The sequence below is a fragment of the Glycine max genome, chromosome 20 (assembly GCF_000004515.6).
Source record: "Glycine max cultivar Williams 82 chromosome 20, Glycine_max_v4.0, whole genome shotgun sequence".
NCBI classification, from domain to species: Eukaryota; Viridiplantae; Streptophyta; class Magnoliopsida; order Fabales; family Fabaceae; genus Glycine; species Glycine max.
The window spans coordinates 33,652,801-33,767,675 of NC_038256.2; the positions used below are offsets into that span (position 1 = coordinate 33,652,801).

The 114,875-nt window shown below is 32.9% G+C and overlaps 9 protein-coding genes, 2 long non-coding RNA genes and 2 pseudogenes across 36 annotated transcripts in view; 9 read left to right on the top strand and 4 right to left on the bottom strand.

Moving 5' to 3' along the window:
• LOC100782962 (uncharacterized) overlaps nt 1–3,376 on the top strand; it is a 3,792-nt gene extending 416 nt beyond the window's left edge. Inside the window, exons 2-4 of the long non-coding RNA XR_005890243.1 lie at nt 1–30; nt 357–2,394; nt 2,843–3,376. The exon at nt 1–30 is cut by the window's left edge and continues 76 nt beyond it. This is a non-coding gene — a long non-coding RNA (uncharacterized lncRNA). The remainder of the gene's footprint in view (nt 31–356; nt 2,395–2,842) is intronic.
• A 4,582-nt stretch (nt 3,377–7,958) lies between these two features.
• Nucleotides 7,959–11,039, bottom strand: LOC100500630 (pyrrolidone-carboxylate peptidase). Of its 3 annotated transcripts, none has more exons than XM_003555735.5 (5): nt 10,743–11,039; nt 9,791–10,118; nt 9,084–9,188; nt 8,933–8,980; nt 7,959–8,461 (listed from the first exon to the last, which is right to left on the bottom strand). In XM_003555735.5, exons 2-5 carry the CDS (start codon nt 10,058–10,060, stop codon nt 8,219–8,221), a joined length of 666 nt encoding a protein of 221 aa, XP_003555783.1. In that variant the 5' UTR covers nt 10,061–10,118; nt 10,743–11,039; the 3' UTR covers nt 7,959–8,218. The 3 variants fall into 3 exon arrangements, with proteins under 3 accessions (XP_003555783.1, XP_003555785.1, XP_006605790.1); XM_003555737.5 differs by having other exon boundaries at nt 10,492–10,745; XM_006605727.4 differs by lacking the exon at nt 10,743–11,039 and adding an exon at nt 10,326–10,475.
• A 26,291-nt stretch (nt 11,040–37,330) lies between these two features.
• On the top strand, nt 37,331–37,669 carry LOC100801530 (protein NIM1-INTERACTING 3). The gene has a single exon (XM_003555739.2). It carries the CDS (start codon nt 37,331–37,333, stop codon nt 37,667–37,669), a length of 339 nt encoding a protein of 112 aa, XP_003555787.1.
• A 4,581-nt stretch (nt 37,670–42,250) lies between these two features.
• LOC100802059 (WAT1-related protein At1g09380) lies at nt 42,251–45,740 on the top strand. The gene is made up of 7 exons (XM_003555740.5): nt 42,251–42,566; nt 43,800–43,862; nt 44,045–44,161; nt 44,329–44,584; nt 44,687–44,845; nt 44,949–45,100; nt 45,277–45,740. Exons 1-7 carry the CDS (start codon nt 42,391–42,393, stop codon nt 45,479–45,481), a joined length of 1,128 nt encoding a protein of 375 aa, XP_003555788.1. The 5' UTR covers nt 42,251–42,390; the 3' UTR covers nt 45,482–45,740.
• Nucleotides 45,741–54,824: 9,084 nt separating this feature from the next.
• LOC100802587 (ADP-ribosylation factor) lies at nt 54,825–58,237 on the top strand. Of its 3 annotated transcripts, none has more exons than XM_003555741.4 (7): nt 54,825–54,937; nt 55,625–55,784; nt 55,973–56,043; nt 57,272–57,391; nt 57,608–57,726; nt 57,831–57,912; nt 57,994–58,237. In XM_003555741.4, the coding sequence occupies exons 2-7, from the start codon at nt 55,637–55,639 to the stop codon at nt 57,997–57,999; spliced, it is 546 nt and encodes a 181-aa protein (XP_003555789.1). In that variant the 5' UTR covers nt 54,825–54,937; nt 55,625–55,636; the 3' UTR covers nt 58,000–58,237. The 3 variants fall into 3 exon arrangements, with proteins under 3 accessions (XP_003555789.1, XP_003555790.1, XP_040869114.1); XM_003555742.4 differs by having other exon boundaries at nt 54,843–54,993; XM_041013180.1 differs by having other exon boundaries at nt 54,843–54,937; nt 55,625–56,043.
• A 1,986-nt stretch (nt 58,238–60,223) lies between these two features.
• On the bottom strand, nt 60,224–63,049 carry LOC100803468 (ABC transporter I family member 20-like; annotated as a pseudogene).
• A 3,558-nt stretch (nt 63,050–66,607) lies between these two features.
• LOC100804007 (galactinol synthase 2) lies at nt 66,608–68,514 on the bottom strand. Its single transcript, XM_003555744.5, has 4 exons — nt 67,958–68,514; nt 67,477–67,797; nt 67,103–67,237; nt 66,608–67,009 (listed from the first exon to the last, which is right to left on the bottom strand). The coding sequence occupies exons 1-4, from the start codon at nt 68,276–68,278 to the stop codon at nt 66,812–66,814; spliced, it is 975 nt and encodes a 324-aa protein (XP_003555792.1). The 5' UTR covers nt 68,279–68,514; the 3' UTR covers nt 66,608–66,811.
• Nucleotides 68,515–86,948: 18,434 nt separating this feature from the next.
• LOC100499702 (uncharacterized) lies at nt 86,949–90,059 on the top strand. Of its 2 annotated transcripts, NM_001251667.2 has the most exons (6): nt 86,955–87,120; nt 87,345–87,401; nt 87,495–87,698; nt 87,874–87,933; nt 88,576–88,702; nt 89,597–90,059. In NM_001251667.2, exons 1-6 carry the CDS (start codon nt 87,106–87,108, stop codon nt 89,683–89,685), a joined length of 552 nt encoding a protein of 183 aa, NP_001238596.2. In that variant the 5' UTR covers nt 86,955–87,105; the 3' UTR covers nt 89,686–90,059. The 2 variants fall into 2 exon arrangements, with proteins under 2 accessions (XP_006605303.1, NP_001238596.2); XM_006605240.4 differs by having other exon boundaries at nt 86,949–87,120; nt 87,345–87,698; nt 89,597–89,901.
• Nucleotides 90,060–92,018: 1,959 nt separating this feature from the next.
• Nucleotides 92,019–97,660, top strand: LOC102669560 (pentatricopeptide repeat-containing protein At1g32415, mitochondrial). Of its 18 annotated transcripts, none has more exons than XM_026127576.2 (7): nt 92,019–92,497; nt 92,583–94,951; nt 95,073–95,324; nt 95,964–96,101; nt 96,687–96,890; nt 96,989–97,089; nt 97,550–97,660. In XM_026127576.2, the coding sequence occupies exon 2, from the start codon at nt 92,590–92,592 to the stop codon at nt 94,888–94,890; it is 2,301 nt and encodes a 766-aa protein (XP_025983361.1). In that variant the 5' UTR covers nt 92,019–92,497; nt 92,583–92,589; the 3' UTR covers nt 94,891–94,951; nt 95,073–95,324; nt 95,964–96,101; nt 96,687–96,890; nt 96,989–97,089; nt 97,550–97,660. The 18 variants fall into 18 exon arrangements, with proteins under 18 accessions (XP_025983361.1, XP_025983365.1, XP_025983364.1 ...); XM_026127580.2 differs by having other exon boundaries at nt 96,687–96,879; nt 97,540–97,660; XM_026127579.2 differs by having other exon boundaries at nt 96,687–96,879.
• Nucleotides 97,661–98,194: 534 nt separating this feature from the next.
• LOC121174273 (uncharacterized) lies at nt 98,195–99,595 on the top strand. The gene is made up of 3 exons (XM_041013186.1): nt 98,195–98,249; nt 98,824–98,967; nt 99,365–99,595. Exons 1-3 carry the CDS (start codon nt 98,231–98,233, stop codon nt 99,556–99,558), a joined length of 357 nt encoding a protein of 118 aa, XP_040869120.1. The 5' UTR covers nt 98,195–98,230; the 3' UTR covers nt 99,559–99,595.
• A 1,380-nt stretch (nt 99,596–100,975) lies between these two features.
• LOC102667830 (uncharacterized) lies at nt 100,976–102,810 on the bottom strand. Its single transcript, XR_420304.4, has 2 exons — nt 102,572–102,810; nt 100,976–102,443 (listed from the first exon to the last, which is right to left on the bottom strand). It is a non-coding gene; the product is annotated as an uncharacterized lncRNA (long non-coding RNA).
• Nucleotides 102,811–103,791: 981 nt separating this feature from the next.
• On the top strand, nt 103,792–108,112 carry LOC100804530 (phosphoacetylglucosamine mutase). Of its 4 annotated transcripts, none has more exons than XM_026127581.2 (8): nt 103,792–104,395; nt 104,481–104,600; nt 105,026–105,168; nt 105,290–105,541; nt 106,153–106,502; nt 106,576–106,757; nt 107,123–107,219; nt 107,832–108,112. In XM_026127581.2, the coding sequence occupies exons 1-8, from the start codon at nt 104,072–104,074 to the stop codon at nt 107,984–107,986; spliced, it is 1,623 nt and encodes a 540-aa protein (XP_025983366.1). In that variant the 5' UTR covers nt 103,792–104,071; the 3' UTR covers nt 107,987–108,112. The 4 variants fall into 4 exon arrangements, with proteins under 4 accessions (XP_025983366.1, XP_040869119.1, XP_006605791.1 ...); XM_041013185.1 differs by having other exon boundaries at nt 106,582–106,757; XM_006605728.4 differs by having other exon boundaries at nt 103,794–104,395; nt 106,090–106,502.
• A 794-nt stretch (nt 108,113–108,906) lies between these two features.
• On the top strand, nt 108,907–114,254 carry LOC106797686 (pentatricopeptide repeat-containing protein At1g32415, mitochondrial-like; annotated as a pseudogene).
• The last annotated feature ends 621 nt before the right edge of the window (nt 114,255–114,875 follow it).

Consider the following 114,875-nt stretch of genomic DNA (forward strand, 5'->3'; position numbering starts at 1 on the left):
TAACCACACCGTCACCGTCACCGCCACCAGGTAATTTAATTATGATTAAATTAGTTTTTTTTTGTCCTCCAATCTATTTTTTAATTCAATTTAGTATTTTAGTTTTTTTTCATTTAATCTTTTAATTTTTTAAAATCCATTCTAAATCGTAAATCACACTTTTAATTTTAAACCTTTGTGAAATGCACATTTTCAAATTAAATAAAAAAAGTTAAATGATTAAATTAAATTAAATTTAGAAATCTAAATAATAAATTTGAGAAAAAAAACTTAATTTAACCTTTAATTAATTATTATTTTTTCACTTTATGTTTGTGCTAGTTTAGTTAGTGAGCAACACAATAATAAATGTGCAGGGAATGTGGTAGGAGTTTCATTGGACAATCTTCCCCCCTTGCTTCAGCCTCCACCTGAAGGTGTATATCCCCACCTTCCCTTCTCGACTGGGGATAAATTTGTAATTCTACGCACCTCTCATTACTGCATCTCTGTGTCTGTGTTTAATCATTTTATTAGCCTTTTATTTCTTCCAATGTTCCTCCCTGTGTTCCCATGACGCACCTCCACCATCTTATTTCGAATTTTCATATATCTATCAAACGCTTAAATTGTAATCAAATCCAAAACCTATGTTACCGTTCCAATCAATTCTACTATAACTTAGGGTTAATCAAGTTGTTAGTTACTCAATTTTTTTAAATTATAATTTTTAGTTCTTGAAATTTTTTTTATATAAATTTTAGTTTTTCGTTAATTTTCATCAATAATTTTAGTCTTTTATATTTTTTTCTATTTTTAATCTCTTATTTATTTTTATCGCTCAAAATTAGTTATTATTTTATCAATTTTTAATTCCTTATTTATTTTATATTTGGGGCTTTTTTTAACCATAAAAATAAAAAAACTAAAAATGAACAATTTTTTTTTAAAGAAACTAAAAATGATGGAAAAAATTATTGAAGGATTAAAAGTTATCAAAAATATTTTGAGAGAAAAAAAATTATAATAAAAAAAGTTAAGGTAATATAAACTTAATTAACCCTATAATTTAATATGATAATAGACTACAGTGCTGAATTTGCTTTAACACATTACTTCTTAGTTAAAGAGGTTTGCTTCTTCTTTTATTTGTAAGCATTTTTCACCTGAAGCCTGGACATTATCCTCCAATTTTCACTTCACCACGCAGTCAGCCTTTAGCTTTTATTGCCAGTGATATCAATAATTTTAAAAGGGCTTAATTTTTTATTATCTTTGCTATTATTTATTTTATATTTTCTTTAAAGAAAAAAAAAAGTAAGTCTAGAATAGTCCAATTCAATTTGCTTTAGATCAGATTAGATTTAAATTTAAATTTTAAACCAAGCTGATCGAATGTAGAAATGATTGAACAAGATAATATATTTTTTTTACGAAAATTGATCCAATTTAATCTGCCACATCCTTAGAAACAAAACCTGTTATATATTTTGACAGATTATTAATCATTCATCAAGTTAACGAGAAAAAGTAAGAACCAAGATTAAGCAATGGATCAAGAAAGCTTCCTGTAACAAAGAATTTACAAAACGTGAAGATAAAAAAAAGAGCCTAGGAGCAAGACTACACAAGTTAGACACACCTTCATCTTAAAGATTTTGGTACTTCAGAACCCTCGATCAAAGGAGAAAGAAAGATTGTGAAAATAGTAACAAATATAGTGAGTTGCATGGTTCAACTGATAGCATAAAGAAAGTTGTGATTCTAGGAGATATTTCACAGATCTTGATTCGTTGGTTGTTTATGAGAAAGAATTATGTTTAGATTTTTTTAGTAATATTTCAGCCTTTCCAGAAACCTCTATCGAAGGGAGAAAGAAAGACCAGGTCCATATCTTTGGTGGACCAGTGATTTTGGTGGTTCATTTTAGACCATGTTGTGTTAGCTGTTAGATATGACAGTCTGATATTGAACGGTCAGTAATTGTTGACTGGAACTGGTTGTTGTGGGTGAAAGTAATTGTATTTTTTGTTTTTTTTATATTAGTTGGTTGTATTTGACCTTTTTACCCTTTATATATTTTTGTCATTTTGCTGATAGTCTTTACGGCTCATTCGACGACAGGCTTTCTCTTTTACCGGCGTGTTAGTTATATATTTAGTTTTGTTTTTATCATGCATTTTCGACCATAAATGATGAAGATGATCGGGTTTTTACCTTGCGTTTTGATTTCTTGGTTTTTGTTTTAAAGCATTTGTTTTCTATTGGACAAGGAATTGTTTCACCATGGATTTCACGATTTGAGTGGTTTAAGCAGATGTTTGGAGTAGTTTTGGGGATGAGAGGCATTGTAAAGGAGCTAACGAGAATAAGCATGGATTGGTTGTGATTTAGTTGAATGGAAGCTACATTAAGGTAAGATTTGTTAGATTGTTATTGATGGGCATCGACAAGTGAGAATTTCATTTAACTTGTTTTGTCATTGAACAAAGTTTGTCAGAATTGTGTTGTGAAACCGAACGGCCGGAATTGTTTTTATTTTTTTCCTCATTTGTTGTGTGTTTGGGTCATGTATATGATGTAGTTGTTGAATGAACTAAGCTTTTGCAATTGGATATGCAGAGGAGGTGGATTTTTAGTTTCATGGACGATATTGGGGGAAATTGTTGATCCAAGTCCAATATGAATATGATAATTATTGTGCACGCTTAGTTTTTGCACTTAATTTTCACAACAATTATCTTAATTATTCTCATTTATTGTTTAGTTTGATCCTAATAAATTAGAATTTAGTGTTCTTTTAGATTCTTAGTTTAATGAAGTTAATTTTAACGAATTCATTAGTTTTAGTTGTGTTTTGTAGAGTTTTGGTACATCAACAACAAAGGAAGAATTTGAGTTGATGAAGCAGCCCCCTTGCACATGCTTAATACGTTAGAGTTAGTTTGGAAGGTCACATGGTAAGTATCTAGAGGTTGCTGGGAGAAATTTGAAGTTTGGTGTGTGCTGAGCTAATTGTTCTCACTACCATTGATTTGGGTTAAGTGCACACCTCAAGCTTAGCGCACAGTCACTTAATCAAGTGTTGTTTTTGTATGCGCGTTTAGCGCAGAAGTTGGGCTTAGCGCGTAAGCCATTTTGAAAAAACGACAATACAATCCTTATGGACCTATTTAAACCTTTTTTTTCATGGGGATGGAGGTAACATCGATCAAGAGTTGTGTGTGGCAATTGAGGAGCTCCCATCTTTCATTTCTCTTCATCTTCTCCCTTCCATTTTGTAATTTTGAGGTCTCTCATGACAATGAGAGTTTAGTTCATCCATTGTTGGGAACATTGGTGTGTTAAGTCACTTTCATGTAATTAATCTTTATATTTATTCAGTGTTATTTCTTAAGTTATTGCTTCTTTCTATTTTGATTACTTGTATTATGGTTTGATTACCTTAACTTTAATTCTTTGTTTTTATTGTCATCGGAAAATGCTTGAAAACTGAGTTTTGAATAGAGCATCTAATGAATGTCTCATCTAGGGATGGAGGGATGTTCGTTAGTATCATTAGTGATCAACCATATGAACATGTTTCATAGTTAAAATGCATTGGGAAATACTTTTTGACTAAAATATGAAAGTAGTATCTAATAGGTGTTATGTCTAGGGAAGAAATACCACTTGTTAGCCTTGATAATCCTTGTTCTTGAATCCAAGTGGCTTTGCTTGACTTGCTAAGGGATTAGGAGGTGAGTTAAGCTACTTAAGCTCTTTCACATGAAGGATCATGATTAGAGCACCATAATAAGTTAAAGTAGTACTAAAGTGAACATTGTATAAAGAAAACCTTTATAACTACTAAGATTGTTAGTTTAATGTAGCCAAATTTCTAACATTTGATTCATTTTTGCATTTAGATCCTCTTGTCCACCAACAGTTTGTGCTTTTGCTCACCCTTAATTTGTTTTGTTTTTAGTTTTAGAACCAACTCTACTTTATGCTTTTTTACATTTAAAACAAAATCTCATTTGCCTAAAACTTGAATTTGCACAAATAGCTTAATACAAGCAAGTCTTCGTGGATACGATACTTGGTCTTATCATTTTATTATTGCTTATGTGATTTGGTTCACTTGCCAAACAATTAACAAGTTTTTGATGTCGTTGTCGGAGACTTGTTTCTCGTATTAGGCAATTTGTGCTATTTTCATATTCCAGGCATTGATTCTTTATTCTTTCATTCTTTTTTTTTTTAAATTTCTTTTACTTTGTTATCTTGTGTCAACCTTTGTACTCTAGTCCCTTGTGTTTCTTTGGAGTTCATGTTTGCAAAGTAAAACCTTTGAAGAACTCTTGATTTACACATGGGCGATTCTTGGAGTATTATGCTCACACAACAAAGACTTATTAGTAATCAACTAGAGAAGTTGTTTGAACAACTTGATTTCATGCAGTTGAGGGTCAATGCCCCACAAAATTCTAATGTTCTTTATAGAAAATAGTATTCAACTAGCCATTGCAATCTCTACTTTGTGGAAAATTCATTATGTGAGCAAGATTCACACCCTCACAAACAACTTGAAGAGGATAGGCTCTCAAATCTTGAAAATGTATTGATGCAATTCATTGAAGTTTCCCAAGCAAGCTTTGAAGCCAACAAAAATACAATTAGAAATCTTGAGATTCAAGTTGGGAGGCTAGCAAACCAAATTGTTGAAAGGTCTTTTATGACCATAAGGGAAGAAAAGTCAATAGAAATTAAAGCACACAAGGAGAGTCTTATCAAAGAGCATGATTCAAGAGAAAATGGTGAAGAAAAGGAAGCAAAATTTGAAGAGAGAACACCAAAACAAGGTGAGAAGTGCTTGCAATTCAATCTCCTTCTTCATCAATTGATTGTCAAGGAAGAAGGCATGAAGAAGTGGATAAATTTTTAAAAGGTTTTATTGCCTTGCTCACCAACACTTCCTCTGCAATGGTTTGGAGGTCACTTCATGGATGCATGAATTTCATGGAGTTTCTACCTAAGAAGAGAAAGAAGGATGATGTGTTCTTTATGACTTATATGCCACCTTAAGCAACAACTTATCGTCACCTGAAAGAAATGTTTACCGGGAGGCAACCCAAAATTTCTATCTCTTCTCTTTCATTTTTATTGAATTTGGAGTATGTGTGTGTAGGAGTGTTGCTTATGTTTTTTTTTTTTTTTTTTTGTTTCCTAGTGATGCATGCTCAAGGTGAAATCTCTTGCTAAGCACGCATATACTAATTTAAGTCCTAGGGATTAGCATGCTAAGCCTGACATTTTGGGTTAAGCTTGCAAGTTTGTCTTTTGTATTTTTTTTATCTTTATTTCTAAGTTGATTTTTTTTTTTTTTAAATATTAATAATTTAAAATATGTTTAATTAATGATGATACCCTGATAGTGAACGATATCTTATATTCAACTAAGTTTATAGCCCATTTTCACGGTCAGACATTAGGTTTTACGTTAGTAATCTAGAGAAGTTATCGAACATACGCGGGTAAAAACAAAATTTAGAAAACGTTTGTTTTTGGACTGGAACGTTCAACATCTCTAGAAGAATGTTGCATATAAGAGAAGAATCTTGTATACAATAAGGTAGCACGTAGCCTACTTTGACACCACTACAAAATGCGTCACTGAGAAAGTAAGATTATGATAAGAAGCAATTATGTGAATAAAGCTTCATAATCATGTAACTTTAAGCTTTTTCTTTAGTAACAAATCATGTAATAACTTATAATCTGTTTGGCTACAAACATGGAATAATTATATGCTTTTATGATAAGATGCCGGGTAAAATGGGTTTACAAAAAAGTTATCATTTACTATAATAGGATAAAGCTAGTAGTGAGAATTTTGGGGTTTCCTTTTCATCATCAAAAATTAAAAAAAAGTGTCTTAGAATACAATGGATGTGTAATCATGCGAATACAAAAAGAACATCAAAGCACATACACCATAGTGCCCTTTACTCTATTCCTTTCGATCCAAATGATAGTGACCTAACATCAAAATACCGGTGATGAGTGGAGTTCTCTGAATGTCCAAACAAAGTGTTAGTTCGGTTTGCATGCCTTGCTAGATATAGAAGTGCTTTGTGTTGTCATTGAATCCTCTCATGCAGGTTGGCAGGTTCTCCATGAGCTCCAATTTGAAAGTACAAGGACCCAAAACTAAGAACAACCTTCAATTAGTCAATTTCATTTCCGATTTGATAGTTGTCAAAATGTCCATATAAAAAAGTTTATAATAATTTCACTTGCTCAGAGTCCCAAAACTGATGGAATTCACGCTAAAAGCACAAAATGTTAATTTAAGTTGACTATACAAGATAACTTTTTTGCTTATATGTGACTTCAAATGATGGAGTAACATAGATAGTAGCTTTTATACATCTGGAGCCGGTTGTTATGTGAACAATGAAATATAACTTGTGATCCAAGAACTGCATGTGTGTTTGCATCAACCAGAGCACAACAGACAACAGTTTCAGGTTCCCATGTTTTACACTCAAACATTGATGTGTTTTGCATGCTGGGATATTGTGCCATGCATAAACCTCATTTTGTCTTGAGTGGAATTGCTTCCTGCACAAGGCCAAATTTTGGTCAACCCATTTTGCTGAAATGCATATGGAACTATGCACACACTTACAATTCCCCTGGTTTTATGCCCTTCTAGATGGAAATCCACTAACTCTGCCTCAATGATGTTGTTTGGTGTTGGTAAAAAATGGTTGAGCAATGGGTATTTTGACCAAAAAAGATGGCACTTTCAGCCAGGAACAGGAGCTAGCTATGGCATTATCAGGCAAGATTTTTTTCTTTTTAATAAAAAAGTAAAATATTCTTGTCAATATCCTCAACTTTCAACAGTGCGCATTATCTTTGAAATGCTTGTTTCAGGAAGGTAAAGGCATTCGTTTTTTGGAAGTATTTTGCAATAGTAGTATTAGAACCCTTTTTAATCTCAACTTTTAAATAAATGACAGAAATCTTTAATAGCCTATGTTGTGCAAATATTTGAGTTAAAGAATAGTCCATCCCAACAAATTTTTTTTCATTGCGTGCCTTGGTCGGATCCTTAACATACATGGTTTAGAGACCAAATTGTGCATCAGGAAGAAATAAAATAAATTACTAAACACACCGTTCTTATAGAGATGCTTTCACATCTTCTTAGGCCGGGGAGAAGAAATGTTTCCATTTGTTAGGATATTCTGAGGAATAGAGATCCAGTGGAGATAATGGATGGGGCTTGTAGCTCAGAGGATTAGAGCACGTGACTACAAACCATGGTGTCGGGAGTTCGAATCCCTCTTGACCCACAATCGGCCAAAAGAGGGAAGGATTTTTCCCTCTGAGGGTAGGAAAATCATGATCGGACTAGCGGACCCAATGCTTGTGAGAATTTTGTAGAAATGGAATGACCTTACCTTGGTGTTTTCTGTTTATTAAAAAAATATTCATAAATCGTTGATATTATTAAATAAATTCCATATGTCCTAATCTTTTAACCCCCATTTTTTTGTTTTATGCTTCCTCAGCCAAGTTTGGGCAGAATAGCAAAGCAAGTAAAGTATAATTCTTTTTAATTACTGAAAAACTAAATTAGATTAGTCACTAATGAAAGACTAAATCACTTAACATGTATAATCTAATGACCAACTTGTACTTTAAGTCAACATGCTATGTTATATATAATTCTAATTTAATTATTTCACTTAAGCTCAACACACTGTCACAGCAAACCTACCCAAGAACATCCCCAAACAGAGGAAATAGTTAGTGATCTGAATGATAGAACTCTACTAATAGGAACTGTTAATGGCTTCATCAGTCCATTGAGCATCTAGCCGAAAAACCACTTTGTGAATTTTTAGTTTTCAATTTTACTCGGACACGCGTTTCGTATACAATTCATTCATAACCAAGTTACAACCAAAAAAAAGAACAGTATCTTAAGGACAAGGAAAATGAACATTTATTCACAAGGTAAGACTGAAGATGTCAACATGTCTTGACAATTTGTTGAAGCCTTTAATCAGAAACATTTACTGATGAAAGCAAACGCTTCTGCTACACATGCCATTTGCAATAAACCTTTTTCCATTTCAAAACAGCATCTTGTAATCATAATTTAAAGCATCTCATTCAAAGTACACTCACTCATCCACTTTCATAAGCATGGCAACACCAGAACATTTGCATGAGTCGGATGTTACTGGCATGTTGAAGCAAGTACCTCTAGCAAGGAAGCAGCAAATTGCATTTGGGTCTCTTCATTGATTGTAGAGAAGAGTGGCACGTGCAAAAAAAGGGATTTGGTCCCATTCTGCTCCGCAAAGCGAAGGGAATGATAGTAGACATAGTTGCACACAAACCTTCCTGCATCATCAGATGTCATTACATCATAGCCCTTATTTGCCAAGGACTTGGTGATCTCTTCCACAGGAAGAGTAGTCTGCATAAAAGTTGGGACATAAGACACAAAATCATGATAGATGAAAACAGCAGAGAATCATTATGCCAAAATTTTGATACAGCAATTATGCAGTTATTTGCATCATGTTTTCTATATGCAAACCAATAACTTTGTACTGTGTGCCTATACATGCCTCCATCAAGAGGCACCGACTAATAAAACCAAATATTTCTCTATAACTCCTTATTTTTAACTTTTGACAAATGAATAACATAAAGACTCTAGATGCTATGGCCCCAAAACAATTGAAAAGCCTGCTAAATGATATTGAACATGGTGTAAGCTGAAGCTGCAGGTTCATCAAAACAAGTAAACAAATAACAGCACCTTAAATACTTGCAAGGTATAAAACAAAGCTTAACAGTACTATATTAGGACTAACAGCTTAACACCAGCCAAATAGTAAGCATTAGGAATCGAAATGTATGAAAAACCGATGATCCAATTTACCTTCCGTATTCGTGTAATTGCAACATCTGAAGGAACAATAGGGACTTTCTGCAACATACAAATTTTGGAAATATTCAATATAGGAGGAGAGTTATTCAAGATCAGATATGATGAAAGCAAGTTTATAGTGCATCTATTGATCCAATCTAACCTGGGGCTTCCATCCCATTTCATCAGGGCAGCGGAAGGTAGCCTCATTGACAGCTTGACGCTCTATAGCAAACCTTGTTGCACCACTGTTAACCCCAAAATGCAGCTAAACAAACATAATTAGAAACAGCAAAAATGTAAGATTTATGGGTGTAGAAATTAAACAAAACATAATCAAATGAATACAGATTTAAGAATTAAGATAGCTGAATCCAACCAAGGGAAAGTTCTTGCATACTGGTCACTCTCATCATTCTTTCTGAGGGCAAATATGCCTCAGAGATGATGTTAAGACCATCCCCCTTTCACTGTTATCCTTTTTAGTACAGCCTTAGTATTACTGTTAAGGTACTAAGAAGTGCAATGGAAGTTTCATTTTAGTTCTATATTAAACTATTCAGGAAATTGAAGTTTAGAGTCCAGTGATTTCTAATCACCATTAACCCTTGATTGTATGGATCTGACTCCTCTAAAGTATGTTGCTCACTTGAAAGGATAAAGTAAGTAATCTCAATCATTGATGAAAAAATTAATGGTCGACATGAAGTGCACATACATGATAAATCATCGATGTTCCCATACTTCTTCATTTCATTCTCTATTTGGCTCGCCTCAAACAAAATGAGAAAAAAGGATAGGACTATTGATTCAAAGTCACTAGGAAAGGGTCGGTCAATAGCATAGCTCTTTATTTCCCCGGAAACTCACCCATATAATTTTATTGGAGCTTGAAGATTCCGATTCCTTGGAAGTAATGGCAGACTGCAATGTCTTGTAGAGGGGAATGAGTGCTCCTTGACCAGCAGTCTCAAGAATGCTGCAGCTCCCAATAACTAAACCTTTTGACAAACCCTTCTTCTTCAAATATTCCGTCAAATTATTGACAATTGTCTCCGTTGGATTCTCAGAAACTCCATGGAATTTCTTGAAACCTGTTACATGAACTGTCACAGCTGCTGGAGGACCTTCAGACCCCATCTGCCGATGATGCTCTGTTAATATTCAGAGCTTCAACGAAAGAGTATTTCCTTAATACCTGCATTAAATGATGAGGCAAATTAAGTGAAAAAATGGCACAAAAATTTAACTATTCTCCTATGAGGTGGATCATATGCATAGAAATCATCTCACAATCCAAAACTATTTTGATGAATTGCATAGAGTAATAGCAATCAATAATATACTCCATCAAATTTCAAGGCTTTTTACAAGGAAAACAAATTAGAGAAGGTAAAAAGAGCACCCCATGTAACTGAACCCAAAAAAAAAATTGCAAATTTGGCAAAGCCAGTTATCCTAATGAGAGGAGGCAAGAAAGGGTCTTGACATAATCTTGCAAGAAAATCTAAGATTTCAAGATTGACAGAAAAGAAGGATAATTGAGTGTCAAAATAAGGACAAAGACACACCCATCTATGGCTTTTTCAGAGAAAAAAATAGTCTTCTTGAGAACTGAGCACATGGGTATGTTATGGTTGAATTATAGTACACCCCCCAAATAAAGAAACCTTAGACCAAAGCACGAGACCAGAAAGACATAAAAACCATGCTGATTGATGATCAAACAGAAAACAGCACAATTAATTAAAATTAAGATTAAGCATGTGTTGTGAGAATTAAGAAGGAAGTGAATTTAGAGAGAAAGAGAGTTTTTCCTTACCAGGAAGGAATAATAACAATATTCAACGTTGAATAAAGGAGATGACACATCCACGAGTCTTATCTACTCAAAGCTCTGATTAAATGGTGAAGATTCCGATTAGATTTATTTAGAGAAAAAATAGAAGAGGCAAAGAATATAGAATAGAATAGAAGAGAAGGCTAAGTGGGAGTCACTTTCAAACAACAAACAAAGCATAACGTCCCAAGTAATAATGTAATGAATGGATTGTTATCATATTCATATCATGCTATCTATTAATCTATTCTAACAATACTTAATCGGCAGCCCAACTTCCTTCTAATAAAAGCAGGACCCCTCCACCTTCTTGTATTACAACTAGCTACAGAGGTTCAAATTCCAACAATATCAACCAATCTAACAAAAGTTGAAAAACTAAGCAAAAATAAAAATAATTAAGTTATGTGATTTGATTTATTTAAATTCAAATATGAAAATCAATACAAAATAAAAAATTTGTACGTATGCTTTTAAAATCTTTTTTTGGTTAATATATATATATTATTTTTACTTATTTAAAAACTTTTTCATTGTACAGAAAGCTAAACTTTATTTTATCCGTTTGAGACATATTATTAAATTCACACTCAATTTGAAATTACGCTTAGAATTTAAGATTCATATTTTAGTTTTTATTATTAAATTTATTAAATTGATAATCTGCATCTTTTAATAAATAATTAAATTTTTATTTTATTTATTTTAATAAAATTAAATTTCTATAAAGATTATAGCAAAAAAAATTGAAAATTAATCTAATTTAAACTAATTTGGATTTGATTGTATTGAATCAAATCTTTTAGAGTCTTCTCACATGTAACATGTTAAATGGTGTTTATATAAACAACTAAATTTATGTCACCTTAATTTTAAAAAATTTAATTAATTTGTTTTCCAATGAATATTTCTATTAACTAGTCGTTTAATTCATAAATATTTTATTTATCAATCTTATATTTAATAAGAAGTTAAACAACTCATGAATAATAATTTTTTATCTCAAATTTTAAACAACTCAAAATTAAAATTATATGTGACACATCAAAATAATAATTTTTATTAAACTAACCCATTAAACAACTCTTATAGAAGATGTTATTGATGATTATAAAAAAAATGTGTATTTCTTACTTTTCTTAGTGTCCTGTTGAACTAATTTAGATATGAAATTTGAATCAAACATCGGAAACTTATGTCGTTCAAAAGTTCTTTTAAAGTTATGTACCAATAAAAAAGAGTTAGAAAAGTAATTTTAAAAATCCAATCCCATAAAAATTTAACATAATTAAAATTAATGATTTTCTATTCCTAACTCTTATCATTTGGTTGGTAAAAAAAAAAAAAAAAAACTCTTATCGTTTGAATTATAACTTCAAACATCATTCTAAAATTGTAGGAGTTTTTCTTTTTATTTGGTATATCTCACTATCACACCAATATTATTATTATTGTCATTTTGGCGGCCAGTATCATCTCTATAATTGTGGTTAGACTTAAATATACAATTGATCTTTTAATTATAATTAAAAATTTAATTGAATCCTATATTATTAAAAAATCCAATCAAATCATTTAATTATTTAAAACATTACAATTGAGTCCCTTAATTATTTAAAAATTCAATCAAACCCTTTAATTATTTAAAATACTACAATCAAGCCTTTTTTTGTATAAAGAAATATATAAATTTTTAAAGAAATTTCTTAGATTGTAGTGTTTTAAACAATTAAACAACTTGATTGAACTTTTTAATAATCCAAAGACTCAATTCAACTTCAATAAAAAAAATTAATAAATATATTTGAACTTTTTAATAATTGAGGGACTCAATTAAATTTTTTTAAACAATTAAAGGATTTAATTAAACTTCTTAATAATTAAGGGACTCAATTAAACTTTTAATTATAATTAAAAAATCAAATATATAATTAAGCCTTGTTGTTATTGTTATCAATTCTACTACTATGACAACTGTAATTAGTGTCAACGGTTGGCACCACACTCCCTTATTCAAAAGAAGAGTCAATTTTTGTATACAATTATTTAAATATCTAACTTCTAATATATAATTATTTTAAGTAAAAAATAATTATTTAATAAATAATAATTTAAATTTTATATTTCACATAAACTGGAAATTGTTATATAATGCAGAGAATGATGTCACAGTAAAAAAAAAAGTGTAATCAACTAATCAATCTAGAACAAGAGACGTTTATGATATAGATAAGCCATGTGGTGTTGCCTACCTTGCCTTTCAAAAAAAAAAAAATGTGGTGTTGCCTACATCAAGTTTCTCCAATTTCCTTTTTATTTCTCTTGCATATGATCATTTACATTTAATAAAATTTAATTTTAATTTAAATATGCATTTTAAATTTGACATATCATTAAATTAATAAGCATGCAAATAAACTGTCTTGATTCAAATCATTTTGCTTCACTTTTAAAACTTGTATTTCCTTAATTCATTATTTAATAAAATGGAGTTCTTATTTTCGACAATTATTATATCTTGTATTACACTTTTTCTTTTGTTAAAATACATGATTCCACAATTGTTTAATAATAATTATACTTTTGGTCATAATGATATTTTGTATTTTTATATATATATTAAAAAATTTCACTGAAATTTTAAAATATATGCACAAGATGTAAAAAAAAAAAAAACTTATTAGTTGTATAATTATATATAAAAAACTGATTAAATTATATGGTGGCAATTTTTTCCCAATCCTCTCATACGCCCAACAGCCATTCCGCCGTCCATTCTAGAATATTGCTCATTCTCCTTTGATTTTATTGAAGTATTGAAAAATGATAGTTAGAAAGAAGATTTAATGCTCAACTTCTTCAAATTTTATTAAAGTGTTGAATTGGATTCTTATATTTTTTAAAAATTCAATTTAAGTATTTAAATTTTTAAAGACAATATTGAAATATTTTAAAAATTTGACAATTTAATTGAATATTTTAATAAAACTTGAGGATCAAATTGAATATTAAGCCTTAAAAAAGATATATAAAAAAGATAGTGAGATAAAGGAAAATAAGTAAAAAAAATTATTTTTGTTGAGAAAGATTCTTTTATTCATCTTGTTTTATAGTATTTCAGAAGTGGATGTCATTCTGATCATTAAACAATCAACTTATTAGAACATCTTTAGTGTCAGGTCTTGAACTTAAGATCTGATCTTCACTAGATCTTTCAATAAAGAAATTGGATAGATTTCTAGCATGAAAAATGAGTTCTTGTACAAGAACTCTGAAGATATGCACCTTGTTCAAATTTTGTTTTTTTACCGTCTCTCCTTAACACCAAAATGGAGGACCAATAGAAGGAGAATAGACCAAAAAAATATGCAAAAGAAGATGAAAAACAAGTTGAAGAAGAAGCAAGCAAAATAAACAGACCAAAAAAACAATAAAAAATAGACATACCGGCGGATAGAGTTCCGGAAGGGGTAAGGGGGTGGGTCACGAGGACAGAGAAAGAAGAAAAAAGAAAGAAGAAGTAGCATATGAGATGAGGAGAAAGGGAGGAGAAAATAAAACAAGCCAACGAAAAAAAAAAGAAGAAGCACCACATGAGACGAGGAGAGGGAGACGAAAAAAAAAAAAAGTCGACGAGTGGAAGGAAAGAGAGAAGAGAAAAAAATATTTAATTTAATTACTTAATTATATTTAATTTATCAAATATTTAAAAATAGGGTTCGCATAGAACTTGATAAAAGTTATCTAAGATCCCAAAATTAAATATGTCAATAAAGGAAAAAAATGATAAAAATCTCAAAAGATCTTCAAGATTGTTACAAGATCCAGTAGTTTAAGATTTTAATCTAGGATTTATCACTAAAGATATTCTTAAGCATAAGAAAAAGACTTACTTTAATTCCTTTTAAACCAATAGCAAACTCTTTCTTTTTCTTTTTGATTTGAAATAAAGAATTGAAAGTATGTTTCACGCGCCACCCAACACATAAATCAACTGGTGTGTAATTATTCTAGCTTAACAAAAGATTTCAACATTTCATAGTGATAGCATGAACAAGATTTCCTCCAATAAAAAATACATAAAAATATTTGGTGTTTTGTGTTTTTTTCTCTAATATTTAAGACATGTTTCTATAATAAGCTTATATAAGTATTTGTATAATTGTATGAAAGAAAAATAAGAAGAAAAAAAATTCTATAAATTAAAAATTATCTTTTAGATAAATTATGTGAAAGAATAATTTATAAAAATTAACTTATGTATAAATTAAGTTAATTTTAGCTTTAAAAAACATTATTTTTTTATTTCATTAAGTATTTCCGAAGAGTTTATCAAACATACTGCTAACATATTTTGGTTCAGCATATAGTATACCCCGTGCTTTCTTACGTTCGTTAAGCATTATTACTTCGCTTTATACTTTCTTTTTTACACTAAAGTTTATGCTAAGAAAATATTCTCTTTATTTTAAAGTCAAATAAAAATAATAATTTTGATAAAAATATTAAAAAATAAATGTTATTTATTGATAAAAATCTAAAATTTTAAACTCAAATCATACGGTTAATTGTCACGAGTTGAACTTAAAGAGATCAACAGTAAGTCAACACAAAGATGCCCCTGTAGGTCCTCTATGCACAATAATTATATTATATTGTATGCGTGTGTAAAAAATAAACTAAAAAAATATAGACAAAATGGCTTTTGTAAAAAATAAATATAAAAAAGAGATAACGAGGATGATAAAAATATACCGACAAAGATAATTTTTAAGGAGTAAATGCATGTGTGTTTTTTGTTCGACCTTATTTCTTAACCTATTGAACCAAAAATTAATTTTACTTATAGTATTATGAGTGTTGTTGATATGAACGTTTTTTTTAACTTTTTGCGGACTGCAGAAATTCATCCATAACAGGATTTCTGTTAAATAGATCATCCCCATTTATTATTATAACTATTATTATTTGACTAAATTACTAACCTGTCCTTTTATTTATTTATTTGATCATTCTTTTAATAAAATGTTTAATTTAATTTCTTATTTTTAAAAATATTTAATATGACCATTTTTCGTATTTATTTTAATTTTTAATTTTTTTAAAAAAATACTTCAACTCATGGGTCTAAATTGAATAAAAATGATCACATTAAGATTTTTTTTAAATAAGAGACTAATTTGGATCTCTTATTAAAAGAGTGACCACATTGAATATAATAAATAAATAAATAGATTAACCAAATTAGTAGTTTAATCTTATTGTTAAAATTACTAATTATTGTTGTTAGGATAATGGTTAAAAAATCAATAAATAAAAATATTATTAAAAATCAATATATTAAAAACATGAAATGTTTCCAAAAGGTCAACCAAAATATTGAATTATAAGTTGAGTGTTGCTAGGTGCATCCAGCATTATTGTTAGTGCATAATGGCGAAATTATCCTTGCTTGGTTTTCTTCTTACGGATCAACTTGATCCGTAAGGAAAAAAAATAATTTTTTAACTACATATTTAAAGATATTGTTTAAGGTTATTTTATACATATTAATAAAAATCAATAAATACATAAAAGATAATAATAATTTTATAAAATTAATATTATCATCATTAATTTATTTTTTATTTTTATAATTAATCATATCATTATTAATATTATAAAGAATATAAAAAAATAATTAGTATTATATTAAAAATTAAAATACTAACTACTTTATAATACATTTTTTTACATGATCATTACTATAAGTGGGAAAATATTAATTATAAGAGAATTTAAAAATATTGGTACGTTATATAAAATAAGGATCTTAGATAACGAATGATGTCCATTTTTTGTTTAATTTTTTTTACACCCTTTTCAACTTCTTTATTTCAATTATATTTAAAGTTATATTTTAAATTATACCATTTATAATAATTTACATATACTATAACTAAGTTAACTAGACAATTTTAATAACACGCGTGTATATAGACACAAATGGAATACACAATCAATGAAAATAAATAAATCTAACATTAGTAATGAAAATAAATAAAACCAACAATACTCATGAAATTAGTTCATGTACAATATCTGTATATACAAGGAATATCAATATAAAATATGTACATAAACTACGCCTGATCAGTGCGTCGCCTGCGTCTACACCTAACGTATACTAGATGGTCTTGTGTCACACTCCTGGCCAATCTGAGGCATTCTTCGATCACCTCATGTGTCGATGAGCCAGACATGACCACCCCTAGACTCAGATGGCGCTCCAACCTCTCAGCAATGTCATCACAAACTTCCTGTTACATACAAAACAAACTGATTACACAAATTATTATGCAAATATTGAGGTAAATGACGTAAATTATTAGTATTACTTACCACTGCATGTCTGGGCTCCTCCGCAAATGTCGATGATGCTCCTGGCTCCAGCACGCGAGGGATATTTGCCTGCGGGGCCTGAGGGACGACTCAGGGCTGCGGGGCGTGACCATGAGGCAGAGGATCTAATGCGTGGCCTGGTGTTATGAAAGGATGGGAGATGCGGAAGAACCAGTTGATGTAGTCACTGGAACACGCCCTTGGCACAACGCACACCTCACCTGCTGGTACGATATGATCCTCGTAGTGCATCCACCTGCCGTGTATATCATCATACGAGACCCATGAATCGACAGGAGGAGCAGGAATGGTCTGCATGCAGCCAAACTGTCGCACGACCCTCTTCGGTCGATAATAAACAGCAGCAGGCCCCCAGCGCAAGAGATCGGAATATCATGATCTGACGTGGAAGTCCTGGACCTCCTGATGCTCCCCATAAGGGATCCAACAGACATCCGGAATCCGGAGTCGGTCCAGGCGCTCCCTGTACTACGGCGTGCAAATGCTCTTCACGGTCTTCTTTGTCGCAATCCACCTGCACGCACGTGGAGAAGCCTCGTCGTAGTCCTGATCAGCGATGGACTTCGCGACCGAGGGAAAGTGCTCGTAAATCAGCCACTATAGATGTAACATTCAAATTATAAACATTAATAATGAAAGTTTAACAAAATTTAAAGTTGAACATTGTTTAGCCTGAATGAATGAAAAACATATTTGTTACCTGCAGCAGTGTGATGTAACCGACAAACTGTCGACTGTGGCTCATAGATGCATCGTTCAGTTGGTCGTACATATGAACCAAAGTAGCCACTCCCCAGGCGTACCTCTCTGTCACACTGAGGTCACGAAGGGCCTCCAAGTAGACAACATGGACATTGGTTGCACTCTTGTTAGCAAACAGAGTGCAACCTAGTAGGTGAAGAAGATATGCGCGAGTCGCAGTTGTCCAATGACCTGCCCGGCATCGTCGCTGATATATATCACGTACCCATTGCAGGCGTACTTACGGTCCGCGACACTGGATTGTCTCAGTCCTAGCAGACTCTGGACAAACCATCAACAAGTCCACCAGCATCTGAACTGCATCGTCCATGTGTAAGGGCTGAAATGCGTGTAAGTCGCCAATAACGGGAAGATGGAGAAGAGAGGAGACGTCGTCCAATGTGATGGTGAGCTCTCCCACTGGGAGATGGAAACTAGACGTCTCCCGGTGCCACCGCTCCATAAACGCGGACAAAAGTCCCTGATCGCCGGTGTCTATCGAACACGCAATTAGAGGACTTAGTCCTGTACCAGTAATAAGTCCCTCAATGGCAGGGACAGACCTGCCTAAACTGTGGACCTTCCTCCCATGAGAGGATAGCTTCAATTTAGGACGCTCCTGAAGTATAAAGGAACACAAAATTCGTTAAAATTATTATTTAAAGGAAAACTAATTTTAATCATAAATTATAATTTACAAGTAACTAAAAATAAATAGTATAAATACCTGTCCTGTCCATATGTTGCAAGCAACATGATTCGCATACGCTGTCAACACGGATGGGTCGCTCGGACCACCCGGAAATCCCTGATTTTGATCCTCAACTGCCTCTGCACCTGCGTCCGCAGGAATGTCCAGAGGAATGTCCTCCACAGCAGCTGGTGCCTCCATCGGGTCATCCTGAACATCTGGGTCAGGGATGACTGGCTCATCGACCTGATCCGCAGTCACAGCGACTCACTGCCTCCGTGCGGATGCAGTAGGTCGTCGACGCTGTGGAGCATCATCGGAATCATCATGATTTCCTCTGCCCACACCTCTGCCAGTGACCTGACCTAAGGCACGACCTAATCCTCTGGTCCTAACCATGATCTGCAAATGAGTACCGCAAAATCCATCACTCATTTCATTTTCTCAAATTTCATGCGTCTAATGCATATAGGACATTGATTTGGGACAACAAAGCACCATCACCCAATGGTTGTTCAAGCAGTTGGTTGACTCAATTCAATTACTCTAAATGCCAACTTGTTGTTTTATCATATGTTTTAGTTATTAGAGAGAAACTTGCTCAACTTTATGAATCTGAGAAACAATGGTCAACAGCATCTCAAATGCTTAGTGGTATTGACCTTGATTCAGGAATCTGAGAAACAGATCATTCTTGTTAACATCAGTATAGTATATCCTAACTCCATGCATGGTTTTGGTTGTGTTCGTCTCATTGATACTAACATCAGTAGAGTATGGACAATTTAATTCAGGCCAGAGAAGGCACAAAATTCAATGGATCAAAGAATTTAGGACTTTGTTGCGAGAATTAAGGGTAAAAATTTCCTTATGAGGATTAAATGGATTGTTTTATAAATGTCTCCATACATGGTTTTATAAATGTCACAAGAAGCCAAAAAAAAAAAGTAGCAGCAATTAGTTCTAAAATAACTTGACATTATGAGGATTAAATGGATTGTTTATCTCTTCATTAAATTTTCCTTTTCGTCTATAAGATTAATTATATTTGTGTATCAAGACTTTGATTGGCCAATGTTGAGCCAATCAGGAAGAGAGAATTGACATGTAGAATGATTTATTCCATAGGTGTTGAATGAATTCACACATGGGAAGCAGGAATGGTTTAGGTTATGAAGATGAAATGGTATCCATATTCTCTCAGATTAAGTCCCCTGACAGATCACTTCATGACCATATAATTGAAGCTCTTGGCAAGCTCACTGTTGAACAAGGAATTCCTCCTACATCAGATCCTTGGGTAGCCAATTTATACAAATAATATCGTTGACTTTCTTTAGAGATGCTACTTATGTTATAAAAAAAGTCATGAGAAATTAAAACAAGTTTTCATTTGTTGCTAAGAAGCTTTATTTTTATACTTTAACCAAGAAACATAAAAATCTCAAACTTGTTTCATTTAATTCCTTCCTCTCTTGGCTTATCATTTTTTTTTGGTTTAGGTATTGAGCAACATTGTGGAACCGGCACTGCTATCTCAAGATGGCTCTGATTTGGATAAGTCTATTTCTCAAGAGACATTTTTGGAGGAATTTAAGATAGTAACAATGAGTGTGGCTAATCGTGTTAATGTAAATTAACCAAAGTGCTGAGCATTATATAAATAAACTAAAATATTGGAAAATAGCATTTGGATATATTTAACTGGTGTAAGGATCAAATTTAGGGATTTGGTTCAATACATGCATGTTGGAATAATGTGTTTGTAGTTGTTGTTGTTGTAAGGATCAATTACTTTTCACATTCAAATAGTACATGGGTCATATAGTGGTGTAACCTAGAAACACTAAACCATTTATTTTATCTATTAGAATAAATTACACTCCCCTTCCTTTGAGAGATGCTCAAATAATATTGTTTTCTCTTATATTTTTTAAAATTACACTACCCTCTCCTAATAGATTAAATTGTGCTACACTTGTAGTCTACATCAATGTAAACAAGCTTCTAGGGACAATTTTTCTCACAACATCCGGGAGGCTAGTTTTGGACCCTTTATCGTTGACTTCGAAACTTTATAAAGGAAGAGATGGGGATTGCAAAGAATCAATTTATGTTAGGAAGGTTTACAATGTAAGTCATTTATCTTTAATGAGGTTTTGATGGAAAGGTACCTAATTAAAAAAGAGACTTACACAAGTGTCAAGAGAAGTTTTGTGAAAGACTTTGGGGTAAAAAAAGTGTCTAAATGGTTGAATGTAACATTGACTATTTACATGTCAATATAATCATAATTCATACTATTTGGATAATCAATATATGTATATATAATCATAATTCATGCTAATCAATCAATACTATTTATCTATCTATATGTCAACATGTCATTATTTACAACCAAATTGTGACTAAGGTCAAAACAAATTGTAACAACAATCTAATAAGAATGATCCAAATTACAGCCAATATTTACTATTCTACCAAAGTAATGCTAAACGTTGAAAAAAAAAATTCATCAAATATATCAAGTACTCACCTTGTTCAAAGTTCAAACGAAGACCTTGTATTAAATAAATAGCCTTGATGAAGTAAGCTTCAAATTTTAGAATAAAAAACACACAAAATTCAGAGTTAGCAATTTTAAAAATGCAGTTTCAGACAACTTCCGGATCAACATGATCCGTAAGCTGTTTCTACACTACTTACGGATCAAGTTGATCCGTAATAAAGAAAAGGTGTAAACACAATTTCCGAATCAAGTTGATCCGTAAAATTTTCCGGATCATGTTGATCCGGAAAATTTTACAGATCAACTTGATCCGTAAATTGTGTTTACAAACCTTCCGGATCAACTTGATCCGTAAGATTTTCGGATCATGTTGATCCAGAAAAGCTTACGGATCAAGTTGATCCGTAACCTTCCCTGTCAACACCCATGGCGGAGATGAAGATGAAGAGGAACTTACCTCGACAATGCCAACGTGAGGACGCAGCAACACCACCGTCAACACCCACAGAAGACGAACGAAGCATGCGATTGGAAGGTCACGAAGAAGACCAGCAAAGGTCACGAAGAAGACCAACGAAGGTCACGAAGAAGACGCAACCAAGCTTTTTCAAGAGGAAGAAGAAGACCAACGAAGGTCACCAATGAAGGTCACAAAGAAGCAGCAATGGTGAGGAAGAGGAAGAAGCAACAGAAATGGCGAAGAAGAAGAAATGGCGGAAATGAACCGTTTTTTTTTAATTAATTGGCCCAGGGGTACATTTGTCTTTTCTTCTTAATTGCTGGGTGCACCAGCAATAATGTTGGGTGCACCTAGCAGCACTCTTATAAGTTTATATGAAGTATAGTTTTAATTTTGGGCTAACAGAACAAATCAGATTAGACCTACCTAGAAAGCCTAATCTGATTTGGTCATACTGGAAATTGCCTAGAAAATGCAATGCTTTGATTATTTGTCATTTCGTTCAGTAACAGATCAGTTGATTGTCTCACATCTCCAATGCTGAAATAACGGGGAATTGCTTAACTTCGTATTTGATATTCTTTATATTTGCTTTTATATTATAATTATTTTTTAATTTTATTTCTGAAATTATCTTTTCCAATAATATAATTCTAAAAATTACTGAATAAACTTCATAATTCATCTCAATTCTTTATACATCATATCAACATTAATATCTTACCAAATGGGCTCCAAGAACCTGATAAAAAAATCATTGCTTCCATAAGCTACGCTGCTTATATTTGGATACTACATGCATCATCACCCACATTTCTGCATGGAAGGTTTTGATGTAACACAAAAGCTAGAATATCATAATTAGTAATCAATAATAATATTGATGCTTATAAAAAAGTATTTAATAATGTTGATTAAGCACAGGACATAGTTACAACTCACGACCAGGGACAAACAGATGCTTTCCTAGTAAAAGAAATCTTTCATAAATGCAGGGTATGACAACACAAATGGGATCAATGCCCACTCTGAATAATCGATAATGTAGCAAATTGAGCAAAGTTATTAATGAAAGGAGAGAAGAGTTACAAAAAGACCATGGTAGACTAGGCCAAAACCTATGTCAAGAATAGAATCTTTACTCAAGTAATTCTCTAATGTTATAGTGATTGTCTTTCCTATAGATGTGAGTAGCTTTGAAAGTGATGTTAGAAGCTATGTGCAAGCATTTGGTCCTCCAAATTAAAAGATTCTAGGGAACTATAGAATCATCCTTTGTGTACTAAGCTTGCACTTTTTGGAACCATACATGAATTTTTGACATAAATAATACAAAAGAAATTATTATTTATCTAAATGATATAAGTCAATTATTATTTATATTTATGATACAAACTATTGATCATAGGTGAGAAATTGATTCTCCCCAAACCAATTTCTCACATCTCTTTTATTTTATTTTTTCAATTTTAAGTTGTGAAAGGCACCAATTTTAACACGTGTTATTTTTTTAATTTAGTGTTGACTTAATCTTTCAGTACATAATTATATTTCATTGTAAACTTTATAATTATAATATCTCCATTTTTGTGAATTTTTTTACATAAATAATACAAAAAAACTATTATTTACCTAAATGATGCAGGTCAACTTTTATTTACATCCATGATACAAATCATTGTTCATAGGTGAGAAATTGGTCCCTCTAAACCAAATTTTCACCTCTCTTTTATTTTTTTCTTCTTATTTTGGCATTAAGAAATCAATTCTTGGGGAATTAATGCATTGTTGTGTCAATTCGTATGACAAAAATACAGTGCTCAATAACTAATGCATTGTTTACTGTTCATTCAAGTAACAACGACAAATTGACAATGAACATAATAGGATATAATTAACAAGGACAATTAATAAGGGCAAACAATTAATGTCATTTGTGTCCACCAGTTCCACATCTGAGTGATTGCTTGTTTCTTGTCGGATTTCAATGTACTTAACCATGTTATTGTGGTTCAACTTGTTCATCAGGAACAAAAGCTGGTTCTTCTTGCACAAAATCATTAGTGGAAAAACTATCAACAATACTTTGGTGAAAGGAAGAAAATGAAGGTATGAGCATACTTTGCATGTATGCATAAGTAGACATCAATGTATGAAGATCTATACCCATGAGATTGCTTATAAAGTCTTCTATGCTTGCACTAAAGAACTACGTATTATACCCATAATCTTGTTGATGATGATGAGGTTGTGGCATGAATTCATACGATTGAGCACGTGGTGGTAGTCCTTCATCATGCATGCTGGCAGCCAGTAGTGGACTTTGTTGTGGAGGATGTTATTCAGTTTTCATGTCTGGAGCTGAACGAGATGTCGCTCCAACGTTGGGATAAGTTACAAATTATGTAAGGAAAATTTTAGAATTTGCTCGACACTAATTCATGTAGTGACTCTCATATATTCAATCTTTCTTAGAATTGGTTGGTCATTAACACATATTTGTGTCTTTCCTTCCAAATTGTAATCCACTATTGATGTTCCTCTGCCTAATTTATGTCACTATGTCCTCTCATGTCAGTATGATGGACTTTGTCAAAATTATGAGGTGGATTTGGCATATCTTGACAAAGTCCAAATTGGAGCATAACCCTATCAGTTTGATGTCATACTACCATTGAAAAACAGATTAAAGCTACACAAGCACTTCATATTTTGGTATTCTTGTATGCATTTTCTGGCAAAAATGACTCTAAACCTTTGTAAGGCATCCAATGAAATTGAAAAATTAATTTACATTAGTTATTTTAAAAACAATGAAATTGACGTTTGAATAAAAAAACAAAAAAAAAAGATTCAACCTCCTCGTTACACATGTTGTTGAATCTTGACCTGTAGTCGATGACATCACCATGTGCAATTCTAGAAAATCGTAGGCCTCTGTTGTTCCATCTAGTCAAATGTGATATGTTAGTGTCAAATAGATTACTAAAAAAATGAGCTTTGTTTCAGTTAGAACTTTTTGTTTACCTATTTGCAAATGGATATGACGGTTGGCGCTCTACCCTTGGTTGAATGAACAACATGTGATACCATACCCAAGACTATAACAACAATGTACATCCTCCCTTTTTTTGGATGTGGGATAAATAACCTTACTCATTTCTCTATAAAAATGTGTTAAATATGTCAAACCCTAGCTGTATAGCTAGCTCGATCAAAATATGCTAATAAGGGTAGATACATCAGTTGAACTATGTTCCCTGACTTGTCTGACATCAACACCCCACCAATCAGCCCTAGAATGTATTCCCTACAGTGGCCTGCTAGTTTTTGTGGTGTGGGTTTTGCTAAAAGAGTTAGCATGTGTTCTTTTAACCATTTTAGTTTAAGTATTGATCCCACCAGTGCATTCTCTTGGGGAACAACACTTATATATTATGCGCACATTTGTTCTCAATCATAAAATGTTGGGCCAATAACTGGTCTACCATCAATGCATAAACCTAGTTGTAGAGCAACATCTTCCAAGGTGATTATGCATTCACCAACATGAAGATGAAGCGTGTGTAACTCTGGTATCCACCTTTCAACCAAAGCAGTCACTAAAGTTTCATCGATTTTAACTTGTTCAACCTTTGCAACATCTAAAAACCCAGCTTGAACCAACAAAGGTTTAATTCTGGGATTTGGAGTGGGCATTGTCTGAGCATATGATTGGATTACATCATTTTTTATTTGAAGAAATGAAAATAATAAAAACATCATCATCATTTCTCACTCATAACATAATTAACATTCAACTAAACAAAATGTGTTACATAACTCTCCAGATTTATTAAGGTGCATTGAACGTGCGTTGCTCCAATCGATGATATCTAGGTTGTTGATTTTGTCAATGGGATCTTGGTAATTTGTTAACTCGTTGGCAAGTGTACCAAATGTCCAAGTAATAAAGATTCGAAAGTCCGAGTATCGATTTCCACAGGGACTTTGTTTTATACTTGTGTTGGATAATTTTTAATTTATAAGAGAAAAAGATAATATGAGGTATAAAAGATAACTTTAAAAGAACAGAGTATAAAATAATAACTATTAATAGAAAACAAAAGAAATAATAGGGAATTCAATAGATGAGAATGTTAGGACCTAGCATTCCTTATTTGTCTAAGATGTATTATTTGTGATTTTTCTCTATCAATCAGGTGAATTTATCCTACCCATATCTATTAGAATACTTGCCCCTAATGTCTCACGATGACAAGCCTATTTTACCTATCTATCTCTCAAATGTCTTTGCAAAGAGTCAATAGATAAAATGCATGAAGTTCTAATTCTAGATGTTTGCTTTGATGCATGGGCATAATGCAACCACTCTATGTCTAGCAATGATTTTATTAAGATACCCCTTCCTTTTAGTTCTATTAGAAATTACCCTATGTCGAACGACTAATTCCTAAAACAGATGCATACAAAACCTTTCTTATTTTTCTATTAAGGATTACTCTCTGTCGAGCACCTAACCCCCAAAGACGATGCAAGAACGAATCATGCATGAAATTAAAAGTAAGAAAGGATAATAGGAAAAAAAACACTTGTTTGCACTGATAAATATGAAGTGTACAATACATCTTTTGGCTTTTTAGGTCTGTCAGGCCCTAACTAAGGGTTTAGCCTCTCATAGTCATAACGGGCCTTACACTAGCAAAGGGGTATAGGAACCGATAGAGGAGAAGAGATGGAAAAAGGGAATAGAAAATGATGAAAGAGAAGAAAGAATTCCCTAAGGGAGAGTTCTCAAGCTTTAGGTGTGTATTAAAGTGTTCTAAGACTCGATGTGTCTTTCCTCCTTGGCTTGACTCCCTTTTTATAGCTCTTGGAGTGGACTTAGGCTTGACTCCCTTTTTATTGTTGCTGGACTAGACTTGGGCTTGATGCAAAAAATCTTCCTTATTTATATTTTTGATATTTTTTGGATCTTCTTTTATTTTAATCCTTCATTTTCGTATCTGCAATCCATAAATAAGAAAAATATTAATTCCTATCACTTAAGTAAAAAACAACTGCTAAATAAATATTTTTAAAGATATTTTCAATATATTTTTATTATAAAAAATAACTCATATTTAATAGTTATCACCATTCAAAGTTCGTTGCTCCAATCGGTGATATCTAGGCCATTAATTTTGTCGATAGCATCTTAGTCGTTCAATGCTCATTGCTCCAATCAATGATATTTAGGTCCTTGATTTTGTCATTGGGATCTTTCCCGTTCAACGTTTGTTGTTCCAATCGATGATATCTAGGTTGTTGATTTTGTCGATGACATCTTGGTCGTTCATTTTGAGGTGTATGTCACAAGTCATTAAACATTATAAATATGATCTGCAATGAGGCAGTCTGATTCATTACCTCAAACAGAAACCTTTCTGCAACTATATACCCTAAACCCTAAATCATGGGTTCATCATCAGTCAATTCAATTGTGTATTATGATGGTGCCATCATAACAACTAAATATGGTTCAATGTTTGTAAGCGGTTCACGAAAGATTGTTCAACTTGACAACAAATGGTTATTTGATGCCTTGAAGCAAGCTATTGGAAACAACATTAGTCTACCAAATGGTCAAGTGGTAAAGTATATACATTTTTGTTTACCTGTATTATTTGTTGGTGATTGTGGCAAGTACATGAGATGCATGTTGCACAATGATAATGATGTAACGATTATGTTTTCCATGTATGCAGACATCTCAAAACTGACATGCCTAAAGTTGTATATTACCACTGCGGACCCACCTACACAAACATGTGCACATCCACCACCAATTTCTGTTAGCTCTTTCAATTTTTGAGGATTTAGATGAATACCTCGCTTAAACAATGAACCATGAATCGAGTTTTGAAGAAACTCCCCCTCCCCCAATTTATTTGAGTAAATTTTATCATTTAATGATTTGTAGGACTCGTATGTGTGTTTTTCATAGTTGTGTTTTTGACTTGTGGTCATCTGTGTTTTAATACCAAAAGTTTTAAATATCAATTGAAGTCTTCAAGTGTTAGTAATTTTTCGTATCTTTTGCCACTTGGTTCATTTGTTTAAGGGCTAAATCGAGACCCGATAGTTGTCTTAATGGCTTTATTGAAATGAAAACTACTAGAGTGAACCATTATTTTGACCAAAACACTTTATACAAATAACAATCTAAGTGACAAAAGTTGCCCTCACGAATTAAAATCTTCAAGTCTTAGTAATTAATTCGTATCTTTGCCACTTGGTTCATACACTTTTTTGTCTCATTTACAGGTCAAATTTATTTCAGACCCTTATCTACTCATGTCAAGGAAACCAATGCTTTCAAACCTTTATCTACTCATGTCAGGGAAACCAATGCTTTCAGACCCTTATCTACTCACATAAGGGAATCCAATTAATTTCATACCCTTATCTACTCACATAAGGGAATCCAATCTATTTCATACCCTTATCTACTCACATTAAGGAATCCAATTAATTTGAGACCCTTATCTACTCACATAAGGGAAACCAATGAATTTCATATCCTTATTTACTCACGTCAGGGAATCCAATTAATTTCAGACTCTTATTTACTCACGTCAGGGAATCTAATGTATTTCATACCCTTATCTACTCACGTCAAGGAATCCAATTAATTTGAGACCCTTATCTACTCACGTCAGGGAAACCAATGAATTTCAGACCCTTATCTATTCATATATGGGAACCCAATTAATTTCAAACCCTTATCTACTCAAGTAAGGGAATCCAATTTATTTCAGACCCTTATCTACTCATGTTAGGGAAACCAATGAATTTCAAACCCTTATCTACTCATATCAGAGAATCCAATGTGTTCCAGACCCTTATTTATTCACCCAAGAGAATCCAATGCTCCAAACCATAGCCCTTACCTTGACCCTAGGTCACAATCCCTGAACCATGATCCTTATATATAGAACTTAAATCCACCTTCATTGAACACATCCACACTACACTTCCTTGTTCTTTTACTTTCTTCGAAGTTTGCAAACACAAATCTTGTGTCACATTTGTTTCTATGTTATTTGTCTATTACACAATATGTCTTCCTCATTTGTCAAATGGTTAGTGCACTATGATGGTGAAATCATCAAAATAGATGAAGATGTTACTTTTCAAAGCCCCAACCCATTGTTCTTTGAAACAAAGCAAGGTCTCACACTTGAGGCCTTGAAAAAAAAACCACCAACTTCTCTGTCTTTAACCATTGGACCAAGTATGCAATATTTCATTATGATAATCACAAGTAGTGGGGCGTAGAATGTTGAAATTTACAGCAGTCCAACTTGTTGACAACAAATACGTAAAAGGTATGATTTCAGTTATTCACCAAATTGAAATTCTTCAATGTTGCAAATTGTATGCAAACATCGAGTGCAATACAGTTCCCACCCCAAACCCTGAACCAGAACCTTGGCAACCACAATATTATCCTCCATCCCATTATTCACAATTACCATATGTTACCCAAGACAATTTACCTTTATCCATATATGTAAGATGTAATACATTGTTCAATAAAAGAGGAAGAGAAACCACAATAATGCTTGTATATGGCTAAGTTTATACAAAAGTACTAAGCAAGGCCATCGAATATGCACTTAGAAAGGAAAACACTCACAATGTTGTTGAGTTCGATCGACCCGACACATAGATCTTGGTCCAAGAGACAATAAAATCGAGAGAGGTTAGGCCTGCTGGAGATTTCACGGTCAAGCTACATAAAAGGTGATGTGATTGTGGAAAATTCTAGAAGTTGCACATGCCTTATTCTCATATTGTTGTTACTTGTAAGCATGCTCATCATGAGTACACAAACTACATACATCCCGTGTATACGTTGGAAAGTGTCTCCAACGTATACAAAGAATTGCTTGAAGAATTATGCAACGAAGCCTATTAGCCAATGTGTCATGAGCCAATGATCTCCCTCGACCCAGAAAAGAAAAGAAGTAATAAGGGTCATCTTGTCTCCACTCATATCCACACCAAAATGGATATCTGAGAATCGGGTCAACCAAAGCAATGTTTCATGTGTCGCATCGCAGGTCATACAAATAAAACTTGTCCTCACCGTGTAGGCTCAAGCCAACAACGTTGAATGTATGTCATATTGTTTATATTTGTAAAATGTTGTTCTATATTAATTCAAATTTAAATATTTTACTTCAAATGAATTTGTTTCTATATTTTTAATCTTCTTTTGATTGTTTGCTACATTTTTTTTTTACTTTTTATTATCATTTATACTTTTTCCACTTATTTTTAACAAGATAAATGTTTTTATAAGATTAAATTCTAAAAATCAAATAAAATTAATTTTATCATTAACTTAAAATTTTTTTAATTTAAAAAGTGAATTTTAAAATTATATTCAATGTTATTCTCTTCTCAGTAATTTAAAACGTTTGATATGTATAAATATCATAAATGATATCATTTCATAGGAAAAATATTTGATGAACATTCACAATATTATTATCAAACATCTAGGGAGAGATAAAAAAATAATTATAAAAAGTATAACTTTTATAGGATTTATGATATGATAACAAAACAAACATGTAAAAAAATAAAATATGTTAACAAGTAGGTAAAAAAATATAACAATTGAGTTTGGTCTATATTCGGTTATAGATTTTATTTTTAGCTTTAATTTAATCTATTTAAAAGTTTAACTTGGTCTATTAATCAATTTAAACATGTATTTTATATTCAATTTTTTACATAAGTGTACATAAATCATATTCTTTTAAATTAATATATATAAATTAGTAAAATAAAAAAAATTTAAACAAATTAAAACAAAAAAAAATAATTTTTTTTAAAAAAAAGGGTAACAAAAGATTAGGAAACTATTTTAAATAAACAAAATAAAAAAAACTCAAATAAAAAAAATGAAAAAAAAAACATTCTGGCCTGCTTTTTTTTTTAAATAAAAAAAACACCTTTTTTAATAACAAAGTATATATGAATGAGAAAAGTACTTATGTTTTTAAAAGTATTTTTTTTAATAAAATGAGCAATTTTTTTATTTTTTTATAATAGGTATTTTGTGTCAGCTTGGCCGATGCTAAACTCTTTCATGCACGATACTATTTTGCTATCAAGCAATCTTTAGATAAATATGTATTTAATATCAGCTTGTTTGACGTTAAATTTAAAAAATAATACATGAAATCGATTCACAACTTAAAATATAAAAAAAAGGTGAGACATGGGTTTGAGGGAAATCGATTTCTCATCTATAAACAATAATTTGTATTATAAATGTAAATAATAGTTTGTTTGTATCATTTGGGTAAATAATAATTTTTTTATATTATTTATGTCAAAAATTCACCATGCATGTGTGGAAGAATTTAACAATTTATTTGAATTAATCTTTTGATATGTGTATTTTGGAAAACTTAAAGAAGAAAATAACTTATATTTATAAGTTGTTTTCAGCTGGTGTCAATAATTTCTTTAAAATAACTTTATGAGTAAAACTGACCTAAATGAATATGATTTAGATTTATTTCTTTTTTATTATATAATCTACATATACAAAAACAATCAGAAGATAAATACTCATTAGATAAGAGTATTTGATTAAATTATTTAGTCAAATGTACAATTTTGCATATTACTTGTGTCTTGCTAGTGGCCGGTGCTCCGTGCTCGTAATAATTGAGAGGGCATTTTACTAATGACATACACCACTTAATTAAGAGATACGTTGAGTTTTAAAGTTTTGGAAAGAAAGATTATCGAGAATAAATTTTTTATTTCCAATAAATATTCTCTAATTTAATGAAATGATAGCGATAATATAAGTGACTAATGTGACAGAAAAAAAATTAAAAGAGTGAAAAGAATATGAAAATATAGTCCCTTTTTCCCGTGCAGCTGCAGATACCTTAGTGTGGTAGTTAATTAATGGGATTTCATGTACATGACAATGAATATATACAATGTGTGTCTCGCCGCAACTAATTAATTGTTTATCAAATGACATCAACATAGTCCTTTTTTTTTCCGGTGCAGCTGCTGGTACATTGATGGTAATGTGATTATTCATGAATCATGACATTATTAATTGTTCCCACATTGGTGGTTGTGGGATTATAATGATGACATTGTTCATAGTCGTACTCCAAATATATAATAGCATTATTTGCCATATGAACAACCACTGGCACTGAGTCTTGACTGAGAAGATATTTAAATTGAAAAGATACATATATATATATATATATATATATATAGAGAGAGAGAGAGAGAGAGAGAGAGAGAGAGAGAGAGATTACAGAATATATAACACCAAGTAGCCTACGGAACTTATACTAGTTATGACTTATGATAACCCGTTTAGAGCAATTATAGTAATTCACAGAACCTTAATTAATTGAGATGTAATTATTGACTTGAGATGACATGAATTTCAATTTTTTGGTAAAACTAAAACAGGCTTAATTGGAACTCATAATCGTCAAACACTGATGACATTATATATATATATATATAGATATATATATATATATAGTCTATTTGGATATACCTTTTATAAGCGTGAATGTACACATTTTTTCTAGACTAGATCGTTGGCATATCCCAGCTATAATATTTTCTTCATATCACACGTGGGACATGGTTAGTTTAGATTCTCCATATCTCAAAGCAAGTTTATGTTCTCCTAGAAGTGTTGTGCTTAACAGCTATGAAATTTGTAATGTTATTCTGAGAATTGAATACGGTCAATGAAATAGCCAAAAAGGAATGAGATGTTAGGAAACGTTGTTTTTCTAATTATTTCCATTTTTTTCACTTTCTTTTTATCCAAAAAAAAATACATTATTATGAATTATTTTCTTTTTTCTCTATTTTTTCCTTCCCATCCAAAAATACTATAAAAGGACAGCATAGGAAAAACTAAATAGACTAATAATGAGTTTGCCTACGGCCTTAGGATGCCTAAGTTTGCATGCAAGAATTCCTTTATGCTAAAGCATGTCTAAGTTTGCATGCAATAATATCTTTGTAGTTGTAAGTCACAAGCGCAAATATCTACTTGCCTCATGGTACCAAGACTTCGGTAATTTTTTAAAAGGAACTGTGACAGGTAAACTAGAGTCATTACTGACAATTGTATATTATATTTGACATAATCTTGTAGTCAAATAATTAAAAGTTATTGACTTTTTAATTCACCTTTGGCCAAATGGCCATAATAATCTTTCCCTATTCTTTAAGTAGATATCATATTTTGTTATAAAAATTAAAAGGTTTAATTATTATTTTAGTCTAAATATGTATTTTTTTAGTTCTTGAAATTTAAAAATGTTTTTCTAGTCTCTAAATTTTAAAAAATTGTATTTTTTAGTCCCTAACATAATAAATTAACATTTTATAATGATTTTTAGTTGTTTTAAATTATTTTTTTTAACCGCTTGAATTTGTATTTGAAAATTGTTACAAAGTATTAAAAAATCAATTACAAAAGTACTTAAAAATCGTCAAAAAATATCAATTTATTATGTTATGAACTAAAAAATATTTTTTTAAAATTTAAGAATTAAAAAAATTTCAGAGACTAAAAAATACAAAAGTTTATAGCTATAACAAGCTAGTCTTAAGTTTTTCATTATATTCTTTCAATCTATTATGAATGAAATTCCACGATTTTGTTCCTGGGGAAAAAGAAAAAAACAAACAAGTTTGCTACCAATGTATATATAGAAACATGCAGGGTACGGTAATGAAGGGCAAGAAAATCATCCCAAATGACACAGCTTCACAATGTAAGATATGCATATATGATTTAATTACTCATGTGCTCTATGTGTATAATTTTTAGATTTTAGTTTCTATAAATTACTCATTTTAGTTTTTACATATTTTAATCTATTTTAGTCTCTTCAGTCCAAAAGTTATAATATTAAAACGAATTAAGAAAATGTAAGTGCAAGAACTTAATTAAAAAGCGTATTTATTATATAAAGGCTAAAATAAATATTTTTGTGTAGAGACCAAAACATAAAAGTTATAGAAATATAGGGATTAAATAATAAAATTAAACATAATAATAAAAAAGATTATCTGTGGATTGGTTCTACCTTATCAATTGGAGATGTTAGAAGGTGCAAAATCATGCCGATGGAGCATCCACATCCATGTCAATGTAGGGCCACAAAACTTGGATGAGTTACTCCATTGCGTACATGATACCATCCCTATTCCATTCCCATGATGAAAGCATAAAATGCTACTTGTCACCGTCTTCACATCACCACGCGCATAACCATGAGTCCATGAAATAAAATAATCATGCTCAATGTGTTTGATTTTATTTTATTTTTTGCTTTTTAGTTTTTTAAAAACTGTTTTTTGGAGAACGACAGAAATGATAGTCAAATGTGAAAGAATAAAGAAAAATATTTTTTTTTGTTTAGATTACAAATACCTTGATTGAAGGGAATCCTATGTGAGTTGGATAAAATATTTGTATTGTGCAATTTTTGATCGAGATCACGGATGAAATTTTAAACCATTTAATAATTTCTTTTGTTGAGAGGAAACACCCTCACCAAATAAATCCACTTGTTTGATAATAGTATAAAAAAATATGAATAATAGAAAATTGAAAATACAAAATCAAAAGCAACTTAAAGATATTTTGATTTTGTAGTTTTAAAACTAACATAAACATTAATTTTGAAATTACCAATTTTTTTTTGTTTTAAAATAGAAAGAAGAAAAAAAGAGGAAACCAGCCGGCCAAAGTTTATTCTTTTTTATATCACTTTTTATACCAATATAATTACTAATTAGTTTGCATGTGTTATCTATGAGACCCAATTTTATTCCAATGAATCAGGAACATCTATATTATAGCAAGACTTATTCTCCTAATAGAAAATTTACCACACACAAGATTGAAATTCAAGAAATTACTTAAGAATATGTGTGAAAGGTAAGTTTTAGAGAAGAAACAAAATCATGACAAATATTTATTTTTAAATGAAAAAATTATATAATGTTTGTAAAACTAAATAAAAGAATGACACGTTAACTTTAAGCCAATTTATCGTATAATTTATTTAATTTACAAATAATCAAACTAGAGAATAATTATTAAAAATGAATAATTTGCTTTCTTTTCTCTTCTTCTTTTTCTCCAAAATCTAACTCTCAAGCATACTCTAAGGAAAATCAAGCATGTACTATATAAAACAATCACCCATTAGTTATCAAGTATATGCATGCATGGTATAGATCTATGATATTTTATACTAACATTTTAATTAGTTAAAAATTATATATTAACAATTGAATTTTTTTATTAATATATATTTTTATAACGTTGAACTGCCCATTTTCTCATCCACGTGCGTATATAATTTAAATAATTTATTTTATAATTAATTCTCACATGATTTAACAAAAGAAATATTGACCATTGGTATTGTTTTATTATACTTTATTTGGATGAGAATTGAAATATGGTAAAATAAAAGTATAAGAAATATAAAAGAAAAATAGGAGTGAGGTAGAAAGATATTTTTTTTTATAAAATAGATATAATTAGGAGAAAAATAAGTGAAAATTTTCCCCATTTATTAAGACAAATAAAATAGAAAGTAAAAGTTGAATAAATTATATGAAAGAAAATTTTATGATAGTAAAAAAGCCAATTTAATAAAAAAAACTAAAACTTATTACTATATTTTTTATTGATAAAAAATATTTAAATTTCATGTGTAATATAAAAAATTATGAAACATTAAAAGTAATAAAAAAAAAAGAAAACAATTTACTTGCCCCCACTTTAGGAGGGAAGTACTTTTAATGCAGACCAACCCCCATCATTACATCTTATCCGTCAACTCTCTCACGACCATACAAACCATTATTACACTTAAATGACGTTATTTTTATTATTCCACAAACACATAAATTACGTGTAAAGTGTAATATTTTGAAAAATTAAAATTAAAATTTTTCAAAATAATAAATAAATAAATATATATTTTTATGTAAAATAATACGATATTGCAACATATATTTATTTTGAGTTTCATGGTCAAACAACCTCTAAGTATATTTACTACCTCGGATTTTACTTTTTTTTTTAATCCCCCTTCGCCAACTTTACTTATTGTGATTTATTTGAAAAAAAAAATTAAAAAATATGAACAAAAGAAGAAAAACCAGAATAAAAAAACATAATATTATATATATGCTAAAAATGTGTTTTACATAACAAATTCAGTTGGTTTCTAATTTTTTATTAGTTGAAAAAAAAATTTGTTTAACTGCTTAGCAAACGAATGTTTTTAGAAATTTTTAATATTTTTTGAAATATTATTTGGAGTAATATTTTTTTAAAACTTTAGCTTTTAATTTTTTATATTTATTCATTTTTAGTCCTTAAATATTTATTAAATTTCTTTTTTAATCTTTTTATGTTTAAGATAAATTTTTATTATTTTTATAGTTTATGCAATTTTATATTTTTGAACTAGTTCAACATATAATTTTACCAAATACTTATAATTCAATAAGATAAATTTTTAATTAGTTTTTCAACTTTAAACTATTTTTTATCTAACATAGCCTAAAGTAGATTTTTGATCTCTTATTTATAAGTTTTTTTTTGAATTTGGTCTCTTAAATTTAAAAAAGTTTCACTTTACTTCTTTTATCAACTTCTGATCCTAATAATATCAAATTTGATTGACTTAGTATCTCTTATAATTTTTTACGTATTAGTAAGTTCACTGAGTTAATATGATAACTGAAGGAAAAATTTGATCTAACAAGTTAATTTGAGTTAAAATAAAACTTTTTAAACTTAAGAGATTAACTTTAAACATAAAATATAGACAAGGAACCAAAATTTTATTTTAACTTTTCATATACAATTTTACTTGTAGAGTGATTAAGTTGATTAGGTAAAAGAAATAAAAAGAATCACTGTTTAATGACTTTTTAAAATAATAAGTAAAAAATAAATTTATCATTTAATTATTTCACCATAAATTTATAATTAATAGTATATCTTTAATTGGATTATTATCATAATATATTTTAAACCATTTTATTTATAATTAAAAAATACATGAAACATAATTCAATATTATTTTAATAATATCTTTTATTATTGAAACATAATTCCATATCCTTGATGACCCACCTAAAAGTATTATTCCTCCACTGAATTGATCTTCCCAAAAGATGCTGCATCCGTTGTCGTCATAAAGCAACCCTGACGCATATACCATACCAATGTAAAGTTGTTATGGGACACAACATCATCTTGTACTCCAGATAATTACCACATTACCCCCCTTTCCATCATCAAGTGAAATCCATGTTTAGTTTTCGGCATCGTGGCCATTCTTGTCAATCCATAAATCTAGCTAGCAAATTAATAAAACCACGCGGTCTTTAATTACCTCTCTAGCCATTCAATTTCAATCAAGAGGGTTTTGGTGCGTGCATTAATATTGAAGTGATTAGAGTTATGGCAGGTGATATATTAATTATTCGATTCTAAAATTGTTCACTTTTACTGTATAGGGCCACCATAGGTTAGAACCAAAAAAAGAATAAATAGTGGGTGAGTGATTTCTGACTAATACTACTTTCATGTTACTATAAGAACATATGCAATTCTGTTTTGCTGCTAGTTAATCTTGGTGGCATAGTTGAAAGTGAGAACAATGGAGGGAGAAAGAAGGAAGAGGAGAATGGAGAGGGAAGAAGAAAGTGAAGAGCAGCAGATGGAGAAGTTCTTTGCCCTGATAAAGAGCACTAAAGATGTAAGGGATAGGCTCTCCAAACAGAAAGAAGAAGAGAAGGCAAAGGGTGGTTGGAAACCAACGTTTCAACCAGAAGATTTCATGGATCATAAAGACTTGGCCAAGATTAATGTTTTACGTCATCAACCTGCAGCTCCTTCTTCAGGTTCAGGGAAAGAGGTAACCCCAGAGCCACACCCAGAGGCCCAACATGGAAATAACAACAAACCAACCGATTTAGACCTAACCCTTTCTTTATAATTGACAATAAATTCAGTGTAATTCGTCCAGAATATGTTCAATATCTTTAATTTAGAAAAAATATATATATTTTGGTTTATTTCTTAAGAATTTGTTCTTTGTTTCAAATTTATAAGATATTATTTAGAGTTAAAACTATTATCATTTGTTTAGATAAAAATAAAAATTTGATCTTATCTTTTATCTTTTAGGTTTAGGATATTAGCAATTTGATTTTACGATTAAGATAATATTTAAATTATATATATATATATATATATATATATATAAAAGTCCCATGAATAAAGTATCGATGCATCTCTTTCACGTAATATATTTCTTTCTTTTACAAATATAATACATACAGATAACAACAATAAAAAAATAAGTTAAGGTTCTTATGGACCTAAGAAGATAGAAGTAGAAGTAAGTTTTTCATAAATTTTTCCACCTAATTTTGATGGAGAAAGTTATGACGTTTGGTTTGTGAGAATGAAATCATACTCAGAGGCAATAATAGATCTTTGGGGGAAATCGTATAAGAAGATTACAATATTTTTCTGCCTGATAATCCTACATGACTCAAATAAAAAATAACAAAGAAAAGAAAATCAAGAAAATAAAAGTAAGAGGATCTTCAACTCAATTCTGGTCACAACTCATAATATCTTCATGTAAAACTATATAAAGTTGTATTTAACCTTAATTATCACTTTGTTGTCGTCATATAAAGTTGTATTAAGTAAAAATTCAACTAATAATAACGCTAAGGCAACTTAATCACACTCTTATTGTGAAATGGTCATTTTTCAATGTCAATCATATGGAACAAGCTAGAAGAATTCTTCCGTTGGTCCTCTACGCCCTCAATCCTTATCTTTATAAAGTTGATTTTACAATTTCTTTTCTTTATTGTTTAATTTTACAAAAGTAAAGTTGACGTATTAATCAACAATTAAAAATAAAATATATCCAAACTATTAAAAAAATTTGAGGTACGGACACCCATCCAAAATCCAAATTCACATACATAGGAGAAATCACTTTATTTTTAATTTAGCTTCAAATTTTAATGATGTTATTTCATTATTGATTGTGTCCTAACAATATATTGAGTGAATGTTTATTAAGTTTTATTTTTCATACACATGATAATAAATTGGATATTACCAACATACCTAAAAGACCTAATTATTTTTTATATATGAACATGAAAATGTTACATCAAAGTAGAGCTAAAACTGATCAATAGAATCAATCTAAAATTACTAGAGAAAAATTTACGAGTGAGACTTATTTTAAGTTCTTGAAAATAAATATAAAAATACTATATATATATATATTATTTATTAAAGTCTTATTTTAAGTTCTTAAGTGAGTTTACAATTAAAATAGAAAAATGTTAAATTTCTTACATATAATATTGCAATGTAAGATTATTTAAAACAATTAAGAACTTGTGACTGAGTCAATATTCTAATAAATAGAGTTGTCTTAAGTGAGAATATATATAAGAAATGAAGTATTTATTTTCTTAAATGTATATCCTTACATGATAATTAAAATTAGTTTTGTTCGAAGAATAGAGAGAGAGAGAGAGAGAGAGAGAGAGAGAGAGAGAGAGAGAGAGAGAGAGAGAGAGAGAGAGAGAGAGAGAGAGAGAGAGAGAGAGAGAGATATGAAAAGGAATACCATTTTGCAGATGTTGCTATTGTATCCATCAACAGTTAATGTTCTTGCAGTCGGATTCAAAAATAACAGATTGGTAGCCAAGGTCTGCTACCCATTTAATTGCCTGGAGAAGATCACAGGCTTCAGCTTCGATTGGCAGAGGAATACCATTTTGATAGTTAGTCATAGCTTTTATGAAACTACCATCTGGACCACAAAGACAAATGCCAACACCGAAGGAGTGGGAGTCATGGAAAATTGCTGCATCAAGGTTGCACTTAACTGAGCCATTTGGAGGAGGAAGCCATGAAAAATAGGCTTAATTATACTTTAGCTCACGTATTATTCTCTTTGTGAGAATTAGATCTCTATTTCCAATTTGCTTCAACTGGATCCCTCAACTTTAATTATAATAAATCTCTTCATTGTCAATTTACTAATGTCTTTTGCTTGCACAGCCAATTACAATTGACAGGACTAGTACACATGGAGTTAAAATGTGGTGGTAAAAATGTTTGCTTTAGAAATTCACAAATCCCAATACCTCAAGTTGGTGCCTGTGTTGAACAAGTATAGGAGTCACTTGTGTAGAATAGTACTATTATATATAATGCTAATATGGAAAACTAAAAGTGTAATTAAGTTAATATTTGTTTGCATCAATATAATAACATACTGTGCAACAAAATGAACAAATGAAGTTCAATTTGATAAAAACATAAAATGTTTTAACACAATATGGACTTCTCTCTTAAGTAGTGTAGTAAATTAAATGAGTTAATGGAGAAGAAAATGGACACGGATTTTCATCTTGGCTCGTCTCACAGTAGTATGCTATTAAGATTTCATTAAAAAAAGCACAGCTAGTTTTACCTGAATCACGGTTCAAAATGCACACAAGCTAGCTAGTATTTCTTTCTGATGATCACTTGTCCCTTTAAACATTATATTAAAGTATTCATTATTTTGTCTTTTATCAAACTTCTTTAGACTCATACTAATTCAAAGTTTTTGAGGAAAAAAAGCTCAAACCTTAATGTATGGTCAGTGAGCACGTTTATTACAACAAGATATATATAGTCTCACGTTTAGATTATTTATTTTAACATAGTTACGACGAATTGTAACTCCAAAGAGATACGTACCAACATTTTCCCGATGTGAATTGAGATGATCCTGCTTGTAGGTTTTGCTGACATGAGCATGGCTGGAAATTAACAAATTTGGTTGCTACAGGACTTTGAATGTAGCCCAAAGCTTTCGAGACTAAGACAAAAAAAAGAAACTGAAATGAGCCCAAATATAGAACATCAAATAAGTAAAAGAAAGATTGCATGTGTTAAAATAAAACTAGTAAAAGTAGAATCGCACGTACTTCAAATATGCATGAAGTTGGATTAGTTACAGTTCAATTTTACAAACACACGCACCCCAAATTTAAACTGATATGGTCACGCGTTTCAAAGAGTGAATGATTAAAAAAACTCATAATTTTAGTTGTCTTATCGTAAAGTTAGGACAAAGGGATGAATGGATGAAAATATTTTGATTAAATTGCATTATCACAGAGGATTTTGTTATGGGTATCAATATATTACTATTTATTAACTGATTTTCAAGCAATTAAATAAACTAATAGTTTATAAATATGTATTTTTTGTATTTTACGAAAAAGCGGTAGAATGGAAAAGCACACTAGTCCCTCGAGATAGGAAAATCAGCTATTGACCTCTCCTAAAAGATCTTATTCCATTCCATGGCATGAATTTGGACAACATATTTAACAGGCAAGTTATTTATCAAGACACATCATGTTGATAAATAAGACATAACCTTAATATGTGTGAAATGAGAATTGATGTGGGTCCTGTTTATTCACTTTATTGTTTTTGCTGACATGGGCCTGGTTAGAAGTATAAGATTCCGTTACTTCAAAATTCTGAATTCAGCAAAAGCTTTGCAGCCCGAGACAAAAAAACATAAACAGAATGACATCTGCATATACTATTCCCCCACCCCCACAAAAAAAAAAAAAAAATCAATCAAATCTTATACAGAATGATATTAAAACTTAAAATCTATAGATATGCGGGAGAGTTTGTTCTATAGTATATATATTATAAATAATTATAATCTTGAGACCCTAACTCTTTTGTGTTTTTTGGCACAGATTCATTTTGTGTTGGGTAAAATGATATAACTCTTATAAGATCTATTCTATAATCAAATACACCAAAAAATTATATCATACACCAAAAAAGATACACATTTTTTAAGACATAACTAACTTTTATTGTATCACTCCTTGCAAGTGAACTGTAATAAATTTTTGGTAAAGTGATAAAGAATTTTTTTTATGGACAAATGTTTAAGAGAAACAAATTGGTGACATAAAGAATTGAACCTCACCAATAAAAAAAATACTTATATTTTAATGTTAGACCATCTTCAATATGTAGGTTTCTTATTAGAGTTTTTATAATAAATAACTGGTTTTTATTTTATTGTTGATAGAAGTGATATGAGTCCAGACTCCAGTGTAGAGTAGCTTCTTGAATCAGAAACTAGATTTAATCTTAAATCCTTAATTTTAAATTTCATTTTTAACCATCGACATATTTATTCAATCCTGAAAGCTTTGGTTGGAAAATAATTTTTTCAGACAATTTTTTTCACAGATTTCAAAAAATCATTTGACGTGTATAAAGACATTTTTTGAGAATGTGTCAGTGTTGGCCATAAGATATTACCTAAATTTGTTTTTTTTTTTCTAAAAAAGGGATCATATATATATACGCACTGTCTGTCTACGTTTCTTTTTCTTGTTTTACTTTTATATTTGGAACACTTGCCACACTTTTCTTATACTCATTTCATTCACGGCTTCCCATACTTCTTGTTGCAGTTTCTTATATATATTTGTACATAGAGACACTTCTCTCCCACATTTAATTTCTCATTCTTTGTCGATCAAGACCCATTCTCTAAAACAATCTCTCTTGAAAGCTCTCTCCAAATTCCCAAGGCAGAGCAGTGAAGAAGAACCTTAAATTACTTAGAAGAGAGAATTAATGGCGAGTAGTATTATTCCACTCTTGGCCATGATTATTGTACAATTGGGCTATGCAGGGATGAATATTACCTCAAAGCTTGCAATACAATCTGGCATGCAACCTCTTGTACTTGTTGCTTATCGCCAAATTTTTGCAACTATTTCCCTTGCTCCCTTCGCTTTTTGGTTTGAACGGTAATAATACACTTATATCTCACATATATCCACATTTTATGAATATGCTTATGTTATTTTGTAGTCGGGTTTTATTTCATACACGTGCACCATCAATAATAATGCAATTCTTTTCTTCAAAAAAAAATAATGCAATTTTTAATTTCTTACTAACTCTTAACTCTTTGTGTTTGATAAGTCACTCTATTAGCTTATAAACTACTTGACTAGTTTATAAATTTATAAGCTAGTTTGACAAAAAAAATTGTTTAGTAAATGAAGTTGTTTCTAATTTATTTTGATAAGTTTCTTTAACTTGTTTATGAAAATTATAAACTACTATTTTTTTTGTTATTCTTTATCTTCATTAATTTACTTAAAATCTTTTTTTTTTATCTCAAATAACTAAATATATTATTTTATATTTATCAGTTAACTTAATAATTAATTTTATCAAATACTTTTAATTCAATCAATTACTTATACATTTTGATTTTTTTTTCAGCTATTATCTTAGAGTTTATCAAGTTTTAGCTAACTTATAATTATTAAGGTACAATTTATACAAAGGAAATGATTTTTAGTACAACCAAGCATCCTTGTATGATTCACACTTTCCTCATTATAACAGAGAAACATGTGCTGAAAATAACAGAAAAACTCAACACCATAACAAAATAACTACTTCTCGTGCTTTACGTCACTCTACAGCTCATACACCCTATGTTCAAGGAACCTTATAGTTCTTGAACCATTTAGGCCTAAGGCTATTTCTCCCATCTCAGATTCTGCATCCAACTTCTCGTCCTCTATCAACACAACATCGATCCAGAGTTCTACTTCTGGGATGATAAGTTGATAATTAATTAATTATGTCCATGTAATTTTGAAAATAATCGTTACAAAAATAAACAATTTTACACATGACAAATTATAATTAAATTCTAATTCTAACGGACTTTATTATTATTTTTACACGTTTCGAGCTTCTGATTAATTATAATTACAGTGTTCAAACATGATTTACTCGTTATAAAGACTCTGCTCAGTGCATATAGTTGTAGTTATATATATTGTCTAGCTTCTACATGGACGAGTAAAAAAGTTTGGTGAAAATTGCCAGTTCTTTTTTTGCTCCTTAGCATAAAGTTAATAAATAGGAAGGTGAACTGGGGAGAAAACCCTGATCAGTGTTTGCATCATGATTTACAATTTATTTATTAAAAGACATTTTTTTTGGTTTACTTTCAATAGGAATACGGCTCCCCGAATGACAAAGCACATTGCGCTCCAGATATTACTATCTTCCTTAACAGGGTAAGTTTAATCTGGTTGCTGCTACCCTTTTAATTTGTTCAAAGTTGCATTATAACACTTCAATGTTCAATCACCAAACTGTTTGTTTGCAAATATTTTTAGAAAAATAATATGTCTTATTTTCTTTATTGATATTTTGTTCCGCTAATTCCAATTAATTATTAATTTGAAATTGAATGCAGAGTAACAGGAAATCAGATTCTATACTTTTTGGGGCTTAAATATTCAACCGCTACAATTGCATGTGCACTAAACAACTTGCTCCCAGCATTCACTTTTGTTCTTGCAGTCCTCTCTAGGTGAGTAGCGAACAAACAAACAAGACTACCCCAGTATTTTCGTTATTCATGTTCACTGATAATATTACTTTGCAGAAGGCTTCAAGATAGAACTAGATAATGATCACACGAAAAAGAAAAAAGAAAGCATAGTAGAACCACTTACATTATGTTTTATTTATGTGCAGACAAGAGAATTTGAGAATCAAGACTAGGGCAGGGGTAGCGAAGGCCTTAGGAACAGTCCTTAGTGTGGGTGGAGCGGTGCTTTTATCATTTTACCATGGAGAAGTCCTTGGTCTAGGTGAGTCAGAGATTCACTGGAGATATGCAGAAAAAATGCAAAGAGAATCCTCTTCTTCTGGTGGTGGAACAAACTTGATTCTAGGCCCTGTTGCTGTAATTGTTAGTGCTCTTCTTTGGGCAGTATGGTTCATAGTTCAAGTAAGCATAATGATTCCAAGTGATATTATTAATTAATTAGTTACTATACTTGAAAAAAAGGGTTCCTTAAATTAATATATATACTTGTTTTGGTTTGTTCAGGCAAACATGAGCAAGAGCTATCCAGCTCCTTACACTAGCACTTTCTACATGTGTTTGATGGCAAGCATTCAGTGTGTGGCCATTGCCTTGTCTGCTGAACACAATGTCTCAGCTTGGTCACTCCACAGTACTATAAGACTCACCTCTGCACTTTATGCGGTATATTTACATATATATAGTAGTTACAACACAATGATGAATTGGTTCATTTATTTAATTATAGTAGTCATAATTATATTGCATTCTATAATGTTGGTTTCAGGGGACTATTTCTACTGGGCTAGCGTATGTGCTAATGTCATGGACCATAGAGAGGAAAGGTCCCCTTTATGTGTCTGTGTTCTCCCCTTTGCTGCTTGTCATCATTGCTGTTGCTAGCTGGGCTTTGCTTCACGAGCAATTATACGTTGGAACGTAAGAAATTATATGATATGGACTTTACTCAATAATCAATAATCACCCACCCATCGATATATGACTCAATGCTAGCTTGTTGATTTCATTTTTGTGCCTGATGATAAATAAAAGTTGTACATTATGGTTTTTTTCAATTTGGTTTGTTCTTGATGGAAAATTTTGGATTGGTTCAGTGCCATTGGGTCTCTGCTGATAGTGTTGGGGCTATATTTTGTTTTGTGGGGAAAGAACAAAGAGATGAATAAGATAGACATGGTTGAAGTTGAAGGCACAGTCATGGAGGCAATAAAGGAAAGCGAGAAGGATGAGGTGAAAGACCTGGAATTGCAACCCTATGATCCTTCCAACGGTAATGGTAACCATCATGATGCTAATTAAAGGGAAGAGGAAGTGACATGCAGAGGATTCAATGCAGATCAAGTGCATGAAGACAAGACGTTTCTAACGTCTAGTGCATTTTGTAATCTTGTGTCACATTTGAAAGCCTAGATTGAAAATTGCTCCTACACATTTTAATTTATTACCCCTATCTGGCAATAAGAATATTGTCATTCTCAAGTTGAGAAAAGATTGTTAGATGTTACTAAACGATATGAATTCCATCACTCGTGCATAACCATTACTTTTCTGATATTAATTCATAGTCTTATCATGTCAATTTCTTTTTTTTTTTTAGTAAACAAATAGCATCGCTGTTTCAAGTTTCCCTTTTGATTCGAATGCTTGTTAAAAAAGCAAGAACTATAAATTATAAACGTAACTCTAAATCTATTTTAAAATCTAAAATAACCATACAGTCATGTTATGGGAAAAATGTTTTTATTTTCATCTTGAGCAACTCCCAACAAAGAAGTTTGATAGTTCTTTAGAGGTATATCCTTTTGTAGACAATCTTTTATTCAAGACATTATTTAATACTAAATGCAAACATCCTTTCAAGAAAGATCCAAACCTTGGTTTACTGTATTATAAATGACTAATCTCTTTTACTAGATCAATTCCTTTTAGTTTATGTGTGTGTGAGAGGGAAGAATCAATATTAATCTCATTGCACTTACATTCATATGATTTATATGTTAAAAATATTTAAAAAATGATTAAATAATTACCTTTATTTAAAACATTAGGTCCTATACTAGAAAATTGTAAATTCTAGTTCCTACACGTATAAAAATTCAATTTTGGTCCATAGTGCTAAAACTAGAAAAACCTTATATTAAAAAAAAACATACTAGAGAAAACATAAGTTAATTTTAATTTTTCAATTATCTTCATTTCCCCTAAGTATAACATGCTTATATTGATTAATATGATTTTTTCTCTCTCCTACTCTGCTAAGGTTTTTTTCAACTAAGACTTTTTGTCTTTTCTCTCTATGGATCAGGGAAAGAGACCAGCTACCCATGATGGAGAAGGCGATATCATTATTTCCATCACAGAAGACGAATGCCAAGGAGAAATAGAGGGGAATGGGGAGGCTTGGTTAGCGAGAAAGATGACTACCACAAATGGTTTCAATGTGAAAGCTTTCAAAACAACAATGGCATATACGTGAAGGGTGAAATGGGGGATTGAGATTAGAGATGTAGGGAAGAACCTTTCAGGTTCCCGAAAGAAGGAGATAAGGAGAGGATTCTATAGGGGGACCTTGGAACTTTGACAAAAGGTTGGTGGTGCGGAAAGAAATGAAACCAGGGAGGAGGTGGATCTAAGTCAGTCCCTTTTTTGGATTAGGGGGTATAATGTTCCAATTGGGTTTAGAACACAAAAAGTAGCAACCATGATAGAAGGTGCATTAGGAGAGTTTGTAGAGTGGGACGGTAGAGAGGAAAGTTGGCTTGGACTGTTCATTTGCATCAAGGTCATGATTGATATTTCTAAGCCCTTGCGAAAGGGGTTGCAACTGAAGTTGGGAGGCAAGAAGCCAAGGAGGCTAAGAGTGAAATATGATAGATTGAGTAATTTTTGTTATGCTTGTGGGAGGATGGATCATGTGCTGAAAGAATGTGAGGAGCCAGGGGTGGAAGTGGACGATGAGGATTATGATAATTATCCTTTTAGCCCTGACCTAAGCCCCCCCCCCCCTAAACCCAAACGTTGTATCAGTTATTTCCAATGAGGTCTTTTGTGGGAAATTGCACTAAACATGGGGAACCAATTAGTGACAAATTGTCACCTACCAAGGCAGGGTCTATTGATGGTGTCTCACAAACCAATGACTATGGGACCCACCCTACACTAGAAATAGAGTCGTCCATGATGAATGTTGGAATTTCTTTGGAGAACTTTTCTCTTATGACACTTATAAAGGAGCCTAACCTCTTAAGTGAAGGGAAGAAAGGGGACATGATGGGACAAGTAAAAGGGGATATGGAACCAAAAGTTTTACCAAGTTTAGGGAAAAAAAGAGGTAGGGGAAAAGGATTAGGGGAAAACCCTAATATGAATAATGAGACAGAGGAAGGAAAGAAAGACTTTGTGGAGAGACCAGAGATAAAGGGTGTGGTCACTACTAATTCCCCTAAGCACAAATAGGTTCGAGTTTGGAAAAGGGTGGCTAGGAGTAATACCATAATAATTGAACTACCACGACACTCCCGTGGAGGCAAGAGGAGTATGGAGATGGTGGCGAAAGGTGACTCGATGGAGGTGGAGGATGAACACCTTAACAAAAAAAATTCACCAAGCAAGACCAGTAAGGACTAAGGCCCAGTCCCACTAGGCACAATGAGGGCCCTAGGTTGGAACTATCATGGGCTTAGAAACCCATAGATAGTTCGAGCTTTTCGAAAGCTCGTTATTCAAGAGGGTCTCAATGTAATGTTAATGGAGACAAAGAAGAAGGTAGGGAGTATAATTTTCTGAGGAATTTAGGGTATTTGAAGCATTATTTCGGTGTGGACTGTAAGGGATGTGGAAAGGCTAAAGCAAGTGCTCTGATCCTTCTCTGGAAAGATTTGCTTAAGGTGGACATCTATCCTTCTCTCTGAATCACATCTCAGCGAAATATGTGTGTAAATATCAGTTTTTTCAGGTAATTCTCACAGGTTTTTATGGCTTCCTTGATCAGGATAGAAAACCCTTGTCCTAGGACCTTTTGAGGAGATTGAAGCCTCTAGATGACTACCCTTGGGTTTGTTTGAGGGATTTCAACCAAGTTAGATTAACGAAGGAGATGGTGAGGGGAGATGCTCCAAACTTGACTTCGATGAGAACCTTTTATGTTGGTTTATCTAATTGTGGTCTTACTGATATTTGTCAAGTTGGGTTCTGTCTCACTTGGTCAAATATGATAAAAGACCCCTACAATACTCAAGAAAAGTAGGATCGGGTAGTGATGAATGACAAATGGAAAGATATTTGGCCTCATTATGTGGTCTCTACTCTTCCTAAATATAAGTTTGACCACAATCACATTATGTTGGATTGTCTTGCTAGTCTAAAGCCAAAAGGGAAGAAGAGAAAGAGGCAAAAGCTTTATCACTTTGAGTAAACTTGGTTGCAAAAGATAGAGGAATGCTAGGCCATCATCATAGGCTCACGGGTTTTGGGTGGTAATACTATGAAAAATATCAAGAGAGTGGGATCCAATTTGGAAATGATGGGAGATGCAAATTTTGGCCAAATCCAAAAACTAATCAAGGCCCTTAGGAAAAAGTTGGATGACCTGCAACACAAGCCCCAATCCAAGACCATCCTTTTGGAGTCGAGATCAATGGTGAAGGAGTTGGATGATCTGTTAAAGCTAGAAGAGCTAATGTGAAAGCATTGTAGCTTAAGCACAGTGATCGAAATACAACCTTCTTCAATAGGAAGGTGTCACAACTAGGGTCGTGATGGGACGACGAGAACTCAAAACGATAATTTTGTGAAAAGTTAAGGAGTCGCCACCAATATTTTTACTAGGAAAACATTAGGAAACCTTTAAACGAAAAATAGTCTTTGAAAATCATATTTTGGTTCGGGAGTTCATTATGCGCAAGGAAGGTGTTAGCACCTTACGACATCCATTTTTAAAAAAACGGTTACCTTCAATTAGTTAAACAAATAACTTTTAAAATATTTATCTCACCTTAAACACAACTAAGAATTAATTATAACAAAGACTATGAATTTATTCATCCAATTATTTTTATTTTATTTTTAATTTTGATAAATTTTGTGTTTTATTTTATATGGCTCGACATGGATAATTCTCTGGTCCTACGTATCTCCAAGTATAATGGAGAATCAAAGACTATGCATTTTTTGATTGTGATATGTGCATAGTTATTTTATAGTTGTTATTTTAGGATTTTTGAGTTGTCACAACTCATATGTCTTAAAAGTAGACTTGACATAAGTGTCACACCAAAATCATTTCCTTAAGCAAGTTAATATGGTTTCAACATGTATATTTTAGAAGGAAAAATCAAGAATCAAATTGTCACAACATGTGGCTCAGAGCTTTAAGGATTATAAGGATACATCCAAATGACCAGTATCTTTTAATAGTTCTAAATTATTATTATTATTTTTTATGGAATATATGTGTTCAGAAAGTTATGATAACACATATTAATTGAGAAATAATTTTGAGCGCATCAAGTTGTCATAGTTTGTGTCCTCGAAGATTTTAAGAAACAAAGAGATGTCACATATAATTATCCCCTTTTAATTAAAGAAAATATTTTTTTAATTTAAATACTCTAATTATAGAAATTGAAATTGATCATCATCATCAAAATAAAAATTAATCCTTGAAATTGAATTACTCTAATATTAAATGATTGTTTAATGAATGATTAATTATTTACACGTAAAAAAAGATGATCATTTACATATTTATTACCTTTTATTTAAGATTATATTACAATCCTTTTTAAAGCATTATTATCAATATATAGGTTGTAATTAGTGATTATTTGTTTCTTTTATGGATTTCGCACGAATTGGACTTGGGGCAAAAAATCAATTAGGCTAGACCCATTGCAAAACAATCAAATGCACGAGAATAAAACAAGGAACTACCCAAGATAATCTAAAACCTAAAGGCTAAACCTAAATATCACAAACATTGAAGCAACTCTCTATCTGGTAGAGGCTAAGAGCGACTATGGCGAAGAGCGAAAAGTCATGTCGTTGCGGCACGATGCGATGGTAGCGAGTGTTTGTTTCTGTTATGGATTTCGTCAATAAGGGCCATGCAAGGTATTAGAAAGGGGGGAGAGACGTATAATGGAAACGCCATCACGACGGCTCACCATGGTGGCGTGATGGGGCATAAGTGAGGGAGGAAAAAGTTGAACCATCACAACGTAGTGGTGGCGAGGATCGTTCTGGTCAAGGGAGATGTGTGAGATAGGGAATGGGATGAGAGTCGTTGTGGCGGTGCGAGGCGGCGTCAACGACTCTGTTGCTACTTGGGTCGAACAAGAGAGAAGAAGCAGGGATAAGAGTGGTTCCGTAATGAGAAGACAGAGGTCATTGGAAATCGCTTCACCAATTGAGCATGGCGAAGTGCGACTGTGCATGATGATGTGGTAAATTTTCATTCTTTATATTCTTTCCTTGTCTTCTTCTTATAGTTTTATTTCCCTATGATGCTCTGTTGAGCATTAGGGTTTTTTATTTGCAAGGTTTTCAATTGTGAGATGTGTGTTCATTTCAGGGAGTCAATGTTTAATGCAATTAATTTGAGTTTGGCCATTGTTGCCTTTTCATTTGCTTTGATTCCTGGTGTAGGTAGTATTGCTCATTCTTTCAAGGTTAAGCATTGGATGAGTGTTGATTATCCCAGACTAATGTTGAAGTCAATTTATTGCCTCTATTTGTTGTTTCAGTTATGTGGTTTTGTACAAATGGTGCACACAACAAGATTATACAAGACATTAACAACATGGTCATGGCCAAGCCAAAGAAGCAGGGGGGAGATGATGCTTACCTGTGTTTGTGTCCCTTTGTGATTTTTGGTTTTCTCCTTGTGATCTCTTCGATGCCACTCAGGTTCCTCTTTTTCTTATCTTTAATTTTGTTTGTATTTGAAGTGAGTATCTGATCTCTTTAGAGTTTTGTTTTGTTTTTCTTGCTGGGTTTCCTCTCCTATTTATAGAGGCTTGGAAATAGTTTTTATTTCAATTGTAATTATTTTAAATTATCTTCTTATGGCAGTGGCAGCTAGTGCCATTACTATCACATGTGGCTAGGAGTCCTTGTAGCACAAGCAGGTAGCTGACCCAAGGAAGGTAGTTCAGTGAAACAGGTGGTTGCACCAAGGTGTAGGGTAGTGAGCAGGGCTCAGAATAGGGGATTGAACTATGTAGAAATGTCCTGATCCATTTTGTTTTTCATTTTTGATATTTTTTTGTTTAATTTTATGGAATTTTGAAGATATTATCAATGTATATTTTTATCATTCTTATTGAGACTGATTAGATTGAACACAACTCAGAATTAGGTTGTGCCAAAAGGACTCATGAGCCTAAATGCTTTTTTCTTTGTCTCTTTTTTTTTAATTATTTATACAAAGTCTGTTTTGTGCTGCAAGTTAAATAAAATCAAGTTCTAAAAGTGAATGATTAAGATGATCTTGCAAATTTTGGTTTTGGTTAAATTGGAAAATGAATGAACAAAGAAAAAAACACTAAACACAAGACATTTTGGTTTTAATTAAAAACAATAAAATCAAATTGATTCAATACAAGGAAACAAGACAAGATAGATAAAATCAATGTGGCTAATTCGAAGCAAATTGAAAGAAAGATTCATAAAAGAGTAAAAGGAAACAAATAATTAAAGGTTTGATTTATTATTTTTTAAGAAAAAATGAAATGAAAAGGGAAGAAGAAAAAAGAAGAGTAGAAAAAAAGAAGAAGAAAACGTAAAAGAGAAAAAATAATAATAAGAAAAACAATAACAATAATAATAATAATACATTTTGAGGTCTATTGGGCTCTCAAAGAGAATCCATTAGGACAGAAAATAGCACAAGATAAAAGCCAAAAAAAAAACGGAAGGTTTGGGAAATGATCAGGGAACATCAGGTAATCCCTCATTCCTCACTCTCACGTTTCCTCCTCTTCTCTTTGTTTTCTTTTTTCTATCTCTTCCTCCTCCTCTTCTTCTTTCACTTTTTTTTTCGAACCATCAGGCCACCCTTTGTGGTGACTCCACCATGGTTTCGAACCATCAGGCCACCCTCTGTGGTGACTCCACCATGGTCGTCAACAAGGCCTACACGGTCTGTTGTTTTTTTTTTCTCATCCCTTTATTTTGTTGAGTTGTGCAAATGCTTCTTGGAAGCGTTTTTGTTTTTTTTATTGTCTTTTGCCAACTCTGGTGAGACCATAGTGCTTCTCTCCTCGCTCCCACTATTTTATCGTTATTCCATGGTAGTGTAGGAGCGTTGCCGTCACCATTCGCCCTTGGACCCTTCGCTGGTGGCGTTAGGTCCCCTTTTCACATTCATTTTTTTCTCTTCTTTTTTTCTTTTTTGCACCTTTGTGCCACCACCGCCGTCAGGCCGCTACCCCCATGGTGGCCTCACGCCGCAAGACCTTGCACTAGTGGCGTCACAGGCAGCACGCTAGTGGTTTCCACTTTGGGTGTGCTGTTTTCTACGTGATGCAACTAGGGTTTTTCAACCTTGTTGCGTAATTGCGAGTTGGGCTGGGTCGCCCTGACCTGATTCCAACCCAACCCTAAAAAAAAGAAAAACAAAAAAACAAAAAACGTAAAAAAGAAACAACAACAACAATTGTTGTTTACACCTTCTTTTTAATACATGCATCCTTTTTGGTTTTGGGCCTAGCCCATTTTTGTGAAGTCTGAAATAAAATGCAAACAACTATTTACACCTCTTTTTTACATGCATGCACCCTTTCATTTTGGGCTAGCCCATTTCTTTTGTGAAGTCCAAAATAAAAAAAGATTGATGGTTACACCTCTTTGTTTATATGTGCACCCATGCCACTTAGGATGATGACTAGGTCCGCCATGTCAGCACTCCATCAGTGTTGACTAAATAATCTAAGTCAATCCTTTGACTTTTTTTAAAAAATAATTATACATATTAGGAATAACTCTTTATTTTGTTGTATTTCTTTATTGTCTATATTGTTTATTCTTCCATGTGATATTATTTTTATCATTGTCTTGTTATTTAGTTTAAGTAATATATTGTAAATACTTGGTTATTCCTCTTATTTTTTCCGCGTTTCAATCCCACATCCTTAATTACTAAGTGTACTCCCCACTTCTATTATATCACGTTCTATTTATTTGCTTTCCTATCACTATGTCAATTATTTGTTTATTTTTGCAAATCATCATTAGTATTCTTCGGTACACGCTTATGCTCTATACACTCCATGTTGGGTCTCTGACTTGCTTGACAGTGTTTCAATAAAGTGAGTAAATTTTGTGAATGTCATGTTGGGTCTTCGATTTGCTTGACTTCACAAAGTTTACCACAAAACCAAAACCTTTCAAAATAAAATAAAATAAATCAACCCATCACACAACCTCTTTTTTTACAAAGAATTAAGTAAGTTTGATTTTCTCATTGCACCTGAGATACGTAGGAGCGAGAGCAAATCCTTTGTCGACCCAAAAAAAACTAAAAAATAAAATATTTTTTCTTTAGAAAAATATAAAAATTTGATTTCCTTTTCTAAATAAAAAAATAATATAACAAAATATAATTTATGTTTTCAAGGAAAGATAAATAATAAAATATTATGATCTTTTTTTTCGAATGGTAGATTATTTTTTATCCTTTTTGGTTTTTTCAAGGTTTTCTTTAAGTAAACGTTGGTGACGACTTTCCAAGTTTTTCATTATTTGGAAAACAATTTATCAATTTATTTATCTGACAATTTTATTTTGACGTCCCGTCGTTAACCACATTGCGACACTTTAAAAAAAACATACGTTGTGTAAATCCAATCAAAATCTTTTTGATGGTGACAAATCATTACAAAAAATTGTGTATATACTAAAACTTATAATTTTCTTTTCTTGCATAGAGACTAAAACTTAAAATAAAGACAACTATAAAAACTAAGTAAATAATTTAACCTATAAATTTCTTGACATATTCTTTGATAAATGAATTTTAACATATAAGATATACTTAAAAAAAGAATTTAATTGAAACATGTTATCATCTAATCATATATTATTAAATTTATTAATTTTTATAATAATTACAATAAAAATCTAATTTCAAATGATTTTCTATTCACAATATACAAATATTTATACTTTGACAATCCATAAAAAATAATTTCTACTTTTTTTAGAGGATAATTTTTACTTAATAAATAATAAATAAATTTTATATATTAAAGAATCAAACTCCAATAATTTAATGAATCTTATGTTAAAACGTGTATCAACGAGTGCGGATAAACATTTCTCTAGTAATAACACTCTATAAAAAAATAAAGGTTAAATTAATTTTTTATTTAATTTATTATTTAGGTTTAATTTGATCTTTTAATTTTTTTAGATTTAATTTGATTTTCCAAATTTCAAAATCAATTTGATTTGATCATATGTCATTTAAATTAAATTAACAATTTTAGGAAATGTGTGTTTTATAATAATTTTATATTATTTTTAAAAATTAAAAGATTAAATTAAACTTAAAAAATACAGAATCAAATTTTTTTTTTAAAATAGAAAAAAAATAATTTAACTTAAAATAAATAATAATATTTTGTACTAAAGTAAATAAATAAATATTAAAACCGAGGAGCATTCATCTGCGTATGGTTTCGGGGGAGTTTCTTCTTGGATCTTACCCTCTTGTTTGCTAATATTCTCATTCTTCTGTCTCTGCTTCTTCTCCTTGTAAGTTCTCTCGCTCGCTCTCTCCGCCTGTTTCTTCTCCTTGTGGACTGTAAGAGGTGCTTGCCTTCGCTATGTACTCATTTTCGCGTGTTTGCTTGCTCTAGATCTGATTATCTTTTATTCGAGTTCTGGTTCGTTGTTTCGTCCGTGCATAATCTGAATTCAAATGCTTTCAATCTTGTTACGTGCTACGCTACCAGATCTGTTCCTAGTAAATCCGTTTCTCATTTTCAAATCGCGAATCGAGCAATTGATGTGTAGTGTGTTCTGCTGAGTGAAGAAGTCAAATCATTTTATTGTCGAAACAGTTTTTGAAAATTTTCTTTCGTAGTCGTGTCGAGCAGATCTCTCTGTTCTTTTTCCTCTCTGTTTATTTCCTGTTCGGTTTAGATTTTTGCTCGTAATGAATTATTTTATTGTATTTTGTTTGATGGATTTTAAAGGTAGTTGGTGAAATAAATTAACACTTAACAATGCCTCTTTAATTTTTTTAGAAAAAAACCTGGAATATCACTTTCGTGTAGTATTTTTTTTAATTCAGTCTGAGTTTCAAAAATTAGGTTGTGTTCGTTGCATCTGGATAAGATGACAATGCTTCTCTTATACATTTGATTCTTGAAATATGAGATTTGATTGCAACTATGTGATTTGGCTGACATGTTCCTTCTCATGAATTTCGTCATCCAGCTGAACTAAGAGATGGGGTTGTCTTTCACCAAGCTTTTTAGCCGGCTCTTTGCTAAGAAAGAGATGCGTATTCTCATGGTAGGTCTTGATGCTGCTGGTAAGACTACCATCTTGTACAAGCTCAAGCTGGGAGAAATTGTCACAACCATTCCCACAATTGGTATTCACCTTAATTGGTCTTCTACATGCTTCCTTTTTTTCTTGTGTTTCAACTTCTTTTATTCTCCATAGTTTTAGAAGTTCTAGTGCTTTATGATGTGATTCTACTCACCATTCAGCTTCCCTTGCATGTCTTATGGTTGTTGAAAAATGAATTGCCAATTGATGCTTATGTTTGTTGTTATCCAGGATTCAATGTGGAGACTGTGGAATATAAGAATATTAGCTTTACTGTATGGGATGTGGGTGGCCAAGATAAGGTTTGTGGATTGTATATTTGTATTTTTGCAATAAGTTCTGTTAAAACTTTGGAAGAATATTTTATTCAATTTCGCAATGATTTATAGTATTTTTTTTCTCCTGTTATGTTTCTTTGTTGATCACAGATGTGATGTGAACATGTGGCAGTAACTACTAACTACCTTGTTCTATTTCAAACTTACTTTTGTGCATCAACATAGGATACATATATGGCACCTGTCTCCTTTTGAGTTTTTCTTTTAACCATATTATGGAAAGTTATCAGTGTTGGGACTTACATTTTATAACAAAGAACTCCTACAAACAGTGACAGAACACAGCAGAACATCACCCAAAAGTTTGATGGGGGCAGGAGCTTAATGATGTCTTCTCTGTAGTCCTTGTTCCTTTGAATTAACTTAGGTCCTAGTTATGGTAAAAAACATCAAGCTTTGACAGATGACTGTGAAGGAAGTTTATGACAAAACAAGAAAGACTCAAAACTTTAGGATGCCAGTTGCCAACCCCTACCTGAAAGAAGCTCTGCCACTGCCTATGAAAATATATGCTGCTTTATGTTTGTTTAAATGTAGATATATGCAATCTTTTGTAATTTATTCTAAATTCCCCTTCTATAGAATTTGATCCTTAAAATCTGTTGGTTTTGATTGCAACATGCTTGTTGATGGTCTTGTGCCTATCGGAGGTTCCCTCATTAGCACACAACACCAACATACTTACATAAGTTATAAACTACATATTAAGCCATTGTGGTTTCCAAGTTTTTCCTGTGAAAATGTGATGGCAGGCATGATACATGGCGTGGCTTACAGTTTGGATGCTAATCAGAATTCCAATGTGCATATGTATTTGTAAAGGTTGATGAGTTGTATTTACTTATGGAAAGTCATGTACAGAGTAGTCTCATCATCCATGTATTTTTTTAGTGTATTTCCGCGAATGCCTTTGTTCATTCATCCATTTGTATTTCTTCAAAAGTATTTAGTATTTACCATGTTATGTGCTTTAATCAACAACATTTTTGAAATTCATGAGGTAGCAAAATTTTTACTGCGTTCCTGTTTACTTTGCTAAAATTTTGGATGGTTCCTATGGCTTCTGCACCTTTATTGGAGTTAGAATACATACATGCAAGTCCTATTAGGTTAACTTCCAAATTTGTCTTGCCTTTATTTTTTTATTCTTGCATACTAAACATTTATGGTCTTTTTTATTGTGCACTCACAGATCCGTCCTTTATGGAGACACTACTTCCAAAACACTCAGGGGCTTATCTTTGTTGTGGATAGCAATGATCGTGACCGTGTAGTTGAGGCTAGAGATGAGCTCCACCGGATGTTGAATGAGGTAAATAGATGACACTTAGAGCAAGATGAATCTTAAATATGTGGACAGCATCACTTTGACCGAAAGGTCTTGCTTGATGAGTTGTTACAAATAAACTTGCATACACTGGATTCGAAAGGTCTTGGTTGACTTTATGAGCGATGATGGTGAAACTGTTGCATTTAAGCATTATATTTTGTGGTAGAAAATTTAGTTATCTTCTTGGTTAATTTAAAGGATGAGTTGAGAGATGCTGTTCTCCTGGTATTTGCCAACAAACAAGATCTTCCAAATGCTATGAATGCTGCAGAAATCACAGACAAGCTTGGTCTTCATTCTCTACGCCAACGCCACTGGTATTCAAATGCATTTCTGTTATATCTGCCTGCTTCCACCTTTAATTAATGTGTACTTTGATAATTGAATTTTTGTATTGTTTTTTTTTTCCCTTTCATTGCAGGTATATCCAGAGCACATGTGCCACCTCTGGGGAAGGACTATATGAAGGGCTGGACTGGCTCTCCAACAATATAGCTAACAAGGTATGCCTTGAAAATTCTGCATCTCTTGTGTTCGTTGCTTGACCTGTGTAACTCTGATTTCTGTTTACTTTTCTGGATCAGGCTTAAGGGACATTTTGTGGAATGCCGCTATCTTCTTGCTTGGCTTTACGATTATATTATGAGGTTGATGGGTTGTTGCATCTCTTATATAGCATTATAATATTTTCTTTTTTACTCTTTTAAGTCTTTTCTTTTTCTTTATTTAGGTGTTTGATACTATATCATAGCAATCGTATTGGATCCTGTAGAATTTTTAAATAATTAATGAATTACAAACTATACATGACCCGATCATGTTTTTCAATCCTGCATCAGTCAATAATCTCTAAACCTTTAAATTTAAAGCTTCCATTAATCAGTTGTTCCGGTGGACGCTTTAGAAATTTCACTTAATATGGAGTACAGTACTTTGATTATGCGGAAACAGTGCTAATTCTGTAATCAATGGGATTCCAATATTTCTCCTTCCTGGGTGTTATTGGAAACCAGCTACTTTATAATAATGATTCTGGTAGCACTGCGTTTTTCTATTAAAAAAGACTTTGAATTACTCGAGTCTATCACCGACGTTACATAATTCCATGTTAATGTTTATTTCTTTTTCATGTGACAAAAGCCTATGTCTGTAATTGAATCAATGGGGAATAATAAAAATGAAGGCTAAGGATTTGAGTTTTCCAGCCATGATAACCTAGATCCAGCAAAGGATTAAGGCAATATATACTCATGCTAGGAGTTGTATATGACTTGGTTAATTTGTTGCAGAGCTTCATTTATAGTGTACGTTGTTCATATTTAGTGCCCGTAAACTACGAGTGGCTATTGGCTAACACCTTCCACTTCCCTCACATTTCTCCTCCTGGTTTTTAACTCCATAAAATATATCAAAGAAGCGGAAAATAAATAAACTCAAATTTTGTCCCACCAAAATAATTATGAAAAGAAAAATAATTTAAATTCATGATATCTAGACAACTAATTTTTTCAATACTTACCTAACACTCATCATTTCTATCTTTCCTATCAAATTATATCATTTTACTGGTATCTTTTTTCTTTTCCAATAGGTATCAATTAGCATTTGGGTGTTCAAGATTTATTTTTCTTTAATCTTTCTTTTCTTCAAATAATAAAACACATAACGATATAACCTGCATGTGTGTCTCTTTCTCTCTCCCTATATATATAAAAGCGTACTTAATTTGTTTTCAGAGTTTATGATGATTGCAGCTTCACTAACAAATGAGATCAGATCAGAGTTTCAAGGTAACCAAACAAATCATCCTCTTAACTATTTCGCGTAGTTGAACATACCGGTTTATAATCGGAAATTTAAGGAAATTGTTACTTCTACTTCCCGAGTATTGTGAAGTTATATTTGAGACAATGACATTCATATTATACGTATGGGAGAAACAATATCTTTGTTCAAATGCAAGTTAAATAAATGAACCACCTCCAGATTCATGCATGTAATTAAGTCATCATAGCGGAAGACTAATGCACTTAATAGTTAATACATTTTATTCCAGTAACAAGAACTAGCTAGGTCTCTTTTCTTTTTGTATTATCACCATAAGCCACCAGTTTTGGTCGATGAGCAGCCTGCATGAGTTTTGGTATAAATTTTTTATTTTCAGACACTTTTGTGTAAATATTCTGTGAAGCCAAATATACGTATATTTTCTTGGCAAAGCTTAATTAAAGCTCTACTACTCCCGAGACCGGAGGCACTCGTTTAAAAGTTTAGTTTGTTTAAACATTAACACAATTTTGGACCAATTTCCTATAAAGGTTATTTTGGTTATATAAAATAAGAATAAAAAAAACAAAAAAAACTTCTGCATAAGTTAAAATAAGTTTTTCACAAACTAATTTGTAAATATACTCTTATCTTTTAGAGAAAATGAATGAGAGTTTTTACAAATTATAAAGTTGGAGATCTCATTGTGATTTTATGCAGAGAATTGAGAGATGGAATTCAGAAGAATCGAATTATCCATCTTGAATACGAACAACTTAGTCCCTTAGTTTCTAGCGAACTGCCGCCAGGCTATGAATCTATGAATCCGTAGGCAGGCGACCTTTGTCTCTAAAAGCCTTTTTTTTATGTTAGTGAAATTCTCGGATATTTGGATTTAAAGTCAAAGATAATCTAAATAAATAATAATAATAAAAAAAACAACCAGAGTAATTTTAAGAGAACTGAAGGTTGTTATTGGTTTATTCTCATATATTGGTCACAAATTTGCAATACTTTCAAGGGTAGAGATACATACATTAACTCTGATTTTATGTGTATAACCTGTTATGATCATTTCTATATCAAAACGAATTACATATGCCAGAAAGCATTGGAGAACAAATTTTGTTTTGAAGTTCATAAAATACACAGAAAAAACGCACATAGCATTTAAAATTTATCTACTGCCTCAATACTCGGTTTGAGCTCAGGAGAAAGTTTTCCTCGCCAGCAATGGTGGAATTTAATCGTCCTGCAGCCCAACCATTATTAATTACTTGAACTGCAGCACGCGCTGGATCCCCTGTTACATGGCTTCCCACAACTTGCTTTCCAAATTCAGGAAGACCAGCTGCTTTTCTCTCTTTCCTTTTCTTTCTATCTTCATCTCGTTCTTTCCGCAGCCAACTTTCTACTGTTCTCTGCATATTCAAAACTAATTAGGCACAATTTTTTTTTAATTGAAAATTCACTGCTTAACTCTGCCTACAGTCTCATAGTTGGTCCCAAACCCTAAATATTGATTATGACTGTAATACTAGGTTGAGCAAAAAAGTGTTTTGGAAATTATCACAGTGCCAAGAAAAATGACACCAACTCATTTAAAATTATACTCGAGGCATACAATGCATTATTTCTTGGTACATTGTCACACAATTCGGCATGAGTATGCTTGGGGTCTTGACAAGTTTTATGATAGCTGTGAGGAACCTAACACAACCCTCTTTCCTTTACTTGGATTTGGACCAACTATGCAACCATAGACTAATTTGTTAATTTCTTTACCATATGATACAGTGAGTGGCGTATAAATAATTGATCAAATGTGTTTTAAGTCTCAAAATAATGTATAGCACTAACCATTAGTGACAATTTGCTAATTTCTGACTTTGTCCATAGGCATTGCTAGTTGCAGCTTCCCATGGGCTACATAAACCTGATAAAAAGAACATTAAGAATGATGAAGGACTATGCTAAAACATTGACATAAAAAGTGTTCAGAATGGAGCATAGACGTACAATATTTGTTGGCCAATCCTCAAGACCATCAAATATATGTGTTGCATAGATAATAGTGGCACCCATCTCGTCACATTCCTTTCTTAGAAATCTCAGAAGGTCAGCTCTTGCTAGGACATCAAGGTCAACCGTTATCTCATCGAGAAGAAGAACCTATATAAACAAGGAAGAAGCTTGTACATACGCGCAATGAGGCTAAAATGACTTTTTTAACAGATCAAACAAAAGATTATCATACCTTGAATGGTTTGAGGAGACCCATACAAATTTGCACCCTTCGTCTTTGTCCATCAGATACTTTATGCAATCTCCAGGAAAGATCGATATCTAATACCTATCCAGTTGAACAGCAAGATAGAAATTAAGCAACAGTATTTCCAGAGGCAACTATATATGCGTTCCCACAAAAACCTTTCCAGAAATAGCCACACATAAACAGAACATCAACATCAAGAGTACATAATGGCTTTATTTTTGGTCAAATCTGAAACTTCAAAGCTCAGTCTTTATGCCATATGGCATCTAATATCAAATTCATGGATAGATGCTGGTAACATATTTAATGCATTCACTTCAATGAGTTAGTTTCCTTATATTTTATTAACATAAACTACATAAGTTAAGAGAAACCTCATGGACAACCACATTCATAAATGAACCAAAGAGGCCCAATGGAAAAAGAAGGATATCTTACGAAATGAATGAAAGTCAAATAATATTTCTCATGGACTCATGGTTATACAGAAAGTGGTACTTTTGTATAAAACAACATGCCAATTCAGTGGTCACTAAGCCACTCCTACAGCCATATCTATGCCCACAAAGAGAAAACAAGTTGCCAAAGAATTGTGGTCAATTGTATTAACCACTAAGGTAAGTTATTCATGGCGTTGCCCTGCTGCTTTGTTTTGCCTGTTTAAAATTACAAAAAGCATACTCGTGTCATATGAAGAGAAAAAAAAGTATTCATGAAGTATATGCTGACACATAAAACCAAGGAACCATGTTAGGTTAATAAAGGTTTAAGAAAAGATTCATCAAAGCAGACCTTGATTAGCTCGTCTCTTCTTTGAGGATCAATCCCAGGCACACCAAATATCATTTTTTGAGCAGATATGTCCATTTGTATTGGAACCTCAAAACCCGCAAAAGCAACATCTTGCCTCCACTGCAAAAAACAAAAAAGACGATATCAATTTCTAACAGTCCTAAATTGTAACTAAGGAGTTGAGCACTTAATTACATCAATAATAATAAATAAATAAAGTAGAGTTGGTTACGATTTTGAAGGTGGAAAAGTAAAGTAAAAGCAGTAACGAACCTCGCCACCAAGGTAACAGAGATGACCAGAAGATATTAGAGTGGTGTCGTGAAAAGCTGGTCTTCCGAGCACGCGAACCATGTCAGGCTCCACCAAGTGCTTCCCTCCTAATATCTTGAGGATAGTGGTCTTTCATAATAATCACAAAAACAGATAAAGTTATAAATGGATATGCGAATAGCCAAATGCTTAAGATTCAGAGAGTACCGGCGCCGTTGGAACCGGCGAGGAGGCAGCGGTGGCCGGAACATAGAGTGAGATTGAAATCCTCAATGAGCGGAGTGGAGCCCGGCGGTGGCTAGCCGTCGACGCCGGGGTATGTGAATTTCAGATCCTTAATCACAAATGTGGCTGCTTTTGAATCTGAATGGGTCTCGTTACCAGTCATTTTAGGTTTTAACGTTCAACACCGACGCTTATGCTTCTGCTTCTGACATTGCTTCTTATAGATTGAAATTGAACTTGTGTTTGGTGGCCTTTTGGGTCTTCAATCAAAGCGCCAATTCCCTTGTTCTTTTTTACCCCTTAACTTACTCAAAGCAAAATAGAGTTGCATAACTTCATCATAGATAATTAGTGCAATTTAAAGATTATACTACTAATCATCTTAAAGTACAAAATGGGAATTACTCCAATAATCTATTGTTAAGTTGTTTAACCTCAATTTCATTTGAATAGGTTACATAATTCTCTTCATATTCTCATTTTTTTTTGTATTTTTTCATGAAAATACTTTTTTAATAATTTAAAGGCTATTTAGTATAAAATAATTATAATTCAATCATCGTTGTATAACTTTTAAAATAATTATTATAAAAGAGTTAATAAATTTATCATGCATAAAAAATTTTAATTGAACAACAATGTAAAATTAATTTATATGGTATATTTCTTTTCTTTTTCTTTTTTAGAACATATAATTATAAATTTATAAACTTTTGAAATTTTATTTCCAAAATTTAATTTTGTAATATTTGGAAAACAAATCGATAGAATGTTATTAGATTACTAATTTCAATATTTAGTTTGTGTAATGTATTACTGATATTTTTATTGTTCTATCATCTAATTTTTGGAAGAAGACTTCAATTAACAAAATCACGCACTGCACATAATTCCAAAAAGTAGAAAAGCCCAATCTACAAGAGCTAGTCCACCTTAACCCAAAATATGTGCTATTCTAAAAAGCCTTTAAGACAATTAGGCCGAATCCATGACAGTTATCGACCCAGTTGTAAGACAAGTTCAATATATTATAACAACAAACTATCCCTCAACTAGTTTAGGGTGCGTTTGTGTTACACGTTTGATTTGAAAAAGATTAGTAAACAGTATAAATCAAGCATATGAGAATAAAATAAATCTTTAATTTTTGTTATTTAGGAAATCATGGAAAATTTTTGTTTCATTTATAAAGTATTAAAAAGACATATATGTTCATATTTATATCTCTTTAATAACAAAATAATAATAATAACTAACTAATACAATCATTTTAAGAAGGAAATATCAGATTTTTTTCTAATATATTTTTCTTTTTATTTCAGTAAATTCATTAAATTTGATATCAATTATATTAAGATAATTGATATTAAATATTTTATTAAATTTTATATAATTTTACTTGTGTTTTTGTCTTGTCTTGTTCTATCTAATACCATAATTTTAACAAATCAAATTGAATTCTTAGTGTCTCATGTCGATATTAATTTTATAATTTATAAATTGTTATATATTATAAATTTTTAATGTATTTATCTATTATATTTAAATTAATAAGAAATACATGAATAAAAATATTATATATATATATATATATATATATATATATATATATATATATAATATAGTTAACGAGGTTAATATATGTTATAAAATTCAAACCAAAATTTTGTATGCTGTATATTATATTTTCATATACATGCACCAAATTTGTGTTTTTTTTAACATCGTACTTCATATTTTATTTTATATTTTCTATATTTTTATATTAATAAATTTATATATTTTTAATTGAAGAAATTTGAACATTAATAGAAAAAATTAAAATATTAAAATCTTCTTTATTTGAATAAATAAGGAAAAATTTGATTTGAACTAAAAACTTATTCCAAATGGGTGAATGTTATTATTGAAATTTTTAAGTGTTTTTTAAAATTTGAGTATAATTTTATCAATTGATGTTTAAATATGATTCACGAATTTAATATTTTTTTATATTTCATTTTTATATTTTTTAATTACATGATGGAAAACATAAGTTTACCCTTGTTCTTCAAAATTGATATAGCTTAATATATATTGCCTAGAAAGAATATATTATTAATTAAAAAATACTAAAAATGAATGAAATAAACTGAGTGTTTATTTTTTTTGTAGTATATTATTAAAAAAATATTAGAATTGTTATTATAAATGTTAAAAGAGGAATGAAATAATTGATTAAGAATAAAAATTGTAAAAATAGAATTGTTTGTATTTAATAAAATAATAATTAAATATATCTTTAATAAAATGAATAATAAAATAAAATCTATTTAAATAATATTGATTTGACTTTTGAATAATACAATTTAATATTTTTGGAGGGAATGAATATGAGATAGTCATGTGTGTCACTCTACATATATACATGTGTGTGTCTATATATAGAGAGAGAGATTAGGAGTAAACTATGTTATAAAAAAAATTATGAGTAAACTAATAATAGTATATTCTCTAAAAAAATTAATGATCCCAAACAAATAAAAATCTCCCCTTTAGAATGTCCTTATAAAAATAGGTTTATTATCACCAAGCATCAGGTACACATTTATGACATTTAACGTAACTCTGCCAAAATTCTCATTAATTTGAGCATTAAATTGCCTTTGTAGTTACCAACCCTTCACCACTAACTTTGTTATGTCAAAAAGAAAAACCATCTAAAAGCATCTCAGAACTCGGTCAAAATCAAAATTAGACATCTCGAACTAGTACACTTTCACTCTTTTCAGTTCTATAAATTCCCATTGAGTCTTTTTACACAAGTTTAATGTTGGTTTAGTCTTAAGAATGATTCACAAACAAGACAAGGCAAATAACCTTTGATTTTCAACGAGACTTTCATTGTCACATGTTCATGCTCTTTCACTATGATGCTTGACTTTTGACTGCCTAGGACTCTCCTATGAGAGGCAGAACTAAATAGTAAAAACAATTTCACTTTTTAAATATTCAAATAAATATTATTATTAAAGTGTTTTAATTTATTAATCAAGTCCTAGATGGATTGTTTTTCTTATAAGGTCCTAAAAGTATTGTTTAACAAATACAATAATTTAGAAAAATTTAAATTCTAGAAGAGTTTAAAATGGTCAGGTCATTGTTGACATGGAAATGATGAGTCCACATGAAGACAACTCATTTGTCTGTTCAAAGGCACCAAAACAGTTTCGAATGAAGGCACCACAGCATGCACCTTTAATAAGTCCAAAAGCACCCCAAGTGATATATTTATATTATGCTATCTACACATTTATTGTGACCTTTAATAAGTCCAAAAGCTCCCCAAGTGATATATTTATATTATGCTATCTACACATTTATTGTGACCTTTAATAAGTCCAAAAGCACCCCAAGTGATATATTTATATTATGCTATCTACACATTTATTGTGACCTTTAATAAGTCCAAAAGCTCCCCAAGTGATATATTTATATTATGCTATTTAGACATTTCTTGTGAATGTCGAAAAGTCACTGGTTCCAAATCAAAATAAGTTTCTTGATCATTTTGATTCACCACCAACACCTTAATTGGTTTTATGTGATCACCTTTCATGCTAAACAGACAAGTATTTACGTGCCCTGCAGGTCATGCGATTGTACAGGCGAAATTTGACACAACTAATGTGAGGAGGAGGAGGAGCCACATTGAAAGCTTTAATTTTTAAATTACAATTTCCCTTCATTTTCATTTGTAAGGTTAATTGGTAGTTGGTACTATGAATTGGTGTCACAACATGGGTCACCACCGACACCGTTACAGTGCCCTTGTGACTTATCATGGAAGTAAAAGGGAATAGAATCAGCACCAGAAAAAGAGAACGTACAAAATAAAATTCATATCCAATAATAAAATTAAGGACATGGTATTTCACTGCTTTACAATGGCAGAATTGAAAAAGAAAAAAGAAAAAAGGGACACATAAAAAGGTCCTCTAAACACTTTAAAAACACATAAAACTTAATGATGTATGGGTCTGTATATCTTATCCTATGTACTTGGATCACACTTGATTTCCAAAGACACTCTAAGCAGCAGATGGGGCACGGACGAACTTGACTTCACCAACCTCCAAAAGTGCCGCAGTGAACCTATCCACGTTGAATGGATTGTTGTAGTCCAAAGTCTCATCCTCATATATATCCCACCACTTCTTCACCAACATCTTGATATCTTCTCTCTCCATATTTTCCTCCTTCCCTGTGTACCTCCAAGGCTTAGATCCCTGTCCCACCAATTCAACCAAATTAAAATTTCTCTCTTATTGTATACCAAAATTTAAATTCCAGTTTCATTTCAATTAAAATTGAACACTCACAGCAGCACAGTAGTGAACCACTTTAACTTTTTCAAGCTCAACGTTCTCAGGGTGACGCCACAGCATGGCCAACACAAGATTATAGACATTAGGAATTGGCCTATATTTGTCCTTGAAGTACATGTTCAAAAAATCCTGCAACACAATAATCCAACATAAATATACTCTTACACTTTATAATATGAGAAAAAAGTTTTTACACAGAAAATACCAAATATTTGTAATTGGATTTCACATCTCTACAAAAATTCAGAATTTCTGCATATATTTTGATCAATTCAAAGTGAATTTTCCGTGTATAAGTATTAAACTCATATAATATATGACTAATACTATTGTATAAGATTAATTGATTGAGTTAATTAAGGAAGTACCTGTTCAGCAAAGGAAGTGGGCTTAGTGACTTGGACAGTTTGAAGGAGGTCACGGTAGGTATCCAGATTGGGCTCATAAACAAACATGCCAGCATTGAAATAGAGAGGAGGCTTGGGCCCAAAGTGAGTGGGCCACTGAACCTTATGAGGGCACTGCTGGCAGTATCCGATTTGATACTGCAGAGTGTGGCCCCAAGTGGGCTCACAAAAACAGTCCATCACCGCATAAAAGTAGTTATCAGGCAAGTCAAACAAGTGGTCAATATTGTCAAACACTTGTATATCACCGTCTAGGTATATCATCTTGCTGAACTCCACAAACTGAGATATACATTTTGCAATCACAACAAAGAAAACACACGTTAACTAAACTCCCAAAAGGTCCAACAAAAAAAAAAACTTGTTTTTTTTTATATATAAAAAAGAACGGAAGTAATTACATATTAATTAGCATAGATTATAAAGAGATTTATTTACGTACCTCCCAAATACGTAGCTTGGAATAGTTGATGACGTAATATGCCATGGCGAACTGCGTCTGATTCTCAGGAGGGTACACGGGTTCAATTTCTCTAACAATGCAACCTTGGGAGGTGAGAATGTTTCGGTGATGTTCTGGAACATCGGGTAACACTGCAACCACCAGAGGGTACATGCTTTTCACCTTCCTCAGACCTTTGGCCAAGCCAACGACACCTTTCACATAGTCACCGTTTCCGGCGAGGAAGGTGACGTAGGCACGGCCACGCCCGCCGGCGGCCTTGGCTTGAGCGTCGGTGACGGTGGTGATATTAGGAGCCATGGTCTCAGTGAGTGAGTAGTGTAATATAATTGCTTGCTTGGTTTGGTTTGAGAAGAGAAAAAAGGGTTTCAAAAAAGAGAGAGAGAGAGAGAGAGAGAGAGAGAGAGAGAGAGAGAGAGTGAAGTGAAGGCTTGTGGTCACAAGAGTAGGATTTGGGAGACAAAAACACTTTGAAAACAAACTTGTATGGAAGAGATATTTTAAGATCTTGGTTTGTGGTTGTGATGGTAGGGGAAATGGTGTGGTTGCTTATATAGAGCTTCGGAGGGTATTATCGCCATTACAGTCTCAAGGAATCCAACGGTTGAGGAGATGGTTTTGGAATCACACGGGGAAGGATAATGGATAATGTTTTGTTGATTAATTAATAAATTTATTCCATTCACGCGGTTATAGATAGTCTTTTACTGGCTAATTAATTAAAGAAACGATTAATTAATTTATATTATCTTTGTTGTAGGCTTGTAACATTAGAGCATTCTAGTGTTGCTTCGATGTGAACTGTTAGGTTATAGTAGTTGTAAAGCTTGTAATAAAATCTTGATAATGATAGACAATATAGCTATAACTATAAGAAGAATCGTAGCATTTAAGTTTTGTTAATTGAACAATAAAATCTTTTCGTAAATATAAATATAGCAAACAATTGGCAAAGCACATTCTTATATCAAAATAATTTTTTTTTGCAGTTATTTTTATTTTAAATGGAAATATATATAATAAAAAAAACCAGAATCAAAATAATTAACGTTTGGGAACATGAATCAGAATCTTTTTTTTTTTTTAAGAAAACATATGAATCATAGTGATTGACGGATGTATCATTCTTTTTAAGATACAAATCAAAACAGTTTCTTTCTTCGTAGTCAAAAAAGTTATAACGCATTTTCTTACTATATATTTATTCATGTGTAGTATCAATAATTGCATTAGATTCTTTTTTCTTTTTCTTTTTTGAAGATCATGATCCCCTTCTTACTCTTAATTAGAAGAAATAGAATAATATCATTGAAGTAGACATGCATACGAAGAATCGAGAAATTTGCAATTAAGTTTTGTTTCCTAAAGAGAGACAGAGTCCATAATAAAACCTCTCAACATTGACCATACATATATTGGTTTTTTGGCAGAACAAATGAGCAAGCTCTAGTTAACATATTTGTTATTATGCAAAGTGAATTCTTTTAAAGCATATACGATTTGGTAATGCTTTCTAATTAAGAAACATATATACTATAGTTTATATATGTTTAACCTATTAAACATAATAATAAGAGATTTGAATAGTTTACACTTTACATGACTTTTTAAGGTTTATGTTAATTTTGAGAGTTTTAACAAAAAACACAATTTCGAAACCGACTTCCAAAAATATGGGAAAAGTTAAATGTGAGATGACATGATAGGTGATACATACAGATAACTAACCACATTTTATGATCCTTCTTCATACTAATCAACCTCTCTCTATGTTGAAAACTTCTTTGGTACATAAACGACAAAAAAGAAAGTATAGAATTAATATCCGTTTTCAGGTTAACTGCCACCGCCCCCAACAGTGAAAAATTAACTTAGTGAAAAATTAACTTCTATCTTTTTTCCTGCCGTTTATGTATTGTTAATGTAATTGTGTTAATATTTAATTTTATTAATATTTAATTTTATAATTTAATTTTAAAATTATATAATTTTTAAAAAACAATACAGAAATAATTAAAAAAGTGGATACTATCACCATCGCCATGGTGAGGCACGTGGACCGTTACTAGACACGTGGCTTCCAATTAAGGTATTGCTGCGAAGTCTCTGTATTTTTGGTGGGACCCATAAAATCCTTTGCGTGTGTAATATGAGGTGGTACTGTCTGGTGAAGAGAGAGCCACATGGATGTTAGTTGGTCGACCAAAGTCTAATTTAATGAATTAATTAATTATAACTTTAGTAAAGTATTCTATGTGAGACTTTTTATTTAAATAGAAAATATCATGAGGCTGGTAAAAAGTTACATTTTTTAAAATATGACATTACTCGATGGTATATAAGATGATGCAGCAGCAACAACATAAAGAATAGTCGAATAGAATAGTAAATGAAATATAACATTTTATATTTTTAGGATAATACTTTGGGCTTTGTTTTCAAACACCGACCATTTTAGATTTAGAAATTGACTTCAATATTTTTTACAAAAGAAATTGACTGGCAGCAACACGGAGGAAACATCCTCCATGAGAATATTCTCTAAATTTCCAGATTCCTTTATTTTTCATATTTTGGATCCTATATTTAGCTTTTAAGTCAAAGTAAAAATAAATCGCAATGAGAGCTGCAGCAAAACAAAATTAATAAGAGCTTTGCGATTTTTTTATGCCATTAAATCAGAGTATTTTTTATTATCTTTGTACTAAAAAGGTTAGTAAAAATTTGTGAGAAAGAACATGAGTTTGAATCCCTAAAATACACTATTAAGAAGGAATGAAGATACGATTAAGTCTATTAAAAATTAGTCTCATAATTAACTTAAAATATCTAAACTTGTAAGGATATCTTGTGATCTCATCGGAGAGTTAAAGGATTCATTCCATCCTTTTAGCAAATCAATTCCTCCATTCATCAATATCTTATTTTGGGGACTACTGACGATTTTTTTTTTACACTTTCTTTCTAACATTTTTGTGTAATTAGCTAACGTTTATTGAAAATTAAAGGTTTAATTATCTATTTAGTTTATATAATTTTTAAATTTATCTCTTTTGATCTCTATAGTTAATAAGTGGATGTTTTAATCCCTGATTTTTAATAAGTAAGTTTTTTAGTCTTTTAAGTTTATATTATAATTTTTTGACTCTGTTAGTTAAAGAATTTTAATAATAAAGACTTTTTAAAAATTAAAATATAAATTTTATGAACTAAAAAATCCATTTATTAATTATATAAATTAAAAAAAGTTTAAAAACTAAAGATAATTAAACCAAAATTAGAATAGTGAGTGCCAGCATGGGAAAGTGCTTTGGTTCTCCAATGAGAAACAAACTGTATCCATTGGACATACTTATTTCTTAACCAAAGGCTGACACTTTTTCTTTTTCTTTCTTTTCCTTTATGCCCTTTTTCTCTCTGTTTCCCACTTTATCCCTAACCTCCCATCTCTCAAAATCCCCACAACACCCCCCCCAGCTTCCATCCACACCTCTTCCTCCGGTGCACTTCTACACAGCCCAAACCACCTCCTCGTTACCCATACCCACACCTCCTCCGCCGCAACTCTGCACAACCAAATTTTTTTTTATTCTCCATCAGAAAATCGAGAAAAGGAAAAGGGAATGCTTTGGTAAATTTCTTGATTCTATTTCTTTGGCGTTTTCTAGATCTAACAACAAAAACCTGCAGATTTGCAAACAGGAAAAAAAAAAAACAAAAAAGAATGTTCAAAGGATAAAGGCCTCACTCCGTCCTGTGAAAAAGTTTTAGTAAGAAATTTTTTTTTTTAAAAAAAAAAAAAGATTCTTGAGAATGCTATATTTCTTATAGTAATTTTTAAAATATTTATACTAAACATAGGAGATGTTTATGTGAGTTCGGCTTAAACACTCGAGCGCGTTGTACGTGATCATTTAGACTACAGGTTCCCAGTTGAGTTGATTAGTAAGTCAGCATGATGTTAGCGTTTGCTTTTAGTAGTATATATAATATTAAGGATAATGCATAACTTTTTCTTAACAAATTTTACAATTTATGTTAGAAAGAGAAAGGAAATAGTTGATATAGTGGAGGCTTGGTTATGTTCTCATAATGATAACGATTATGTGCTAGAAAAACATGTGAGACTCTCAATATAACTTAAAATGAATCTTTTTTACAATTCAGGTTTGTCTTTTAAGCCTTATATAGATTCTGAAGTAAGTTCAATTCCTTGTTTTTTTTACCAAATTACATACTCTCTCTCTATTCTTTTCCTAAAATACACTACTTTAGGTATTTATTCCTAAAGTACACCTGTTTTGGCCACTTCACGGAAGTCGGGATCTCACACCCCGACTTCCGTTCTTCCTTTTTTTTATAAATTTTTTTTATATTATTAAAATTAAATATTATATTATATAAAATTATTTTTAAATAATTTGAAAATTATTTATTTATTAAATTAATTTATGTAAATTAATTTATAATTTAATTTTGTTATTAAGAAAATAATATTATTAAATTTAAGTATTTTTGTTATATTATTTAAATTATTTAAGATATTTTTTGGTGAATATATATTTTAAAATCTGAATTTTATATAATAATATATTTATTTTAGTAAATATTTATTTTGTATAATAATCTGAATTTTAAAATTTTTAATTTAACTATTTTACTAAATATAATTAGTTTGTTTATGTTTTTAGATTTAATTAAAAATGATAAAATTAAAGCTTTTAACAATTTATTTATATAAGAACATTATACTACGTCATTAATAAAATATTTAAACAATGACATTTGTCTAAGGAAAAACTAAGATGAGGATACATTAGGACAATTATTTCTGCTATGACCATGTTGCCGGCAAAGTCCACATTTTTTTCTACTTGCTCGTTCATTTTCGTCTTCGTCCATCTTAGTAGGAATGCGAGTTGAAACGGGACGACCCTTTGCAGTCCTCTTTCTCCTTGGATCAGGACCCCACTGATCTCCTTCATATTCTTGCCACATTGATTCGTGTGGCAATAAACCAAAGGAGTTGTCGTAGATGTGCAAAATGTGTTGTAAAGTGAATATCATCGGCACATAGGTCATGGGATCAACATTGACAGATTTACAGGCAGCCATGACGTGAGAACACGGTAAATGTTTAGCCTGAAATTCACCACAATCACACTTTTGGGATTGTAACATTACTCTAAACCTTTCAGGTGGTTTGGGTGTTTCAAGTGGGGATTGAGTCTCGGTTATAATAAAAGTGTGATTGTGTCTGTCGAATTCATTTACAATGTGTGTATTAGATTCTTGTTGACCACTATTGATTGCATCGAAGACGACTTCAGAATACTGTGAGCCGGAGTTGATCATTGCCTGAGTTTGTCGACCTCTATTAGCAAAGAGTTGTGCGGTCTTGAAATAGGTCTCCTCAACCAATGATGACACCGGCAAATGTCTTGTGTTTTTGAACATGAAATTAACAGACTCCGACAAATTGGTAGTCATATGTCCCCAACGTTTCCCCTCATCAAAGCATTGTACCCATTTTTGTTTGGGTAATTGATCAAGCCATTCAGCTGCACTTGGCTTATTCGCACGATATCCCCAAGATGTTGCCAGTGCATCTTCTCCGTGTATGCGTACCCTGTAAATATTTAATCAATGTATTATGTTATAAAATTTGATTGAAAGAAAATTATAACGAATAAATAAAATAGATTCTCACCAGCCAACATAAGTGGTTTCTTTAAATGTTTGCAGTTTGAGTTACCACGAAGAAAGTTTTGTGCAATGTGGCGCAGGCAAAAGAAATGGGATGTGTCCTGGACCCATAAGTTACTTGGGTTGTTGTAGGCACTTATAATTGAGGGGTGTCGGTCTGAAATAAGAGAAATGTTAATTTGCGGAGTAACATGTCTTCTCAAATTCTTTAGAAAAAACCCCCAAGCTGAAGTTGTCTCCCCTTCTACAATGGCATAGGCAATCGGGAAGATATGGTTAGCTCCATCTTGTGCGGTAGCTATCAACAGTGTGCCAGTATACTTTCCGTAAAGCCATGTACCATCTACTTGTACAATGGGTTTGCAATATGCAAAACCATTAATGCATGGACCAAATGACCAAAAGACACGTTTAAACAATCTTTTGCCCGGTACTATTTCTCCCCCCTCATACAAGGATTCTGTTTGAGCAGCGACCACAGTCCCGGGAACACAAGATTGCAAAGCTCCGAAAAGTTTTGGCAGTTTGGCATATGATTCTTCCCAGTTTCCATGAATCATCTCCAATGCTTTTTGCTTTGCTAACCATGTCTTCTTGTAGGATGGGGTATAATTCATGAACGTTTTGATCTCTGCAATCAATGTCTTGATGGAGACAGTTGGGTTTGTTTTGACAATTGGTTGGATGATCTGTGCTATGACGTGTTTGTCGAGTTGGCGATGATCTTGTCTAAGCATCGGCACGAGACAAGTGTGATGACCTCTGATACTCTTGATAATCCATTTGTTATGCCTCTTTGAATTGCATGCGCCCAAGCTCCATGTACAACCATTTTCATGTAACTTGCAGACGAAGTGTAGCCTTCTTTGGTCAGAGTAAATTGTTCTGCAATCAAAATGATTTCTGATGTTGTATTCTTTGATTGCTCGAATACATTGTGATTTGTCATCGAAGGTCATGCCAACCTCGAGTACACCGACTGGTGGTTGTACATTGTGTTGCTGATGAACAAAATGGGGTCGATCAATATAGTGTGGTAGGTGGTCAAAGTTTAAGTCTACTGGACACCTAGGTTGCTGATATTGCAACGGAGGTGACAGAGGTGTCGTTGGTCTGCCAACACCCTCGTCATCGATTTGGTCATCACTTTGGTCATCGCTTTGCTGATTGATGTGATCAAAGAACTGTTGATCCTCATCCTCAGTAAAATCATCCATGTTTTCATGATGAAATCGTATAATGGGATCTTCGTTAGCAATGGGATGTTCATCTCGGTTTGATGTTTGCGTTTGTGGTAGTTGTGAAGGTGGCGTAAAGGGGGATGAAGGATGGTTTTGTTGGTCAAAGGAGATTTTTTGGCCATGAAAAAAGGAATCATTCTCGGATAATATTTGTGTGTATGAAGTATAAATGTCAAAGGGGTCTTGTGATTCAAGGTTGTTGTATGAAGATACTGGATTATTGAGGTCTATGTTGTTGTGGAGGCGGTAGTTGTAGTTGTGGACATGAGGGTTGTGGAAACGATGGTTGTGGTTGAGAAATAAGCTCAGTAACAGCATAGAATTCGGCAGAATTCAATTGTGGATTCTGGATAATTGTTTCCATCGCGCCTCTAAGATCATCATTGTCGAATAGTTGAGCCGAAATAAAACGTGTCTGACCGAGATGAATTGAAATAGGGACACGAAATAACAATTGAGCAACTTGTTCAGTTGCTCGAGTAGGAAGACGATTGTTAATTTTTCGAATGAATTGTGTAAACGTAATAGAACGACTGGCGTAAAAAAATATTGGGGTCGTACATTGGTACGTCGATCCTTGAACTGGATCGTCTACAATGTGACCACTGTGGTAAATGAGGGTCGGAATTTCTTTAGGTGGAGCCATGGTGGTGCTTATGGGATATGAGTGGAAATGGTGTGAGAGTTACAAATCGAGTTTTGTTTTGTGAGAAAATTGTTGTGTGTGATATGTTGTTGTCAAATGGTGATATTATATATAGGTGAGTTTTTGGGTTACTCCTTTACTGGAACTAATCCAATAAGAATTGGCATTCCTTCGGGATGTGGCATGGAGAAACTCAAGGATTTAATCAAACAAGTTGCACCTACAGGGGTTCCCCCTAATGGAATTCACGGATCACAATTGGTTAGACGATTATTCTTTCGACAACCAGGTCATTCTAAGTATTCCGAAAATTTGATTGAATATGACATAACAGAATTGAAAAATGATGAAGACGTGCTAAAAGTGTTAGCACAATCCAACTATTGGAAACGATTCTGCACAATAGAAATTTTGGCTATTTTTAGCAAACCAGTAATCTAAATAGAAGAAGACATGTATTCTGCACAACATATTTCATATCCTCATTAGTTTTGTTATGTTTGCATTGTAAGTGTAACTTTCAATATGTTTCATTATTGTCGAGTATCATTTCAGTTACTGTAATTTGAGTATTTTGTCTATGACTCATTTGTCATATATATTTTTTTGTGGTGTTTTTCTTACTGTATTTTAATACTACTAACTAATTTTATTATTTTTTAATTACAAGAACATACAAAAATTAACAAAACATAAATTTAACTACACAATTACATATAACATAAATAAAAAATTATACTCTAATTTTATCCAATTTTTATATTTTTCCTTATATGTATATTTCTCTTTACAAAAAATTATAAAATAATATTACATAAATTAATTTAATAAATAAATAATTTTCAAATCAATTAAAAATAATTTTATATAATATAATTAAATTAAAAATTTTAAAATTCAGATTATTATACAAAATAAATATTTACTAAAATAAATATATTATTATACAAAATTCAAATTTTAAAACATATATTCACCAAAAAATATCTTAAATAATTTAAATAATATAACAAAAACACTTAAATTTAATAATATTATTTTCTTAATAACAAAATTAAATTATAAAATAATATTACATAAATTAATTAAATAACAAATTTTCAAATTATTTAAAAATAATTTTATATAATATAATATTTAATTTTAATAATATAAAAACTTTTTTATAAAAAAAAAAAAGAAAGAACGGAAGTCGGGGTGTGAGAACCCGACTTCCGTGAAGTGGCCAAAACAGGTGTACTTTGGGAATAAATACCAAAAGTAGTGTATTTTAGGAAAAGAATGGAAAGAGAGTATGTAATTTGGTAAAAAAAACCGAACTTCTTCCTTTCTGATTTTCTAGATTGAGTCTACTAGAATGACAAACAAGACCAACAACCATCATAAAATGATGGGCGACAACTTACCAAAAGTTGTTGATAGGAGAAAAGATGGAGTCGTCATTACTACAAAATATAGATTTAACATCACATGATTAACATCGATTTTTTAAAAAATCGATGTTAAAAAAAATACGGTGGTATTTTTGTAAATAAGTCTAGTTAGTTAATATTGATTTTTTTAAAAATCGATGTTAACATCAACTGCATCAACTAGTTAACATCGGTCTTTTAAAAAATCGATGTTAACCAGTTGATGTTAACATTGATTTTCTTTATAAAACCGATGTTGGGTTATAGATAAATTAAAACCCAGAAGGTTCTCCCCCCGCACACTAGCTTAGTCTCAGAAACGAAACAAAAGCCTCTTTCTCCCTCACCACGAAGACCTGTCACTATGGTCTCCTCCACACCATCATCGTCATTGGGGTACGTGATCGCCGTCGGGGTTCGTGATCGCTAGGGTCCGTTGGAGTCCGACTTCAACATTCAACACTAACACCAACATTGTAGTTTCAGTCAGGTAATTCCTTCTCTACAATTTCTTGAAATGAGCTTTGTTAAGTTAAACCCTATATGGCTATTTTTCACCACCAACATACTCCATAGTTAACCCCTATGCTTCAGACTACCTTACTTTAGTTAGGGTTTGTGCAAGTAAACTTCAAACGACTGTAACTTTTGATAGGAATGTCCGTTTGAGGTCCATAATATGTCAAAACGCTTGAAATTGAAAGAAGAATCCAAGAGCAAATGCTAAAGGAGATTTGGTCAACCGATTTTTCCAAAAAATGTCTCTAAGTAGGTGAAAAATAGGATTTAAGATTTAACCACTGATTTTTCCAAAAGTTTCAAGTTTTGTTATTCTATAATAACCCAGTTTGGTCAATTTGCCATGTATATCTCCTTGGGTATGTTGATGACATTATAATTAATGGCAGTACTATTCCTTTAATTCAGCAAATTACCTCTCAGGCAAGTATATCTATGTTGATGCCAAGTTCTAATATTTTCTCTTTTTTGGCTTTTGGTTGCTTCTCAGCGGTAGATTTAGTTGCAAGGCGTAGGGAGTACCTCTACCTCTACCTTGGTGGTTTGCTTTCTTTTGAGCTGTCCATTCATCAATTGCACTCTTCGAGTTTGAGATAACTAGCAATGTTGTTCTATTCTTTTAGTGTGACTGATAAGTTATATTATTAGTAAAAACATCATGTATTAGATATATTATATTCTGGATGATAAGCAAGTAAGCCCTAATGTTGAATGATCTTGGTCCAAATGACTACATAAATCAATATGAATTAGAGCAATATACTACTGACATAGTACATAAATAAGTCATATCAGCATTAGGCAAAATTAATCAGCCTTCATTTGAAGAAAGAAAAAAATAGAAATCAACATAGAGACTTGGAACCATAATACCTTCTTTTCCAGGTTATAAACACCTTGTTTTTCTTAGCTGCCTAACACATTCCTTAAGTGCAATGTCTAGATGGGTGACTCTATCTTCAAGTGTTGAATTTCTCCCAGCCTGTAAGTTTATAAAAATTTTGCAGTTAAGAGACAATCTAAACTTGTCACTTACATTCACAACCGCTGCATATAGATTTTCTGACATATTCCTCAATCCATCAGTTGCATCTCCATCCTTAATTATACTATCCTTTGCTCTGCTCCATTTTCATCTTCCTCCAATAAACCATCATGTCCCTTGTCTGTTGTATGTGAGGTGACTTCAACTGATTGTGCACTGATAAATGACATGTCATTAATATCTTCAGCGATGGCCACAACTTCTGAGGTAACTTTAGGGGACTGGTTATGTCCAATAGGAGATTCATTCAATGCCTGATGCTGCAAAGACAAGAAAACTAGAGTTATCATAAACTAGAAGAATAAACCAACAGAATAACAAAGAGATCAACTTACTGCCTACTAAATGTTTACATTTATATTATCTAGAAAATCCTCATAATTTTCTTCACTATCCAAAGAACCAAAACAGATTGTTTTCAATGTTTCTAAAACCAAAATTCTCGAGCCTTTGTATCTAATGGCAAGGTAACTTACCCACTTGATATGTAAGAACATTATGGTAGTTTATGGCAAGGTAACTTACCCATTTAAGTGTATAAGAAATCTTTTCGCTTAGACCAAATCTGTGAGCAATTTATGAGCATGAGTTTATGCTCGTTTGTATTTAACAACAATGTAGCTAGGAATAGAAGCAACCATAGTGTATATTGCTTCTTTTGACATTGTAGAGTACAACATTAAAAACTGTTAAAACTAGGTAGAACTGGTTAAACCAAAGTTGTGTACACATGCAGTTCTGCAGTGGTCTTGACACTAAAATAAATGTAATGTACCAGCTACCATAAATGTGGTTTCTGCTTATGTAAAAAAATGCAAATTAGAAAAACTGCTTATGTAAAAACTTCCATAAACACTCATAGTACACACACACACACACATACACACACACACACACACACACACACACACACATATATATGTATGTATGTATTTATGTATGTATATTTTTTTCCATTTGTTGCAACCAAGAGAAAATGTAGCCTATGAGTTAAATGTCATAGTTCTATAATTACCTTTTGTCACAACAAAGAGATAATGCGGTCTATATGCACATAATAGAATGAAAGTTTTTACTAAGTTATTATTCTTGAATATAAGTTTATATGTGGTTCTAAAAACTTTTGAGGTAGTATACAATAGTTTCTGAAAGTGAGTTGTAATTATTTCGCTTTTATTTACTGTTATTTAAATTCTTTTTGGATGTAAAGACTCGTGCTATGTTGTGCTATCCTTCATGTCCGCTTTGTATTTTATCCTCTCACTAAATCTACGTGACTTACTTCCTTCTTTCATTTTTTTCTCGGATACACAAGTAGTTCAGTAGCTGACTTCCTGGGATTTACTGATTTACCTAGGAATTTGTTTATCTTTTTGGTAGGTATCCATTGCGTTTGATAGAGAGTATTTTTTTTTTTTTACTCTTGTATAATGCAGTTATAGGGATAATGATTGTAATAGATATAGAAAAAGTCCCTTTATTTTGAGATGTAGATGATCCTATCTTATAGATATGTTTATGGTGTAATTATGATGTTTTAAGACACTTTGATGATTAGTAAGTATGACCAACATCACTACTAGTTAATATTTTGGATAGTATGTCAAGGGTCTATGTTGTGATTTGTAGCCTTGATATCTAACTGTTGGATATATATATATATATATATATATATATATATATATATATATATATATATATAGTTATTTCTATGGATATATGATATGTTTCCACATGTTATTTAATATGGGATTTATCCTGTTTTTAGGGGAAACTCTATTGGATTTTTGGTAATTCCTTTTGGTTAATCTTTTAATTGTGATTTGGAGTGAGAGACTAAGGAAATTATAGTTGGTGCATTGCTCATGGTCCAAAAGTGGGTCGTGACACAAGTATTCTATATAACACCTATATGAAAAGTTTAGCAATTAATAGTTAAGTATAAAGCAATTTGTTGTATAGTTTTCATTTCAAGGTGGTCTTCTTTGAATTTGAATTTGAATTTGGGCCTTAGGATATTGGGCATCCTAACGGTTGTGCACAATTTGATAATGTTCTTATGGGTCTTCTAAGAAGAATTTTGGATGATAACAAGCAAGTACAAGAGGCTGCTTGTTTAGCTTTTGCAATGTTGGAAGAGGTTTTGAATACAATTTTTATCCATTTACCCTAATGAACTGATTCATGTATCTAAATATCCTCACCTTAGCCACACAATTCCCCGTATAATTGTTTGAAAGCCACAAACTTGTAAACTTCAATGAATGAAAGGTTGAAAGAAGAAATTCCTATGCACTTCAATCCATATAGGAATTAAAGATTTGATATCAAAGAGACAGTGAAGAACAAAACCAAACAACCCCTTCAATGTTAGACGATAGAGAGAGAGAGAGAGAGAGAGAGAGAGAGAGAGAGCCTAAGAGAGTGTGTGTGTGTGTTGTGCAATTAGCAATCCTATATTCCTATTTGAACCCAAACAATCCTAACCCCTGTATTGCGCCATAACCTTTCTGCACTTTTCGATCCACACAAAATAACCCCAACCTTTCGTCACCACAACCTCTCTGAACCTTTCGATCTCTCTACGCCACAACCTCTCTGAACCTTTCAATCTCTCTACGTCACAAACTCTTTGAACCTTTCAATCCACACCAAACAACCCTAACCCCTCTATGCCTTTCGATCCTCTTTCGAAATCAAACAACCCCATAACAATGTGAGAGAGACATAGCCCTTCCCCCCCAATTACGCAACATGTTTCCTTAGTGAGAAAGACACGAGAGCTATGTTTCCTTAGTGTTTTATGGATCTGTTTCGTTATCCATTTGGGTTTTTCAATCTAGACACTGAGTGGGAAATAAAAAAAAAAAGAGCTGGTTATTTTTTTGGATAGTGAATCAAAAAGCATGTTATATATGGTGACTGATAATTAGTTTCCCAAAAGAGTGATCAAGTAATCAGTCACTGATATTAAATTATAGTGACTGTTTTTTCAATCATTGATATTAAAATAAAAATTGGGAAAGAGAGCCAGTTAGATATGGCAACTGATTATTAGTCACCCAAAAAAGTGACTGTATAATCAATCACTGATTATAACAACCATTTTTTAGTCACGGGTAAAATATTTTTTTTATCATTTGATAAAATATCATTTAAATACTAGTATATTAATTTGAATATATCACAAGATAAATAATTATTTTATATAATTTGTAATTATAATAAATAAAAACTTTAATATACAAACTGTATTTTTAATTTACATTAAATAGTTTAAAACATACTATTTATATAGTTACTCAATTTTTATTGGGTCTTACTATTGAATCCATGGCCAACATACAAAGTATCGTGCAAATAGTATAAAACGGAAAGTCCGACTATCATATCTATAAGACTTGTTTGTGTAAGCTATTCATGCAAATTCAAGTTGTAGGCAATGGAGATTTTGTTTTAAATGTAAAAGTACAAAAAATAAAGTTGGTTCTAAACTAAAAACAAAATAAATTAAAGGTAAGCAAAAACACAAACAATTGGTGGGCGAAATGAGCTATATGAAAAAATAAATGAAATGTTAAGGATTTGACTACACTAAGTTAACAATATATGTAGTTATAAAAGTTATTTTTATCCAATGTTCACTCTAATGCTACACTAACCCATTATGGTGCTTTAACCATGATTCCTCATTTGAAAGAGTTTAAGTAGCTTAACTTAACTCTTAATCCCTTAGCAAGTCAAGCTAAACCACTTGGATTCAAGAACAAGGAGTTATCAAGGCTAACAAGTGCTATTCCATCCCGAGACATAACACCCATTAGATACCACTCTCAGATCTTAGTTAAAAAAATAATTTCAATGACATTTTGACTATGAAACAAGTTCATATAGTTGATCACTAATTATACTAATAAGCATCCCTTTGTCCCTAGATGAGACATTCATTAGATGCTCTATTCAAAACTCTGTTTTTAAGCATTTTTCCAATGACAATAAAAAAAGAATTAAAGCTAAGGTAATCAAACCATAAAACAAGCAATCAAAATGGAAAGAAGTAATAACATAGGAATAAACACTGAATAAATATGAAGATTAACTACATGAGAGTAAACTCAGTACATTAATTCCTCAACAAAGGAAAATGGAGGATGAGAGCTCCTTAGCTGCCACACAAAACCCTAGGTTGAGGCTTCCTTCCATCATAATGCTAGAAGTGGCTTAAATAGGTCCAAAATAGTTGCACCATCATCAATGCATAAAGGCTTGTCCACTTAGCCTAGAATGTCGCACTGAGCACGCATGCAAAAGTAATATTGGAGTAAGTGGCTATGCAGAAGCCTAAGGTGCATGTTGAGCCAAAATACTAGGCAAGGGAAACAATTAACTAGTGTTCGGGAGTAATCCGTGATGCTAATTAGCAAGTGTACTAAGTCACACAAGTAATATAGAACGATAAGAACCGAGTATCGAATCACATGGAACTTGTTTCATTCAGAAAATATATGTTCAATGAGCAAACATTTGTATAAAGCAAGTAAATGTTGAATAAGGTTTTTGTCTAAAAGTCTAATTAACTACAAATTAAAATATCTAAAAGTTGAGAAGTAAAACAGTCAAGTAACAAGCGTTGGGTCATTCTACTGAACTTACTTTGATGTTGCTAAATGTTTTTCTCTATTTAACGTTGTTTTAGTGTTCTTATGCTGAAAAACTACCCAAACCAAGATCCCTCGAGTGAATGGGACTAACTCTATTTAAACCTCATCCTTGATCCTTCAACAAACTTAGTCTAAAAGAGTTGCATTACGATTACAACATAATAAGGACTAGATTGCTGCACTATGTCCCCAGACATACAGTTTTCTAGCTTGCTCTATCAAGTTCTAAGGTTTTAAAGCACTTTCCAGTACTAAAAATCCTAACTATGCATACAAATGGGTGATCAAGTCACAAGCATACAGAAATAAGCATAGATAGAAGCAATGAACACATAAAAACAACTTTAAATAGATAGTAAAAGAATATGACATCAAAGGTTCAGCAGAGCTTCCCAACAAGAGATTTAGCCTTCCATTACAAATTAGCAACTTTCAGCACAAATGATAGATTTTAAGGAAAAACTAAGGCTACAAATGGTTGAGGATGTCTCCTCCAACCTCTAGAACCCTAAAATTACTCCTCTAACCTAAACTTTCTTGGAGGTTGAGGCTCTGTCGTTCTAGCTTATTCTCTTGCTTTATTTTTCGACTTCTTTCTTATTTTTAGGCCCACTTTAGTGTTTTAAAGGCTCATTGATGTTTCAGATTTTGAAGGCTTGCTAAGCGTGAGTTAGTGAAATCTGGCTTAGCGAGCTGGGCGCGCTGAGCGCGAGAAGGGACAAATGACTCGCTGGGCGAGCTGGTGGTGCGCAACACGCATCTCTCTGGATGATCCTCTTCTAGGGTTTCCCAACACGCTAAGCAAGCTGTGTGCCTCGCTTAGCGGATGTCACTCACTAAGCGCATATGCCTCACTTAACGAGACACCAATTGCAAGGACCTTATCTTCTTTTGGCTTGAAATTGAAGTGGTTTCAACATTAATTCACAAAATGGGAGTATCTACTGTATAAAATCAAACTAAACATGAAAATATGTACAATTCCTACAAAAAGAACCATAAATTGGGGGAAAGATGCTAATTTAATGAAAATATTCAATACAAAATTTAGTCATAAATAACAACTAATAGCTACGCCTTCAAAACTTCTAAACTAATTCTAACAACCTCTAGATGCTTCAAACTTCAAATATCTTCCAGTCTATTATTGATGCACCAAAACTCTATAAAACACAATTAAAACTACAAAATTCACTGAAATTAATTTCATTAAACTAAAAGTCTAAAAGAAAACTAAATCTTACTTTATTGAGATCAAAATAAGCATTACAAGAGAAGAAATGAGATAATTGCTATATGATTTAAGTTCAAAAACCAAGTATGCATAGCAATTACCACTTACTAGGCCTTTGTCATTCATTGGTGTTGCACTACTTGGGCCTTATTAGATCTTAATCAATCATTAGTGTTACACTTGAGTATTATTGGGCCTTGGTCAATCATCAGTGCTACATCTAGGGGACCTTATTAGGCCCTGGTCAATCATTAGTACTACACCTTATTGGGTCCTGGTCAATCATCAATGTTGCACTTGGGTCTTGGTCAATCATAAGTGTTATAATTGGACTTTGTTGGATCTTAATCAATCATTAGTGTTACACTTAGGTCTTATTGAGTCATAATCAATCATTAGGCTTACACTTGAGCCAGAATTGGGTCATAATCAATCATTAGTGTTATACTTTGGCCTTATTGGACCTTGGTCAATTATCAATATTGTACTTAGGCCTTATTGTGCCTTAGTAAATCATGAGTCACTTGAACCTTATTGGGCATGAGTCAATCATTAGTGTTATACTTGGGTCATACTAGGCTTCGGTCAATCATCAATGTTATACTAGGATCTTATTCGGCCTTGGTTAATCATCAATATTATACCTAGGCCTTATTGGGCATTGCTCAATCATGTGTTACACTTGGGTCTTTGTCAATCATTAGGCTTATAATTAGGATTTATTCGACCTTGGTCAATCATCAATATTTCACTCGGTTCTTGGTCAATGATAAGTGTTACACTTAGGCCTTATTGGGCATTAGTCAGTGATAAGTGTTACACTTGAGTCTTATTAGGTCTTGGTCAATTATTAATGTTATACTTGGGTCTTATTGAGTCATAATCAATCACCAATGTTACACTAAGGCCTAACTAGATCTTAACCAATCATTAGGGGCTACACTAGGGCCTAATTGGGCCTTGGTCAATCATTAGTATGACACCAAGGCCTTATTGATCCCTAGTCAATCATCAGTGTTGCACTTGCGACTTACTGGATCTGGATCAATTATAAGTGTTACACTTGGGGTTTTATTGAGTCTTGTTTAATCATTAGTGTTATGTTTAGGCCTTATTAAATCTTTATCAAATATTAGTGTTACACTTGAACCTTATTAGGTTATAATCAATTACCAGTGCTACACTTGAACATATTATATCATAATCAATCCTTAGTTTTACTCTTGAGTTTTATTGGATCTTGGTCAATCATTAATACTATACCTAGGACTTATTAGACCATGATCAATCATCAATCGCTAAAGAAAAAAAATGTTTTGTTATTTTGTGACCGAAAATAATTCAGTCAATATTCATAAGTGTCCATGACCAAAATAAAATTACTAAGCCAATTTAAACTACAATCACTAAGTCAGTCGCTAGTATTTTCAAAAACATTTTGCTTAACCATATTGTGACCAAATGAGAGATTACATGCATTGCTACTGAAAATGTGTTTGCCAATTTGGTCGCTAAGTTGGGCAAATGACTAATGATATTTTCAGTTGCTAAAGCAGTTGCAATTTGTCACCAACTTTTATTGGTCGTTGATTTCGGTCGCTATTCAGTGTTTTCTGGTAGTGCTAAACTTATTATAAATATGCATGTCAAACTTTGAATATGAGTGTGCTGGCAGACTTGTAATCTCTAGGTTTTTCGTTGATCGATAGATTCTCACTTTTTATGTGTCAATGGATAATTTCACAGTAATTAGTTGAAGATTAAGAAACTGTTGAGCTAGCAATGTGCAGTATTTTCCTCTTGACAATATTGGCACAATGCAGAAGGCACCTATCTTAGCATCTAGAAAATTCAATTTCATTTGATCCACCCACATCTCCTTTTTTTTTTCTCTCTCTCTCCCTCTCTTCCTCTTTCTTCAAATTATATCATAAATCTTATAATACCTATATATTTCTCTCTCTCATTAGGTGTCTATTAGCATTTTGAGTGTTCATTTATCTTTTTTCTTTTTTAAATGCAAAGGAAAAAAGGTAAAAATGCAATAATTCTTGACACATGTAATATTGTTGATGGCTGGACAGTTCCATAAACATTAATGATCACCAGTTTTGTAGGGTCTTATTTCTTATTTAATTATTCTCTCTCCTAATTTAAGAGTAAGACTCACTAAAATTGGTGATTTTTAAGAAAAGTTTATTGAAAATCAAGTTTTCATAGTGTATTTTTTTATACGTACTCTTACATAATGGAAACATGATTTTGTTGTGTATTTTATCAACAAATCACATTTCTGTAAAAGGTTATTTTCAGAACAAAATTATTTTTGAAGCACATGAGGTTTGAGTAGCAAATGTGAAGTTATAAATAGCAATTTCCTGGGAGGGAGCGAGCAGAACCCACTATCTCCAGGCCCACCCATCTCCAATACTAGTTCAAGTAAAGCCCAATCCAATCCAAAACGCTTTTTGGTATATGTTTGCATTTAGGAAAAAAAAAAAGTCCCCTAATTCTCCGTAGTCCATACAAGGGAAGGGGTTAATGCGATTTTACTCACAAGTACTTGTGCTTTGGGAACAAATTTTGGTCTGAAAATCGTTGCTTTGCAGAGTATAAGATCTTGCTCCCACGTCTCTGATTACTTGCAAGCTTCATCTGCACTCATGGATCCCAACCAGGTGAGTCAACATTTCTGCATAATTCTTAGATCTGGTTTAATCTAAGGTTGCTTCGTTCAATTTGGTATGTTCCTCGAAAGTGAGTTGATTTGATTTTTGTTCCTTGGGGGAAAATCTAATCACACGCTTAATTTCCTCTGGTGATTCAGTAAAGTCATTTATTTTCTGCTCAATTTTTCAATTTTCAGATTTAGGTGATTAATTAGATTTTCCTGTGTGTGCAGCCTGTGGGTGAAAACTACGCCAATCCCAGGACTTGCTTCTTTCATGTCCTCTTCAAGGTTTTGTTTACCCAATTGTGCTCTTTAGCATATCTTTTTATGCAAGCCATGTTCACTTTATTAAGGCATATTTTGTTTTTTGTATCCTCTCAGGCTGCAGCCTTGGCATTTTACATTCTCTCGGCCCTCTTTATTGATAACTTTGTCATCATTTTCGTGGTGACTGTCCTTCTTGCCGCCCTTGATTTTTGGGTAGTCAAGAATGTCAGTGGGCGAATTTTAGTTGGATTGAGGTGGTGGAATGAAATTAATGATCTGGGTGAGAGTGTTTGGAAATTTGAATGTCTTGACCACGAGGTAGGTATTCAGTTTTCCTTGTTTAGATCAGTTGTTGTGGTGTAATCTTATTTTTGAAATAATCTCTCTATCATGTACTGTATCTGCTGAATCAGAACATAGCATAAGAACAGGCGCTGAATTCTTTATAGATATGTGCTTGCATCTGACATATATTGATTTTTTTCCCCTACAGTCATTGGCTCGGATGAACAAGAAGGACTCATGGCTTTTCTGGTGGACCCTGTATCTTACAGTAAGATAATATGATTGACTACTGCATGCTGTGACATTCCTCTTTGATCCTTACAGAGTTACAGTCAAAATGTGGTTGTTGTCAGATCCAGTAATAGGGGCTTTATATAATATTATTGCTTGATCAGATTCATTGACATGGGGCATGTGTTGCTTAAGAGTAAATTGTATGCTAGATAGGTTGTAATGCTCAGAATAAAGTAATCAGTTCTCCATAAAATTTGGGTTGGGATGGAGAATAACTCTATGAATTAACATGGCATGGTTGTGTTGCTACTTGTAGTTAGTGTTTCTACTCTGTTTATTTAGGCAATAGTGCTGTCTTTAAAGTTTATGAATTGCGATATTTTTTGTTTATTGTTCTTTAACACTAGTTAGTTTTTTCTTTTTTTTGCTAGATTGTGCAGTTTCTTGTATTTTTCATTTGTGTTATGCTTTTACTAATAGCCACCATGCTTCTGCCTTAACCTGCTACACTATTTAACATATTTTAATGGGCTTTTTTTGCTTGCTTCCATGAACCACCATCTGCCATTAAGAACATTGCTTGTAGTTATGATACAACCCACTTCCCAAAAGATATAATCATAATTATATTCAGCATAAGAAATGTTATTTATTTTTTATTTGTATTGTTCAACAGGCGATTCTGTGGATTGTGCTGGCTATATTCTCACTCATAAGGCTTCAAGCTGATTATCTCCTTGTTGTAGGAGTTTGTCTGACCCTTAGCATTGCAAATATTGTTGGTTTTACCAAATGCAAAAAAGGTCAGTAAGTTTATTGATAATATTCTTAAAATGTGTGTTTCTCACTCTCCTAATATAGCAAAATTGGTTTAGGTTGGAGGAATTGTCTGCATATAGTAAGATGCAAATTTTTTGAGTGCAAGACATTTTCATGCTTTATGATATGCATATATGTCATCTTGAAGTTATGGAAACTTATCTTGTAGCGCTTGTTTCTCATCTCATTTTGAAAAATGCAAACTATAATTTGCAAAGTTGTTGACATATGAGGGTGACTGCTGACTACTTGATAACTCGTGTTTAGAGTTCATCTTTTATCTGTCAAATAGCAATTTATGATCTTTTTGTCAATTCCCTGCGGGTGAAAGGGCTCCATTAGGCCTCAACATGAGCCATTTAACAACTGAATTGTAGTTTCCTAGGGTTGGATTGTGATATTTGGTACGAAAATGCTTTGGAAGATGTTGTTCTTATAGCTATAGAAATAATTGTAGGGGGTTTGGTTAAGTAACAAGAAACGCCATTTTGGAATGATATTGTACATGGTTTGTGAAAGGGAACAACTCCCTGCAGCAGTACCCTGTTTTGGTGGGATTAGGAACTCTTGGTATTGTTTTTATTTATTGTATCAATATTGTCTGCATCGCATCTGTTTAATAGGATCCTACTTGCCATGAATACATGTTTCGTTTCAAATAATTTGGATATTTCTGAAACATACATGCCTTAGGAGTTTTCTATAAGGCTAGTTTTACTCCACATCTTGAGAATAGTGGTTCTACGCTAGCTCTTGTCTTCTGTGTGTCCCCTTCATACCCAACAGGAAGGATCTCTCTTCGTACTCAAAATGAATATACCATTTCCTCTTTAATGGAGAAACTTGCAATGGCTAAAACATATTGGTTGCCTTTTCAGATGCCAAGAAGCAGATTCAACAATTTGCCTCTCAGACAATTGCCTCTCGGTTCTCATCTACCTTACAGTCAGCGTTCAGTGTTGTCTGATCGTCAAAGATGGAAATGCAAGTTGAACCGTTCATTATTGAGATGCGGTGGAAGTTTGTACATGATTATTTCGGCCAGGAGCATCGAATTGGATTGATCAAACTTGCATAGTTACTGATATAGCAAATGCAAAATTTTGTACTTTTTACATGAAATGGCTTGAATGAGACTTTGATGATCAAATTACATAGTAAAACAGTTCTTTGTAGGTGTAAATCATGTTTTTTTCTTGTATTCTTTTTGCATCGAAGGATTAAGATTTATATTCTGTATTGACTGCAATAAATCTTTATGGCATATAATCAGGATATTGACTCTTGGAAATTGAAGGATAATTATAAATTACGAGGTTGCATCATCACCGTTGATTGGTCACAATTGTTTCACTGACCAAAATATATGTACAACTTAAATCAAATTTAGAAAGATTTAACAAGAAGCGAAAATACTCGTCTGGTCAGATAGAGGTAATTTCAAAGAACAATTTGCGAAATACACCCGTGACACTATTTTTTAATATCTTTAATTAGGTGGATCTGTTGATCCATTTGATGGTGCTTTATACTTTCCAAAACCTATAATTTTATTTTGCAGATTATTTGCACTTTTAACAAATACAATATTTTGTCAAATAATAATAAAAAAAAAATTAAAGATACATTTGAGGATTAGATTTTGGAGGGGATGGCAGATGAGTAAATATTTTTTTAAATAGTTATATAATGTTTATAAAAGTAAGTAAAAGATTAACATATTCAATTAATGGTAATATATCATTTTTTAAAATGAAATTAAAAAATAAATGTCATTTCACAATTATTAAGTTTAAAGACTTTAAATAAACTGCCATAAATTAATGTGATATTATTTTATCCCTAAATATGACAATTTTTTTTTTAATTTTGTTTGTCCCATCTTATAACTTTCATTTCTCAGTGAAAAATATTTTCAATTCGTACGCTTTAAATCTGCTCTACTTGCTGGAATTTTGGTGCTTTGATTTTAATTTGAGTTTTTTTTATTTCATATGAAGAGAATGTTAGACAAACAGCTCTCGGGGCACCGTATGGATCGCTCCATTTGTGCCTGGTTCTGGGAACAAGCCATTTCACCAGGCGACTCCTTCAAGGTTTATATATATATATATATATATATATATATATATATATATATATATATATATATATATATATATATATATATATATATTTCTGAGATTTTTTAATTTAATTTCATTCAGTTTATGACTATTTTATAAAACCTTTTTTTTAAGCAACAACTGGTGATTGCCTCTTTTGGGCTGCACAAAAATTGAAATGCCACCCTTGTTGGCCATTGAGGTGTATAACTGAAGCCTAATGAATGCCTGAATGTTACCTTAACACAACTTGTTGGCCATTGTCAGATCCAAACATCGATAGACTTTTTGCACCTACCATGCAGGGAATTGGGGCAGTGAAGTACCTTAACACAACTTAATATTATAGGAGAAGGTTGGCTAATAGTAATTGGCCCTTTCCACCTACAATATATGTATATGACTTCAAGATTCGTGCTTTTTTTCTTGATTTTTTTTTAGTTTTTTCCGGAGGTTCAAAATTATGAACAATGGCAAATAAGGGCTCTTGTTTTAATTTTCAAGACAAGAAAAGGCAACTCAAACAGGATATATAATTTTGGGTGCAAAATCCTTCTTGGTCTCAGCTAGAAAAAAGTGAATAGCAGATTCATCCATTCACCAAATATTTATATTCGTAAGAAAGGATTGATCCATGTGTCATATGAAATGCTATCATAACAGAACAAACATGAAGAATATGAAAAGTATAACTATGAATCACAATTACTCATGACAGAATGATGAGTGATTCAACAAATAAATATCAAGCTAGGTTTCTGAAACACATGCGATTGGCACACAAGGACATAGAAAATGAGGAACTTTTAGCAATCATCGCACACAAACGTGTAAAGGAAACACACAACACCATGTCCTTGAAAATTTGAAAAATTCCTCTGGGTATAGCAATGAAAAAATAATGAATACTTAGTTATCTTGAGACGCCATTCTCAGAAGAAACTGTTATTGTTAGAAGTGTCTGTATCGTCATCCAATTATTATAAGTTATCTTTTGAATTATTTTAAATAATTATTTTAAAAAATAATAAATTTATCAATCATAAGTTATTATTTAAATTATTTTATATAATTAATAAAGTTAATAAATTGTGGATAATTTATACTAGAATGCATAATTTATTTTCTCTAATAAAAAACAATTAATAAGAATTAAAACTAAATGAACAAATGAAAATTAATAACTTATAATAGCTTGTTCGGTTTGGGGTTGGGGTTTATTCCCCTTTTTGTTAAAACTGTATCTATTCCTAAACTCCAGTAGTGGATCCGAAGCCAGCTTCAGCTCTGAGCGTAGAATCCAAATCCTGAACCTCAACAACCTGCGGCATCACCATCTGCTGGATTATCAACAGTATCACCCCTGTAATCCGCGTCGATCACGCCCGCTCCCACATCGGTCGAGTGCTTCCATGCTAATCCAGATCGCGGTGCTGAAAAACAAAACAAAACGGGGAGATTTAAAGTTAGCCCTCGGCTGGGAAAGAAAGAAGGGAGGGGAAAAGATCGCTTAAGACCCGCTCCGTCATCGGCCTCATGATCACCGCCTCACACAACAAAGTCTCCGATAATGGAGTCAAAATCGCTGACCCAAGCGGCGGCATGCTCTCTCAGCATTGGGAATCCTTCGCCGACGCCCTCGCCAACGCCCCTTCTCCCCAACACCTCCTCCTGGTTAGTTAGCTTATTAGCACCAATAATTTCTTCCCACACTACCCTTTTTGTTGAAACCGTGTTTGGCGAATGTGGTTATGTACAGTTGATAAATGAATTCGTGGAGAAAGAAGGGATCTCGGTGGGTGGGGACTGGCAAGTCGAAGTGCTTTTGGGGAGAGACACGAGACCAAGTGGAGATGCTTTGCTTCAAGCAGCTAAACAGGCATGAACAAGGTTTTAAATTACAGTCAATCTTCCCGCGGATTTTGAAGTCTTCATTTCGCAATGTTTATCGCATCAACCATTCCCGACCCCGAAAATCCCCATTTCCGTTTCCGAAAAGAACCGAATGCGACGAGTCTCTACTTCTACATTACCTATCCAATGGGTGGCTAAACGACGCGCGAAACCTCCTCCAAAATTCCTCTGGAGGTGACCTCCACTTGCGTGTTGTTCGCTGGACCTCGCTACTCTCCAACTTCTCCCGCCACGGTTTTGTGGCCGAAGCTCGCACACTCTTCGACATAATGCCCCACAGAAACCTCGTCTCTTACAATTCCATGTTGTCCGTGTACCTCCGCTCCGGCATGCTTGACGAGGCTTCCCGCTTCTTCGACACCATGCCGGAGAGGAACGTCGTGTCTTGGACCGCAATGCTCGGTGGGTTCTCGGATGCCGGGAGGATCGAAGATGCGAAGAAGGTGTTTGATGAAATGCCTGAGAGAAATGTTGTTTCGTGGAACGCGATGGTGGTGGCTTTGGTTAGGAATGGGGATTTAGAGGAAGCGAGGATTGTTTTTGAGGAGACTCCTTATAAGAATGTGGTTTCATGGAATGCTATGATCGCGGGGTATGTTGAGAGAGGGAGAATGAATGAGGCAAGAGAATTGTTTGAGAAGATGGAGTTTAGGAATGTGGTTACTTGGACTAGCATGATATCTGGTTATTGCCGTGAGGGAAATTTGGAGGGGGCTTATTGTTTGTTCCGGGCTATGCCGGAGAAAAATGTTGTTTCTTGGACTGCTATGATTGGTGGCTTTGCTTGGAATGGCTTTTATGAAGAGGCATTGTTGCTTTTTCTTGAGATGTTGAGAGTTTCTGATGCAAAGCCCAATGGTGAGACCTTTGTTTCTCTTGTTTATGCTTGTGGTGGTTTGGGTTTTTCTTGCATTGGCAAGCAGTTACATGCTCAGCTGATTGTTAACAGCTGGGGGATTGATGATTATGATGGTAGGTTGCGAAGAGGTCTTGTTAGGATGTACTCTGGGTTTGGTCTTATGGACTCTGCACACAATGTGCTTGAAGGTAATCTGAAAGATTGTGATGATCAGTGTTTTAATTCCATGATAAATGGTTATGTTCAGGCCGGTCAGCTGGAAAGCGCTCAAGAGTTGTTTGACATGGTACCTGTTCGGAACAAGGTTGCATCCACCTGCATGATTGCTGGCTATCTTAGTGCCGGCCAAGTACTAAAGGCTTGGAATTTGTTTAATGACATGCCTGATAGGGATTCCATTGCGTGGACTGAGATGATTTATGGGTATGTGCAGAATGAGCTCATTGCTGAAGCCTTCTGCTTGTTTGTTGAGATGATGGCTCATGGTGTTTCTCCTATGAGTTCTACATATGCTGTTCTATTTGGAGCCATGGGTTCAGTTGCTTATCTTGATCAGGGGCGGCAATTACATGGTATGCAGTTGAAGACAGTGTATGTATATGATTTGATTCTTGAGAACTCTCTAATTGCAATGTATACAAAATGTGGGGAGATAGATGATGCATATAGGATATTCTCTAACATGACTTACCGGGACAAAATTTCTTGGAACACCATGATCATGGGCCTTTCAGATCATGGGATGGCCAACAAGGCTTTAAAAGTGTATGAAACTATGCTTGAATTTGGAATTTATCCAGATGGCCTTACATTCCTTGGTGTCCTGACAGCATGTGCTCATGCGGGTCTTGTTGATAAAGGGTGGGAGTTATTTCTTGCCATGGTTAATGCTTATGCTATTCAACCTGGTTTGGAGCATTATGTTAGTATTATCAATCTTCTGGGCCGAGCAGGAAAGGTGAAGGAAGCAGAGGAGTTTGTCTTGAGGCTACCAGTTGAACCAAATCATGCCATTTGGGGAGCATTGATTGGAGTATGTGGGTTTAGTAAAACAAATGCAGATGTTGCTAGGCGTGCGGCCAAACGACTGTTTGAGTTGGAACCTTTAAATGCACCAGGCCATGTGGCCCTTTGTAACATATATGCCGCAAATGATAGGCATATTGAGGATACTAGTTTAAGAAAAGAAATGAGGATGAAAGGTGTGAGGAAGGCACCTGGATGTAGTTGGATATTGGTGAGGGGGACAGTTCATATTTTCTTCTCAGACAACAAATTACATCCGCGTGTTTAAGAGATAAGGGTATGAAAGCTTCAGAGCAGGATTACTTTGAACAGCTTTCAAGCTCATTCAGGTTAGTCCAATCCTGATATTCTTGTGGTAGATGAACATTGCTTCATGTTGTTCCTTTCTTTTGTTGATTTTTAAATCATCAATGAGCACATCCTTTTAGGGTCATTGTGTGATTGGATCAGGTGCTTAGTGGATTTGATCCCAGCTGAAAAATGTAAGTTTGATGGGGTGAACAACAAAGTGGTAGTGGATGCAGCTAATGGGGTTGGTGGAGTGAAACTTAAATATTTAGGGAAATTGTTGAATGGTTTGATTATTGAGGTTCGGAACAGCAGTGAAGATGGAGGTGTACTGAATGATGGAGTTGGTGCTGATTATGTGCAAAAAGAGAAGGTTCTTCCAAACAGCTTTGGTTCTAAAGACACCGGGATAAGGTTAGTCTGCTGATAATCTTGTGTTAGAAGTGAAGTTCATGCAGGCATGCTGCTTGACATTTCTATACTAATATGAAATTATGAAGTGTATATCTGCATCCCAGTAATATTCCAATAAATAAGTTGAGATTTTCTTTCTAACAATTTAATCAGTCTGCAATTCTGCATGGTTACCTTACCGTAAGTAATTCCAACCACAATTGTAGAAATGGAAGGCTTGTTGTTCATTGAAACTTACAAATTTGTAACCATGAATTGATAGTTTGTTAACATAATCCTTGAAATAATTTCACTTAAAAAAATAATAAACAAAAACATTCGACTTAAAAGGACTAGGCTTCTGGCTTGTAAGTAATTTTAATCAGTGGTCTAGTAATATTAGAGAAGGGTTTTTGTATTAGGATAGAAAAGTCACAGAGATTAGCAGTAGCTTTATAGATTGGTGAAGCCTGTTTTGGTTCCTTACTAGACTCTATTCAGTCTGATTTGGAACCAACTCTATGGCCATCCAAATACATGTATTTCAGTACCTCTGGTACTCACATCTATTTATATAAATATATATTTTTGCTGATAAAAAAAAAGTTTGGATGGAGATGTTGATCGGCTTGTTTATTTTATTATGCCACCTAAAAGCAGTGGTAGGATTGACCTTGTTGATGGGGACAAGATACTATCCCTGTTTGCCTTATCTATTAGGGAGCAACTATGCTTTCTTAATGAGAAAGAAGACATGGAAAATTGCAACTAAGCTTTCTTAATGAGCTTCTGGAACAAGTAAGTGTTTCATTGTCCTCCCTTTGCACCAATCTTTTGTTCATTGCAACATTCAACTTTGATATTGATGGACCGATGTAGTGGTGGTTTTGTTAATTTGTTATATGTCAATCCTGTGTTGATCGACAGAGCAGGTAAATTTTACTGAATAAAAAAGGTTTCAACACCTTTTCGAACCTACAAATATGCAATTTTTGTAGTCATAATCCAGGAAATATTCAAATATTTCATCAGTCTCCTTTACATAAACATTTATTTGGTTCCATCTAATGTTGCTATGTAAGCAATTTGTAACGTGGCATTCCTATGTGGCAACACTTCGAAGGAGTCACGCAAGCATTTTTTTGTAACAGGAGAATAAAAACAGAAAGTTTCGACATTATTGGGATTATAAACAAAAGAAAGAAAATTACAAAGATTAAAAGTGAAAAAAAGTAGTATATTTATAAGAATGGAAAAGGTATTTAAACCACCCTAAACAATATAAGAAAAAATGGTTGGACTTATAGTTGTGTATCATGTACACTCAGACACATGGTAATTGAACACTAAGATTGGTGTCTTTGTTATTGAATCAACCAACAGGCCAGAGTAGCTGCAGATTTGGCTATAAAGGATAACAGACAGCTAATGGTGAGTAATATATGATAGTAGTTTTATTAGGAATTTGGAATCCAGAACTAAAGTTGCACACACTAAAGTGAGGAGCTAATCTATTATAGAGCCTGTAATGAAACCATCTTATACAGGAGATTGAGTTTCCCACAGCTGGACTCGGGTCTGTGCCAGGTTCTACATGTTTCAGTTTCATTTTTTTGGTTTGAGCCCTGTTTTATCATTGTTTCAATCTAAATGGAAATTGATTCATCTCACTCGTTACATCACAGGTGATGGGGAAGGTGGAATTGAAATGACTGAGAGCATGCAATTGATTCGTGAATTTTGTGACCGCTTCATTAGTTCAGAGAAAGTCACACGAACAAGAATAGTAATCTTCTTGATTTAAAGAATTGTTCTTCTTTGTGCCCCTGGAATGTGTTTCTGGATGAAAAGCTTTCTCTACATGTAAAAAAGGGTTTTGTGCTCCTTGCATTTTTCAAATAACTAGGAAGTTTTTGTTGTTTTAGTTTTCTTTTTCTTAGCATACAATCTAACTATGTTTACAGTTAGTTACAAGTCTCTTGCTGTATAATTCCAACTCAGCATATATACATCAATTATGATCAATACACCTAGATGCCAAGATTTAATTCCATAGTTTGATTGTTCCAAGTAGCTCTAACTTTCTTGTTTATGCATGCGGTCTCCCCCTTCTTCATATGTTTGTTATCTAGAAAAGTTAGTCCTGTTCTCTAAAGATGGCCATGCAAAATGTTTTTATTGACATAATTCAACTTCATCACTTCCAGTTAAAATTGATTCATAACCTTTTGATCAGTTTTTTCCAGAGGCTAGCGAAGTTGACTTTGCCAGACAATCAGTTTTTAGTGGATGTTCTTTTAAGTTGGACTATTTGACAAAGCCTTCATTTTTTGAAGATTTTGGCTTTGTTGAGAAAATAAAAATGTCAGACAGGGTGAAGACCGGAGATGAACTTTTCTTGGTTGGCTACCCATATTTTAATGTCAATGGTAAATCTAAATACCCTTTGTTCTTGTTGATTTAAACAATGAAAGTATCAAGATTACTGCTCCCTTGTATTTCAGAAATGCTCGTTGTGGAAGAACTTTATAAAGAGGCGGTCTTGAACACTGAACGGAAACTGATTATATTCAATGGAGAACTCGATCGCATAAGATCTGGATGTATCCTTTGCCAAATTTTGCAGCTTTTTAATATGGATCTACCTGCTCCTATCCCGCGTATATTAAGAGTTATTTTCTTTCAAAATATTTGTTAGGTAGTAATTAGAAAATGAGTTACCAAAGAAAATAGGGTCAAATATGTGATTTTGAGAAAACAACTACATCAGAAAGTCTCAGTCTCTTTCTTGCCTTTTTCAGAAAATAGTTATCCTTGATTGAATCAAGATTATCCATCATTCTTCTACCCAAAGCTTGCTGCACTTACGAAGTCCTTCCTACCTATGATGGAAACTGTGTATTACATTCATAATTTCAAGGGCCGCAATGGAGGAACACTTTTTAGGTCTGCTAGCTAAATTAACTCCCATTGGTCTAATTATGTTGGAAGGTCATGCTTAGTATTGCAGTAGCTTAGAGAATTGGTCTAATCATTTGATGCTAATAAAATCATGGAAGATGCATCTTTTTTATTGTGGACGTGGCTTCGGCACTTAGAGAAGGATTTCAGCATCAGCTACAATCATTGGTCCAGCAATCTTAGATCAGGGTTTGTGTATTAGTTGTCGACAGTACAATGTATAGGTGCAAAATACTGGTCACATGTAATCTAGGCTCTGGTTTCCATCAAGACTACATTAGTCTGACAATGGAACCATTGGTCTGTGGTCTTATAATGCACCGTTTGTATATTTAGTACCTCTGGTACTCAATTAATATATTATCTATTTTTGCTGAGCAAAAAAAAGTATTGCAGTAGCTTGAGAAATATTCAATATCTTGCTTTGAGATGAAATGGAATTTCTGTCAGTAGCTAGACTTTGGTTTAGTAACTGCTTAAGTGCTTAAGAAATTTATTTGTTTTTTCTTTGGGCATATGTACCACTTATGTGTTGTGTGTTTATTACAATTTCCCTCAGGTGCTATCCAGGACTCTGGAAGGTCCTTAGAAGAGTGGGGAATAGGAAATATGTTTGTCTACATCAGCAGAATAGTATGCCATCCCTCAAGGAAGTTGCCCTTGAGATTCTTCCATCTGCTTGATATTTCAGGAAATACTAATGGTAAGCAATTCTAGCTTCTTATGTGCCATAACTGAGGAAATCCACTATGGTGTCTTTTTCAGAGCCACAATATTGTTTTAATGTATATGTATTAGAAACAACATTGACATTAACTTAAGACTGCTGATTTGTTGACACCCCAAACAGTGCAAACACCTACTTGGCACCCCTTATATTAGCTTTCTTTATTCTTTTTTTTTTTCTTGTCACATCACATTACCAATCTTACTAATAAGAACTACTATCCTACTTTTAATGTTAATTACTATCCTACTCTTCTTATCTCCCTCTGTTGTCAATGAATCTTTTTCCTTAACATAATGTCTATACGAACTAATATCCTTCTTTCTATGTTAACATAATTTATGAAGCTACCTTATTATGTGATGAGCAACAGGGGTTGGTCTCCAGCTCTTTTGCAGAGATTTAGAAAGGACTCTACACACTTGCCATTTGATTAACGAAGTATTGAAGTTGGGGCCCAAAGAAATGGCGTTTTCTAGCATAAAAGTGGTGTCAATGAGTAGCAAGTTGTTACTTGTACAGTTTATAAATTCATCTTTCGTCATTTGTGTGTGGACTATTGTGTAGAACTTTATCAGACAATCACAATCACTGATTAAATGAATCACTCTGTGTTTTTCGCTGTTTTTTTTTTTTTGTTAGAATATAAATGAAGATAAGTTCCTGTATTTTGGTAAACAAAAGGTGGTGGCTTGTTATTAATCTTTACTATTGACGATAATTGGGTCAATGTAGTACTTGTATCTTTTTAATTATGAATATTATATTTTGTTTGTTAGCTTTGTAACTTTTTTTACATGACATTGTAACGTAATACGTGGTGTGTTTGGACACACTTCCAAATTTTCAATGTAGAACATCACTTTACGACAATGTAACTAAAATTTGAAGTTAACATCTAGACAATGCTTTACTTCCAAATATTTATTTTTTTTACTACACAAAATTAGCTTTCTTTCATCTTTCCGTCCAAGACAAATAGTAGAAGAAATTGATTTTGTATTTTTCTCTATCCCCTGTGTTGTCTTTGTGTCATTTCAAATAGTGTTGAAGTGATTATATGTTGACACCTTCACATGTCATACATTCTATATTTTTTTCAATTTTTCCTATAATATTATATCATTGTACCTATATATTCAACCCAAAAACATATTATACATGTATTTCTCTTGCGTTTTTGTTTCCCCTCTCTAGGTATTAATAAAAAAATGTATATCCACTAATCTTTTTCAAAGCTTTTACGTATAGGCTACAATATTATCTTTGAAGGTTTTTTAGAACTATATTCTTTACACTTAGTAAAAATCTAATTCACACTCTTCATTTCTCTTTGCTATAAGCACTTATAAGTGTTTCCAGGATAAAATTTGTTTGGACCATGCTAGTTTGAATTTCAATTGCATTTCTATTACATGTTAAAAAATTATCATTTTATATATTTATTTCAGAAATAACCAAACCATCCACTCATTTATTCATTGTCCCATTTCCGGAGAAATTAATAAATACTGATATAAAATTATTTCCCTCAAAAGAATTAAACTCAAATACTATCCGAATAATTTATCCTTTAACTTCAATATATTAACCACTTGTATTTAATTATTTGGTTAAAATGTCTTTATTTTTTTTTAGTCCTTACCAAATATATATTTTATTTTTCTTCTTTAAAGCATTTTAAATAATACTTCTTTCCACAATTCAAAACACTTTTTTACTGTTTAAAAATGTAAAATACTTTAAAGGTAAAAAATAAAACACATTTTATATTAAAATAGAAGAAAAATTATAATGACAAAAAATGAAAAAAAAACATTAAATTACATGGACGAAAAAAATATTTAGACCCTTAAGAAATAAATATTGGCCTTGAATAAACAGAACAGATTGATTACTCGGTGGATTATAGTGAAATCAGGTCATGCAATTTCCCATGCATAAAAAATTAATCTTATATGAGATATACTCAATGGCAAACAAATGAGTAATGACACCATTCATTCTCATCCAATCATCGTGTACCACTTGTTCAAATAGAAAATTAAAGTGAAAAGAAATAGGTAAGTAAAAAATAAAAAGGCACTCCTAATCTATACATAAAACAACAAAAAAACTTCGGAAGAGAATGTTAAGAATGACACCATTCGTTCTCCCCTCATTACTAAACATAGGAAGTTGGCAACCTTTTCACATATAAAACCTTGGAAATGAGAAAGAAACTGCATTACTACAAAATGTAGATACAATCTTTGGTGATGAGAGATGTCATGAAGGAGAAACTATGTACATTATTACACGAGCAAATTCCATGACGGGATGAAATGACCGAAAACTTTCCCTTTTTCTTCTAACTTACTGGGAGTTACAAAAAAAATTTTTAGAACTATATGACAATACTTCATAATCAGATGAAATATATCCGAATATGAATACATTGACAAAATACAGATCCTATCAGCTTAACACTTAAATGAACTACAAAAAAAAACCAAGAAAGGGGGAAAAGGAAAGAAGAATTTCCTTTTAAGATTTCATAGAAGAACCCAATTATAAAACAATGAACCTAAATCACAGTGGAAAAAAAATGGTACATCTGCATATGAGAAATACGACAGCTCCAATAAGCCTCTCGGGCAATTCATCAGCTCCACTATCCATCTCTCCCATACATATTAGGTAAACTAATGGACACTTCTTGGACACAATACAACGCGACCTCAACTCAATTAACAACCAAATTCACACTTTCACTACAAAGTTGGCTATCCATCATATCATTTAGTGCTTAAAGATTTACAAAATTTTAATTTTAATAGAAGACTTCATCTACATAATAGAATCACCACCTGTGAAACTTTTTTTTAGCTAAATCAAGGGCACTCAATTTCAGAATATACATACCATTCCCAAATACAAAAGTGCAAGCATAAAAGCAGCAGCATGCAGTGAATCTTCAAAACACACACAGCAGAGCAAGATATTGTTACTTTGGAAAAAATGTTTTTGTTACGCATAGCTAGCTCAGCTTCATAGAGTATTTATAATTCCTAGCAGTTGGAGGAAAAACAGGTAATGAAATTTAACACAATTCGTAAGAAAGTAACAGATTTGTTGTCATGTCATTTAGCAGGTCTCCACAATCTGAAATATTGAAGACCTACAACCTACCCTAAGTGATTTCAACTAAAATCAAGTACGACTAGCAAATGTGAAATCAAAGCCATTATGCTTGTGCAATATGAACATGAAAGTTTCCACACTGAATGCAACAAAATAGCTCTAGCCCAATTGCTGCCACTTAATCCCATGACTTGTTTAAATGTTAATTACTAGTATATCAAGCTCACCTGTACAAGAAAAGCCATATCAACCACCAATGTTGTAATCACACCAATAACCAGACCCAAAACTCCATTAGCAACAGTAGAAAAACCAATATCAACATCAATCTACAAATAAAAAGTAATTGATTAAAAAACCATGGCAGACAAGTTAGGATACATACATCATCCATTAGTAGGAAACTTCCTACAACAAGACAGACAAAAATTTATAAAGATATTGAATGAAAATTTACTTCTAAATACTTGGGACCCCGAATATAGTTGCAATCAACCACCTTTCCCTGTAAACAAGGAGTACTACCAACACTCAGGCATATAATCCATGAGCTCTGCATTTTTAAGATGGAAAATCAATAAGGAGTGCAAAGAGAAACATATGCTGTTTCTCCATCCTTTAAGGAAAGATGGTAGTAATAAAATACAAATAGAAGTTGAAAAGAAATATAATCAAAAACCATAAATAGAAACAGAAGAAAATGAAAGAGAAAGTCATAAAAACCAAAAATACGGTAATGATAAGAGACTCAGTTATGCAGATTGAGCTTTAGACCAAAATACATATGCATCAACTTGGTAGCAGGCAGCTCCACAGCTGCATATACCAACTTAAGGCGCATTTGTTTTAAGGACTGTACAAACTAATATATATATACACACACACACACTGGCTATGCACATCAGCCCATCAAGCCTTGCATGGTAGCGACAAAACAAAGGAATTAAAACTCAAATCCTCATTACATGGTCAATTTTGAAAATTGTATTTATGATAAGATGTACTGCAATCCTACAGATGGTAAACAAACCACCATGCCACCTTCATCGGTCTACATTGTTCTATAATCTAGACCTAAATCAGGCATAGGGTCAATAAACTTCGAATGGGAACTCCCCAGTCCCCACAGATGCACAGCAGCACTTGAAACCTTGGTTTTCAAACCCATGGTTTAACCTATGACCACTTGGCTAAACCAGTTACACTAAAACACAGCTGATAAAAGTTGGTGAAATTCAATAAATTATAAATTCAGTAAGCCCAAATATTTGAGCCAACTTTTCTTCATTCTTGTAAGTGTTATGTGCAGGGCAGAATAACCCAACAAGCAATTTGGCAAATATGAAGGAAAAACACTTGAAATAAGAATATAGACTACTGTTTACTTAGGTAATACATCATGAATATGCAGTGAATCTTGTTCTAGAATCTAGACTATGAGAACTGTTTTGTTCCCTTTTTTATTTTTCCATTTTGTGAAGCCAATGAAGGGTAAGGTCAATCACTAGAGGCAAAGGTCAATCACCACGCCGATTATTTTATATAATTAATAAAGTTAATAAATTGTGTATAATTTATACTAGAATGCATAATTTATTTTCTCTAATAAAAAAACAATTAATAAGAATTAAAACTAAATGAACAAATGAAAATTAATAACTTATAATAGCTTGTTCGGTTTGGGGTTGGGGTTTATTCCCCTTTTTGTTAAAACTGTATCTATTCCTAAACTCCAGTAGTGGATCCGAAGCCAGCTTCAGCTCTGAGCGTAGAATCCAAATCCTGAACCTCAACAACCTGCGGCATCACCATCTGCTGGATTATCAACAGTATCACCCCTGTAATCCGCGTCGATCACGCCCGCTCCCACATCAGTGTCATTCTAACAAACTAACATTTGCACAAAACACGCCAAAAGGAGTGAAGATCTAAACAAGCAATCTGTGTGTGTTCCGCCATGAACGAAGAACAACAGTGTCTGCTTCTCAGCTCAGCTTCTCGCTTCTGGCCCCCCAAAGGAGTGAAGCTATCGTACGGCACTGCGGGCTTCAGGGCCGATGCATCACTTCTCCAATCGACGGTGTACAGAGTGGGAATCCTTGCAGCCCTTAGATCGCTCAAGACCCGCTCCGTCATCGGCCTCATGATCACCGCCTCACACAACAAAGTCTCCGATAACGGAGTCAAAATCGCTGACCCAAGCGGCGGCATGCTCTCTCAGCATTGGGAACCCTTCGCCGACGCCCTCGCCAACGCCCCTTCTCCCCAACACCTCCTCCTGGTTAGTTAGCTTATTAGCACCAATAATTTCTTCCCACACTACCCTTTTTGTTGAAACCGTGTTTGGCGAATGTGGTTATGTACAGTTGATAAATGAATTCGTGGAGAAAGAAGGGATCTCGGTGGATGGGGACTGGCATGTCGAAGTGCTTTTGGGGAGAGACACGAGACCAAGTGGAGATGCTTTGCTTCAAGCAGCTAAACAGGCATGAGCAAGGTTTTAAATTACAGTCACAGTTTCTTGGCGCTCCTTGACATTGCGTGGACAAATGCGGCCAATGTGGTCACAGTTGGGTTGCAGACAACCAGACACCCCAAAAACCGTGACGTTGTGGCTGAAATCACTGTTGCAGACCCTTTTTTATAACCTTGAGGGTATAAGAGTCATCATAATTTTAGAAAATGCTCTGCTACTGTGATTTCAGCAGCAATGTCAAGGTATTTGGAGTATTTGCGACTGCAATTGTGGTTGCACGAGCTGCATTTGTCTGCTATTCCCTGCAATGTCAATAAACTCGATGAAACTACAACCACAATTTAAAACCTTGAGAATCATAAATGATTGGGAAATTCTACCATCTTTTATTTTATTGAGTGGATTTTAATTACATATAATTGGATGAAAATGAAGGGCGTCACTTCAATTGTTGGAGCTGTTGCGACAGATATGGGAATCTTGACAACTCCACAATTGCATTGGATGGTTCGTGCTAGAAATAAGGGTATGAAAGCTTCGGAGCAGGATTACTTTGAACAGCTTTCAAGCTCATTCAGGTTAGTCCAATCCTGATATTCTTGTGGTAGATGAACATTGCTTCATGTTGTTCCTTTCTTTTGTTGATTTTTAAATCATCAATGAGCACATCCTTTTAGGGTCATTGTGTGATTGGATCAGGTGCTTAGTGGATTTGATCCCAGCTGAAAAATGTAAGTTTGATGGGGTGAACGACAAAGTGGTAGTGGATGCAGCTAATGGGGTTGGTGGAGTGAAACTTAAATATTTAGGGAAATTGTTGAATGGTTTGATTATTGAGGTTCGGAACAGCAGTGAAGATGGAGGTGTACTGAATGATGGAGTTGGTGCTGATTATGTGCAAAAAGAGAAGGTTCTTCCAAACAGCTTTGGTTCTAAAGACACCGGGATAAGGTTAGTCTGCTGATAATCTTGTGTTAGAAGTGAAGTTCATGCAGGCATGCTGCTTGACATTTCTATACTAATATGAAATTATGAAGTGTATATCTGCATCCCAGTAATATTCCAATAAATAAGTTGAGATTTTCTTTCTAACAATTTAATCAGTCTGCAATTCTGCATGGTTACCTTACCGCAAGTAATTCCAACCACAATTGTAGAAATGGAAGGCTTGTTGTTCATTGAAACTTACAAATTTGTAACCATGAATTGATAGTTTGTTAACATAATCCTTGAATTAATTTTACTTAAAAAAATAATAAACAAAAACATTCAACTTAAAAGGACTAGGCTTCTGGCTTGTAAGTAATTTTTTGTTTCCATTTTTAATTGGTAGGGGGGGAGGGTGTCTGTGATATGTGCAGGTTAGGGGAAGTAGGAGGAGGTCTTATTGAAAGCTGGATAAGTTAGCCCTACCATTTTAGTATATGTATTCTTTTAGTGTTGTTATATTGGTGTTCTTTATTATGGTCTTTACTAATGGAGCTAGTTCTAGTTTGTAGGTGTGTTAGTTTGGATGGAGATGCTGATCGGCTTGTTTATTTTATTGTGCCACCTGAAAGCAGTGGTAGGATTGACCTTGTTGATGGGGACAAGATACTATCCCTGTTTGCCTTATTTATTAGGGAGCAACTAAGCTTTCTTAATGAGAAAGAAGACATGAAAAATTGCCACCAAGCCCATCTTGGTGTCGTACAGACTGCTTATGCAAATGGGGCATCTACTAATTACCTTAAACTGTTGGGACTTGAAGTCAATTTTACTCCAACTGGAGTGAAATATCTGCATGAAAAAGCCACCGAATTTGATATTGGTATCTACTTTGAGGCAAATGGCCATGGAACTGTCTTATTTTCAGAATCTTTCATAGAGTCGTTGGAGGCTAGAACTAATGAGATTTCTTTAGGATCCAAAGGTTTGTTCTGAGGTTTCTGACTATTTTCACTTCACTTACAAGATTCAACTAAATAGAAATGTGTGATTGTTAGTTTCAGGTTCAGAAGGGGAAAAAGCTGCTCTGAGATTATTGGCTGTCAGTAAGTTGATCAATCAAGCTGTTGGAGATGCTTTGAGTGGATTGCTCTTGGTGGAAGTCATATTACAGCATATGGGATGGTCAATAAATAAATGGAATGAACTTTATCATGATTTACCCAGCAAGCAGCTCAAGGTCAATCATTATTATCTTTTATCTTTTCTGTAACTAGAATTTTTTGCACTGCTGTCAGAAGCTTATGTATAAGAAAATATAGTGTGGTCCTACTATACCTGAAATGTTAATCATAATTTCAATTATGTTAATTAACTGTTTAAACTCTGTTAGCTTGAATGTGTTTGTTTTAACCCAAAATTTCACATTTCACCCTTGTTATGAAGCTACTATTCAATTTAAATATTTTAATCTTCCCTCCCTTAGCATGCATGTGCCAATGTAATATATGTGATTATCATTCCAGTGTCAATTTATTTGTTTTTACTGATTAATTCATGGAAATTCAGAAATTAATGCTTGGTTTGGCTTTTCTCAACTGTCAGGTCAAAGTTGCTGACAGAACGGCTATTGTTACAACAAATGCAGAAACTGTGGTTGTGAGCCCCCCGGGTCTAAAAGAAGCCATAAATGAAGAAACTGGTATCTTTTTTTCTATTCCTTCTTTTCAATTTGTGCGACATGTTTGTTTGAATTACCAATGTGTTTTACCAAATTTCACATTGATGCAACAAGTGTCTAAGATTAATGAAAAGAAAAATGTAGTAACATAGTATGGCACCACTCCTTCTGACATTGAGGCCAGTTGCACTTCTCCCCACTGATTGAAGGAGGCCGGAGGGAGAGGGAGGCTAGTGACATTTCTCCACACCAATTTTGCAAGATTTGTTGGAGGCTTGTTTTTGTAATGTGTATATATTGCATTGTTTTGTTCAAAGACAGCATTATTTTTTGGTTTTATCATTGCTTGCTTGCTTTTATTTGTGAAACCACCAAGAATGGGCAGAGGGAGGGAGGCAAGGAGGCCTAAATAATACAAACATTGAATGTTATATTCCTGAAAAGTTGGTGTCTTGCTGTTTATGGGATTATACTATTACTGTTATCAAGTCCAAGTGGCTTGGCAAAATTGCACTGAGTGCGAGATATTTGTCAGTTTCATCCATCCATGAATGCCTTTTAGTGTGAAAGATTGAAATGCAGAATTTCAGTTTACTAATATTGCAGCTTGGTACTCCTCTTCTGCATTTACAGCTAAGTACCCCCAAGGTCGGTGCTTTGTGCGACCATCTGGCACTGAAGATGTTGTTCGTGTGTATGCTGAGGCATCTACACCGGAAGCAGCTGATACACTTGCCAACTGTGTGGCTAAGCTTGTGGATCAATTCTTAGGGTTCAATAGCTCCTGACATCACAACAGCTCCTCCTTCCGTGTCTTTTTAATTTCCATTTGACATTACAACAGAATGTACTTGGCTTTGAAACTTAGCTAGCCATCGTGATTTTCTAATAAATTTTCTCGTGCATTTTACTAAGCTTATGCGAGAGTATTTGAAAATCTTGCTCTGATGTGTTTATGGTCCTTCCCAACTTAAGAGTGCTAACTAGCAAAGGTATAATTTTCGACATTTAAGTCATTGAAAATAAGTCACTAATTTGAGCATGACCCATAAATGAAACACTCACACTCACGATTATTTGGGTATACCATACCCTTGGATTAGTGAAGTATATTTTTTAAATGGACCGAAATATATTAATAAGTGTTAAAATGAATGATAAAATAACATTAAATATTTTCAATCGCGTTCTTATTAAATTTATTTAAATATTTTGTTCATTTATCTCAGATTAAACGAAAATAATAACAAAGCAATATTAAAGAATTAAATAAAAGAAAATTATAAGAAAGATTTGTTTTATGTCTTTCGCTTTCCGTTATTACGAAAATGTCATAACCAACTAAGCTAATAGACTAATTATGTTATAAAATAATTAATATTGTTATATATAACACTAAAATTTCTAATGTGTATTTAATGCACATGTAAATTTATATAATAAATTTTGTGATAATTAGATATCATATTTGTTTAATTTTTCTGTAATAAACCTTCAAATACATCATTCAATTAAATATCAAATTTGTTTAATTATTAATTACTGTAATAAACATTTAAATACAACATTAAGTTAAATATCAAATTTTTTTAATTATCAAATTTTATAAATAAATTAAATGTATAAAAAAATTATAATTTTTTTAAAAAATCAAAACACATGCCGTATGTTTTGAATTTTTTTAATACGCATCTCTTCTTCTCCGGCGATGAAAAACCGTCAAACTGTACAAAAGAATGTGGAGTGTACTTGAAAGTACAATTTTAATACAAAAAAAAGGCACGACAAAACTAAAAATACTCATAAGAACATTTTTGGTATTTTAGAAAAAATGTGGAGTGTACTAGCAAAAATGTGGTCGAAGCTCGCACACTCTTCAACATAATGCCCCACAAAAACCTCGTCACTTACAACGCCATGTTGTCCGCGTACCTCCGCTCTGGCATGCTTGACGAGGCTTCCCGCTTCTTCAACACCATGCCGGAGAGGAACGTTGTGTCTTGGACTGCAATGCTCAATGGTTTCTCCGATGCCGAGAGGATCGAAGATGCGAAGAAGGTGTTTGATGAATTGCCTGAGAGAAATATTGTTTTGTGGAACGCGATGGTGGTGGCGTTGGTTAGGAATGAGAATTTAGAGGAAGCGAGGATGGTTTTTGAGGAGACTCCTTATAAGAATGTGGTTTCATGGAATGCTATGATCGCGGGGTATGTTGAGAAAGGGAGAATGGATGAGGCAAGAAAATTGTTTGAGAAGATGGAGTTTAGGAATATGGTTACTTGGACTAGCATGATATCTGGTTATTGTCGCGAGGGAAATTTGGAGGGGGCTTATTGTTTGTTTCGGGCCATGCCGGAGAAAAATGTTGTTTCTTGGACTGCTATGATTGGTGGCTTTGCTTGGAATGGCTTTTATGAAAAGGCATTGTTGCTTTTTCTTGAGATGTTGAGAGTTTCTGATGCAAAGCCCAATGGTGAGACCTTTGTTTCTCTTGTTTATGCTTGTGGTGGTTTGGGTTTTTCTTGCATTGGCAAGTAGTTACATGCTCAGCTGATTGTTAACAGCTGGGGGATTGATGATTATGATGGTAGGTTGCGAAAAGGTCTTGTTAGGATGTACTCTGGGTTTGGTCTTATGGACTCTGCACACAATGTGTTTGAAGCTAATATGAAAGATTGTGATGATCAGTGTTTTAATTCCATGATAAATGGTTATGTTCAGGCCGGTTAGCTGGAAAGCGCTCAAGAGTTGTTTGACATGGTACCTGTTTGGATCAAGGTTGCATCCACCAGCATGATTGCTGGCTATCTTAGTGCTAGCCAAGTACTAAAGTCTTGGAATTTGTGTAATGACATGTCTGATAGGGATTACATTGCGTGGATTGAGATGATTTATGGGTATGTGCAGAATGAGCTCATTGCTGAAGCCTTCTGCTTGTTTGTTGAGATGATGGCTCATGGTGTTTCTCCTATGAGTTCTACATATGTTGTTCTATTTGGAGCCATGGGTTCAGTTGCTTATCTTGACCAGGGGTGACATTTACATGGTATGTGTTCACTTTCCCTTATTATTCCTTTTTCTCCAATTTTTAACAAATATATTCAAGGGAAATGAAATACCGGCAAGCACACCAGATCGTCAAGTATTTAAAATTAAAACAGAGTGATCCGAGTATCGAACGCAGGGAACTTGCTTATTAGATATAATTTTATTCAGAAGTAAGGCATTGTTGGAATAAACATTTATCTTTGATGGTTAAAAACATAAATAAACTAATTCTATGGTAAAAACAGTAAATGCAAGTAAAAGTTGACAGCAATAGGTAAAAAGCGTTGGGTCTTTCTAACAAACAAGTTGATGCATATGAGAATATTTCTCTAATTAATCATGTTCTTGTGTTCCATGTTGTAGCCTAAAGTACTAAACCTCGATCCCTCGTAAGTTTAGACTAATTTAACCTAAGCTTCATCCGCAGATCCCTAATTTAAGACTAGGCTTAATTTAAACAACATTATCATCACAACATATTTAGAAAACCAAAACCCCACAATTCATCCCTGGTAATGTAGTTATTTAGCCCTGCTTCTATCAAGTTCTACAGCAACAGTGCATTTCCCAATGCTAAAGTCACCTAACAATACACACAAATGGGTGATCAGACCAAGAGCATGCAAGAATTAAGCATTGAACACACAAAACACAATTAATTAGATATTAAAGCTAATTACATCAATTGTTCCTTAGAAATCCCCAACTAGGGTGTTTAGCCAGCCATACAAAGAAACCCTAACACAAATGAGATAGAGAGTACAAAATAATTGTTGCTTACACAAGAAAGGGGATCCCTCCTCCTCTTTTAAGCACCTTACAATCACTCTAACACTCACTAATCTCTCTAAAATTGTAGAACCCTAGGCTTCTTTGCACAACTGCTCCTCTTTGTTGCCTCTGAGCCAAGTACTACACTCTGGAAGTTTGTGGGGTCAATTTCGTACTTTGTGTTGTACAAGTCGTACCCTAATTCTGAGCAAAACAAACTTTAAATAGGCTCTGAAATCACGATGTCGCGCTTAGCGCGAGTAAGTGGATTTGAGCTTATCACCAGTCATGTGTTGAGCATGGCTAAGGACAACCATCATGCTTAGAGAGCTAATCTTGTGCTTAGCGCGAGGCCTTGACTCTTGAGCTCTGCCAGATTCCTTTGTCAGACTAATCACGCTGAAGCTGCACTTAGCGCCAGATGTGCATTGAGCCCAAATGGTCCGCTGAGCACAACTACTTCTTTTGCACTTCAAGACTTAGCCTCATTTAAACCTGAAATTAAGCAATTTTTATCATTAAATCACATGGAAGATACTCTAAAGACATATTATTTAAACAAAACAAGATTTATATACAAATTCCTACAAAATAACCATAAATTGGGGAACTATACAAGTTTTAGAAAATGTTTTCTATACAAAATGTAGTCATATAAGAAGACTAACAAACTCCCCCAAAATATAGTGGTAAATCAAAATGGTGTTTGTTTCACAAAAAAATCTAATCATATGAAATGAATATCATGGAATGCTTCAATCAAATGCCCTTCACAAACATGCAACTTTTCAAAGATAGGAACGTATGCATTAGAGTCACAACTAAAAGAAGCTAGTAAGAATGGCAGAAATTAAGGAAGGATCATCGACCCAAGCCTCACAGTCATTGATTCACTCAAGCGCAAGTGTTTAGGCTCATTCCATCATAAACAACTAACACAAATCCTAACCTTTGCATTTCATCTCATACCATACAAAAATAAACACACAAAATGAATCCGAAGGACTTTCTAGGCTTGTAATGAGGTTGGGCTGCCAACAAATCATGGTTTTTCTAGGTTTCAAAAGCTTAGATTCTAGGAAAGCATTCATCCATAGATAAACCTTTACTTTTCATTCATTCCCACCCCAATGCTTGCCTCTTTTTAAGCACTTAGCTTCATTTCATTGATTTGCAGCACACACACTTAAACACTTTTATTTGTACTTACAATTTTTTTTTTTATATATACAGAAACAATGTGTATATGCTGCTCTTCTTTGACCATTTTATTTCTTACCCAGTGTCTCCTCCAAATTTGGGACAAATTTGTTTTGACATATAACTCCCCCAAATTTGGGACAAATTTTTCTTGAACCAAGCTTTTCTGTGGATGATGCTCTCCTACAACCTAAGACAAGGCAACAAGAGATAACATTGTATAGATTCAAGGTTCAATCAATCAATCATTCAGCTCAAAACTGGGTGCAACGGATAATTCATTCAAGCACATGGTCAACTTTTTGGCTAAGTGGCTATCACAATCAAACATGGCTTTCATCATCCTCAATTTCATGCATTCAGTCCATACTTCAGAGATTCATGCAAAAATCAGAACTAAATGATAGTCATTTCTCTCAAAATTTAAGGATCACACTCTCATCGGGATACGGTCAATGCATTCCTTCACAATCAATCTGACAAACTGACTAACATTTTTATTCATACTACTAATCACATGTTCTTTCTCTTCAAATGGCTGCAAGCTTGATTAAAACAAAATCTAACATTCTAATCCACTCAATTCATACAATTCTCATTCAAATCAATCACAAACACCTCATTTCATAAGAAATCAAACCACTGAATATCATATTCAATCAGTTCATTGTTCAAACATGCTTTTGTACAAACAACTAAAACAACTAAAGTTTAAAAGACTAAAATTTAAATAACTGAAGCATAAAGACTAAAATTTAAATAACTGAAACATAAATCATAAACTAAATAAACTAATAAAAATAAATTGTTCAGAATGCAAGACAAGAAAATAAAAATCTTTTCAATCCTCCTGTATGCGATCCTCAGCATGCTCGTTCAGATCCAACACCGGAGCAGCTAGTGGATCTTGAACAATGAGCTGCTCTGACTCCAATGCTAGAGCAGATGGCTAGGAATCCTTAGGAACTGGTGTTGGTGATGCTGATGCTGGCTATTTCTAAGCAATCTCTGCATCTAGCTCTAGAATAAATGACTCAAGAGGGATCAACTCGTCCTCTGCTACTAGTGTAGGCTCCTCTGTGGGCTTAGGCTCTTGGGCTGCGGAGGTCCCACCCCCTCCAAAAGGAGAAGGCTAGACTCCTGACCAAGCCACCTGAGTCAGGAACTCATCCACGCTCATAACAGACTGCAGGCCTGAGCTCTGTAAGCTCTACATGATGATCACCTAGCCTCTGTGCAGACTCTATAGCATGGCAAATAAGGTTTCTAAAGTAAAAGATAAAGATCCTGAAGGAGCTGGAACTGAAATAGGAGCTGAAGTCAATGAAGATGGAGCAGATGAAGATGAAATAGTAGTGGTAGAAGGAGTTGTAGAAGAGGGAATCTCAGAAGTGTAGGAAATGTTTTCTATACAAAAGTTAATCGTATAAAATGACTAATAGTATACAGTTGAAGATAGTGTATGTATATGATTTGATTCTTGAGAACTCTCTTATTGCAATTTATGCAAAATGCGGGGAGATAGATGATGCATATAGGATATTCTCTAACATCACTTACCGGGACAAAATTTCTTGGAACACCATGATCATGGGCCTTTCAGATCATGGGATGGCCAACAAAGCTTTAAAAGTGTATGAAACTATGCTTGAATTTGGAATTTACCCAGATGGCCTTACATTCCTTGGTGTCTTGACAGTATGTGCTCATGCGGGTCTTGTTGATAAAGGGTGGGAGTTATTTCTTGCCATGGTTAATGCTTATGCTATTCAACCTGGTTTGGAGCATTATGTTAGTATTATCAATCTTCTGGGCCGAGCAGGAAAGGTGAAGGAAGCTGAGGAGTTTGTCTTAAGGCTACCAGTTGAACCAAATCATGCCATTTAGGGAGCATTGATTGGAGTATGTGGGTTTAGTAAAACAAATGCAGATGTTGCTAGGCGTGCGGCCAAATGACTGTTTGAGTTGGAACCTTTAAATGCACCAGGCCATGTGGCCCTTTGTAATAGAAAGAGAAGGAGAAGGATTTGGGTTTAGCGCAAAAGGTACGCGCTTAGCAAGATTTGCAACTCTGATTGGTCTGCAACTTACGCTTAGCGGGACGTATGCCGACTTTGATGGAAGCTTGCTTGTGGGGCTTCTATGGAGGCTGGATCTTTGAGCTTCAATGAGGTCCTTTAATGGTGATTTTCCACCTTGGAGATGCAGCGGAAGACAAAGGAAAAGAGGTGAGAGGAGGCTCCATCCACTAGGGAATAAGCCATGGAAGAAGGAGCTTCACCACCAAGATGAGCCTTAGATAAGAAGCTTGGAGAGGATGCTTCAATGGAGGAAAAGAAAAAGGGAGAGAAAGAGAGAGGGGGGAACACGAAATTGAAGGAAGAAAAAAGGGAGAGAAGTTAAACTTTGAGTTGTGTCTCACAAGACTCTCATTCATCAAAGTTACAACAAGTGTTACACATGCTTCTATTTATAGACTAGATAGCTTCCTTGAGAAGCTTTCTTGAGAAAACTTCCTTGAGAAGCTTCTTTGAGAAAACTTCCTTGAGAAGCTAGAGCTTAGCTATACACACCCCTCTAATAACTAAGCTCACCTCCTTAAGAAGCTTCCTTGGGAAGATTCCTAAAGAAGCTAGAGCTTAGCTACACACCCCCTAT

Coding starts and splice junctions, on each gene's coding strand:
- LOC100500630 (XM_003555735.5), bottom strand. CDS start 10,060: ATGGGGTCTGAAGGTCCTCCAGCAGCTGTGACAGTTCATGTAACAGGT. Junction 9,189..9,790: donor GCTCCAATAAAATTATATGG/GTGAGTTTCCGG, acceptor ATGTTTGTTTAG/CTGCATTTTGGGGTTAACAG. Junction 8,981..9,083: donor AAATGGGATGGAAGCCCCAG/GTTAGATTGGAT, acceptor TGTATGTTGCAG/AAAGTCCCTATTGTTCCTTC.
- LOC100801530 (XM_003555739.2), top strand. CDS start 37,331: ATGGAGGGAGAAAGAAGGAAGAGGAGAATGGAGAGGGAAGAAGAAAGT.
- LOC100802059 (XM_003555740.5), top strand. CDS start 42,391: ATGGCGAGTAGTATTATTCCACTCTTGGCCATGATTATTGTACAATTG. Junction 44,162..44,328: donor GTTCTTGCAGTCCTCTCTAG/GTGAGTAGCGAA, acceptor ATTTATGTGCAG/ACAAGAGAATTTGAGAATCA. Junction 45,101..45,276: donor GAGCAATTATACGTTGGAAC/GTAAGAAATTAT, acceptor GGATTGGTTCAG/TGCCATTGGGTCTCTGCTGA.
- LOC100802587 (XM_041013180.1), top strand. CDS start 55,810: ATGCTTCCTTTTTTTCTTGTGTTTCAACTTCTTTTATTCTCCATAGTT. Junction 56,044..57,271: donor ATGTGGGTGGCCAAGATAAG/GTTTGTGGATTG, acceptor GTGCACTCACAG/ATCCGTCCTTTATGGAGACA. Junction 57,727..57,830: donor TCTCTACGCCAACGCCACTG/GTATTCAAATGC, acceptor CTTTCATTGCAG/GTATATCCAGAGCACATGTG.
- LOC100804007 (XM_003555744.5), bottom strand. CDS start 68,278: ATGGCTCCTAATATCACCACCGTCACCGACGCTCAAGCCAAGGCCGCC. Junction 67,798..67,957: donor CCAAGCTACGTATTTGGGAG/GTACGTAAATAA, acceptor TGTATATCTCAG/TTTGTGGAGTTCAGCAAGAT. Junction 67,010..67,102: donor TGGTTCACTACTGTGCTGCT/GTGAGTGTTCAA, acceptor TTGGTGGGACAG/GGATCTAAGCCTTGGAGGTA.
- LOC100499702 (XM_006605240.4), top strand. Junction 87,699..87,873: donor TTGAATGTCTTGACCACGAG/GTAGGTATTCAG, acceptor TTTCCCCTACAG/TCATTGGCTCGGATGAACAA. Junction 88,703..89,596: donor TTTTACCAAATGCAAAAAAG/GTCAGTAAGTTT, acceptor TTGCCTTTTCAG/ATGCCAAGAAGCAGATTCAA.
- LOC102669560 (XM_041013182.1), top strand. CDS start 92,590: ATGAATTCGTGGAGAAAGAAGGGATCTCGGTGGGTGGGGACTGGCAAG.
- LOC121174273 (XM_041013186.1), top strand. Junction 98,968..99,364: donor TATTTCAGGAAATACTAATG/GTAAGCAATTCT, acceptor GATGAGCAACAG/GGGTTGGTCTCCAGCTCTTT.
- LOC100804530 (XM_006605728.4), top strand. CDS start 104,072: ATGAACGAAGAACAACAGTGTCTGCTTCTCAGCTCAGCTTCTCGCTTC. Junction 104,396..104,480: donor CTCCCCAACACCTCCTCCTG/GTTAGTTAGCTT, acceptor GGTTATGTACAG/TTGATAAATGAATTCGTGGA. Junction 104,601..105,025: donor TGCTTCAAGCAGCTAAACAG/GCATGAGCAAGG, acceptor ATGAAAATGAAG/GGCGTCACTTCAATTGTTGG.